At 38.2% G+C, this 101,608-nt stretch overlaps 15 protein-coding genes and 1 long non-coding RNA gene across 33 annotated transcripts in view; 11 read left to right on the top strand and 5 right to left on the bottom strand.

Moving 5' to 3' along the window:
• Positions 1–2,308, top strand: part of LOC18789706 (cytochrome P450 82C4) — a 22,311-nt gene extending 20,003 nt beyond the window's left edge. Inside the window, exons 3-4 of the transcript XR_002269629.1 lie at positions 1,857–2,113; positions 2,148–2,308. The gene's annotated coding sequence lies outside the window, so the exon portion shown is untranslated. The remainder of the gene's footprint in view (positions 1–1,856; positions 2,114–2,147) is intronic.
• LOC18792945 (cytochrome P450 CYP82D47) lies at positions 2,937–8,048 on the top strand. The gene is made up of 3 exons (XM_007226744.2): positions 2,937–3,288; positions 6,533–7,227; positions 7,392–8,048. Exons 1-3 carry the CDS (start codon positions 3,039–3,041, stop codon positions 8,013–8,015), a joined length of 1,569 nt encoding a protein of 522 aa, XP_007226806.2. The 5' UTR covers positions 2,937–3,038; the 3' UTR covers positions 8,016–8,048.
• On the top strand, positions 9,820–11,802 carry LOC18789111 (cytochrome P450 CYP82D47). The gene is made up of 2 exons (XM_007226536.2): positions 9,820–10,903; positions 11,062–11,802. The coding sequence occupies exons 1-2, from the start codon at positions 9,926–9,928 to the stop codon at positions 11,683–11,685; spliced, it is 1,602 nt and encodes a 533-aa protein (XP_007226598.2). The 5' UTR covers positions 9,820–9,925; the 3' UTR covers positions 11,686–11,802.
• Positions 14,123–16,181, top strand: LOC18789112 (cytochrome P450 CYP82D47). The gene is made up of 2 exons (XM_007222560.2): positions 14,123–15,166; positions 15,247–16,181. Exons 1-2 carry the CDS (start codon positions 14,213–14,215, stop codon positions 15,868–15,870), a joined length of 1,578 nt encoding a protein of 525 aa, XP_007222622.1. The 5' UTR covers positions 14,123–14,212; the 3' UTR covers positions 15,871–16,181.
• LOC18789083 (cytochrome P450 CYP82D47) lies at positions 27,567–29,403 on the top strand. The gene is made up of 2 exons (XM_007222561.2): positions 27,567–28,550; positions 28,633–29,403. The coding sequence occupies exons 1-2, from the start codon at positions 27,597–27,599 to the stop codon at positions 29,254–29,256; spliced, it is 1,578 nt and encodes a 525-aa protein (XP_007222623.1). The 5' UTR covers positions 27,567–27,596; the 3' UTR covers positions 29,257–29,403.
• Positions 33,255–35,405, top strand: LOC18791588 (cytochrome P450 CYP82D47). The gene is made up of 2 exons (XM_007222531.2): positions 33,255–34,325; positions 34,406–35,405. Exons 1-2 carry the CDS (start codon positions 33,372–33,374, stop codon positions 35,027–35,029), a joined length of 1,578 nt encoding a protein of 525 aa, XP_007222593.1. The 5' UTR covers positions 33,255–33,371; the 3' UTR covers positions 35,030–35,405.
• Positions 35,659–40,329, top strand: LOC18789561 (inactive protein kinase SELMODRAFT_444075). 2 transcript variants are annotated; one of them, XM_007225124.2, is made up of 8 exons: positions 35,659–36,098; positions 36,225–36,358; positions 37,345–37,439; positions 37,676–38,721; positions 38,881–39,038; positions 39,365–39,441; positions 39,569–39,893; positions 39,996–40,329. In XM_007225124.2, exons 1-8 carry the CDS (start codon positions 35,927–35,929, stop codon positions 40,143–40,145), a joined length of 2,157 nt encoding a protein of 718 aa, XP_007225186.2. In that variant the 5' UTR covers positions 35,659–35,926; the 3' UTR covers positions 40,146–40,329. The 2 variants fall into 2 exon arrangements, with proteins under 2 accessions (XP_007225186.2, XP_020423070.1); XM_020567481.1 differs by lacking the exons at positions 35,659–36,098; positions 36,225–36,358 and having other exon boundaries at positions 37,345–37,458.
• LOC18791167 (protein JINGUBANG) lies at positions 40,211–43,107 on the bottom strand. The gene has a single exon (XM_020567493.1). It carries the CDS (start codon positions 42,161–42,163, stop codon positions 40,730–40,732), a length of 1,434 nt encoding a protein of 477 aa, XP_020423082.1. The 5' UTR covers positions 42,164–43,107; the 3' UTR covers positions 40,211–40,729.
• LOC18789011 (wall-associated receptor kinase-like 14) lies at positions 52,547–57,220 on the top strand. The gene is made up of 3 exons (XM_020555384.1): positions 52,547–53,802; positions 55,263–55,340; positions 55,589–57,220. Exons 1-3 carry the CDS (start codon positions 53,040–53,042, stop codon positions 56,869–56,871), a joined length of 2,124 nt encoding a protein of 707 aa, XP_020410973.1. The 5' UTR covers positions 52,547–53,039; the 3' UTR covers positions 56,872–57,220.
• LOC18789632 (allene oxide synthase 1, chloroplastic) lies at positions 58,320–60,387 on the bottom strand. The gene has a single exon (XM_007222458.2). The coding sequence runs from the start codon at positions 60,138–60,140 to the stop codon at positions 58,554–58,556; it is 1,587 nt and encodes a 528-aa protein (XP_007222520.1). The 5' UTR covers positions 60,141–60,387; the 3' UTR covers positions 58,320–58,553.
• On the top strand, positions 64,710–66,946 carry LOC18791441. Its single transcript, XM_020555830.1, has 5 exons — positions 64,710–64,849; positions 64,965–65,031; positions 65,176–65,547; positions 66,142–66,482; positions 66,567–66,946. The coding sequence occupies exons 1-5, from the start codon at positions 64,772–64,774 to the stop codon at positions 66,783–66,785; spliced, it is 1,077 nt and encodes a 358-aa protein (XP_020411419.1). The 5' UTR covers positions 64,710–64,771; the 3' UTR covers positions 66,786–66,946.
• On the top strand, positions 67,205–69,686 carry LOC18792992 (cytochrome c oxidase assembly factor 5). Of its 5 annotated transcripts, none has more exons than XM_020555833.1 (4): positions 67,215–67,455; positions 67,596–67,647; positions 67,781–68,021; positions 69,670–69,686. In XM_020555833.1, exon 3 carries the CDS (start codon positions 67,797–67,799, stop codon positions 68,010–68,012), a length of 216 nt encoding a protein of 71 aa, XP_020411422.1. In that variant the 5' UTR covers positions 67,215–67,455; positions 67,596–67,647; positions 67,781–67,796; the 3' UTR covers positions 68,013–68,021; positions 69,670–69,686. The 5 variants fall into 5 exon arrangements, with proteins under 5 accessions (XP_020411424.1, XP_020411422.1, XP_007225036.2 ...); XM_007224974.2 differs by lacking the exon at positions 69,670–69,686 and adding an exon at positions 69,201–69,583; XM_020555834.1 differs by lacking the exon at positions 69,670–69,686 and adding an exon at positions 68,690–68,949.
• On the top strand, positions 69,703–72,173 carry LOC18790808. Of its 2 annotated transcripts, XM_007226583.2 has the most exons (5): positions 69,705–70,742; positions 70,975–71,052; positions 71,172–71,271; positions 71,374–71,507; positions 71,650–72,173. In XM_007226583.2, the coding sequence occupies exons 1-5, from the start codon at positions 70,386–70,388 to the stop codon at positions 71,887–71,889; spliced, it is 909 nt and encodes a 302-aa protein (XP_007226645.1). In that variant the 5' UTR covers positions 69,705–70,385; the 3' UTR covers positions 71,890–72,173. The 2 variants fall into 2 exon arrangements, with proteins under 2 accessions (XP_020411420.1, XP_007226645.1); XM_020555831.1 differs by having other exon boundaries at positions 69,703–70,742; positions 71,172–71,507.
• On the bottom strand, positions 72,691–75,358 carry LOC18791710 (probable E3 ubiquitin-protein ligase ARI8). The gene has a single exon (XM_007224337.2). It carries the CDS (start codon positions 74,868–74,870, stop codon positions 73,173–73,175), a length of 1,698 nt encoding a protein of 565 aa, XP_007224399.2. The 5' UTR covers positions 74,871–75,358; the 3' UTR covers positions 72,691–73,172.
• Positions 75,446–85,634, bottom strand: LOC18793773 (exocyst complex component SEC3A). The gene is made up of 25 exons (XM_007225250.2): positions 85,231–85,634; positions 84,083–84,153; positions 83,572–83,652; positions 83,342–83,409; positions 83,107–83,209; positions 82,577–82,722; positions 82,038–82,155; positions 81,393–81,497; positions 80,750–80,851; positions 80,509–80,646; positions 80,118–80,246; positions 79,944–80,024; positions 79,776–79,850; positions 79,242–79,415; positions 79,013–79,154; positions 78,807–78,871; positions 77,976–78,146; positions 77,806–77,885; positions 77,467–77,548; positions 77,175–77,272; positions 76,981–77,089; positions 76,568–76,636; positions 76,146–76,211; positions 75,980–76,069; positions 75,446–75,737 (listed from the first exon to the last, which is right to left on the bottom strand). The coding sequence occupies exons 1-25, from the start codon at positions 85,403–85,405 to the stop codon at positions 75,627–75,629; spliced, it is 2,649 nt and encodes an 882-aa protein (XP_007225312.1). The 5' UTR covers positions 85,406–85,634; the 3' UTR covers positions 75,446–75,626.
• Positions 91,395–101,101, bottom strand: LOC109946450. 12 transcript variants are annotated; one of them, XR_002269596.1, is made up of 4 exons: positions 99,007–101,100; positions 98,869–98,917; positions 92,972–98,772; positions 91,395–92,867 (listed from the first exon to the last, which is right to left on the bottom strand). It is a non-coding gene; the product is annotated as an uncharacterized LOC109946450 (long non-coding RNA). The 12 variants fall into 12 exon arrangements; XR_002269593.1 differs by having other exon boundaries at positions 92,972–93,569; positions 93,715–93,756; positions 93,869–101,092; XR_002269600.1 differs by having other exon boundaries at positions 92,972–100,646; positions 100,775–100,838; positions 101,044–101,070.

Below are 101,608 nucleotides of genomic sequence, written 5' to 3'. Positions count from 1 at the left end.
TGGATGTCATGCTTTCAGCCATCGATGGAACGGATGTTGCTGGCTTCGATGCTGATACCGTCATCAAAGCAACATGTTTGGTATATATGTTAATTTATTTTAATTTTTTCTACAACGACCTTTGTCCGTCATATTTCAACTCAGCACCTGGTCGAACAAAGTCGATACTGGATGCTGCTAAACCAAATGGTCATTGGCTAAATTTGTTTTAATAATCACCAAAATTTTGATTGTGCAGATTTTGATTGCTGGAGCGAGTGACACAACCATGGTGACCCTGACGTGGACACTCTCTTTGCTTTTGAACAACCGCCAAGTTTTGAAGAAAGTTTATGAAGAACTTGATCAGTATGTTGGCAAAGGAAGACTGCTGGATGAGTCAGATATAAATAATCTGGTGTACCTGCAGGCCACTGTTAAAGAAGCAATGCGTTTATGCCCAGCTGGACCACTCTCAGGCCAGAGGGAGTTCACAGAAGACTGTACCGTAGGAGGGTACCATGTTCCAAAAGGTACGTGGCTGCTAGTGAACCTGTGGAAGATCCAAACTGATCCACGGGTTTGGGCCGACCCGATGGAGTTCAAGCCAGAGAGATTTCTCACTACCCATAAGGATGTTGATGTTCGGGGTCAGCAGTTTGAGCTGATGCCGTTTGGCAGTGGTAGAAGAGCATGCCCTGGGATAAGTTTTGGCCTTCAGATGACACTTTTAACTTTGGCTAGTTTTCTTCATTCGTTTGATGTCACGACTCAAGAAAACGCACCAGTTGATATGACTGGAAGTATTGGACTTACGAACATAGAGTTGGTCGTCTTATTATCATCCTCGATTGCTTTTTTAGATCTTTTTGCAGTACAAAGACGTCGTTTGTATTTGTTGATGACGTTGTATATTTTAACAACGACGGTTATTTAGCGTCGTGGTTTATGAGGGAAAAGATGACGGTGGATTCCACGACCATTGAAAAACCCAATACACGACGGTGATTTACCGTCGTCTTTTTGCTTTTTTGTAGTAGTGTTACGTACGGGAAATAAATTTGTCGATTTTTGAGCCATGGTCTGTGTCTCGTAGCAGTAGCAAACAAATTAGATAAAGAGTTTTTCATGTGAGACTGCCCACCACCCTCCATTACCAATTTACCATCACCATGCATGCGTATGGAAATGAAGCAGGTAAAGTTGGGAAGCAGACATCGCCCCTTTAACCAGTGAAAATCATATTTTGGCCGCCGATAAGTTGAACCAATAAAATTAAGTTGCAAAATGGAAATGAAGCAGGTGAGTCCAAATTAATGACATTAGGGGATACAAATACAATGATATGACAAGGCAACCCCGCCCATATGATTAATCATTTCATATGTGTGAGGCTTTTGGATACAAACCAATATAACAAGGCAACCCCGCCCATTGGAGATATAGATCTGCAAAATGACATGGACAAATGTTAAGCTGGGATAAGAATTGAATTTTCAACCGCAGCAAACAAATCAAATACATAGTTTTTCATGTGAGGCAGGGGCGGCTTTGAGGGTGTGCAAATGGTGCCACCGTACAGGGTCCCTAATTTTTAAGGGCCCCATATTTTTTTTTTTTTACGTATATATTATGTATATTAATATCATAGGTATTATATATATATATATATACATGAGTGTGCACAAAAGTAACACAAAGTGTGTATTTGGCAGCGGCGAAGCCAAGATTTCATATGTGTGGGGGCCTCTTACAAATTATAAAGAATCAAAAGTTCAAACTCACAATAAGTACGAAAAATAGTATATATATATCACATATGTCAAGAATTATATTGCTTATTGGTTGCAATCGTAATTGTTCGTCTCTGGCAGAAGGTCGTGCCCTGGTGTCTCGTTTGCCATGCAAGTCCTTCACCTCACGCTTGCTCGTCTGCTTCATGCATTTGAGTTTGAAACCCCGCTTGGTCAACGGATTGACATGACTGAGAGTCCAGGTTTGACCATTCCGAAAGCGACTCCATTAGAGGTTCTGCTCACCCCACGCCTTCCTGGTAATCTCTATCTGTGATGAAGCGTTTGAATAAAGTATAAAAATGTACTGTTTGTTGATTAATTTAGAGGTTCTTCAAATGTATTATTTACATTGATAAATAAAAATAAATTAAATACAAGTATATATAAGCTAAGATTGTGAGGCCCATTTATGTTATGAGAGTTTGATTATATGTGGATCCATCGGACATTGCAGCCCATAAGATTCAATCAGGAAAGAAATGCACTATAATCTTCACCAAAAGGAAAAAGAAATGGATTATAATTGAGTCCAATCATCAAGCTATACAGCGCAGCGGCCGGAATCTAAACATCTCACTTAAAAAACAAAGATATGATTGAGATTCTACTATTCAACCAAAAAAAATTACGAATTTCTCATCAACAAAAAAGGGCCAATTTAGCTATTTTTATGTCGTTTAAGTCTTTAATTTACAAGAATTAAAAACAGGCAAGGATATATGACTGGTTTAATATTAGGTTGGTGTTATCTTCTAGAAAAAGAAAAAAAAAACACACACAGAGCATCAGATAAGTTTATATACCATGCATAGCTAATATGAATCCTTTTCAAAACAACTTGGATGTCGTAAATAAACTAAAATGTATTGGAATATAAAGCTGCATATAAAGTAAATTAAATAAAATATTTAACGAATCTCGACAAGTTGTGTCTACGTCCCTAGAAAGCAACATCAATAACATTTTCCCCACGAAAAAGGCTTTGAGGGAATGGATGGAAGGAATCGGCAGACAAGCATCCAACATAATCTTCTTCTTTTCTTTGCGAGCTCCACCTCCACCCGCTAGCTTGACAACATTGATTGGACACATTTTTAGTATCAAACGGATAAAAAATAATTATCAATCATAAGGATATTTTTTATGGTCGAAACTCCATCATTGGTCCTGCATCAATTATCATGTCCCAAGAAGTAAATACTTGAGATATCGAGTTTGCAACAATGGATAGCTACCCTCAAGTCAACCTTTCCTTTTGCAACAATGGAGTTGTATCTCCCATGCCTAAACACTGCCATAGCTGGAATCTTAGCCATACTTCTGTTTTCCTACTTTATCATAAAGCGATCATGCTCTGGTGCCAAAGCCAAGGGTTCCAAACCACCAAAAGTGGGAGGTGGGTGGCCTCTGTTAGGTCATCTCTACCTATTCGGAGGATCTCAGCTGCCTCACATAACTTTGGCTTCCTTGGTCGACAAATATGGACCAATCTTCACCGTCAACATTGGCATCTGTTGATGCTCAAAATGGCCCGGCCAATATTGAGTCCAACTTAGTGATTAGGTATACGGGGTCTTCAGCAGGGAAGAGAGCTGAGGCCCTTGGTGAAATATAGGTTGATGGGAAACCTGCAGAAGACAAAGTGGGATAAGCAATCGTTAAGCTTCGGACACCGGTGTGGTGCCGGCCGAAGGCTCTCCGATGCCTAAGTCAGTTACAAGTAGTAATTCTGGCAGAGTAACAGTAAAAGTGGGAGAATAGTTCTTGCTTTTACCTAGGTACTGTTCCCTATTTATAGGGAGGTGAAAGTGGGAGCTTTGCACAAAGTTCCAATGTGGGACTTTGTGCAAGCCTTTGTGGTGGTGACATGTGTCCTGGAATTAGGTTTGGCAGCTGGGAGCTTCGGTAGGTGTCTGGCACCTCGGAAGTGTGTCTTTCTTCGGCACAGGAGAAGGCGTGGCTGCCTTGGTGCTAGTCACTTTGGTGCTGGGTCTGCTCGGTTCATTATGGTGTAAACAGTAGTCCCCCAAGTTCGCGGTCGAGAAGTAACTTCTGGGTTGGGAACTTGTGAGTTTTGTAATTGTAACCGAGCATTCCAGCTTCGTTGGGAGTCGTAGGGCACTCCCTAGTCCCCCAAGTTGGCAAGCCAGGAGTTGCGTCAACACATGGTAGCTGGGTACTTGGGTACTTGGGCATGTTGCAGATAAGATGGGAGCTGGGTCAGTAGGGGAGCCAGACCTTCGAAGGAGCCAGGTCTTGTGAAAATTTCGGAGACTCCAATTCTTCCATGGCTCTCGCCGTTCGGCAAGGGTCTAGCTCCTTTTTTTTCTTTTTCTTTTTCTTTTTCTTTTTTTTTTTTTGGCAGGGCCTTTGGCAGGCTGGGCTGTTGAAGATTTTGGGGGCTCCTTTTTTTTGTCCATGGTCTTTGCCGTTCGGCAAGCATTGGGAAAGAATCCTAAAGCCAAGAAGAATCGGGCCGAACATTCCGGAGCCCAGCTCTAAACCGGGCTAATACCCGGTTCCCACTTTTGCTCCTTGCCGAACGAAACAAGGGCCCAGCTCTCAGTCTACCCCGCTGGCTCGCGAAAGGCTCCTCCCAATGCCCCTTACCGTTTGGCAAAAATCTTCTTCCTTCCGATCGGTTCGCTCCCAATGCAACCTTACATGTATGAGACAAAGGTTAATGACGGTCACCTGCCGAACGGAAGGACGTGCTGAAGCAAAGACTGATGCACTGAGTTTGCCAAGACCATCAAAATCCAAAGACCTCCCTTGCCGAAGATAGAAGACCTTGCCCTTGCCGAACGGCAAGGGTCGTTCAAAAATTGATTGGAGGGTCACGACAAGTCCCGGTCTCGCCCCTCCACCCTTGCCGAAGTAAATTATGCTATAAAAAAAAAAGGCCCTTGAAACTGTTCAAATAACCCCTGCTGAACGGCAAGGGCTGTGGGGCACAAACACACAGCTCAACAAAATCCTTGCCGAAGGATCCTTTCACAGCCCAGCTCCAAACCAGTCCAAAACCCAGCTCCAGTAGCTCTATTCCGAAGCCTCCCCGGCTCCTTCCAAATTTACAGCACAGCCCAGCCCTTGACGAAGCCTTGAAGGCCTAGCTCCAAGGACAAGCCCTTGCCGAAGCCTTGAAGGCCTAGCTCCAAGGACAAGCCCTTGCCGAAGCCTTGAAGGCCCAGCTCCAAGGACATGCCGAAAGCCCAAATATCCACAAGCACCCTTGTGCCTTCGGCACCCCTGTGCCGAGGCCACATCACCTTGCAACATGCAAGCTTTGTGTCGCTTTCGGCACCCCCGTGCCTAGCCACATCGCCTTGCGACATGCAAGCTTTGTGTCGCCTTTGGCCCCCACGTGCCTAGCCACATCGCCTTACAACATGCAAGCTTTGTCACCTTGCAACATGCAAGCTTTGTGTCGCCTTCAGCACACCCGTGCCTAGCCACATCGCCTTGCGACATGCAAGCTTTGTGTCGCCTTCGGCACCCACGTGCCTAGCCACATCGCCTTGCAACATGCAAGCTTTGTCGCCTTGCAACATGCAAGCTTTGTGTCGCCTTGCAACATGTAAGCTTTGTGTCGCCTTCGACACCCACGTGCCTAGCCACATCGCCTTGCGACATGCAAGCTTTGTGTTGCCTTCAGCACCCCCGTGCCTCACTACATTGCCTTGCAAACATGCAAGCTTTGTGATGCCTTCGGCACCCTCGTGCCTAGGCACATTGCCTTGCGACATGCAAGCTTTGTGCCTTCGGCATCCCCTTTGCCTTCGGCACCCCCGTGCCTAGCTCTATTATCTTGCAACATGCAAGTCTTATGCCTTTGGCACCCTTGTGCCTAGGCCACATCGCCTTGCAACATGCAAGCTTTGTGCCTTCGGCACCCTCGTGCCCAAACACATTGCCTTGCAAACATGCAAGCTTAGTGTCACCTTCAACACCCTCGTGCCTAAGCCCATCGCCTTGACACATGCAATTCATATGCCTTCGGCACCCTCGTGCCCAACCACATTACCCTGATACATGCAACTTTGTCCCTTCGGCTACCCCTTCACCTTCGGCACCCTCGTGCCAAGTTCTCTCCCTTCCAAATGTCCTTCTTACCCGAGGACTTGGGGGACTATGGGTAGTGCACTATACAGCTTGGAAGATGAACTATGGTGTTGCTCGGCCAGTGCACTTAAAATTACAAGTCCCCAACCAAGAAGTACCTTCTTACTCGAGAACTTGGGGGACTACTGTTTGTACCATAACTGACCGAGCAACTAGCTAGGCTAGATCATTCGAGTGCCATGCTTTGAGAGGTCATCACCTTAGCCAAAGAAGCATCACCACAAATCACAACTCTAAGCAAAGCAGGAGGAGTCCCACATCGGAAAACTACAAGAAGTGAAGACTCCCCCTCACCTATAAAAGAAGACTACTTTTTCCTTAGAAGGGGACTGGCTCTTGGGGACTCTCTCTTCTGGATCCATCTCTGGCCTGGGCTTCTCACTTGTTATCTTTATATTTGGGTCTAATTCCCTTGTACAAATGTAAACAAACATTATCATAATGAGAACACCCTTCTCCGTGGACGTAGCCCATCATTCGGGTGAACCACGTATATCTTGTCTTTTATATGTTTATCGTTTGCCCAAATCCTCACACACTTGGTGAAGGTCCTCACCTTCATCCATCATCCATCACACCTCATCACTAAGTTGGACTCGATATTGGCCGGGCCATTTTGAGCATCAACAGCATCCACTCTGCTTTGGTGATAAGTACTTGGGAGGCGGCCAAGGATTGCTTCACCACAAACGATAAAGTTATTTCCTCCCGTCCCGCTACGCTAGGGTGTAAGTACTTGAGCTACAACTTTGCCATGTTCGGGTTTAGCCCCTATGGTCCATACTGGCGTGAAATGCGCAAACTGACATCCCTCGAGCTACTCTCAAATTGCAGGCTCGAGCTACTGAGAAACGTTCGAGCATCTGAAGTAGAGATAAGCTTAAAGCAGCTGTACACTCTATGGAGCAAGAGAAAAGAAGGGTCTGGGGAGCTTTTGGTGGAGATGAAGCAGTGGTTTGGAGGTTTGACTCTAAATGTGGTTTTTAGGATGGTTGCTGGGAAGAGATGTTTTATGAATGGGGGTTTGAGTAAGGAGAAGGAGGCAAGGCGGAGGCAAAAAGCCATGAGGGAGTTCTTTCATTTGGTGGGATTGTTTGTGTTGGGAGATGCTGTTCCTTGGCTTAGTTGGTTGGATTTGGGTGGACAGCAGAAGGCCATGAAGAGAACTGCCGAAGAACTGGATAGTATTGTTTCGGAATGGTTGGAGGAGCACAAGCAGAAAAGAACTAAAGGAAAAGATCAAGATTTCATGGATGTCATGCTTTCAGCCATCGATGGAGCAGATATTGCTGGCTTTGATGCTGATACCATCATCAAAGCAACATGTTTGGTACATATATAAATATGTTTTATTTTATTTTTAAACTACGACGATCTTTGTCCGTCATATTTAAACTCAGCGCCTCATTCAATGGAGTGGAGACTGGATGTTGCTAAACCAAATGGTCATAGGATAAATTTATTTTATTAATCACCAAAATTTTGATTATGCAGGCTATGATTTCTGGAGGGAGTGACACAACCAGGGTGGCCCTGACGTGGACACTCTCTTTGCTTTTGAACAACCGCCAAATTTTGAAGAAAGTTTATGAAGAACTTGACCAGCATGTTGGCAAAGGAAGACAGTTGAATGAGTCAGATATAAATAATCTGGTGTACCTGCAGGCCACTGTTAAAGAAGCAATGCGTTTATGCCCACCTGGACCACTCTCATTCCAAAGGGAATTCACAGAGGACTGTACTGTAGGAGGGTACCATGTTCCAAAAGGCACGTGGCTGTTAGTGAACCTGTGGAAGATCCAAACTGACCCAAGGGTTTGGGCCGACCCGATGGAGTTCAAGCCAGAGAGATTTCTGACCACCCATAAGGATGTTGATGTTCGGGGTCAGCAATTTGAGCTGATGCCGTTTGGTAGTGGTAGAAGAGCATGCCCTGGGATAAATCTTGGCCTTCAAACAACGCTTTTAACTTTGGCTAGTTTTCTTCATTGGTTTGATGTCACGACCCGAGGAAATGCACCGGTTGATATGACCGGAAGCGCTGGACTTACAAACATGAAACTCTCTCCTCTTGATGTCCTCGTTAAACCACGCTTGTCTCCAAATCTTTATGAATAAGTTCAGAATTGTGAACTTAGATATATATATATATATATATATGAAAATAAATGCTACGATATGAAAAGTACATATGCTTATGTTCATGTTCTGAATGTATTAATCTAAAGGAAAATGCTAGGGAGACCAACTTTAGATACCAACTTGTGTACCAACTCTCTAAGAGAGTGTGGGACCCATTGTATTGGTGGGCTCCACCTCTATTAGAGAGTTGGTACACAAGTTGGTATCTAAAGTTGATCTCCCTAGCATGACCCTAATCTAAAAAGTTTGGCTTTACTAAATCTATCTTCTACTTATGCCCAATGAGCTTCATGCGTTTCCTCTAGTTTTGACAAATGGGTTCCACTTTTTAGTTAACATACATTTGTCGATACCACATCATTAAATGAATTTTTAATATTTTATTATTTTTTGACCTTAAACTTTACAGACTCATTTAAATCATATTAAAATCATTAAAATTTTAAAACAAATCTCGGCTCTCTTCTCCTACCTCCTACCCAGCCAACCCTCCCTCCCTACTCAACCCCACCTTTCAGCCACCCCTCTCCCGTCGCCTATCCTTCCCTCAGCCATACACCAGTCATTGAGTTTGTCAGATTCTCATTGCAGGTCCCAGATCTTGAAATGGGCATTTTTGATTGGATATTATTAATTTTTTTTCAAGTGCAGTCAAGTTTTGAGTTTAATTGATATTCTGAGTTATGTAACCCCGGACCTGAAATGGGTTTTTGATACGATCTTGGACTTTCTGCAAATTTGGAAACAAACAAACCGAAGTTGAGTTTTGTCTTTTTTTGCTGTGAGGCTAGTTTTTGTTTAATGGCGGTGTGTTTGGTTGGATATACGTCCATCTTTGCACTGGAGCTTGAAGGAGAAAAGTCCCTGCCCTCAGTGTCCTTGTGATTGTTCAAAAGATTTCGACCCTATACCTGTAGGTGAGATTCACTTTTCAATGTTTGGGAAATCTGGTGTATGGTTGAGGGTAGGTTCATGTACAAGATTATGGCTGAGGGAAGGATGGGCAACTGGAGAGGGGTGGCTGAAAGGTGAGGTTGATTAAGGAGGGAGAGAGGGTTAGCTGGCTAAGAGGTAGGAGAAGAGAATGAAGATTTTTTTTTTTTTTTTAAATAATTTTAATATGATTTACATGACTGTAAAGTGAAAGGTGAAAAAAATATTAAAAACTCACTTAACGATGTGGCATAGCTAACTCAACAGTCACATAAATTAGTGCACAAATATAATACAAAAAGATGATGTCCCAAGCATTATCCAAATAGTAATAGATGAACAAGAAGAAAATTAATCAAGAGAGAACAGGAGGACAAAACTTGGTATACCGCTAGGGAAAGCCGATTGATAATTTAATTGCTGAGCTGAAGAAAGGCCAAAGTGAAACTGCTTATTGCAAAAGCAATTTTGGCAGGATATAGGACTGCTTAATATTAGGTTGATGTTATCTTCTAGAGAAATTAAAAAAACAGAGTCTCGGATAAGTTTAAATAATTTTTTTTTTGGTTCAAAGGAGATAAATTTAAATACTTTTTTTTTTTGGTCAAAGGAGATAAGTTTAAGTCTCAAACCGTGCAAAAGATAATCTTCAATCATGAAGGTTATTTCATCACCTCAGGGGTCCTTTTCCCAATGTTGCAGCGATGACGTCAAATTCTATTAAAATAACCCATTTTCTTGTCTGATCAGAATGTTGCCAAAGTACAGTTTGCTTCCTATCCTACGCATCAATTATTATATTGAGTGAGTCAAATGTATTTCTGAAAATACGAATTATCTTATAGAAAACAATCCTCATTGGCCCTCTTCCAAAACAAACTTAAGAACGCTGACCTGAAAGTCCCACGAAGAAAAAACACTGATATTGACTATAAATAAGAACTACTGCATGAATGACAGCTACCCTCAACCTTCCCTTTGCAACAATGGAGTTGTATCTCCCATGCCTAAACACTGCCATAGCTGGAATCCTAGCCATACTTTTATTTTCCTACTTTATCATAAAGAGATCAAGCTCAGCTGCCAAAGCCAAGGGTCCTAAACTACCAAAAGTTGCAGGCGGGTGGCCTCTGTTAGGTCATTTTGGCCTATTCAGAGGATCTCAGCTTCCTCACATAGCTTTGGCTTCCTTGGTTGACAAGTATGGACCAGCCTTCACCATCAACATTGGTATCCACTCTGCTCTGGTGATAAGTACTTGGGAGGCGGCCAAGGACTGCTTCACCACAAACGACATAGTTGTTTCCTCCCGTCCGGCTACGCTAGGAGCTAAGCACTTGGGCTACAACTTTGCCATGTTCGGGTTTAGCCCCTACGGTTCATACTGGCGTGAAATGCGCAAGCTCACATCCCTCGAGTTACTCTCAAACCGCAGGCTCGAGCTACTGAAAAAAGTTCGAGTATCAGAAGTGGAGATGAGTTTGAAAGAGCTGTACACTTTATGGATCAAAAGAAAAGAAAGCTCGGGGGAGCGTTTAGTGGAGATGAAGCAGTGGTTTGGGGATTTGACTCTAAATGTGATTTTTAGGATGGTTGCTGGAAAGAGATGCTTTATGAATGGGAATTTGAGTGAGGAGAAGGAGGCAAGGCGGTGGCAAAAAGCCATGAGAGAGTTCTTTCATTTGGCGGGATTGTTTGTGTTGGGAGATGCTGTTCCTTGGCTTAGTTGGTTGGATTTGGGTGGACAGCAGAAGGCCATGAAGAAAACTGCCAAAGAATTGGACAGTATTGTTGCGGAATGGTTGGAGGAGCACAAGCAGAAAAGAACTAAAGGAAAAGATCAAGATTTCATGGATGTCATGCTTTCAGCCATCGATGGAACGGATGTTGCTGGCTTCGATGCTGATACCGTCATCAAAGCAACATGTTTGGTATATATGTTAATTTATTTTAATTTTTTCTACAACGACCTTTGTCCGTCATATTTCAACTCAGCACCTGGTCGAACAAAGTCGATACTGGATGCTGCTAAACCAAATGGTCATTGGCTAAATTTGTTTTAATAATCACCAAAATTTTGATTGTGCAGATTTTGATTGCTGGAGCGAGTGACACAACCATGGTGACCCTGACGTGGACACTCTCTTTGCTTTTGAACAACCGCCAAGTTTTGAAGAAAGTTTATGAAGAACTTGATCAGTATGTTGGCAAAGGAAGACTGCTGGATGAGTCAGATATAAATAATCTGGTGTACCTGCAGGCCACTGTTAAAGAAGCAATGCGTTTATGCCCAGCTGGACCACTCTCAGGCCAGAGGGAGTTCACAGAAGACTGTACCGTAGGAGGGTACCATGTTCCAAAAGGTACGTGGCTGCTAGTGAACCTGTGGAAGATCCAAACTGATCCACGGGTTTGGGCCGACCCGATGGAGTTCAAGCCAGAGAGATTTCTCACTACCCATAAGGATGTTGATGTTCGGGGTCAGCAGTTTGAGCTGATGCCGTTTGGCAGTGGTAGAAGAGCATGCCCTGGGATAAGTTTTGGCCTTCAGATGACACTTTTAACTTTGGCTAGTTTTCTTCATTCGTTTGATGTCACGACTCAAGAAAACGCACCAGTTGATATGACTGGAAGTATTGGACTTACGAACATAAAACTGACTCCTCTTGATGTCCTCGTCAAACCACGCTTGTCTCCTAATTTGTATGATTAAATAGTTGAGAGTGAGAATTTAGCTATATGTGAGAATAAAATGCACATATGCAATATATGTTGTGAATGTATTAAACTAAACAGTTCCAGTTTATAAATTCCTCTACTTTTGACAAATGCTATTCTTGGGAAGGAATAGACTACTAGAAGTTACGTACGGGAAATAAATTTGTCGATTTTTGAGCCATGGTCTGTGTCTCGTAGCAGTAGCAAACAAATTAGATAAAGAGTTTTTCATGTGAGACTGGCCGCCACCCTCCATTACCAATTTACCATCACCATGCATGCGTATGGAAATGAAGCAGGTAAAGTTGGGAAGCAGACATCGCCCCTTTAACCAGTGAAAATCATATTTTGGCCGCCGATAAGTTGAACCAATAAAATTAAGTTGCAAAATGGAAATGAAGCAGGTGAGTCCAAATTAATGACATTAGGGGATACAAATACAATGATATGACAAGGCAACCCCGCCCATATGATTAATCATTTCATATGTGTGAGGCTTTTGGATACAAACCAATATAACAAGGCAACCCCGCCCATTGGAGATATAGATCTGCAAAATGACATGGACAAATGTTAAGCTGGGATAAGAATTGAATTTTCAACCGCAGCAAACAAATCAAATACATAGTTTTTCATGTGAGGCAGGGTCGGCTCTGAGGGTGTGCAAATGGTGCCACCGCACAGGGTCCCTAATTTTTAAGGGCCTCCCATTTTTTTTAAGTATATATTATGTATATTAATATCATAGGTAGTACATGAGTGTGCATAAAAGTAACACAAAGTGTGTATTTAGAAGTGGCGAAGCCAGGATTTCATGTGTGTAAGGGTCTCTTACAAATTATAAATAATCAAAAGTTCAAACTCACAATACATACGAAAAATAGTATATATATATATATCACATATGTCAAGAATTATATTGCTTATTGGTTGCAATCATAATTGTTCTCGATGAAGGGATAGACAAAGAGTAGCGATTTAACAAATATCTTTAAAGTTTTTTTCCCCATTAAACCATTAGAAAGAAAAAATCAAAATTTCACATACTAAAAAAACCTTAGGTCCCTTTATGCATTCATATCATACATAAAAAAATGTTTTATATAAAAATATTGACTAAGTATGAAAAATGGTTTATCGAAATAATTATTTTCTCAAAATAATTTTTACTAGCTTTTATTCCTTACACATCAAATAAAAAAACTTAATTTTATGGATTTGTATAAAGTATATTGACTTAATGGATATGTGAGACTTCTGGATACAAACCAATAATAAGACAATGCTCAGAATCAGAGATAAGGAAATCCTATCTTAATTATTACCTGATGAAAATTAAGGTCCAACCATTTGATATAATTAATATTAAGTTCATCAAATTGTCATAGTGGATTAAGCTCTAGTCTTTGAGATTGAGATGCATACCTACAAATGTGGAAAGTAACATCCACAGAACGTTTTTTTATCCCAAAAAATATTTTCCCGAGTAGATAGAGAGATTTATCCCAATAAAAAAACTCGGTTGATTGTTCAATAATTAGACTTTTCTACCACGTGGCGTTGAAGTTTGAATAATCTTCACAGTATACTAGCGGACAAACTAAACGCATGGTTTTTCAGATGTGGCTGCGGGGCGTGCGGATGATCCGCTGTGGAAATTTGAAGCTTAGCTCACTTTGCAGAATTACCTTGAGCCGCCTGAAATGCATACGTCACCCTTTCATTATATAATTTGACTAACTCTCTCATCTTTGTCCTGCTTAGCACCATGGTCTGTGTCTCGTAGCCATAGCAAACAAAATAGATACACAGTTTTTCATGTGAGGCTGCCCCACCACCCTCCATCACATCACCGCTGACGGACCTAGTAAAGCGAAGATATAATTGTATCCTTTTTTATCGGAAAAATTATTGTAGGTACTTCAAATTGTCATTTTGCTTAACTGATGTATAGATTACCTTATTTTTATATTTAAGTAAATATCTTCGTCTTTTTACTTTTATTTATTTTTATATTACTATATTTATTTAAGTTTACAATATAAATAAAGAAGTACCCCTCATTTAGATTCAAATAAAAATACTATAAAATCAAATTCCCACCAAATCAAAATATGAAATTTCGTTTTTAGTGCAAAGTACAATTTAGGCTAAAAATAATGGCTCATTAAGTCAATATGTACTTCATATTAAAATCCCATAAAATCAAGTTTTCTTATTTAATGTATAAGGAATAAAAAACGCCAAAAATTATCTTGAAAAAATAATTAGTCTAAAAAATCATTTTTCATACTTAATCAATATTTGCACTTCCGCTAAAACATTTCTGAATCCGCCATTTCCATCATCACCATCACCATGCATTACTTTCTTAGCGTAGAATTTTATCTATAATAATAATATTCTGTACTATCCTCATGAGGTGTATCGATATATACGAGCATAGATATCACGCCTATATAATATGGTGACAGGGCTTTCATTCTCTAGCTTTCTAAGTTTCCAATTACCAATTAGTTTCAATGGATTATTCTCTCCCTTATGTAAACTCCATCACTGCTTTTTTATTTACAATAATCATCGTTTCCTATTACTTCTCACGCAGATGGAGACCTGCCAAATTAGTCCCAACTGAAGCCAAGGGTGCATGGCCGATATTTGGCCACCTTCCCTTGCTAGGAGGATCCACACCTCCTCACATCAAATTGGCAGCCATGGCTGACAAGTACGGGCCTCTCTTCACCATCCGACTCGGCGTCTATCCATCTCTCGTGATAAGCAGCAGTGAGATCGCAAAAGAATGCTTCACAACCAATGACTTGGTCTTAAACTCGCGTCCAAAGCTCGCGGTTGTGGATCACATTGGCTATAACTGCGCCATGTTTGGGTTTGCACCCTCCGGACCCTTCTGGCGAGAGATGCGCAAGATTACCACCTTGGAGCTGCTCTCCAACCGAAGGCTTGAGCTGCTCAGACACATTCGAGTCTCTGAAGTGACAACTTTCTTGCAAGAATTGTTCAAAACTTGGAGTACCGCGGAGAAAAGGGAGAGCAATAATAGCGACGGAGTTTTGGTGGAGCTGAAGCAGTGGTTTGGGGACATGACCTTGAACGTGATTCTTAGAATGGTGGCTGGAAAGCGTTATTCGGTTGCGGCGGATGAGGATGAGAAGACAGAAGCACGTAGGGTTCAGAGTGCATTGAAGGAGTTTTTTTATTATGTGGGGCTGTTTGTGGTGGGTGATGCGGTACCTTATCTTCGGTGGTTGGACTTGGGTGGGCATGAGAAGGCGATGAAGAGGATTGCGAAAGAACTGGACGCCATCGTTGGAGGGTGGGTTGAAGAGCACAAGAGAAGGAGGGCAAGAGGTGATGCTAAAGGGGAACCAGACTTCATAGACGCCATGCTTTCTGTGCTTGATGGTGCAGACCTTGGCGGTTTTGATGCTGACACAGTCAACAAAGCCACAAGCTTGGTAATCAAACATATGCCTAGCTTAATCTATATAATTTAGCTTTATATAAATAATTAATCAAATAAATTGTACTTTCGCAGAATATGATTGCAGGAGGTAGCGATACCACCATGGTCACATTAATATGGGCAATATCACTATTATTGAACAACCCTCACGTGCTTAAAAGCGCCCAAAACGAACTGGACACTGAAATAGGCAGACAAAGAGTTGTGAGTGAGTCAGATATAAGCAAGCTGGTCTACATCCAAGCCATAGTGAAAGAAACGCTGCGTTTGTACCCAGCAGCACCATTATCTGGACCACGAGAGTTCACCAAGGACTGCACCATAGGCGGCTACCATGTCTCAAAGGGCACCCGGTTGATCACGAACCTTTGGAAGATTCAAACCGACCCGAGAATATGGCCCGATCCATTGGAATTCAAGCCGGAGAGGTTTCTGACCAGCCACAGGGATGTTGATGTTAAGGGATTGCACTTTGAGTTAATTCCATTTGGAAGTGGGAGAAGAGCATGCCCTGGCTTGGCATTTGCCCTTCAAATGGTGCAATTTACGTTGGCTAGTTTTGTGCATGCGTTTGATATCTCCAACCCCTCGAATTCACCGATTGATATGACTGAGAGCTTTGGACTGACAAACATCAAGGCGACCCCTCTTCAAGTTCTCATCAAACCTCGTTTGCCCTCTCAACTTTATGGATAAAATGATAAAACAAGGATTTTTATTTAATTAATGGATGTATTTACTGTCAACGTTGCTATCCTAAATTATAGTTCATAGTTATATTTCTTTTTCTTTTTTTCAATATAATGTTGTTTGTCCCTGTATTGTTGGTATCTTAATTATAGGTGATCAGGTAGATAATCAAGCCCAAGTAGCTATTATTTTAAATTAGAGCCCAAGTGCGGAGAATATTCATACTGTACTCTAATCAATGTAGCACCCACGATCAGCAGCCATGTCAACCATATTCTGCTTGATTTCCCATGCAGAACTAATACTAATACAATGTAGCTGTTGTGATTAGTAATTAGATTGAACAAAAAAAAAAACCAATAAAGAGCACCACATCACTGTAAGCCACTGCCTAAAGTTCAATACAGGTAAACAGAGTGACAAATAGAGGTATACCGTACTTCTGCCTTCTTATATGTGAAGGATAGTATGCAAAATCAGAACATCCACAAGACAATAATGACAGAAAAATTAGTGTGGGCTTAATTTTGACAAAAGTCACACAAAATAAAGAAGAAAAACAGAACCCAGACCCAGAAATCTATAAGTGCATCCTCACCCTTACCTCACTTCTCCCACTTTTTTTTTTTCAAAAGGAGGAGGACAATCATTAATCAAAGTAGGGGATTACATTCCTCAAACAAGAGATTCTGAATCAAAGCAGGGGTCTCCCCAAACCAGAAACGGGTAAGATTATTGCTCAAAGCATAATGAGTCATATCTTAACACAAAATAATTTCCACACGACTACTCGAACTTTATAAATCAAAGAGAGAATTGATAGACTTATCCGAGTTCGAGGTCTTGTAAAACATCGTTACAAAATAAAACACCTAAAAATCCTTAAAGCCATAAACATTTAAACAGCTACAAAAGCTAAAAGTAATAACAAGGGATGGAGATACGGACCTCAAGAAACTCAAGGGGGGATCTCTACGGCCGCCGACTTGAGTCTGAAGAGCGAGATAACAAAACCTCACAGGCAGCTCTGATTATAGGAAGTCTTGCTCCATTTTGGGCAAAATACAAGTAGACTGGCTATTTTGACCAAAATAGAGACAGAGGAGATGTGGATGATGGGAATTTGGAGTCGGTGTTGGTAGGGGACGATGGAGTTCTAGCGGAGGCAAAGGAGTAGAGTGAGACTCAGAACTTGCCGCTTATACTTTGGTTTGCTGAGTTTGGCCCTCGCTTCAAATATTTGCTTGTATCAACAAATAAATATTTGAAATATGAGCTAAGGTGATTTTAGGGAGATTTTGAAAAAGGCCAAAGGAGAGAGAAATTTTTTAAAAGAAGCCAAAATGGACAAAAATACCCTTATTTATTTTTGAATTTCTTAAGGAATCCTTTACATTTGCATGTCTTTGGTTCAAAAGTTGAGAGATTTTTATGTCTTTTTTGAAAATGTTTTGGCTTTTTTCAAAAGTGAAAGTTTTTTTGTGGCTAAAACCTAAATTTACTGTGATTTTATTGGATAAGAACATAACAATTTAAAATTTCATGGCATCAATTACTTAGTTATATCATTTTAACTAAGTAATTGATGAGTTTATTACTTAATTGATGGTTATGTAATAGTAGTTAAATATGTTGAGTAACACAAAATGTTTTCGACTTGTTTAGTGATTCAAAACATTTATGGTACATGTAATATATGTGACAATTACTCATTTGTGGCAATAATATTTAAATATTTAATTTTTAATGATATTTTATTTTCTTATTGTATTAATACAACATGTTCGGAGACAACATTCATACTCTTGGTGATATTTTTTATTTGATTTCCGAAAAGAAAAAAAAACTATTTTCGACCATGACCTTTTGTCGGAAATAGAGTACATTTACTTCCGACAAAAAGTAGCTCGGCGGAAATATACAAGTTATTTTAATAATACCAAAATGCACCCTTGAAACTAGTTGATTATTACCCAGAAGAACTAGTTCCCATCAGAAATAACTAACTATTTCCGAGGGCATAATAAGTAACCATGGCACTTCTGACAACAGTGACTTTTGTTCGAAATACAACGAGCGCCAAGGTTTCCAGCAAAAAAAAAAAAATTTATTTCCGACATATTTTGAGACTTTTTTTTTAGGGTACTATCACTGTCGGAAATAAAACGCATCATGGTGACATGCTTCTGATGGTTCACATTTTTTAGTCGGAAAAGGCACATTTTTTCAAACATATATCACACGCCGCTAGGAAAAATTAGAAAGGTCTTCAAATCTTCAATCTTCTATAGCAGTGCAATTTTTACGGGATTTCAACTTGAGATGTCTTGACTTGCAAGTTTGGAGCATGTGGTTTGGTAGAAAATTATGAAACTTTGAAACAATGATCTTCAATGTCTTAGCTTTCATCTCCAATTGGCCTTGCACTAAAATTCATTCAAAAAGTCGATTTTTAGGCGAAATTCTTCCAAGAGCGCAGAATAGTTGAAAATAAGGAAAGTAAGGTAATAATTAATTTTTTCCTACAAAAATCAAATATAAGAGATTTAAAAATATAGGAAATAATGCACTTATCAAACTACCTCAAACCTATCTTTAGCTAGTCCTCGAGCAAAATTAGAACAAAAAACAAAAACAAAAAAGAAACTAACTAAACCACTTTTGCAAGTAAACTCGATGGCACTTAGCATGTGCCACAAGCTATTAAACCTCTAGGTGTCCCTAGTAGGAGGAGTTGTGTCACCTGAGGGTTACTAGTCATTATACCCACAAACTTTTTCCTACAAAACAAAGTTGTTAAAGGCACCACTTTAAACAAGCTAACAAAAACAAACATTTGCATCACTAAAGCTATGCCACTTTGAGTACATTGCATCTTGGTGTAACGTCTAATACCAAAAGTCATAACATCAAAGTTTAAATACAACTACACCCGAACGCCATGGAATTATTTTGCCTTGAATCTAATCGTCACCGGATATCACTCTATAATTTTTCTCTCCAAATCCTAGGCTTACACTCAAATGTCATATATGTGTATGAAGTTATGTAATGGACATCAAAATTTTAACACATATGCTTAGCTTGAAGAATGGAAATTTCTGAAAATAATGTTTCATGAAAAGAATCAAATACTAAGAACTAGAGTACATGCCTCACCTCGAAGCAAGATTTCCAAAAGATCAGTTAGGTCTTCTACTTAGATTGTAATGAAATGCTAGGCTCGAGTTAAGAAAGCAAGGAAAGGAATAACAAAAACTTAGGACATACCAAAGCATTATTCATGATCACATACACGGTCCGCTCCTTTTGAACATTTTGTAATACTTAGCGTCCAGGAATTGTGCATCTTTTCTATTCCGTTTGGAGTAATTTAATTTGACCTTTTATTCTTTTAAATTGCAAAATACTTTCCTTTTCTTTTCTTTTCTTCAGTATTCTTTTTGCAATTTTACACAGACACCTTGGTACACGCCAATTCTTTGGTGTAGAAATTAACTTTCTTATTTTCATCACTTTGGCACATCCTAAGCTATAAGGTATGGCTTAGAAACAGGTTACATAGGTAAAAGATAATAGGGGTGATGAAAGAAAGGTTAAGTATTTGGTTACAAAGGGGTTAATGACACACACAAAAGGGTAGGGTGAAAGGTCTTTTAGTGGGTGAAAACATGCATAGCCTAACATCATCTCTCTAATGGTCCATCCAAATTGGAAGCGACGTACCTGCAAAAATAAGAAAATTCTTTAGTATCCAATACAAACCTAATAAGAGCAATCTAATTAAGAATAAAATCGAAGATTGTTTAAGAGTAGAAACAATAAAACCCCTCTCAAAGAATGGCTTTTGGCTCAATATCTCACAAGGATAGTCTCCACTAATATTCCATAGTCATTTGAGCATAGCAACTCTGTCCACCAAAATATTACGAGTATGGTATTGTGAAATGCAAAGATTATAATGCAATAACCATTCATGGCAACACATTAGTAAAGCATTCATGATCAAAACATGGCATATACATCTCTATTAGCAAGAAAAAGTAATAGCTTTAACTAGAATTCACATTTCGAAAAAACTGCTTCTTTTCAATTTCGATCTTAGATCAGTTTTCAACAATTATCTCTTAAAGTACTGCACGGATTTTGACAAGCCTTATATGCCAAGAAAATAGACAAACAAACACACAACTATTCTTTAGACAAAATACTGAAAACATATTAAAACTGCATGAAAACTGAGGTTAAAAACAGAAAATAGTACATAATTGCAGAAAAATTCAAGTTGCAAACCTTTGTTAAGAAAAACAACTGTAACTTCCAAGCAAAAAGTCAGAAAACGAGCCTTATATGGCTGGATTCTGCACGAAAAACTGAAGAAGGCAACATGGGCCAAATCTTTAAATACATTACAGATGAAAACATTTTCAATGAAACATAAACACTAATGTTTTGCATGACTCGAAAAAGACTAAAAACAAAAACAAAACAAAAAAAACAAATGTTACCCACCTCAAACCTAAACCAAATATTGTCCTCAATGTTTAAAAAATATATATATATATATATATATATATAAGGAAGGACGAAGAATAGTAAAAGCAATGAACACGGGGAACACACAACCGAAAATTAAAAATATAAGGAACGAAGGTACCTAGTTGGGTTGCCTCCCAACAAACGCTTAGTTCAGAGTCAATAGCCCAACTTTCAAATATGTTATTTGGGATTATTGAGGAGGACGTTGGTCTCATCCTAAGAAATATGGCTGCCACATGTGGTTTCAATCAACAGCCTTTGACTTTGAAGGTTGTATCGTCATGATCATTCTTGATATGCTTGTTATGCCACTTCTTTGTATGGTCCTCGTAAATTCTCGCACTCTCATATGATTTATTCTGAAGTTCTTCTAACTCATTCCTTCCTAGGTTGTATGGTTTTGTTTCATCCAAGTATAAGGTAGGTTCGGCAACCCTTGGCTTTCATTCCCAACTCTCACAGTTCGTAACCCTTCTTCCACGTCAATAAGAGTTTCCAGTAATAAAGAATGGACTGCCCAAAATTAGACGTGTCTCAGTATCTTCTTCCATATCCAAAATCAGAAAATCAGCCAGAAATATGAATGTATCAACCTTTACTAGAACATCTTTAATAATTCCATCAGGATATGTGATTGATTTGTCCGCAATCTGCAAAGAAACAATAGTGGGTTTAATTTCACCAATACTAATCTTTTTAGCAACAAATAAAGGTAGTAAATTAATGTAAGAACCCAAATCACATAAAGCTTTTTCAAAGAAATTACTTCTAATAGTGCATAGAATTTTAAAACTTCTTCTATCTTTTTTCTTTAGTGGAAGCTTCCGTTGCAGGATGGCACTGCATTCCTCAGTTAGTTGGATTTTCTCATGATCACCAAATTTCCTTTTCTTGGAAAGGGTGTCTTTCATGAATTTTGCATAACTTGGCATTTGTTCCAAAGCTACAGCGAATGGAACGTTGATTTATACCTTTTTGAATGTCTCCAACAAATTAGAAGATTGCCCATATTTTATTTTTCTTCAGTCTCGCGGAAAAGGGATCGGTGAAATATACGGCTTCAATTGAGGAGAAGGAGTCGGCATAGCAGCATAATATTTCTTCTTTTTGGGATTTCTCAGCTTCTTCCTATATTTCTAAATTTTCTTTTTCCAAGTCAACCGTTGTATTCACTTGTTTTCTCGAAGTGTGATTGCCATTACTTGTTCTTGATTTTTTAGATTAATTTCGGGTCGGCTTCACAATACTCCTTGATTTCTTCCACTCAATACATTAGCTAGTTGGCCTACTTGCACCTCCAAATTCCGAATAGAAGCATGTTTTTTTCTAAAATTGAGTTTTTGTTTTAGTCATAAATTGGGTGGTAGACATAGTCAACTGAGTAAGCCCATCTACCAAATTTATTTTCTTCTCTTGAGGCGGAAAGCCAGGTGGTGGTATTTGCACATTCTGATTATTGCTCCATGAAAAATTTGGATGGTTTGTCAACCGGGGTTGTATGTGTTGGAATAATGATCATTCCTTTGTCGATTAAACTCTACAACTTGATGTACTTGCTCAGAGGACTCGAATGGGTTCCATGTAGTGCACTCAGAATTTGGATGAGGGTCTGCACAAATCGCAACCAAAATTAGTATTAGTGTTCACAGCATTAACACTCAAAGATTCAACTTTTGTTTCTTGTAAGGTTAGAAATTTGTGTTGTTAACAAAGCCATAGCATTGATTTCCAAGACCAAGACCCTAGCTGGCTTCAGATGCACCATTTCACTCCGCTATTGGTAACTGTTGGAAGCCAGGGTCTCCAATAGTTTGAATGCTTTGGTATCCCTTTTTGCCATTAAAGCACCTCTAGCTGCTGCATCAACTAATGTCCTACTTGTTTGACTCAACCCATTGTAAAAAGTCTGAACTTGAATTCAGCTTGGTAGCTCATGGTAAGGACACTTACGCAATAAATCTTTGAATCGTTCCCATGCTTCATAGAGAGGCTACTTATCATACTGAACGAACGACATAATATCTTGTTGGAATTTTGCAATTTTGGCCAGAGGGAAAAAATTTAGCAAGGAATTGCTTGGATAAATCATCCCAAGAACGGATGGAATCTTGTGGTTCTGACAGTAACCAAAGTTTGGCTTTATCCTTTAAGGAGAAAGGGAATAGCCTTAAACGAACTGCATCATCAGTTACCCTATTGAACTTATGCATTACAAATCTCCAAAAATATCGCAAGATGTATATTTGGATCTTCGTTCAGCATACCACAAAATACGGATGAACTTTGCAGCATGGTGATCATGGAAGGTTTAATATCAAAATTGTTGGCCGCTATAGCAGGACGTCAGATCATTAAGGGAGTTGCCATTGGGATGGCAAATTCCCTCATTGCTCTGTTAGCTTCATCCGCCATAGATGAGGGTGTCGGAAAAATACAATATGCTTGAAAAGAAAAAAGAAAAAATCAAATTAAACTCCGAATTAAAATATATTGATATTAATATAAAATAAAACAGTCCCTGGCAGAGATGCCAAAAACTTGTTGTGAAATTATTGCAAGCATACAATCCAAAAAAGTAATATAAAGATAAGTGAAGTGTCATTCCCACGAAGACTGTAATTTCTCTTTGAGTATCAATCATGATTAATGCAGAAGTTTATTTAAACAGTTAATTAGGAAGATTGATTGATTTAATTAAACTAAAACTGTTATGAAAAATAACAATTTAATTAACGATGGAATATCAAGTTTGATGAGACACTAGAGCATCAAATTTCACCATAACCAATTCCACTTAATTCTTATTGCCAATTAACCTTAGTTACTAACCATGTTGACAGTTGGTTTCTCCTAATTAACTCGCTATCCCCTCTCGGGCTCAAGCAAAAGTATCCTTAATTAACAACCTATTCTTTCTAGAGCAACGAATTTAGAAAATCAAGAACCCATTAAGTTCTATGAGAACCTGTAAGAAAACTGCATGAGTCATGTTAGTCCCTCTCAGGCACTCATTCAAGACATAGTATTTGTTACAAGAAGCAAACACCAAACATCTCATCTCGGTCTCCGTTTGGATCATCAATTAAATATTAGCTAGATATTTAAGGAATTAAGAACAGTAACAAATACTTAACATGGAATAGTAATAAGAAATTAATATAACTATAAAAATTAAATATTCATGGTTAGGCTACATTGTAGCCCTAGGACGAGAAATTAGTTCATGACAAAAGAAAAGATAAACAAGAGAATTGTTGTCATAAAACCGATTTGGTAGATGAATTTGATCTCTGGATTCTCCACAGCAACACCTTCGTAAGCTCCAAAAGCATTGTGGCAGCAACTCTTGGCTCTCTCTTTGATATATTTGTGGGTGTAGTGAAATATGGGTCTATGGTAGAAAAGATTAGAGTGACTTTACATAGTTTAAAACAACTAAACCCTAATCTAAAAAGGCCGGAAAAACTCTCCTAAAGCAAAACAAATTCCTAAATAATTAAGGAAACAAACTAGGAAAGAATCCTTATTTGACGTGGAAACACGTCAGCCAACTTGCACACACATTTTTGGGTCGTTCTACTTCCTAGAAAATTCTGGAAAAATATGAGAAACGAAGCTTGATCTCTAAGCTTTCCAAGCATATATCACACCCACTAGGAAAAATTGAAAATGTCGATTTTCAGTTGAAATCCTTCTAAGAACGCAGAATAGCTGAAAATAAAGAAAGAAAGTTAATAATGCTCTTTTTAATTAACTTTTGCTACAAAAATCAAATATAAGAGGTATTAAAATATATAAAATAATGCACTTATCAACATGGTATAAACATCATACATGTGTATAATCTTATCTTACTTGATGGTCCAACCTTTTGATATAAATCTACAAAATGAGATGGACAAATGCTATTCTTGGAAAGGAATAGTCTACTAGAAGTTACGTACGGGAAATAAATTTGTCGATTTTTGAGCAATGGTCTGTGTCTCGTAGCAGTAGCAAACAAATTAGATACATAGTTTTTCATGTGAGGCTGCCCACCACCCTCCATTACCAATTTACCATCACCGTGCATGCGTATGGAAATGAAGCAGGAAAAGTTGGGAAGCAGACATCGCCTCTTTAACCAGTGAAAATCATCTTTTTGCTGCCGATAAGTTGAACCAATAAAATTAAGTTGCAAAATGGAAATGAAGCAGGTGAGTCAAAATTAATGACATTAGGATCCTTCCAAGTATAACAAATACAATGATATGACCAGGAATCTCTCTCGCTTTTCAAGTCATGCAACTTACTTTGGGTTTGAAATCGGAACAAAAGATGATTAATCATTTCATATGTGTGAGGCTTCTGGATACAAACCAATATAACAAGGCAACCCCGCCCATTGGAGATATAAATCTGCAAAATGACGTGGACAAATGTTAAGCTGGGATAAGAATTGAATTTTCAACCGCAGCAAACAAATCAAATACATAGTTTTTCATGTGAGGCAGGGCAGCTCTGAGAGTGTGCAAGTGGTGTCACCGCATAAGGCTTCTAATTTTTAAGAACTCTAAAAAAATTTTACGTGTATATTATGTATATTAATATTATAGGTATTATATATATACTTGAGCGTGCAAAAAAGTAACACAAACTGTGTATTTGGCAGTGACGAAACCAGAATTTCATGTGTGTGGGGATATCTTACAAATTATAAAGAATCAAAAGTTCAAACTCACAATGCATACGAAAAATAGTATATATATATATATATCACTATGTCAAGAATTATATTGCTTATTGGTTACAATCATAATTGTCCTCGACAAAGGGATAGACAAATACATTTTAAGCAAGAAAAATTGTAAGAGATAGACAAAGAGTAGCGATTTAGCAAATATCTTTAAAGCTTTTCCCCCCATTAAATCCAATGGAAAGAAAAAATCAAAATTTCACAAACTAAAAAAAACCTTAGGTCCCTTCATGTATTCATAGCATACATGAAAAAAAATGTTTTATGTAAAAATATTGACTAAGTATGAAAAATAGTTTTTTGAAATAATCATTTTTTCTCAAGATAATTTTTGGTGGCTTTTATTCCTTACACATCAAATAAGAAAACTTGATTTTATGGGATTTTAGTATAAAGTATATATTGACTTAATGAGCCATCATTTTTAACCAAAATCGTATTTTGCACTAAAATCAATTTTTCATATTTTGATTTGGTGGGAATTTGATTTAGTATTTTTATTTGAATCCAAATATGGAGTAATATAAAAATAAATGAAAGTAAAAGGACAAAGACATTTACTTAAATGCTAAAAACGGAAACAAGGTAATCTATACACTTGGAGTGCACCACCACCAATTAAGCAAATGGGCAATTTGAAGTACCTCATTATGCCTTAATAGATCCACCACAACACATATGGGTATATATCAAAACATAAAGTATTTAAAATAATATACATATAGAAATACATAACAGTATATTACTTTTAAAATATATAAAAACTTAAGTGGGGGCTCGGGACCACACGGGTCCCAGTGTGGCTCTGCCCCTGGTATTTGGTTGAGTTGAAATTCATACCCTTGATTTTAGTAGGCGAGTTGGGTTCAAGTCCATGTTGTGTCATGCAGTAGTTGTACTTTTACATTTCTACTTATTATTATTATTATTATTGTTAACAACAGAAAAAAGAAAAAGAAAAAGGAAACACGTCAAAGAAGAGGAAAGCAATATGTACAAGCTTTCTTCAATCAAACAAAAGAATCTGGACTGTATGTTTTCACCCATTCAAAATGAAACAAAAAAAGCTCATGTCTTCTTCCTCTTCCATTTTCTCAAATTGAAACATTAAAACTTTTATGAATGTTATTGCATGCTAATAGATGATGAATTTTAATTTAATTATTGAAAAAATTGTTTTATTGTGTTAAGTCATGGCAAATTTTTTTATAAATATTTTTGCATTAAATTAAGGACTCTCATTTAAATTTCACTCAGGATCCTCAAAATCTCAGCACCAACCCTGAAGTTGACCCACCATCCACCATGCATGCGTATTGAAATTACGAATATTGATTTCATTGCGCCGATGGAGAATACGTTCACCACAGCAATTAAGCTAGTAGAAAAGGCCAAAACGGCACTGGAACTAATAAATAATGTGAGCAGGAGGCTATGCTATCTCTTTTTTGGTCACTCAGAATTAGAGATAGAGAAATCGTATCTTCCTGGGGGAATGCTAGCAACCTTCTCTCTAACCTTCTCTTTTGGACATTCTCCCTTCTCCTCATGACATGTGTCATTTTCTTTACACTTAAAACAATGACATTAATGCATTAGACAATATATCTTTTGTTCCCAAATTTACCCTTATTAAATGTATTAACTTTATATTTCCTTCAATTTACAACTTAACTTAAACAATTAAATTTTAAAAATAAACATTAAAAGTTCAATTAAATAAATATTTAAAAATAAAAACGAAGTATACTTCCCTAAAAAAAAAAAATTTGGTTTCAAAAATAAGTATTGCAATAAAACCTTTCAAAATTATGGAATTTTAAAAAAATACAGATAAATATTTTTTTAAAATTAATGAACATTCTAATTAACTAAAAAAGTTAAAAGGTAAAAAGCAAACAGAAAAAAAAATATATGACGTTAATTTTGTGGAAGAATTTAAAATTCTCTTTTAATTTTTTAACAAGGTAAAAATAAAAGTTAGTTTGTCCAATGCATTTAACAAAGGTAAATTTGAAAAACAAAACATACATTGTCTAATGTATTAATGACATTGTTTTAAGTGTAGAGAAAGTGACACATGTCATGAAGAGAAGAGAGTAAATTCAAAAGAGAAAATTAAAGAGAAGGTTATTAGCATTCCTCGTCTTCCCGAGTAGATAGAGTGATATACCCCAAGTAAAAAACTCGGTTGATTGTTCAATAATTAGACTTGTCTACCACGTGGCGTTGAAGTTTGAACAATCTTCACAGCGTGCTATACTAGCGGACAAACTAAACGCATCGTTTTTCATATGATAATGTTACTTTTGACGTGATCAATGCGTTACTTCCTTAGCGTAGAATTTTATCTATAAAAATAATTACATGAGGTGGTATCGATATCACGCCTATATAATATGTGTGACAGGGCTTTCATTCTCTAGCTTTCTAAGTTTCCAATTACCAATTAGTTTCAATGGATTATTCTCTCCCTTATCTAAACTCCATCACTGCTTTTTTATTTACAATAATCATCATTTCCTATTACTTCTCACGCAGATGGAGACCTGCCAAATTAGCCCCAACCGAAGCCAAGGGTGCATGGCCGATATTTGGCCACCTTCCCTTGCTAGGAGGATCCACACCTCCTCACATCACATTGGCAGCCATGGCTGACCAGTACGGGCCTCTCTTCACCATCCGCCTCGGCGTCCATCCATCTCTGGTGATAAGCAGCAGTGAGATAGCAAAAGAATGCTTCACAACCAATGACTTGGTCTTAAACTCGCGTCCAAAGCTCGCGGTTGTGGATCACATTGGCTATAACGGCGCCATGTTTGCGTTTGCACCCTCCGGACCCTTCTGGCGAGAGATGCGCAAGATTACCACCTTGGAGCTGCTCTCTAACCGAAGGCTTGAGCTGCTCAGACGCATTCGAGTCTCTGAAGTGACAACTTTCTTGCAAGAATTGTACAAAACTTGGAGCACCGAGGAGAAAAGGGAGAGCAATAATAGCGACGGAGTTTTGGTGGAGTTGAAGCAGTGGTTTGGAGACATGACTTTGAACGTGATTCTTAGAATGGTGGCCGGAAAGCGTTATTTGGTTGCGGCCGATGAGGATGAGAAGAAAGAAGCAAGTAGGGTTCAGACTGCATTGAGGGAGTTTTTTCATTATTGGGGGCTATTTGTGGTGGGTGATGCGGTGCCTTATCTTCGGTGGTTGGACTTGGGTGGGCATGAGAAGGCAATGAAGAAGATTGGGAAAGAACTGGACGCCATTGTGGGAGAGTGGGTTGAAGGGCACAAGCAAAGGAGGGCAAGTGGTTATGCTAAAGGGGAACAAGACTTCATAGACGCCATGCTTTCTGTGCTTGATGGTGCAGACCTCGGCGGTTTTGATGCTGACACAGTCAACAAAGCCACAATCTTGGTAATCAAACATATGCCTATAGCTTAATCTATATCATTTAGCTTAATATAAATAATTAATCAAATAAATTGTACTTTTGCAGACTATGATTTCAGGAGCTAGCGATACCACCATGGTCACATTAACATGGGCAATATCACTATTATTGAACAACCCTCACGTGCTTAAAAGAGCCCAAAATGAACTGGACACTGAAATAGGCAGACAGAGAGTTGTGAGTGAGTCAGATATAAGCAAGCTGGTCTACATCCAAGCCATAGTGAAAGAAACGCTGCGTTTGTACCCAGCAGCACCATTATCTGGACCACGTGAGTTCACCGAGGACTGCACCATAGGCGGCTACCATGTCTCAAAGGGCACCCGGTTGATCACGAACCTTTGGAAGATTCAAACCGACCCGAGAATATGGCCCGATCCATTGGAATTCAAGCCGGAGAGGTTTCTGACCAGCCACAGGGATGTGGATGTTAAGGGATTGCACTTTGAGTTAATTCCATTTGGAAGTGGGAGAAGAGCATGCCCTGGCTTGGCATTTGGGCTTCAAATGGTGCAATTTACGTTGGCTAGTTTTGTGCATGCGTTTGAAATCTCCAACCCCTCGAGTGCACCGATTGATATGACTGAGAGCTTTGGACTGACAAACGTCAAGGCGACCCCTCTTCAAGTCCTCATCAATCCTCGTTTGCCCTCTCAACTTTATGGATAAAAGGGCTTGTCGAATATGAGTCTCTATATTTTTTATTTCTTAGTCATATACTTATCATTCTCTAAATTTGTGTAAAACTTAATTTCAAACATAAATGACCGAGTAGAATATAAGAGGTCATAGTATTCCTATGTTTTTATATTGTTGCCACCAAACTTCATATTTAATTTATAACTAGCCCCTTGGCACACGCTCATGCATGTGCCAATTGGTTTTCTTTATTTTATTTTATTTTTAGAATTAAGAAAAGATAATATGAGTAGTTATGTTCCATAAAAGTAGGACCTATTATCTGATTTTGTTTTTAATTTTATTTAATATGAAAAATTGTGAATTTACCATATTATCCTTATTTAATTAATAATTTCAATTCTCAATGTTTAAATTAACCAAAGGCATTTTCTGGTATTTTGAATGTTTCACCATTCTCTGACTTTTGCTTTATATATATATTTATTTATTTCAACCATTTCATTAACTGAAATAAGTGTAATTTATACTCCTTATTAATAGCATATCAATCACCCCATTTCTTTTGGTTGCCATTCTCTCTAACATATTGCCCCTTAAAATTGTAAACCAAAAAAATTATATATGTAACTTACATATCCAGTAATGTACCTATGAAAAATATAAATATAAATATATACGTATAAAAATATAGGTATATTATTTACCAAATTTAAAAAAAAAAAAAAAAAAAAACTAGGCCAGTTACTTTGTAATTGAAATTTTCATACATTTTTCACAAATTAAAAATAGGTACACAATAATTTATAGAAGATATAGGTACATTATTTACCCATAGGTAAAAATACCTATAAATGCTTACAGGTAAATTATTTACCCGTAGTTTTTTTTTTTTTTTTTTTTGCTAAGGATTTATCTTAGTTTGTTGTATATTAATTTACCTACCTAGAGGCATAGGTAGCTAAAAAAAATTGTACCACCTTAGTTGGTTGTATATTAATTTACCTACCTAGAGGCATAGGTTGCTAAGAAAAAATGTAGGTAAATTGATGTACCTAAACACGGGGTCAAATAAAGAATAACATGTTATTTCCCTTTGAACAAATTAATTTCAAACCATAACAACTATTGAATTTGGAAATTGGTATAAATAAGCTATCAATTTGAAAATTAAAATATGAAATGATCAAGAAGTCAAATTTGAAAAAAATAAAAAAAACGAATATATTCTTGTGTTTTTTATAGAAACAATGAGTATATTCAAACCATATGACAGTCATTACACCAAGTTTTAATTACTTTTTTTAAATAAGGAAAAAACTGACCCATTAAATCTTTGGAATCTATACAAAATCGAAACACAATTAATCGGCATTGAATTGCAGTTAATTTCTTAAAGGCTAAAAGTCACTTTTGGTCCTTGTAATTTGGCACTTCAACCATTTTTGACCATATAGTTTCGTATTTGTAGCAATTCAAGGACAAGTTAGTATTTCTGTCAATTTCTTTGACGCTGCAAAGGGCAATTTCGTCAACCCAAAATCTTTGAACACAAAAGCTCGTCTAAAACTTCTCTAATTTCATATTAGGGCTTTAAATTGGTCATTTGGGTTTAAGGTTCTTCAAAAATTGGGATTAGTGGTTGAATTTCGAGTCCTAATATGAAATTGGGAGATTTTCAGACAAGCTTTTACGCTCAAGGGTTTTGGGTTGACGAAATTGCCCCTTGCATCGTTAAAGAAATTGACAAGAATAATAACATGTCCTTGAATTGCTACAAATACGAAACTACAATGGCAAAATTGATGGAATTGAAACTACATGGTCAAAAGTAGTTGAAGTGCCAAACTATAGGGACCAAAAGTGACTTTTGGCCTTTCTTAAACAAATCACATTAAAAATATAATCAAGGGTATTATAGGAACTTTGGCTAGTTTTCTTCATTCGTTTGATGTCACGACTTAAGAAAACGCACCAATTGATATGACTGGAAGTATTGGACTTACGAACATGAAACTGACCCCTCTTTCTGTCCTCGTCAAACCACGCTTGTCTCCAGAGACGGATCCACAGAAGAACAAGGATGGTCAATTGACCCTTGCAACTCCGGAATCCGCCACTAGAGGAAGAAAAATTGACCCTTGCAATGGCTGGATGGCTGGGCAATTCATGCCCGCCATCTGTTCGAGGAAATGCCTCAAAAGGTTACAACAACTTCAACTTCAGCGCAGCAAACAGCATTGCACACAGAGTGCTTCCTTTTTTTCTTCTTTTGATTCACCTACAAACGACACCGTTTCATTTAAGTTTTTATTTTTTATTTTTTAAACATATTAAAATAAAAAGGGGCAACGGCAAGCAATGAAGCTGCTACCCGATAAAGCCCACAATCCCCAATACATTGGACATTTCAAACCCAATACGCTATTATGTTTTCAATTTGTTTTTATCTTCTTCTTTTTTTCTCTTTCCCAATCTTGCTTTTTCTCTTCTTTTTCATTTCAAATTTTTCTTTTTGTATATATTTTTGTCTTTGTTCCTTTTGCTCTTTACTTTGCGTTTACTTTTTATTTTACATTTTTTTCCTTTTCATGTATTTTTCTTTATTACATAATTTTAGCTCATTCTATTTTATAATTTGTTTTTGTCTTGCTTTTATTTTTTTCAATATTAGAAACATAAATAAGGTTCACTACATCAATATAGCTGTAACCGAGATAAATTACATTGTTGACTGTCCTGCAATGTTTATAATATTTCTTTTTAGTAGGTTGATATGTTTAAAGTTGTTACTTTAGGAGTTGAATCTTTGTGCATTTTAATATAAGGTTTTTGTTTTTGTGGATTGGTTAATATAGTTAATAAAAATATGGTGGATTGATTTAATATGTGTTTTGTAATGTTGTTTTCTTAATGAATTATATATGAATGATAATTTATCGTGTTATTTTTATGGGATGAATATTGATGTTTTTCTTGATTAGTTGTTGAGGTTTTTTTGTTTTTTTTGGTTGCCGCGGAGGTTTAATTTTGGTTCGTTACTGTTAGTTTGAATAGATTAAGGGTTTTTTAATATTAAAAAAAATTATAGGTCTATTTTGTATAGAAATTTTTTAACCTTTTAGACATTGACTCTTGGAAGGAAAATTTTTGAATCCATCCCTGCTTGTCTCCTAATTTTTATAATTAAATAGTTAAGAGTGCGAATTTAGCTATATGTAGTAATAAATGCTGTGATATTATAAAATGCACATATGCATATATGTTCTGAATGTATTAAACTAAATAGTTCCAGTTTATAAATTCCTCTTCTTTTGACATTATCAAAATAAGGAACATGTCATATGTTGATGCTAAAAAATGGTTGGTCATTTTTGGGCTCAATTTAGTGATGATGTCGCTTTCGGTTCTGTGTGCTCTTTGGCAGTAATACTAATTTGGACAAAGTTATGGATAAGTAGTCAAATGTCCCAATTACCTTTTTTTAGGGACTTGTGTCTATTTTTATAAATTTTAGGAGATATGCATCTTGAGTGAGATTTCAATGTGAGACTCTTGGCATCACCTGAGGAGGCACCATGTGTCCTTGTGAGAAATCTTCAATGGAGCGTGGTTTCTAATCATGATTGGCAGGCCAAGGTGCCGAATTCTCACAACTTACCGATGATATTTTGTGGGACGAAATAAGTTGTTTAAATTTAATAGGTTGTTTGTGGATCGAATTCCATATGTCATTCTCCAATTGGCTGGTCATATTTGCTATAAACATCATACATGTGTATAATCTTATCTTACTTGATGGTCCAGCTTTTTGATATAAATCTACAAAATGAGATGGACAATTGGAAAGGAATAGACTCCAGAAGTTACGTACGGGAAATAAATATGTCGATTTTTTTAGCAATGGACTGTGTCTCGTAGCAATAGCAAACAAAATAGATACACAGTTTTTCATGTAAGGCTCACCATCACCATCATTACTTCCTTAGCGTAGAATTTTATCTATAATAATAATATTCTGTTCTATCCTCATGAGGTGGTATTGATATGTATCATATATGAACATAGATATCACGCCTATATAATATGTGTGACATGGCTGTCATTCTCTAGCTTTCTAAGTTTCCAATTACCAATTAGTTTCAATGGATTATTCTCTCCCTTATGTAAACTCCATCACTGCTTTTTTATTTACAATAATCATCGTTTCCTATTACTTCTCACGCAGATGGAGACCTGCCAAATTAGCCCCAACTGAAGCCAAGGGTGCATGGCCGATATTTGGCCACCTTCCCTTGCTAGGAGGATCCACACCTCCTCACATCAAATTGGCAGCCATGGCTGACAAGTACGGGCCTCTCTTCACCATCCGCCTCGGCGTCTATCCATCTCTCGTGATAAGCAGCAGTGAGATCGCAAAAGAATGCTTCACAACCAATGACTTGGTCTTAAACTCGCGTCCAAAGCTCGCGGTTGTGGATCACATTGGCTATAACGGCGCCATGTTTGCGTTTGCACCCTACGGACACTTCTGGCGAGAGATGCGCAAGATTACCACTTTGGAGCTGCTCTCTAACCGAAGGCTTGAGCTGCTCAGACGCATTCGAGTCTCTGAAGTGACAACTTTCTTGCAAGAATTGTACAAAACTTGGAGCACCGAGGAGAAAAGGAAGAGCAATAATAGCGACGGAGTTTTGGTGGAGTTGAAGCAGTGGTTTGGGGACATGACTTTGAACGTGATTCTTAGAATGGTGGCCGGAAAGCGTTATTCGGTTGCGGCGGATGAGGATGAGAAGAAAGAAGCACGTAGGGTTCAGAGTGCATTGAAGGTGTTTTTTTATTATGTGGGGGTGTCTGTGGTGGGTGATGTGGTGCCTTATCTTCGGTGGTTGGACTTGGGTGGGCATGAGAAGGCGATGAAGAAGGTTGCGAAAGAACTGGACGCCATCGTTGGAGGGTGGGTTGAAGAGCACAAGAGGAGGAGGGCAAGAGGTGATGCTAAAGGGGAACAAGACTTCATAGACGCCATGCTTTCTGTGCTTGATGGTGCAGACCTTGGCGGTTTTGATGCTGACACAGTCAACAAAGCCACAAGCTTGGTAATCAAACATATGCCTAGCTTAATCTATATACTTTAGCTTAATATAAATAATTAATCAAATAAATTGTACTTTTGCAGAATATGATTGCAGGAGGTAGCGATACCACCATGGTCACATTAACATGGGCAATATCACTATTATTGAACAACCCTCATGTGCTTAAAAGAGCCCAAAACGAACTGGACACTGAAATAGGCAGACAAAGAGTTGTGAGTGAGTCAGATATAGGCAAGCTAGTCTACCTCCAAGCCATAGTGAAAGAAACGCTGCGTTTGTACCCAGCAGCACCATTATCTGCACCACGTGAGTTCACCGAGGACTGCACCATAGGCGGCTACCATGTCTCGAAGGGCACCCGGTTGATCACGAACCTTTGGAAGATCCAAACCGACCCGAGAATATGGCCCGCTCCATTGGAATTCAAGCCGGAGAGGTTTCTGACCACCCACAGGGATGTTGATGTTAAGGGATTGCACTTTGAGTTAATTCCATTTGGAAGTGGGAGAAGATCATGCCCTGGCTTGGCATTTGGGCTTCAAATGGTGCAATTTACATTGGCTAGTTTTGTGCATGCGTTTGAAATCTCCAACCCCTCGAGTGCACCGATTGATATGACTGAGAGCTTTGGACTGATAAACGTCAAGGCGACCCCTCTTCAAGTTCTCATCAAACCTCGTTTGCCCTCTCAACTTTATAGATAAAATGATAAAACCAGAATTTTTATTTAATCAATGGATGTATTTCATTTTCATTTTTATTTATAGTTCATAGTTATATTTCATTTTTTGCAATAAATGTTGTTTGTCTTTCGTCCAAAAAAAAAAAATGTTGTTTGTCCCCGTATCGTTGGTCTCTCAGGTGGAGAATCAAGCCCAAGTAGCTATTATTTTAATTAGAGCCCAAATTTTTATACAAAATATTGGACATCCTTGAATTAGAGAATTGGGCCTTGTCGACTAGGACGACAACAGCCTTTGATGATCCTTGTAAAATACCATTGCTCTTCTTCCTTTTTCTTTTGTGAAATGAAGAAGATTGTATTCATAAATTACGTCTTGAGATTTCTCATTCATGTAATTACTAGCATCACATGTGCTTTGTGTGACATTTTCTACAACGAGGTTCCATAATTGGTGGTCCTCACCCCAAGATCTTAACCAGACAACAATGTCACTCAGGTGTCCCAATTAAGGTCAAGGTTTTAATTCTGATTTGTTGTTTGCTATCTATCCACATGGTGACATGCAGCATGCTGCTTACGATTAATGGGGAAGTTTTTTATGTAACTATTTAGTGTTGAAAAAATTAACAACTAATTAATAATTCCAATCACATCTGAAATGAATGTGAAAACGATTTAATTATTTTTAATACCAAATTGTTAATTGAAAAAGAATAAATTTATTAATTTTTCCTGGCCTAACCGGGGTCAGTTAACCATGGTCAGCTTAGCAGTAGCTTCTTGTCAATATGATCCTCTTCCTCCTCCCAAGTCCTAACGAACACACTGAGCCCAACTCCACTTCACAGTTTCCACAATTTCAAGACCTTCATTCTCCTCAATTCATTTCAATTTTCCTTCTGGAACCAATTAATTCATGGTTGGGGAAGGCGGCATCAACAGCAGGATGGGAGGTGCTGATAAAGTCATAGTGGCGGTCAAAGCAGAGAAGGTGATCTCAAAAACGGCATTGGCCTGGGCTCTCACTCACGTCGTTCACCCAGACGACTGCGTAACCTTGCTCGCTGTTTTCTCCGCCGTTAAGACCGGTAATTCAATTTCTAATTAAATCTTCTTCTTTTCTGAAAAAAGAAAGAAGAAAATTGAAGCTTAAACTTGCGAGTTCAATTTGTGTTGCTAATGTGGAATTTTTGCGTCAAATTGAGTGAGGGCAGGTAACAAATTCTGGAACTTTCCGAGATTCACCGGAGATTGCGGTAGCAGTAGCCGGGAGGATTTGCCGGATCGGATTTGCCAGATCTCGGAGTCCTGTTCGCAGATGGTGCTTCAGTTTCACAGCCAAATCCAGGTGATTCGTCATTTCTAGCTGAATTTACCTTTGTGCCACTTACCGCCTTTCTCTATTTAGTCCTTTCTCGTCAATTTACTCGTTTTTCCATTCGGAATTCAAAATTTTCAACCTTATGCGACAAAGACCACGTAGTTAGGTTGCCTGCTTGGCGCTTAAGATAGGACCACGTGGACGTTGCCGTTGGAACTTGTCGTACTTGCTTTGCTGTGTACGCTTTTTCTTGCTTTTGTTTTTAGCAGTACACAACTGGACATTTTAATGATGTATGCTATAGTTGTCTGCTCTTTATTTATTAATTCAAAACTAGTTGCTTTATAATTTATTTATTTATTTTTAATTCATCTCCAATAATGCACAAATTAGTTCCTTTATATTTTATTTATTTATTTTTATGCATTTTGATAAAAGTAACAATCTATGGTGATTTTGTTTTATAATAATCAAGATGAAGAAAGTTGTTGTTTTAGTTTCAGACTAAAAAGATTAATCATTTGGCTGCTACTGAGTCTGTTGTCATTCATCATTGGCTTGTCAGAATTTAATAGATTCTGGATTTGTTTTTAGGCACAAACAAGTTGTAAGTTAAGACTTAATCATTTGAGTGGCACATGACACATGCTATGTTCTATGTGCTTAGAACATGTCGTGGAGTGAGAATTAACTTTATAAAAATTTATTAATTTTTCCCTGGTTTAGTTTTTGTTTTCAGTTTTTGGCCTTTTCTTTTTCTCGATTTCTAATCAACTTGTTTCTCCTAATGTATAATTCGGAATAGATCGATCCGTTGTATTCACTGCACTGGTGTAAATCCACTAAAAGAATGTATCTGCTGAATAATTCTTTAGGAGGAGGAAAAAACCTTTAATAAATTACAGTGATATTTGATCCTGCTTAATTTTTAACTCAGTCAGTCTATGAGCTTCACCTCCTAATAAGCTCCCGACTAGTTCTTTAATGAAACTAGTTATGATCATATATTGCAGGTAACAGTGAGGATTAAGGTAGTTTTAAGTACACCAGGTGGTGCTGTGGCGGCTGAAGCAAGATGCAATGGAGCCAACTGGGTCGTACTGGACAAGTAATTAAACATACAAAAAGTATTATTTCTTATTTCCGAGCTATTGATTTAGGTGCATGCTTTACGGGTCGATTGCATCCCTCACAGTTTCACACATCTACTGCTATCCTAAACTAGTAAAGCATATTATTCTTAAGTCTCTGTTGTAGTGTTGCTGCCTTTTTATATCCAAGTGCCAGTTATGTTTCTTCATTCAAATGGGTAGCTAAGCACCCTAGATTGTTCTCCTTTAACAGAAAATTGAAGCAAGAGCGGAAGTATTGCATGGAAGAACTTGGATGCAACATTGTGGTGATGAACGGATCTCAGCCTAAAGTCCTGAGGCTCAATCTAGCGTGCCAAGATGAACTCCAAACACCATTCTTTTCTGCTGCTTCTTCACCAGAAACTCATGTTGGAAAGTTGCAAGGGCTTTCTAGAATGAAGCACTCCACTCCAGTGAGCAGTCCTGAAGAACCAAGTACCTCCTACACAAGAACCACAGGAGAAGGCTCTTCATCAAGTTACGACACTGTGACTTCTCTTTTTCTTGTCTATGAACAGAATCCTCTTTTTGAAGGACCACAAAGAGGAAACCACAGACGAAATTATTCAGAGGATCCGTATGAAGAGCTTGAGACAATTGGAGAAAGGCTTATAACTCTGTCTAAACCCCGACCGTCATCTGTAGTTACTACTCAGAGTGTCTTTTGGATCCCCCAAAATCACACTGTGGATCATGGAAATCCCCCAACGCCCCAAAATTGTAACAACGCTCACAAAGTAAGATCTCCCACTTTCCAAACTCTGTTTGACGAGTATGCACAATTTGATCAAGATACAAGGAAAGATAAACATGGGCCCAAGGACACCCATCACAAAAGCTACCTTATTAATTCAAGCATCAGGGATGCTGTTTCTTTGGGTAGAACCTCCTCAGTACCTCCTCCTTTATGCTCTCTATGTCAACATAAAACCCCGGTTTTTGGGAAACCTCCAAAACAGTTTTCTTACAAAGAGTTAGAGGAAGCTACAGATGCATTCTCAGATATGAACTTTTTGGCAGAAGGTGGTTTCGGTGTTGTGCACAGGGGGGTATTGAGGGACGGCCAAATTGTTGCTGTGAAGCAGTTGAAGTTTGGTGGTTCTCAAGCAGATGCTGACTTTTGCAGAGAAGTGCGAGTATTGAGCTGTGCACAACACAGGAATGTTGTGTTGCTCATTGGGTATTGTATTGAAGGCAAGGCAAGGGTATTGGTTTATGAGTACATCTGCAACAGTTCTTTGGATTTCCATTTACATGGTATGCAATTTTCTTACATCGTGTTTTTAATTTCAAACGTATTCCAAAGCTCTTTTCAGGTTCATAGACATGGCATTCTCTTTGCATATACGCATCTGCAGCTTCATGGACTTGATATGCATATGCTCATGGTCTTAATTTTGTTTGAATGACATACAGTAAACAGAACCTCTCTGGATTGTGAATCAAGGCTAAAGATAGCAACAGGAGCAGCTCGTGGTTTACGGTATTTGCATGAAGATTGTAGAGTGGGATGTATAGTACACAGAGACCTGCGACCCAACAATATCCTTCTAACCCATGATTTTGAACCTCTGGTACTTGAAACTGATTCTTAAATTTTATAGCATATACTTCAGAAACAATGTGCCCTTCTTGTGACAGATCCTATCTCCTAATTTCATATTTCATCTATGATTTCCAATGGTCACTAATTTGTTCACAGTGCAAGGCATATTATCTTCTCTTTCCGACTTGCAATCAAACTTTTAATATTCTATTATTTGACTTGGAAATATGCTTCATTGCATGGCAGGAAGGTACCCCTTGGAAATGAAGATATTATCCTGCCATATTTTTATACACCCCTATTGATGCTTATGGAACATGCACATATGTTTTACTCTGTTTGTTATTTATTTAGGTTGCTGATTTTGGGCTTGCTAGATTGTACTCTGAATGGGAAATGAGCAATGAAGACCGCGTGATTGGAACTTCAGGGTAATTTTTTCCTATCTGCTTGCTATAGGTCCAATAAATTTTTGTACAAAAGCAATGCAAATGTATACACTTAATAAAGAAAAGACAGGAAGCAATTCCATGTGATTAACCTCAATGTGAACTGCAGGTATCTGGCACCAGAGTATGTTGATGGTGGGCAAATTACACACAAAGTTGATGTTTATGCATTCGGAGTAGTTCTATTAGAGCTTATGACAGGTAGACGAATCAGTGAATTGCAATATGTCAAGGGACATCATATTTTGGAAGAATGGTTCCACCCCTTAGCTACATTACAGCCAAACCGCATCTTCTCAAATTCCTATCAGTTACTGGACCCAAACTTGGCCTCCCCTGAAAATCTCGACTTGCCCCATCAACTACAGACAATGGCGCGCGCTGCTTCTCTGTGTCTGCATCGAGATCCTGAATCTAGACCGCCAATGTCAAAGGTGTCCTTGCTTAATTACTATTTTTGAAAAAATAAAAATAAAAATCCCTTCCCATTTTTCTTTGGAAGTTGTTTGAGTTGAAATTGTCTGGTTTTGGTGCAGGTACTGAGAGTGCTAGAAGGAGGAGATCCAGTTGTTCCTCTGGGCCTAGACTTGAACTCAGATGGTAGTAGAAGTGGTCATTTGAACGGTCTAAGGTCACAAAGGCAACCTGAAGCAAGAGGAAGCCATTCTCGTACACTATCACATTGAATCTTTTTTGGGTTATGATGAGAAATTTATCCATGACAGTTTTTTTTGCTTCCACCGATATAATCTTTTTTTTTTCTTTTTTCTTTTTTTTTTGGTCTGAGTTAAAAATATAGCTTGTAATAAATTCTCTTTACGTGTATATTGTTTCCAAAATTTTAGTCACAGTAAATCTGATTTTGCAAAACAATGATCTGGGTTTGGTTTAGCAGATCAAATATACAGCCAATGTTAAGTTAATTAAAGCTAGCAAACACCCAATTTGATTGCTGTGAGAACAAAAGACATGCTAAGCAGCAAGCACTAGTTTCATTAGCAAATTAAGCAAGAAATTAAGGAGAGAGAACATAATTTATTTCTCATATCGATCCATTCCATCACATTAATAAGTCTTCCTTGATCGATCCCGTATTCATTCTCAGTCAACCCCAATAACCAACCTGATCATGAAAAACACAAAAACCAAAATAAAAACAAATTAAAAAGAAAAGACTCATTCCTCACAGGTGTTATTTCGAGTAGACACTTGGCGCCATACTACTGGCCAGTGAGATGAAGAAGTCATCGCGACCATGGATCACCATCCATCAGTACCTCCGGCTGTGACTGCTACCCCGACCCGCAGAAGACGAGTAACTACCATCCGACGGCAGCGATTCCGCATCGAATCCCATGCGCTGCTGCACCATAGCAACGGGCGTCAGCTCCGGCGCCTGCTCCGACACCCCCCACACCTTCACCGACTTATCGAGGCTCCCGCTGTACACAATCCACCGCGGCCCATGGCCCTTGTTGGCATTTGTATCCCGGTCATGCTCCACCGCCAAGCACTTCACCGGCCCCGTGTGCCCCGCCAAAACCGACAGACAAGTGTGGATCACTCCCTCCCTCCGCCACACGCATATCGTCTTATCGGCAGAGCCACTGAAAACTAAGTTTCCGGCCGCCGCCAAACACAAAACCGCCAGCTTGTGACCCTTGAGGACCCCACCGTGCGACAACTGCTTCTCGCGCTGCCAAAAATTGACGAGCCCGTCGGAGGACCCGCAGTACACAATCGAGCCCGAGGCGTTGACGGCCAGCGCCGTCACCGCGCTCTCTTGCTTCAGCAGTGCCTGCACCAGCGAGTGCTTGATTATCTTCCCGCTCTGCTCTCTCTTCCACACTTTGACCGTCCCGTCAGCCGCCCCGGTGTACACCAACCCCTCCACGCTGGCAACGACGGAGTTGACGGCGTCGTCGTGGGCGTGGATGGACTCCAAGCACTTGGACGTGTCGATTCGCCAGACTTTTAGAGTGCGGTCCCAGGACGCGGAGTAGAGAAGCTTCTTGTCCTCGCTCAAGCTCAAGCACGAAACGGCGTCGGAGTGCTTGATCCAGAGGGTTTTCTGTCTTCTGACCTGAATGTAATTGCTCGGTTTTACCGAGTATTTGAAAATATCCATCATGGTGGGTAAAGTCCCGGCGCGCTTGTGGACGCTCGGGTCCTTGGAAGAGACCCGCCAGACCCGAATTTTTCCGTCTTGGTGACCCGTGAAGAGCTTATCTCCGGAAATGACAATGGCTTTGACGAGGCCGCTGTTTGACTTGAAGCCGCTGAACTCTTTCAGATTCTTCCAGACACGGATGTTCTTGCTGTCCGACCCGGTGTACAAGAGATCTCCGGTGGCGGCCAGAGAGTAGATGTGGCCTTCTTCGCGGACCAGAGAGCCGATGAGGCCGTTCTGGGGGACGTTGTTGTCTTCGAACGGCTGCCACGGTGACTTGGCAAAGGGAGAAGAGCTGGTCTGGTTCCAGGGAGACATGGTTATGGGCGAGCACTCGCCGCTCATGCGGTTGGGGTCGAGGGAGCAGGCGGGGCTGATGGCGGAGGCGCTGCTGTTGCGCATCGAGTAGTCGTTGATGTCGGAGGGCATAGTGGAGGAAATGTTGGGATCAGAATGCGCGAGGTTTCCGAATTTGGCCCTGGGTATGGTTTCTGCGTCGGCGAACATCCCGCCTCCTCTCTCGTCGTCCTTCATTTGTGTCGATGGACGGACGTGACTTTAATCTCTGATTATGATTAGTTGTGTGTTAAGTTAATTAATAATGATACCATTCATTCACGAATTGATTTTTTTTAAGGTTCGAAGAAGATTTTAGGAGATGCGGGTCTTAATTAATGGTGAGGAGAAAATAGAGGGAGGTGGCGGAACTGCTTGCAAAATGAAGGATATGGGGCTTTTTACGAAATCAACAACAGAAGGCGGGAGATGAGAGCGGGGGAACTATATATATATGTAAAAGGTTGGAATGAGGGGGCCGCTAAGATTTTGACACGTGGTGGGCAAGGAACGTAAGGGTTGCGTAATGAGTGAATTTCGGGTCCGGAGAATCCGGGTCGGATGCTGAAAATGGCGTGTAGGTTCGTTTTGTAAGTGTGATTGGCTGTGATGATTCTACGGTTGGAGTTGGAGTTACTATTTTTGGTAGTATTTATTTAGGTTTAAGGTTTTGTGAGCTAATACTACCCTTTGCTAATTGGTCTCAATCCAAACTAAATGGTTTTTTATTGGATATGCTTTTTTCTTAATTAAGAAAACTCCATCTTTCTCCTTGTGAGAGAAAAAAAATAAAAACTACCAAGACCTAGGTTTGAGTTTCGCTGACGAAAATCCCTTTTGGTAGGTGTTATGTAAAAACCAAAACATGAGCTAAGACCCTCTCTGTAAGTCCTCAAAGAGACTTTGATGTGCCCTGACCCTGAGATGGAGTAGTCTCCCTTTCCCCCTAAACTTTTCTTGACCAAAAAAAAAAAAAACCAATAATGGAAGAAAAATTAAAATGCTTGAGGTGGAATTATAGAATTTATTATTAGCTATGCATATTATTGTATACTTAGAAATAGAATAGGAAATCACTAAATTTTGGACTGATTTTTTCGTAACTTGTTATGTAATTGTGTGTGATCATTTGTTCCCTTGTATGTTAGTTTGGTGATCTCTACAGCCTTGAATCTTTGTGTAAAAGTGATATCGATATAGATATGGTGGGTCCACTGTAAAAAAAAATTACGCAATTAAAAGAGAGTGGCCCTTTGGTTTCGTGTCACTAGGATGTTGGTCAATGCTGATTTCTGTTATTTTCAAAGTTAAAATGAATAATAATGTAAGAGGTGCTTCATGGAATAGAGTCATATAATTTGGTGGTGAAAAACATGCCACATACTGTCCTTTAAAATTGCATGTACGTATGTTCTACTTTTACTACCGACCATGAAAGGTGCAATATTATTTTGCAGTGGGTGGTGCTGACTGCTATAATTAATGTCAGCGTAGCTAAGTGGACTTCCCTTTAGTTCAAAGTTCAAAGTTCGAAGTTAAAGACACACTCACTATCGCAGGCAGCAGTAGCGTAGTGGAGTGATATCCACCCTTTCTCCGTTTTGCATGAACGTGGATGGTGTAAGTTATAACAAAAGAAAAGCCACTGCCTTTAGCCATTTTGGCATAACAAAAAGAAACCATGTTAAATGATGAACAATTATTTTGTGCTATTGGTACACTTTTTTTCTCCTCCCATTTCCCAAATTGTTCCAAATGTAGCCATTTGATAATGAGTTTTTTCTTATAAGTTGTCCCATATATACTACAATCTGAATGTAGGAACAAGGGCAAGCGCCTCAAGCTTGTGGAATATATGGAATGGCTGTTATTGATCCATGCAATCCCTAGCTTTTTTAGCTGAAAACTTAAAGTCGCAGCCACATTGCCCCCGTGTTTAGGGCAACGACACTCACCTTATAAATTAAAATCTGAAATTAATGTATAGAGGAAATTGGTTTAAATAGAGATGTTTTGTTCTTTTTTATGGGTTCCCAGAGCGTGGGATAAAAAATAAGAGGAGCTGCTGATCACCAGAAATAAAAGGGCAACAAGCAGAGAAAAAACAAATAGCTTTAGGCTTCTTCCCTGGCTAGGGTTTTAAGTGTGTTGAATCATTGGAGCTGCGACGTCCTTGCTCCATGATTGAAAAAATACAAATGGTGGGGTAAAGCAGCATTTTATTTTGCCAATATGAAGTCAAGTGGAAGGTGACGACAAGATGGTCAGTTAATAATAAAACAATTTAAAAGAAACCAATTGTTCATGGTTCGTACGTGAAGGCCCAAACAACTGAAAGCAATACAAGAAGATATAGTTTTCTGACAATGGCAAACCGCCAAGAGACCTTTTGAAAAGAAAATACTGATGAATTTGGCAAATTTCTTAATCTTGGGAAAGAAAACCGTTGCTCTCTTTTTTCCGTTGGAGGCCGTTACTCGGTGTCGAATTCATTGAACCGGTTGGTTCTTTACCCGGATTGGGAAATGATTAGACCCGACCGAAAAAGACCGACCTGCTACTCTGATAATGTGTCGAAGAATCTTCCTTATGGGACCGCCACTTACAGTTGGACACGTGTGCGACCAAGTACGAAGGTCGCCTTCCCAGCCGCCACGTACACAGTTATTATTATTGTTGTTCTGTCACATGAAGCATGCAGGACCATTTGGCGACTAATGTAGGGAGGCCACGTATCTGGCACTTCCTTCCGAGCATGACGCTATAAAGCATAGAGTCTAGTGTGTATAGTGCAGCGAGTTTGATTGCCTATTTTGGCAGTGCAGTGCGGTGTGAGTGAAACCACATGTTTTAGTCATCAATCACAATTTCAATTCGTCTTCTTTTCTTTACCATCTAAATTATCAATTAAAAAAAGAACGGAGAAAGGGTGCTAAATTGGTGACTTTTTAATTAAACACAAATTAATTAAACGATGTCTTTTTAATTACGCAATTTCACTAAAGCGACAAAGCGTGCATTGTAAAATTTTAAACCAAATGCGTTGTTCTTTTGGACTTTATTATTGTTGTAAGTCTCTAATGGTAGTGGGACGCACGTACATAGATATTGGAATCACATGGTTTATTGTTTGATTCTTTTTGTTTGTGGTTGTAGCACACCAAGTCTACTGATTTCCTACCCACCTATGAACAAACATTTTTTAGTCATTAAGTATGTGTCATGCACGAGTCACATTCCACGTGCCTTGTCAAATAAATAATTCGTCATGTTAGGAATCGAGATTAAGATTATAAAATGGATTAACTCTGCAAATCCATGCTAAGTATCCCGTCAAACATCATAATTAAAAGCATGTCAAGCGACATGCTATGCCAAGTAAGAAATCATTATTGCACATCAAACCACACTACAGGCCTAAGTGGGCCCAAGCTACTAGAATGCCCTGGGCTTGCTTGAGTGGGTTGTGGTATGGATGGTAATAAGTTGTCATGAGGCCCATTGATGGGCCGAGAAATGGAGGTTTCAGGTTGCTTGGGAGCCTCGGGACTCAAACCCATTTCTTAGGCCCAAACATGTGACTGAGCACAAAGGAGGAAATAACCTATTAACTTAACCAAATTAGCCCAACACCTCAACAAAAATAGGCCAACACTTGTTGAGGTTAGCCCATTTATTTTGACAAACCAACCCATTATCCTAGAAGGCCCATATAATTAAAATAAGAACTTGCAAAAGCCTCAGCACCTTGCTGAAAAAACAGAAGCCACGAAAGGAGCTTGGAAGACCACGTGCACAGGGCTGCTGGAAGGGAAGGAACAAGTTTTCAAGCAAAAACATCCAAGGGACCAAAAGACATTGGCGTGCAGCTTGCTAGGAAATGAGCCACCCTTCGAACCAGCATGTATACTAATTTCTTTCTTTCATCAAATCTGGCCATGAAAGAGGGAAGGAAAGAAAGAAAAGGGGATGGCTGAGAATAGGAGCTCTGCACTCTGGCAACTGCTGGAAAGGGCCTCGACTCCCAAAAAAAATCTCTGATTTTGTGCAAATAGGCAGATAAAATTTCACCAAGATGAGAAAAGCCAAGGGAGGAAAGGACAAAGAAAGGAAAAGAGTTGGCCAAATTGGATAGAAACCATTAGGGTTTCTTGAAAATGGATAGCTTTCAGCAGCTATAAAAGATGTCTCTTCTACCCAACAAGCAACAACCACATCCAGAGAGCAAGCTTCCTCTCTCACCTGCAAAACCCAACAAATTCATGCTCTATTCATCTTTTTCCCCATTTTTCCTCATTTGGCAGACTAACAGAGCCTCTGTCAAACTGTCGGAAAAACATTCAAGCCACTGATTCCTCTCTTTCCCTCATTCTCAACCAAATCTTTATGCAAAACCCTTTCTCTCCTACCTTAATACCCCATCTTTCCCCTAGGAACACTTAATTTTCTCTTCAGTGCTAAACTTATGACAACTTTGCTCCCATGCCACAAGCCTCTCATGCCAAGCTAAGATTTTACCTGTAAGCACTAAGAATTTATCTGTAAACAGCTATTATTTTCGTTTGTGAAAGTAACCAAGGTGTTTTCTAAGGTTTTACTATCCTTTCGAAATATTTTGGGGTATGATCTTTGAACTCAGACATAAGGGGGAATTGTAGCTGCTGGAAGAAAAAAAGCCCCTACAGTCTCTATGTATGATTTCTGTATTTTATACTCATAGCTTCTATAATTTAAGTGCAAGCAAAGGTTCATGTTTTAAATCATATAAATTAACTACCAATTAGCTCTTAACCTAATAATACATAATTTTCTGCAAACGACCTACTAGTGTAGTGGTTTGGAATAAATGCTCCATTCAGAAAATGTCATGAGTTCGAATCATATCATTTCAAAAAATAGTACATAATTTTCCAAACTAATTAAAACTTGTTCTTTTTGTGTGTGTGGAAATAATTGCATGTAGTGGGCCAATGTAAGATGATCCATATGATATTAAAATTTGGGCCCTTTTGACCACAATCTAATATTCGAGGGCTTTGCCTGTGAAATGGGCGGGCTGTTTGTTAAGTGCCGGAGCCCAATCTAAGACTAATTTGAGTGGATGAACCTAATCAGTTGATCTGACCTTGGGTGCTGCATCCGGAATCTAATCCTTGAGAAAAGTAGATTGAAAGAAGAACCCACTACACTAGCTACTAGCTAGCCGTGTCCCATTAAAAACTCAAAGATGATATGATATGTACGCTCTGTTACTATTCGCTCATGCTTTAAATAATGTGATTTGCAGCAGCAGAACAGAGCATGCATGTCCTCTATATATTTATACTGAAAAAGGCTGTCACCGACCTTGTTAGAGAAGAAGAAGCCATAGATTTTGCTGTCTCTGTGGGTGTCTGTCTGGAACTCTGATCGATGCAGTCTCAAATATATCAATTCACCGACCAAACTTTTACACTTGCTCCAAAATCCACATCTTTCCCTCCAATTTATAATTATAAATACTCTCACTCACTCACTCTCACCTCTTGAGCTAGTTAGTTGATCCTTTCCATTCCTAGCTTCTTCTCGTCATCACTTGGCTAAAAGTTACTACTCCAAATCCAAACAATGTCCTCGTGGACCTCCTCTTCCTTCAAATCCTCTGCACCAGAAGAAGGTTTGAGCATCGCAAGCATCAGTTTGGAGGAAGAGCAAGAAGACCCAGCAGCAACCCACCATGGCCATAATAACTACGTCAGCAGCCATGTGCATATAAAACCCACCCACACCTCTCAACCCTTAGACAAAGATGTGGTTTTGCGGCGTATCAGACAGCGCAAGCGTGTCAACAGAGTGCGCGCCGCTCTGCAAGCCCTGCTGATCAGCTCTCCCTTCTCCCCGCCTGTCCATGAGAACAAGTGGGTCGATGATGCCTTTGCCGCTCCTCCTTAAGTTGGGGTTTTTCTTGTAATTTCTTCAGTCATTGTCCAATACTTTGATTTGATGCTTCATTTCTAGTTTGTACATATTATTCGTTTCGTATTATTAATCTCTGTCTGCTTTGCACCTGTGCTTGATTATCTCTACTGCTGTGTAAATTTATCTGTTACAAAAGATGTTCCACTTTCTGATTTAATGAGTTTTTAAAAGCATTTTCTTGTGATTCGTCTCATGGGGTTTTACGTTTTAGCATATGAAGCTTGTTTCACCAAAAAAAAATTAAGCTTGGGTTTGGGGCCCCAAAGTCTTAAGACTGAGTTGCGCTAACTATCAAGCGCCGCAATGAGTGTTGTTCTTGGGCTTAGTCTTTTTCTAAAGTTCGAACTGTCTATAATGAGGGGTTGAATTCAACAGTCGAATAATAACTCTGCACTGTATTGGACGATTATTAATGATCCCTTCATTGTAACCTCTCACTATAATCAATCACTAATAGTAGGAATAATAATAACAACAAACTCCCAATAACAAAACAACGAAAGTTAACAGAAAGAGAGACCCGTGGTGGTGGTGGTGGTGGTGGTGGGGGCTGGGGAGAGTAGAACTAAAACAAGCGCCCTTTAGATTCTTGTATTTAACTGAGTTAAATTAATTAGTTGGTGGAATCCATATTGACTTTGTGTTTGTGTTATCTAATTAGGAGGAATGCGCCAAGTTGCGGTGCTAATTACCCTAATAAATTAACTTCAAGAATCACGCTTTATGAAGAAGCATTTTATTTTGCTACTTTAAACTACTTCCTCACTAGCTTCGACTTTCTCATATTTTTCTAATCTTAGTGCTCTCTTATTTTCCAGTATTTTAAGGGGAATTGTCACTTGAGTCTTAAGTTGCCAAACCCCCACTCCCTTAAGTCTTAAGTTCCGCATAGATATATGTTGGGTTAATTGTTTTATTAGTTCTTGAATTTAGACTCGATTTGTATTTGAGTATCTCAATTTTCAAAATGGTTTCCGTGGTCCTTTTAACTTTAGTTTTGTTAGGACAAATGGTACTGCCTTCAATTTTGTTCACTATTCTATTAAGTACAGGGACAAAATGGTATTTATATTGTTAAATTAGATGTTTGATCATCAATCAGACTGGACATGTTTTCTTTTTTGTTTTGTTAAATTAGAGTTTTTGACCCACTCTATCCACTCTCCTGGCTAAAACTTTAAGGCCAGCACACTCCAAGGAAGGAGAGATTCAAGCCTACCCTATTTATCTTTTCTCTATATCTAATATCACCACCTCCTTTCTCCGACGTGGGACTTACATATCATAGATTGTATTGAGCCACTTACATTAATAATTTCTTCCGTTCTTACTAATATATCCATCCAGCCTGTAAATCAAATTTGATAGGTTTGTTTATTTTCTTGTGTTTTTTCAAGTTTGCCAAGTTCCCTATTTTGATCAGACTTGTTTTAGTCAATCAAATGGGGCTGCCTGCTAGCTAGATATGCAGTAGGTGCGCACTGAGAGTGAGGTTGTCTGACTCCTTTATCTCAAGCTGTTGTTGAGTGTCCATCAAATTTCTTCGAATTCCTATGACCACTATTGTTCCCGTGGTCTAATGTTTGAAAAGCCAGAAACGATTCAAGTATATTTAAATGCCAGATTCTAGAAACACAAATTGCGACAAATTAGATCACGCATATGCAATGCTGAGATCTACATATTCAATCACAATAATTATATTTTGTTTTTGTTTTCTTCTCTCTTTTCATGAACGTCACTGTTGTTGATGACTGTATTAGTGTTTAAATCATCTTATACAATTCGATAAACACGTCGAGATTACGAACATAATTTTCTTTACTATACATCATGGATCTTTTTTTCTTTTCTTTTTTACCAGTTAACCAAACAGTCAAACATTTCTATAGCTTGGAGGAAATAGAAATAATAATAAAAAGTCAAAGTATGGGAATAAGTAAGGTACAAGTACTTGTATTGTACTAGTAAAGTTGATGGGTCAAAATGCGTGTGCAGTATAAATAAAGGATGCGGTGGCGTGTAATATTTGCAAAATTGGGTTACGTTATTATATTATACAGGCCACCGGGAGGGAGAAGGATGTAATGCTAATAAAGAAAGGATCACGGGGAACAAGTTACGTTCGTTCAATCATTATCATCAAACTTCAACGGTGGCGGCTCCACTTCCACTGTCCACACTCCACACCCACCCCCCTCTTACGAATTACAATGCCTCAAATTCATCGTCATTGCTCTTATCATGAAACCAAAGATTTTATTGCCAGCAACAAAGGAAAAAAAAACCAAGAACAAGGAACACAGAAATGCACAAATTCAATCGATTGACTTTATGTTTTTTTCATTTTCTTTATAAGCTAGCCATAATAAAAAGGACATTGCTTTCCTCATTACTTAGAATGAGGCATTCTTACTTCCTACAAATAAAAGTTTAACACATATGCAAAAATAAGAATCTCAATACACATGTCAATATGTGATTAGCAGGAAAGTATGACTTATTATTATGCCATCTCTGGACCAAATACAGTCTTAAAATAATGCAAAACACATCTCTAGCCACGAGTTTTTTTTTTTTGGTAGCCACATTTGGCCCTTTAGCTCTCAAACCAGGTTACAGCTTTGGCCTAGGCCAAATTTTTTTGTGGGCCCAATGCACGTGATTTCCAAAAATAGAAAATATAACGCATGGACAAGAGCACGAAACATATTGTGCAACTGCCTATCTAATAGCCAATATTAAAGGCGCGCTGACGTCATCAATGACATTAGCTAGCTGTTAGGTTTTTTTTTAAAAATAATTTTTTAAAATGTTTTCAAATTTATGTTGTTTATATATATATAATTGTTTTCTAACTGTTGGAGGTCATTGAAAAGTTTTTTTTATAAAATTTTTTAAATTGATGTGGTTGTTCACCTCATCTGTCATATAAGGTGGTATGAGAATGTGGTCAGTGGCGGTATCCGCATAGGGGCAAGGGTGGGTTAATTGACCCCCGCAAGCCCGGAATCCACTATAGGAACCCAAGAACTTGACCCCTACAAATGCCTAGAAGGTGTTTGATAAAATGCCCCAAAGAGGGAGCAGCCATAGCCAAGCAAGCAAGAAGCTTGCTGTTCAACGCACGTGAGAGGCACCCAGGGCTTTTTTTTTTTTCTGACACTAAAACAACCTCGTTCCACTTAAGTGGTTTTTTTATTTTTATTTTTAAAGACCTGGTCAAAACGATGTCGTTTTGGCTCATGTTATAAAATAACATTAAAAAAAAGCACAGGCAGCATAGCAGCTCGATAAAACAAATTGGGGAATGGGTTTTTAACTCATTCCTCTCATTCAAACCCTAAATCTCCAACCCCAACCCCTAATTCTACTCAATATTCACTCAATCCGACGGCCTCCCCACGTGAATCACCCTACGGCGCCGGCGACCTCCTCATCAAGTGGCGGCAACAAACTCCAAATTCAGTTTCGTTTGAAATTTGCTCTCAAAATTGAAAGATGTGTTTGTTTGTATTAATAATGACTCTATAATGCAACGTTTTCATAATATAAAAACTCATCGTAGACAATTGTAATGTGGTTTTTTCTATTAATTAAGAATTATAATATTATCGTTTTATTTTCTTTAGTTCTATTTTGTATAGAATTTTTTTACCGTTAGACATTGACCCCTGCAAACAAAATCCCTGGATCCGCTACTAAATATGATATACAAATGTAGTAAGAGTATCATTATTTTTTTAAAAATATAAAACGTACGCATGCCATATATGGAATATTATCTTTAAATAGTAGTTTAAGTAAATTAAACAATACATAGTTGCGGAATATATGAGTGTTGTATTATAGTTTTTTTCAAAATAATAAAATATAAAGGGCCCTAAAATATAGCCCTCTATGACTGGAGATGGAAAAATTTAACCCTACATATTCTTTAAAAAATTAATATTTTAGAAGGCTAAATTTATAGTCATGAATTACATTTAGCCCTAAGACAAGAGATGGCCTTACTCCAATAAAAAAAGGCAAGTATTTTTCTTAAAAAAAGATAAAAAATAAAAGATAAAAGATAAGCTCAAGCAGCCAAGCTCTCCGGATTTGCCCCATTTGACAGGGCAGCCAAGCTCTCAGGATTTGCCCCATTTGACAGGAAGTGAATTCAAGAGCTTTGACTTGTCTGTTCCTCTCAATCCAAGTGAGGAATGCTCCCTTGGGAACTATGGGGAAAAGGAAAGACACTTGTAATATTCACGGAATTTTGAAAGGTACATAAAAATAAAAAATACTTCATAATATTTATATATATTTGGAAGAAATACGTCATTTGGGTCAATCTTGCCCTTCTCTTGGTTTGAGCTTTGCTTTGTTTGTATCGTCATTTGCCCTGAATTTGGGTCTTCGGCTTTTCCTTTGTTGGGTTTGTGGTATCAGTTTCAAACCAAAAATAACTATTAAAAAGAAAAAAGTCATTTCCCCATTAAAAATTACAAATATTTGTGATCCAGAAAAGAAAAATATCTGTATATTGTAATATTTTCATCATTATGTTATAAAAAAGCTCTGATATAAAAGCAATTTATGCCCCACTTGTAAAAAAGCTCTGATAACCAGTGTGACTTTTAACTTTTCATTTTGGTCGTCGCAATACAAGATTAATATTTAATATCATAACTACTACTACTAATCTCCTTTTGTCTCGTCTCTCCAAACCAAGCTATCATTCAAGCTTCAAAGGAATTGTTTTTTTTTCTTCTCATTTTTATATGATAAATAAATAGTATTTTGTAACGCCTATTTCTTTCTTATGACCCATATGAAATGAAAGAGAAGGCCACAGCAGATTCGTGTCATAGACTCTAGTGTGTAAGCGAGAAACTCCTCATTCAGACCAAAACAAAGGCAAGAAACTCCTCTTTCTCTCCCCCTCTCTCTCTCTCTCCAATATATCCATTTCAATCAATTCCAAAGCCGGCAGTTCATTTGCCTTCGAAGAACCAAAGCTCAAGCATTAATTCCTCATCACTAAATTAAGAAATCCATTGATTTTTAACACTTTCCTGATATGAATTTGATCACTCAATAGAAAAACTTTCCTTCATCAAAACCCACTTCCATGAAAATCATAAACAATCCAATCCTTTCCTTTATATCCATCTTTGCTCTTTCAGTACTTCTCGCAAACACGTCCCATGCATCAACCCCCTCCCCCTGCAACCGGTCGTGCCCAGGCGTCGGGACCGACCCGATCCACTACCCATTTGGATTCTCACACGGCTGCGAAATCCGCCTCAACTGCACCCCACACACCGGAATCTTCATCGGCGAATTCCCCATCCAAACCATAACCCCAGACAGCATAAGAGTCACCCTCCAGAGCCGATGCAACCGTCCCTTGCACACCCTCCGCCAGCTCTACAGCCCCAGATACGCCCCAACGTCCCGAAACGCCATCCTCCTACAGAACTGTACGGACGGACAACCCTCGAGCAGCTGTGAGATACCCAACATTCTGGTCCAGGCCCGGTTCGACGCGCCGCCCAATTGCAGCTCCAACAGCAGCCTCAGCTGCTACGCGGAGACCGGAAAGGATGTCCGGTTTTTGGATTTTGAGAAAGTCGAGCACAGGGATTGCAAGTTCTTGTTGTCGTCGATATCGGCGTCGCCGCCTCAGCTGTTGAATAGCTCTGCGCCGCCGCCGCTGTTTTTGGAGGTAGAGGTGGTGGAGTTGGGGTGGTGGCTTGAAGGAACTTGCGGGTGTCATAAGAACGCCAATTGTACCACTGTTGTGTCGCCCAATGGAACCCAAGGATTTACGTGCAAGTGTAATAATGGCCTTCTTGGAGATGGATATGTGGCTGGCTCCGGTTGCTGGAAAGGTAATTATCAATTACTTTTTCTTAATTACAGCCTAATTAACTCTTAATTCTTCTTCTTCTTCTTCCTTATTTGAGAATGTGTTCTTTCTTTTAACTCAGTCATGGTGGATATGGCCGAGAACAAACCAGAAGGATACAAATAAAAAAGAGAAACCATCCAATGCATGCGTTATAATATAAGTATGTGAATGCGTTATAATATAAGTGAATTGATAACATTACATCTAAAATTTACTGGTATCAAGAATTATTATAAATAATAATTTATTTTCTCTTTTGTCTGTATTATTTTGGATTGGACAATAATTTCTTTGCTTAGCAGTTAGCAGCCATATTAGAATGCATAATATTAAGTTGTTATTGTTAAGATTTTAATTGGGCGAAAATTCCCCATTTATAAACACCAAATTAACATTTAACGAACTGGGCCCGGAAGTAGGGCCCAGCAAATATGCACTTGTGATCCTTAACATCATGCCTACTCAAGTTGTTGTGGGGCCGGTCCATCATTGTGGAGGTCAACTTAATCCAATCAATGAGCCCGAAGAAAGCAAGCAGTCAAGTTTTTTTTCTTTTATCATGAAGGAGCTTTTACTTTTGCTCGTTTTAATTTTTGTCTCTTTATAAGAAAACAAAGAGATAAGAATCCTCCATCAAAGATGGGTTGTTTTACCTAATACAATCAAGTTAGATGAACTTTAACCTTATTTTATTCATTGCGTATACAAGTTTAATTGTTCAACTATATGTTTAAGAAATGCAATTAACTTAATTAGTATGAAATTAAATAAAATCCTCATAGGGCCACGAAGGCCTCTATCCCAGAGTCCATATATACACCTGCTGCTCCTTCTTTGTGACACACACCAATGAATTTCATTTGGGTTTGACAAGGGTCGAGGTTGTCAACTTTCTAAAATGGTGGTCACCAAATCATGGAAGATTGAGGTCAAATAGATTTTTGTCAAACTTGAAGAAAACGTAGGTTCTCTCGAGTTAGACGGCACGTAGTTTAATTTAAACCAGATATGATCTCTTATTGGTTAGTCAATCAATGAAATTTCTCTCAATTGGTCAGCACTTATACTCCATAAGAAAATATGTGTGTGTGTTTTTTTTTTTTTTTTTTGAAAGAGGAATCTCGATAGTTCGATGGTAATTTACTGAAACTCAAATACTACAACAGAATTACATCCTGAATAAGATCGCGGGAACTTCTAACCAAACAAAACTATCTTCCTTAACATCTTAGGCCAAGATTTGTGTGTGTGTTTTGTCTTGTGGATTAATCAATCCGAAGCCAGATTAATTGTAACCTCAACGCATAATGTTATATAAATTGTGATTATGTGAATGTAATATTACAAATGTAAGGCTTAATTATAGAGATATTTATTCAAAAATCCATTTTGGCATGACATATTATACAAAAACTCATATGATTTGTGCTCTGTGAACAGGCTCACAGGTGTGCAACCCTGCAAAATACTTGTCTGGGCAATGCGGAGGGAAGACCAGGTTCATCGTTTTGATTGGAGGTAATTAACTCCTCTTTTAACTAAATAATGTGAAACAACACATCCTACTTGCTTCTCTCCCCACCACCACTTCTGCTGTTGAAAACTACATCTAATCATAATGGAACTCAGTTTTGTATACACTACTGTTTGATGGGGTTACAGGCTTGCAGCTTAGAAATGACAGTCTTTTTAAAGTTTTTATACAAATCTGTAAAAGTTCAAGAACAAGCGTATATCTCTTCCTAATCTGGAATCTCCTTTCACAGCCGTTTTTGTTGGAGCTTCTTTGATGATCAGTCTGGCTCTAATATGCTGTTTTATTCGGCGCCAATCCAAACTGAAAGCAAGACTCTGCACAAAACGCCTTCTATCTGAAGCTACGGGCAACTGCAACATTCCCTTCTATCCCTACAAAGAAATTGAGAAAGCTACAAATGGCTTCTCAGAGAAACAAGGGCTGGGGACGGGAGCCTACGGAACTGTTTATGCAGGAAAACTCCATGATGAATGGGTTGCCATAAAAAGAATTAAGCATAGAGGTAATGACAGCATTGAGCAAGTCATGAATGAGATCAGACTCATTTCATCTGTAAGGCACCAAAATTTAGTCCGCTTGTTGGGTTGTTCCATAGAACGTGGTGAACAGATTCTTGTGTATGAATTCATGGCCAATGGAACATTATGTCAACATCTACAAAGAGAGAGAGGTGACGGACTTTCTTGGCCGATACGCCTCACCATCGCCACTCAAACCGCCCAAGCAATTGCCCACCTGCACTCTGCTATCAAACCTCCAATATATCATAGAGACATCAAGTCAAGCAACATTCTTTTAGATTGCAACTTCAAAGCCAAACTTGCAGATTTTGGTCTTTCAAGGCTTGGCATGGCTGAATCGTCCCACATTTCAACAGCTCCACAGGGAACGCCAGGTTATCTTGATCCTCAGTACCATCAGAACTTCCATCTCTCCGATAAAAGCGATGTCTATAGCTTTGGTGTAGTTCTTGTTGAGATTATAACAGGGTTGAAAGCAGTGGACTTTAAACGTCCACAGAATGAAGTGAACTTGGCTGCTCTAGCCACTGACAGGATTGGAAGAGGGTGTTTAAATGAGATCATTGACCCTTTACTCGAGCCCCATATGGATGCTTGGACCCTTTTGTCAGTTCATAAAGTAGGCGAATTGGCATTCAGATGTCTAGCATTTCACAGAGACATGAGACCTTCAATGATGGAAGTAACAGCTGAATTAGAGCTAATCAAGCTAAGCAGATGGCCATCTTCATCAGAAGACAACACGTACACAGCTTCATCAGAGGGATCCTCTTGCGGTTCTTCGTCTAGCGTAAGCGAGAAACCTCTGAACATTAGCAAGTCCCAATCAGAGCGAAGTGTCATTTTGCTGCAGAGTGGAGCTGCTGGCAGTTTAAACTCAACAGAAACGTTGAAGAAGGATAATTCACCAGTTTCTGTTCATCAGGATTCATGGTTAAGTGATCAGAGCTCACCTTCATCAAACAGCTTGCTAAGTAATGCAATTCAGTGACACTGAAGGTGATTGATTTTTTTTCTTCTTATTGGGTGCTTAGCTTCATGTCATTATGTTAATACCATAAAAGTAGTTTTGCATCACAGCAGGGGAATTCAATTTTCCCTTCCTCATCGTCGTTCATTATGTACTGATAATAAGCTTGTAGAGGAAAAAATCTTCGTTTTTCAACTTTTCATATATGTACCTATTTTTTGTTTTGTAATTCATAGTTAAAATTACACAGACTAGAAAGTTGTAGGCGGTTTGGTGATGGTGTTGACCAGAGGAAACTCTGATCAGATCACACGGTAGTTTTTGATGCTTTATTATAAAGATCTTTCTCCAGGCTTGTTTGATACTTTATTTTTTTGTTTTCTTCTCATTTTCTGGTCAAGAATTTGAAACACCAGTTGCCCAAAATTTCTGCTTACCTTAGTCCACACTCTACCTTAATCTATCTAGGGCAAGGTGGCTTACTTTTACTGGCATGTGCATTGTTCACAATTCAACCCGAAATGAATGTCGTCGTTCTTGCACACGCATATGTAAGAACTGCCTATTGGTATTTAAATACTGATTTTATAATACCATAGAAAAACGTATTCAGAGAAAAAAATTAGGGAGACTTTGGAAAAGCCCAAAGGAGAGAGAAAATTTTTAAAAGAAGCCAAAATAGACAAAATTGCCCTTATTTTTTTTTTGATTTCCTAAGGAATCCTTTACATTTGCATGTCTTTGGTTTGAAAGTTGAGAGGTTTTTCTGTCTTTTTTGAAAAAGCTTTGGCTTTTTCCAAAAGTGAAAGTTTTTTTATAGGTAAAACCTAAATTTACTAAAAAATTACATCCATGGACATGTGCTCAATTAAATAAGTAATTAACAACATTAGTTTGGGTAAACATAATAACATTACAATTTGGCTACTGTTGTCGAAAAGTCAACCAAACCTGCTATTGGTTTTACGGAGTCAATTTCATAATAATGCATCTCACTTTACCACGTGCATATTTTATATGAAAACGTTGTGGACTTATGTGTGGTAGTAATTTAAGAGCAAATCAACTTTTGGAGCGACACCTTTTTATTTCTATGATTAAAAACCTTTGCCATTCAGCTTTTTATCTAAAAATACAGGCACCAACACCACACCACTCAATTTCTACTTCCCCCAAAAACCCTTCAACCTTGTCTTCAACCTCAATCTTCTCTTTTTAACATAAGATATTAAGAGAGGAGAATTTGGACACCTACACAATCATACCAAAAGGAAAAATTCCAACACATGACCAACAAATTAATGAAACAACAGCTGGATAGCAACATTGTTGCCCTAACTTAGCCAATCAATTCAATTTCTTTATATAAAAAAAAAACCAAGAAACTTATATCTGGGGGAACACGTACATTGCCATTGTTGATTGTTGGATAGCATGTGATTCAGAAGATTTAAGTGAAACAATCACAATTATTAATTCCCACATGTAACTTGAATATTTATATTTATCCTTGGCTAAAAATATAATGTTCCAATTGCTCACATGTGATGTGGGATCATCACACTTCCCCAAAACCAGTCGAACATCCCACTTGTCCATTACTAAACAAACAAAACCCCCCAACATATTAAAAAGTTTACATTAAAAAAAAAAAAAAAAACTACAAGTTCCCAAAAATAAAACATTATAAAAAAGAGAGAAACTCAGAAGCTTGCTCTTTTCAGTGACGTCACAGTAATGGCAGGCCCCAACGGCGAAGACCCTACTTCAATCTCAAACGAGTCATACCGGAGAAAAAACTCCACCACCAAAAGCCTCGACGCCAACACCACGAAGTCTTTTCCGGCGCACTGTTTGTTCCCGACCGTTGGACTCTCGGTCTCCGGGCCGTTCGACCACAGCACGTGCTTCAACAGCTTCTCACCATCCTCACCGACAAACCGATCCGCTACAAACTCCTCCGCTCTCTCGAAAATCTTTGAATCTTTTGTTGCAAACGATTGAAACCCGAACAGCATCTCCCCTTCCTTAACTTTAAACGCCGCGTCGTGACTCTCGATCAAGAGGTCCGTCTTGGCCTTCCCGTACTGCAACTGCACGGGGGGCTCGATCCTAAACGCTTCGTACACGACGGATTTCATCAAAGGCATTTGCTCCATACCGCCCATCGTGATTTTTCCACCGTTGGATCTGACGACGGATCGGATCTCCTCGGCCAATTGGGTGTGGAGCTTGACGCCGGCCCGGCCGATCCACTTGAGCATGTTGGGGAAGAGGATCTTCATCCCTCCGAATGAATTGAAGCACGTGGCGAATAACAGATTGTGGCACGCTTCGTCTCTCGAGACTCCCAACCGCTCCGCCTCATCAAGCACGTGACCGGACGACTGGTAGAAGAAATCGTAGAGCCTCTGGTAGTCTTTCTTGATCAGAAATGGTGGAAGCCGGAAAGTGTGGAGCAGGGGGTCTTCGATGAACTTGGGAAGGCCGAGCATCAACAGAGGGCCCAAATTGAAAAGGACCCATTTCGACACTAGCTTGGGTCCATCGAGCCCAAGTGGGGTATCAGCCGGGTTGGCCCGGTACAGCGATCGGGCCAGGAAGTTAAACGCCGCTTGATCGTTGGCTTCGACGAAGTCGGCTTTGCCCTTGTCGGCGAGCTTGCTTTCCAGAGTTTCGAAAAGCTCCGTGTAGCTGGAGTGGAACTCGGGTAGGACGGAGTCGCGACTCGACTTGAGGAGGTAGAAGATGACGCGCTTGAGCTTGTCGTGTTTGGGCTCCGACGGGTCGAGGTAGGAGAGGATTCTGTAACCTCCCGTGAGCTCTAGGGAAGGCATGTAAGTGCCGGTGAAGAGGTCTTTCTTTTCGACTTTCGAAACGTCGAAGAGCACCGGGAAGCTCTTGCCGTCGAGCAGAACGACGACTTGGGGGTTTTTAGAAATGAAGGGACCCGGCGGCATGTTGACTCTGAACACGGTTGACTGGTACTTCTGGACGCGGGACTTGAAAAACTCGTTTCTGCCCTGGTTGTAGAAAAAGTCGAGGCGATCCTTGATGGGACCCACGAAGGGAAGGCCATAGCCTCCGGGGATTTTCTTGACGGGGAGGTTGGTCGGCTCCGGCGGCTGTGCTGAAACAGAGGAAGGTGTTATCTCGGACACGGAGGCAGAGATCGGACGGACTAAAAAGCGACGCGTGGAGGAGGAGGATGAATTGAATGATGACGACTTTCTTGGGGATTGGAACTGTAGTTGCAGAGAAGGGAAACCCAAAGAAGAAGACGAAGCCATTGGGTATCAAAAAAAGTTGTTATTGTTGGAGATAGAAAGAGATGTAGAGTGGGAAATTATTGGTGAAAATGTTATGGAGGATTGTTTGGTGGCCGCCTTATTTATAGTGGGAAGGTGAGTGTGAAGACGGTGGGGTACATGAACCATGAAGCCTAAAAGTTGTGTAGCTTCAATATCAATAGTATAGGGATCGTGAATTGTGTGCATTAAATTGTCCCATGATCCATCAGCCCTTTTAAATAAATAGCAGCGTTTTGGATTGGCATCTTTACATATATCTTATTTTTCACGAATGAATGCATAAGTCATTGCACGTCATGTAAAGTTCATAATATATTATTTTGTTTTGGCTAAACATTTTTAATTATTACTCTTTCGTATCGTATATTCATTTGCCTGCCTAGTTATTTTGTTACTAAAAGGGAAAACTTGCATGCGGTATGGCAGGGAAAAAACTTGCATGAAATACGATCCCCGTTTACAAGACTAGTCAATGTTATATACTTGAGTTGTCGTTTATTACGACGCCCATCTCAACATCTCCACTCATTTCAAAGTGGCGCTTGTTTCGAGAGGAGCGCGTGGGTTTAACACTTTTTAGTCGCCCTCAAGGCCAGACCGTGGACGGAGTTTGAATGAAGCTCATTACCATGACAAAGTCATGGGTATCTGTTCAAAAGTCAAAAACGGCTGAGCGTCAAAGCCTTGGACCTTTTTCCCTTCCGACCACCCGAACCTGAGCTACGGTTCTCACTGCCGCCCAAAATGCATGCGCATCTCACGTGACTTCCGTCCTCCGATTGGACCTAGATAAGTAGCAACTGTACAACGACCCTTTTATTTATCCGGACCAGTTTGGCCGGTAGGGGAAGTGCCACTACTGTGTATCTTTTGAGCTTTGCATGATACGACAGACATACCTAGCAGGTGGAGCTTTCCCCGCCGTATACTGTTAAATGTTTTGGCACAACGTGCCTAATAACTCTTTGATGAATTTTCAATTTTGAGTCAAGGATAAATTGTAACACCACCTTTCCTATATGTAGTGGCGGAGTTAGAAATCGAAACACAAGGGATCTTAGTGTAAAAATCCTAACAAAAAAAATTTAGAATAGAATCAACATATATAGTGTCTCACAAGCTGATAGATCGCAATTTGTCATTTTGCTTTGACTTCAATTATAGTGTCTCACAAGCTGAAGAGCAAAGTCTTATGTGTGACAAAGAATATGTAAAATACATTTGAACTTTGGCTTAAGGACAGATTCCGTCAAGTTGTGTTGTGGAGAAGCAGTGGCTGGAGAGGATACGCTGGTCTTTTTTTTTTTTTTTTTTCAAACTTGGCTCAAAACGAGGTTGTTTAAAAAAAAAACTGATGTGCACTAGCCTTCTTCTTCAGCATGCAACCCATCGTTCTTTTAGACATTTTGTCGACCACTTGGTGTGCAACTCTAAGAGGTCGCACCAACAGCTCCAATGGACCTCTAAGCCTATTTCCCTGGCTTCCAAGAGATTGTGCGACCCCAATGTGGCTCCGTCACTGCCTATATGTGAGCAGGTTAGGTCAATTGTGCAATTTATTGTGTCTGTCTTCTTGTACCAGAGTCAATTAAATTTATGTCCGTGTAATAATTTAGAATGAGCAGGTTAAGTCAGTTGTGCAATTTATTGTGTCTGTCTTCTTGTACTAGAGTCAGTTAAATTTATGTCTGTGTAATAATTTAGAATAGGCTTATTTACACTAATGCTTCCTAAAACTACTGTTAAATCTCACATTGCCTCCTAAAACTTAAAGTAGCCTATTTACCTCGCTTGACTGTGGTTTGGTGACCCACTTTACCCCCTGCCGTCAACTTTATCTAAAAATCTGTTAACTATGATGATGTAGCATGGGTGTTTTTGTAATTTCATACACATAGATTATTATCCATCAATTAAAGGATGACATGGCCAATGGAGCCCACCTCCACATATGTAAAAATATAATTAAATATTCTAAAGATTAAAACTAATAAAAATAAAAATAAAACATTAAAAAAATTAAAACTAAAAAGAATATATATATATATATATATATATATCTCTCTCTATATTCCCAATCCCTCTTGGCAGCCATAACTGCCCTCCTCAAGCCCACCCCCTCCCTGCCCAAACAACCAACAACCCAGATGGTGGGGAAAATTGCTCCCATTTTCTGACTAATTTTCAAATCACTCTCATCAACTAAATCTCTTACCCAGAAACCAAACCTCTCTCTCTCTCTGCCTCTGTCTCTCCTATGCCTCCTACACTCTCAGTCGTATCACCACCATCATTGAAAAAGAACCTTCTTATTCAATCAAATTTCCAGAAAAACTCATTAGAATATAACACCAACCAAATTAATATACACAAACAATAACCCAATCAATTACCCAGAACCCACACCCCACCCAATCTACTGTAGCCCCAAATTTCCGCAATCACCCACAATATTCCTCTCTCAAACCATGCCCACATCCACCACTTCCATACCCACAAAACTCTCATGCTTAAAAAACTCCTTACTTTGAGTTTTTCTTGTCAACAATTTGGGGATTGTAGCAAGGATTGTAAGAGAGAAAGAGAGAGAGACGAGGGAAAACTACTATGTTCCATGAGTATTTTGATTCCGGCATCTATAGTGACGACCGCCAAGATCGGGTTTGAAACAGGTCAGCGCCTGCGACTCGATTAAGCCATCGGATCTCTCCGAAGCTGTGAAGCCTTCGATGGTGTTGATGAGGCTGTGAAGCTGTTCGAATAGAGGGGGGAAGAGAGATGGAGGGATCAGACTCTTCATAGAAGAAAAAAAAAAATTTAGCATTTTTCACATTCATTCCTTCAATTCAACAACATGATTTGGAGAGTGAGAGAATAACAAGTTTGTTCAGAGAGAGAGAAGAAAAGGCAAAAGAGAAGTGCTAGTTATATTTATTTTTTTAATTAATTTTAATTATTAGAATGTTTAATTATATCATGAAATTACAAAAAAACTCCTGACACGTCATCATAGTTAACAGATTTTTGGACGGAGTTGACAATAAGGGGCAAAGTGGGTCACCAAACTACGGTCAAGCGAGGTAAATGGGCCACTTTAAGTTTTGGGGGGTAATGTGAGATTTGACCGAAGTTTTAAGGGGCATTGGTGTAAATAAGCCTTTGGAATATTACTTTGTGAAAAAAAAAAAAAAAAACTGTAACAACACCCAATTCCATATATTTTTATGGAAAATTTGCATAAATGTCACATGAACTTTTAAGCAAGTGTGATAATACTATTTGAGATTTTTATTTTTATTTTTAACCACCTGAACTTTGTAAAATGTTGCAATTCACCACCTATGTCTAACTATATTAAAGTTTCCGTTAAATTTAAGGGCATTGTTATCAATTCAGTATAACTTAAATTAATTATAAAAAAGTATAATTTAAAAAAAAAATGTTAACATGATTACACCGTACCTTCCAAAAAATAAAATGGAGATTCACAATTATATCCAATATAGGGACTCAAATTATATATAAAAAACCTTATATGAAATGGACTTTAGAAACATACCTAAAGTCCATTTACAACATAACAAAAAGGAGTTTAACTTCTTATAAATTACAAAATTGCCTCAATTTCTTAAAACAAGTTCAACTCAAAAACCTCATAAAAATACCCAAAACACTCAATATGACATCAAAATTAAATTAAATAGGATCAGCTGTCATTTTTTGGATTTTTTTTGAGTTTGTTTATAAAAATTAAATGGTGTATGATTTATCTATAATATTAATGCTAAAAATAAATATATGACTAAATATCTCAAAATAAAAAGTTAACCTAATTACACTAGCCGCCCTAGCCATGAATGAGCATGCTATGGCTAGCTATGGCTAGCTATGCCTATGCATCTAAATCAAAATTAGAGCCTAAATTAAATATAATATAAATGGTATATATCACAGGTGGTCTAAATAATCGATGAGTTTGTTATTTTTTTTCTTAAATTTTGTATAAAATGATAAAAATGAGTTTTGAATCTTTAGCTCCCCATGAGGGTGAGGGAGAGAATTGGCATTGGAAAAGGGTAGGGAAGGTGTGGTGCAATTAGGTTAACTTTCTTTTTTCTTTTTTTAAATTATATTTTTTTGTAATTATTTTTAGTTATAGTGAGTTGATGGAAATGCCATTAAACTTAACGGAAACTTTAATGGGGAGTTTGACATAGTTGATGAATTGCAATACTTTACAAAGTTTAAGTGGTTAAAAATTAAAATTAAAAGTTTACGTGATATTAGCGCACATGCCTAAAAGTTTAGAGGGTATTTGTGCAAATTTCCTTATTTTCATTAGTTTGGGGATTGTTTCGGCTTTTGGGTTTGATGGAATTCAAAGTGTGTGTCTATGGGCCTCTAGGTTATTATTGGGCTACCTTGTAAAATTGTTCCATGCAGCCCAACAATATTGGGCTACCTTGCAAAAATTTCTGATCCGCTAGGTGATTGTTGGGCTAAGCTGCAGCGTACGTACCTGTTCGACTTTGAGACAAGGAGGGTTTAAGCTGATTAAAACAAGAAGAAAAGCCAAGGAAGTCTCTGCTTAAACCCTAAATTCCCAAAAAATGGAGCTGCAATCAGTTTGTCGTGGGTTTCCCACCTCGAATTTCGGTTTATCCAGCCGCATAGTCCCTCATCAACTTGTAAGCAAAATTCTGCATCATATTCATTTCGAAATGGAAATCTATGTTTCAATCTTACTCGCATTAGCTTTTCTTGTCAAGTAATCACCAGTTTCTGTTTTGCTAAATTCCTAAGGTTTTAGCAAGCCATGCTCGGCTGAGGGATCAAAGACTCCGTAAACATAATGGAATTGCTTCCAAATGTACGCTTAACCTTCACCTTAATCTCCATTTTTCAGCTCAGAAAATTTTATTTTTCCTTTTTCTTAGCTACCAAAACAGGGTTTTAATTTATGTTTAGAGGATATAGTTTTGCTTCTATGTTTTAACTGGAAGAAATGTTTCAGCATATTTGATGCCAGGATTGAAAAGTTTTGTGAATGAGTCTTCAATCCTGAGCTTGAACAGAGGAGCTATTAAGTGCGCTTCGAATTCTAGTGATGCAAAGCTGGAATTCTCAGGAGGGGAAAACTCTAATGTTCCTTTTAGAAGAGTTGATGGGGTGGAGCCTTTTCGTGGTAAATCGGGTTCAATTTCATTCCATGGGTTGACACACCAGTTGGTAGAGGAAGGGAAGTTGGTTTCAGCCCCTTTCGATGAAGTGAAGGGCTCGTTCCTTTGGTTTTTTGCCCCTGCTGCTTTAATATCGTCGTTGCTTCTTCCACAGTTCTTTATTGGTAATGCAATCGAGGCTTTCTTGAAGGACGAGATTATCATAGGTATTTATTGAACCATTTTGTTTTTGTTTAATTTGATTAGCTGTACATTTTCACTCCTTTGTGTGGTTATTTAGTGCTTGATAAGTGAAATGCATGACTAGGTTAGAAAATAGTATAAGTTGGTTTACTTTTCCTGCACCATATTACAACCTGTTCTTTGTTTCAGAAGCTAAATCAATAATGTTTATCACTGAAGATGGTCTTCTATGGCTTGTTTTCTATGATTTATAGTCAACGTCCTATTTTGTGAATGATTTGATTTAAAATAATCGGATAACTATTGTGATAAGTATATTCTTCCTTCCAAATTCTAGCAAAGAGCCTGTCTCTGCTAATTATGTATCTATTGATGTTTATTGCGATTGAGAACTTTATGCGGTTCAAATTGAAGTTTGTGGAAAACTTTTAACTGTTTGGTGAAGTATCTACTTGTTTGTACACACAAGTAATGTGCCTTTTCTTGTATGTCTAGTACTTAAATCTCTTGATTTATTGATAGTTTTATCTGTAAAGGAGTGTATGTGCCTGCTTTCATATGTCTATATTTAAATCACAAGATAAAACACACCGCTAATCACTTTGCTTGTAATGCAGAAATCGTGACTTCATTATCTTATGAGGCTGCGTTTTACGTGGGCCTTGCAATATTTCTGCTTGTAACTGACCGAGTACAGAGGCCGTATCTGCAGTTCAGTACAAAGAGGTGGGGTCTCATTACTGGCCTAAGAGGATACTTGACATCCGCTTTCTTTACAACGGGCTTCAAGGTCATTGCCCCTCTATTTGCTGTTTATGTAACCTGGCCGTTGCTTGGCTTGCCGGCCTTGGTTTCTGTGGTTCCCTTTCTAGTTGGCTGTGTTGCTCAACTTGCATTTGAGACGGGTCTTGAAAAGCAAGGGTCATCTTGTTGGCCTCTAGTTCCCATTATTTTTGAGGTAGACATTATTCTTTAGATACATGAATGTTCTTTGTTTCAAAGCTGAATTCAAGGGTTTCAAATATTTTGCGTCTGTGTGCAGGTTTATAGACTATACCAGTTGACAAAAGCTGCTTACTTTATTGAGAAGTTGATGTATGCAATGAAGGGTATGCCTGCATCCCCGGAACTGCTAGAAAGAAGCGGTGCCCTATTTTCTATGATAGTGACCTTCCAAGTCGTCGGCGTGGTGTGCCTTTGGTCCCTGATGGCATTTCTTTTGAGGCTTTTTCCTTCCAGACCTGTTGCCGAGAAATACTGATGTTTGTATGGGATGATGCTGTATATTATAGTTCTGGTTTCTTTGTTTGTCCAAGATCTGTTTAATCTTAATTTTGATAATCTTCTATCCACTGTAATTAGGATCTTCGCTTGACTAATGTGGTTGATTTGCACGCTGATTTGATGTTCCTCTTCCTTGAATGAGTTCATCAACATACAAAGATATGACATCCATCTTTTATAGAGAATAAAAGGTTCTTAGATGATTTAAATTACAAGAGAAAATTAGAGACACAACAAACAGATCATTGCTTCAGAAACAACATTAAAAATATGACTTTTTTTTTCATTGCTATGTTTTAATTTTCCACTTTCTATCTTTTAATGATGAAAAATATAAATAAATAGGTTTAATAAAGCTTTAACTCTGTGTTGGGCTAGAGGATTTGTGAGGTTCCCCAGGCCATAGCTCATTTGGGCTGTGGTTAGTGAGATTCTTTTGGGCCTGACCAACCGCCAGCAAGAACAGAGACTCCCATTTTTCTCTCTCTTCTTCCCCAACTCTCTTTTCTGGTGTTGTGGTTTCCTCTGCAGTCTGCTCTGCACCTCTTTCTCGTTCTCTCTTATCCTACGATTCGAGACCGTGCATAAGCTGAAAAAGGAGAAAGCAGAACTTTACGTTGATCTAGAGGAGCTGTACGTTATTGGAGGTAATCCGACCTTTCCCTCATTCGTTTTCACTTAGGGCAGAAAATCTCAAGCATACAACTTCTGGGTAGTTCCCTAGAGCCTTTGGTCTGCATAAAGCAACGAATATCAAAATAATATACCGCTTCTTTAATCTAACCAGGTTCAGGGGAAAAAAGTTTAAACTTGAAGCTTCTGAGCCGTCATCCAAAGAGGTCAGTTGGAGAGATTCTTTATGGGTTCGATTTGCTTCGTTGCGGGTTTAGATGGGCTTGGTGCAATTTTTGTGTGTAGCTTTTGTATCAATTTCAATGCCTTGTTTGTTAAGTAGCTTTCTGTCATTTTCAGGGTAGGCAAGGGCCAAATGGCAAAGTCTTGCAAGGGCTTGGCAATGGAGTTGGTCAAGTGTCTTAGTGAGTGCGATTGCGTTAAGGTTGAGAAGCGATCGTACAGAGAATGCGCTGGGGAGAAGAGTCCATCAATATCAAGCGAATGCATTGGTCTGAGGGAAACATATTTCAATTGCAAGAGAGGCCAGGTTGACATGAGAGCTAGGATTCGGGGGAACAAAGGCTATTGAGGAGCAGTGGTAATGTTTACCAAATCGTGAAACAAATTTTTGTACTTGAATTGAAGATTGTGAAATAAATTTTTTAGTTCAATTGTAGCCGTATTTTTTGTACTCACGACCGATACCTTTTCCTCAATATTAATAGTTTCTTTGTAGTAACCTGAAAAATCTTGTTGAATATGAAGACAACTAATTAATAAAGGCCAAGAATTGTACTAGATGGTATCTATAGTTTAATCAAATGCATGTTTGGTGTATGTGCTCATCTTCATGTTCTACTTGCAATTTCAATGTTGCACTGTTGGCAATGCCATTTTCTAATTCGTTTGTGCTGTTCTACTCTCAGATTTTTCCATCTGTAATAGTTATGTTAGAAATAACTTTCAGGATATCTAGAAATTTAGTTATGTTTAAGTCCTATAGTCTATCTCCTGCTCGATGTCTAGAGAAAATGCATTATGCAAACCTCGGCCAAGCAGATTTAGTTGGTCAAGCCATCATTCCATAATCTAGCCCCTGTTCGATGTCTGTCCACAGGTTATTGTAGTTTAAGTCCTATAACTCTGCTAGATGTATTGCTTGCATGTCTTGTTCCCCTGTGGGGAGAAATTGGATTGAGTTTTTTCTTTTAATATTTTCCAATTTTTGTACAGATTGATTTGTTTTTGAAGTATGTTGTGAAATAGAATGTAGCAATGATGATGAATCAAGACCATGTACGGAGGCATTCTCTACGATGAGCTTTCAATTCAAGCACTTTTTGAGCCACATTAATGTAGAAGTAGGATAGTTCATGTGTCGTTATAATTGAAGTTTTCAATTTTTTCATCTTGTATAATTTTTTTGTTTCAAGTCTCGAGTGTCTATTTGAGAATGTTAGGCAGTAATGTTTGAGATTCTGTGTGATTGGATTTGAATAAGCTTGGACCTGAACTTTGGTGACTGAGTTTCTTTGTTTGTTTGGTTTCCTGCCTTTTCCCTTAGCAAGAGAATAGTGGGTATTAGTTATCATTTAGTTTGACCAAGGATGATGTAAATCCTGTTAATCATCTTTTTCAAAATTAGAGTTATTGAAGAAGTACTTTTCTTCTCTTATGGGTGCATAAAAAAGTGCCTAGCTCAAAACCATGGGTTGTAGTTCTTGTTCAAGTTCAATGCTTCACAAGGGGTGCATAACCAGATTGTAACTTGTTTCAGGCTTCTTGTGGGCTTTGAATATATTGACCAATGGTGGTGTGTTAGAGCAGGGACCATTGCTAGGATGTTGATGGGGTCTTGTCTCATTCATGGGGTCCTTTGGGCGGGTATGCATGGTTGGTTGCTTGTTTATTATGCCCCTCCTCCTCTCTGTTCTTTTCTCCTTCCTTTTTGTGTTTTGACTGTTACGAATGCATTGTGGAATAAAGACAGCTGCATTGAAGTTGATTTGTATACATCTCTAGTTTCTGCTATTTGTAGTCTTTGTATATGAGTTTGTGAGGTTATGTTTGGAGATCATGTAAGAGGAATTGAGTTTTCATTGGTTGTGAACATTTAATTTGAGGAAAAAAAAACCAGTTCGTTACTAAATGATTGATTTTGGTCTTAAGCAGGATTTAAGCTATAGTTACTGGGAATTTTTATTTTAGTTATGATCTGTAATCCAATAAAATATGGCATGACGTAGGAGGCACAAGATAGAAGAAGAAGGAAGGCAATTTCGTGAGGCGCAGAGTCTTGCTACGCAACCCATCTCTTGGTCGTTGGTTTGGTGTTTCTCTCTAGTTTTAGGCATATGCTGCTTTCTGTGCATGTGTATGCAAGATCTTTCTCTCCGTTGCTTTGCCTTTGCGTAGGTACAACAACAGCGACTATATACGACATCCTAGTTCGTCGATTTGCACGCGATGCGCCGACCATTCTTCCTTGTCCAAAAAACCCAAAAGCCCAAATATCAAAGCCCAAATCTAAGCTTCGTAAGATCGAAACCACAAGCAAATGAAAACATCAGGAATCTCTGACTTTGTTTGCAAAGTTCCAAAATTCCAAGCCGTCGAGGGAGAAAATCCTCGTTCGTAATTTTCCAAACAAGAGAAATATACCACGAAACACATGGTTGACACGTGTTCGTTACTCTCAATTGGGAGGGTGGAGCCCACACGCAGACCACATGAGGGCAAGAGTCATCAGGCTGGTTTTGGTTCGTCCAATTGTTGGGAATGATTCAAACTTCAGAGCCAACCTCTCCAAGCAGAGGGCAAAAAGCGAGAAGCTCAGCCATACCAGGACAAACCACAGCTAAGATGCTGCGAATCTTCTGTTTTTCCCACACCTCACTGCAAACTTATATATAAACCCACCAAACCCAACCAGTAAGTTAATTGGTATCGTCAAAAGGGAGCAATGGCAGCCACTAGACTATTGCGCACCTTTAAGCCTATGACTTTTCATTCTTCTTCTTCTTCTTCTTCTTTGCCGCCGAAGACGCTGCGGTGTTCGAGCAAGGCCGGAAGTTTAAGCGGAGAGAAGAGACTTGGTGGGAAGAATGATAATCATGAGAGAAAGCAAATGGTGGTTGTCAAGGCCTCAATGGCCACTTCAGACACAATGAGCATAACTTTGAAGCCACAAGTGAATCGGGGAAGGCTAGCAGAATTGGTTTCTCTGCTTACAAAGACTAACCGTGCTTTGCTCATTCTTTTGAGAACGGCCCTCAAGCCAAAACCTTCGAGACAGCAGGTCCAGATGTTCATTGAAAGGGTGAGTAGGCATGTTAATTTCCGCCCAGTTAATGCTTTCTTGTTTTTGAAAATTTGAATGCTAGTTTTAGCCTTGAGATTCTCTAACTTACATGCATGTTCTTCTTAATTTGTCAAAAGTTGTTTATTAATATTACGCAGTAATTTGGTGTTTGAAACAGAATTAAGCATGTCTGATTAACTTTAAGTTGAATGAGTTAAGTTCTAATAAAAATATTACTTCATTTGTGCAGGGGATAATAGACTGTCGATTCTTTACATTACTTGCAGTTGCGGGATCCTTACTTGGCTCAGTTTTGTGCTTTGTAGAGGTAACATTTTCTTTTTCCTCCTACCTAATTCACCATCTTTGGCAATAGTAATTAATAATTATTAGAACAAAACCAATTAATTGTATCTATTTTCTATCTAATTTCTAGCCTAAATGCAGGGTTGCTTTATTGTTCTAGAGTCATATTTCCAGTATTTCCATGCCTTGTCACACAAGACGGATCAAGGACATATGGTGCATCTACTTATTGAAGCCATTGGTAACTACTCTGGCTCTCTCAGCTCTCTCTCAGCTCTCTGTATCTACCCTACCCTAACCTACCCAAAAACTAATAATTCGTGTTTTTTCATTCTTTCTACAGACATGTTCCTGGTAGGAACCGCCATGCTTATTTTCGGGGTTGGGTTGTACGCCATGTTCGTGGGATCAAAGGCCGTGAAAGAAAAAGGACCGCGGTTTTCAGAGTCAAACTTGTTTGGTCTCTTCTATATGAAGGTACCTTTCACTCCCTTCTTACAAATTACAGAAATATCTTCTAAATAATATTTGTATTTTGTGTCCAACAAGACAACATAGATTATGGAGTTTTAGAATACTTTAATTTCTAATTCATGTATGTCTGAATTATAATTTCCAGGCACCTCCAGCATGGGTTGACATGAAATCGGTTTCGCAAGCAAAGTCGAAAATAGGGCATGCAGTGGTGATGATACTTCAAGTGGGTTTGTTGGACAAGTTCAAGAGTATACCTCTGGTTACTCCACTGGATCTCGCTTGCTTTGCTGGAGCTGTGCTTCTTTCCTCTGCTGGTATCTTCATCCTGGCCAGACTCTCCACCACCGCCGGCGCTGTTGCTGGTGTACAACATGGAACATAGATCATACAACTAACTCATCAAAATTAATGCTCAAAAGTTCATCACAACAGTCAACATACGGTCCAGTTGGTTTATATTAAATTCATTTATAATTTAAAACCCATTCTTTTTGTAGTATATACCTACTCAATACCAATACCTACGTAGCATAGTCAAGTCAGATTATTATATACTTCACTCGAAGGGAAGAATGCCTTAAATCCCTCTCTATACCATAGATGTTGTAATCCAACCACGATCAAAGTATAAGGTTGATGGTTATACAAGTATTCATTTATTATTCATTTGTCAATCTTCCCTTGTTCGGATCAATTGTACTTTGATTCTTTACATATATAAATATCGGACTAGCCTAGGTACTTTGATAGCTCAGAAAAAAAATTGTTGGTTCTAAGAACGAAAATAGATTTACAGAAACTGAAAAGGGAACAAGGTTAAGAGCTAAACTTGGAGAACGGAGTGCACCTCCTCTTTCATTTTTGGAGAGCAATATCTGCCCAGAAAAGAAAATGGAACTCACATTCGAGTTTATAAGCCGGGATTTCCTTGCTCGTTTCACCTACGATGCTTTACATTTCTACACTTAAATCCTTGGTCATTGGTGTGCAATTTAAATCTTCATTTTTTCATCTTCGTTGAGGTCGATTTTCATATGGTTATGTCACTTTATGTACTTTGTTAAACCTGGGCTTGCATCTACTTTGTTAACAATTTTTTGCACATTATGCTTGTAATCAAATTTATGGCATTTCATCAATGTAGTGCTTCACTGATTTTAGTAATTTAGATTGGACGCTAAAATTAAATCCCACGGAAACAGAACATATTATAGCCAACAAGAGCTTTAAATTTGTACCAACTACAAGTTCCCTCTTCTTTGATTAGAACTCATCAGGCACACGAAGGGTCTGAACGCATTTCACACATAACATAAGGGCTTATCTCTGACAGGCCATTTTCCAACGCTCTAAACGGAAGTCATGGAAACTTTCCAATGGGGCCTCAGCCGAGACAAACTGCCGCAGGTCGTTTTCTACACGTGTGAAGCCTATCCAGGCTTAACTCTGCGTGGCCTTGCAAGTGCTCGAATAGAAATGTGGATGGCAGTTAAAAGAACAAGAACGAATGATGGTAGCAACAAGTGTTTTTTTCAAGAAGCTTTTCTGTTCCCTCAGAAATTCTGTTTCATGCACCAGATACAAGAGGCTTTTCTTTTCAAGAAACTACATATCCCACGTACCTTACAAAATAACCAATTTTGCTCAAAAGTTCCTTTTCTTGGATTAGACCTCGCCATGCACTGGCGACTCTGAACAACACATCACACACATGGTGGCAGAACCCTCATTGACATAGGTACAGATATAACAAGACCAATAATCCCCGTAAGAGCTTATCTCCGGAAGGTCATTCTCCATCGCTCTCACCAAGTTCTTGAAGTAATTTCCAATCAAAACAATCAGTTGGACTAGCTTTGTTCGAAATTCCATGAAATCTTCAATGGGTTTATCGGCATTGATATGCTCTTCTAGTTCCACTTCTGCACAATGATGGAGCTTTTCCAAGCCAGACTCTGCCTCACCTTGCAAGTACTCAAAAAACTGCCTCTTACCATGCTCATGCTTAGGGATATAGTACCCATATGCATAGCTCCATTTCAGCACCCGCCGGCATTCGATTATCTTCTGCCAGGCCTCTGTTATGAAACTGAGAATCGGATTAGTTTGCCTGTATTTCCTATCGAGCTTCTTTAAATGAACATCTTGCACAAGCTGAAAATCTAAAAGAGCTTTTTTCCTAGACTCATGGTTAGCTACCCAACGCTCATAATAATGAACGTATCTGTCTAAATTCAACTTCGCCACCTCCTTCCTTTTATCACTCTCATTCTTCACCCCCTGCAGGTACGAGTTACAAGAATGGTTACCGCCCCACGGTCCGAGGCATATCCAGCAAAATTCAAACTTACAAGGCGCCCTGCATCTCATATGGCTACATCCTTGGTTTTTCTCAATGGGTCGCTTGCACTCTGGACAAGGCTTGGTGTTTACAAGAATCCAATTCGTATTTTCAGACTCATCCTTGTGCTTCAACATCCACTTTGCCACAGTATCGCATTTCACCGGACTGTGAGCTTCCTCGTTACAATTCCAACAAAATATATATGAGCAGAGGCAAGAAACATCACAAGCTCCTCCACTGCCATCAACATAATCCACAAAATCCACAGCATGGTCACAACCAGGAGCAGGGCACCACTTTATCTTCCTCTTCCTGTAACTGTCTTCCACATAAGACCTCAGCAGGTACCTCAAATACTTGTCTTTGTCGGCACTCTCCGCTACCAACACAAAGATCATGTCTTCACCAACAGCAGCACCACAACATGGATGAGGACATTTCAGAGACAAGCATCCCAGGCCATCGTTGGCAATTGATTTGCTAATATAACCAACCCAACATGCTCTACAATAGAAATGATCACAAAAGGTGGAGCTAATTCTTTGATCATCAAAATCATCGCCACCAGGAAACGTTTCAAAGCAAATTTCACAAGTAAATGAACCATCAGTAGAGAATTGATCAACAGGTGGGTTCTTAAACAAACCCACCGTGATTCGAACCTCGTCCTCCTCATCAAACCAGTTGTCGAACAGCTTGCTGACATTCCAATTACAGTGGCGTAACAAGATGATCGCGGCGGATCTTGACACAGCCAGTGTGGAGCAAACCTCTGTAATGTCATGAAGCTGGCGTTGACTGATATCTGCTTCTTTCAAGACTCGGTACGGAAGATGTTGCAAGGGCGTTTGATCTTCTTCTCTCAAAAACCTATTCAAATGGTGATTAGATTCCATGTTTGGCATCATTGGCTTGCTCAAACCCTCCCGGAAATGTCTGTACAGTGCAGGACTAGGGTTTTCTGGACTTCTGGGTGCGTGGAGATGACGCCAACAACTGGAAGAGAAGCAAGACTCCATGGACGAAAGAAAGACTTAAGGTTTGGTTCTATTAACTTGCACATTGACCTGATAATATAAGAAGACTCACTTTTACAAAAGTCGGTTAGTCAGCAAAGCATATGAAAATGAATATCCTTTCTTTTTGGGGTTTTTTCTTCTTCCTCAGCTCTTTCATTGTTGTGGCTTTTCTTACATGGTATTGGTCTTGTATTATTTCAGGCCTGACACCGCTCCAACTTCAGTGCCATTTTAAGAATAGTTTTGATTCTTCACATCGTTTCAACCAGAGATATTATTAATAATTGAGTTTTAACAAAATGCTTAAGGATCATTAATTCAACCACCATTCCTTTTTGGCCCAGGCCCATGATGCCATCCGCATTTTTATGTGCGAAATTCTACAGTGAGGGTATCATATATGGATCCCTCATGTGAATTTTCATATTAGCTATATGCTAATTTTATTAAACTTAAGTGAAATTACTATTCAGACGAATCCTGTGACTAATTTAAGGTCTATATCTATGGTCCATATATGACACCCTCACTATAGAAGGGCTACGAGCTAGCCAGGACACAAGACAAGAAATAAATGGTGGAAACATCAAATATATTTAACGGTATATTGTTTATTCGCCTATATCGACAAAACTCTACAATTTTAATAAATCAAATTATGGGAAAATGTTTCCGGAAAAGAGGAGAGAGATTACAGCAAGCTAAAATACAACCCTCAAAAGAAGCTATCAAGATTATACAAGACAAACTCTCACTTTACATGGATGCCAAAAGATCTCTCATTTCTACTACAGTTGGAATGGTCTCTGTCGGGTAAATCTTGGCGACGAGTTGAGCAAAACTTTCATACTTGTCAAGGAACTCCTTCTGCCAAAATCCACAGCATCCATAAGATATTTTCAATAAGAACATGCTTTCTTTATTTTGTATGTGGCGTTTAACAAATAGGCAAGACTCAATCCAAAACATCTCTCCGTGTAATTATAGAGTAGCAAGATTGAGAACTTTATTCCCATTTATCATTGGTTAAAGGTCAGGCTTTTGCATATGATATAAGAGTCTGCAACCATGGAACCCTAACATGTTTACAAAGAAACTATCCAACATACCTTGCATTTATCCCATAAGGATGGCAACAGTTCTTCAGAAGTCATGTTTTTCTGCAACTTCTTGTACATTGCAGTGATGGACTTGTCAAGCTGTATCAGGAAAGCCAAGATACTGTCAGCAATGAACATGCGAGACCAAGTTATTCTGGAAAATTTACCAACTCACCCCAGATAAACTTGATTTTAACATCTTCCGCAGATCCATCTTTGCCAACCCAAGCTGGAAAGGGATCTGAAATTTGTGAAGGAAGTTGATATCAGCATAACATCCAGCAAGTTTAAGACTTCTATTTTATTTTTTCACAAGACTTCCGAAATAAATAAATAAAAAACTCTGCAGAAATGGTCCTAGCAACAACACAGATACCAGCCAAACACTACATTCTCAGAATGGGACTGGATACTCTTGGTGGAATATACAGATGCACAAAACAATGGACATAGTTACAGATTATCAAGCAGTGTGACATAATTAATGAGGTTTTCCTTTTCAAAGTTAGATCAGATATGGACACTTGAGAGGCATCTCAGCCGCTTGTATTAATTTAACTACTGAGGACAACATTTAAGGACCGCCAACACACTAACCTCTTCTGGTGGAATTGTATACATCAAATCCTCTATTCTTCGAGCAAACTGGAAAAGACGTTCAAATTGCTGCCAAAAGAAAACACAGTGAGGGTACGTGCCACCAAAAATATTCTGTCCAAGGAGTATTTCAGGCTTATGCTATACATCTATGCCAAAAAATGGCTGATTCAAGACAAGCTAGATGCCTGTGTGAAAATTTCAGTGTCTAAATGAAAATTATAGCACGTTAGCTTTCACCCGCAAAGAGTAATTTAGCAATTTCAGTGTCTTTATCTTTCATAAAGATTCGGTTTTGTCTACTTGTTCACAACACTTGGAATGATATAAGATTCTAAAAGAGATCTGCCCAAAATTGCAGCATCCATATGAGAAGGAAAACTTATATAAGATTCAGCATCTGGATAACTTACATAGTATATGATCATGCTGATATGGCGTGTGCAAGCTTGTTCATAAGCTTCACTCGCCTGGTGATAAAATTTGGCCAACGTGGGCACAACATTTGCTAGGTCATACAAACTGCAAGCAAACTGCTTCTAATCAGAATGAAGTCGACCAACAAAGAAATAACATTGATAATGGTAGAAAGGAAAAAGAAGAATACCTATTCTGAAATGCAGCATAGTTCTCTAATAGAAAAAGATCAGCATATTTTGGCTCTGTTTGTGCAATTTTCTCCAAAGTCACAAACATTATGCTAACCTGTCAAACAATTGATCTTATGTAAGAAAATGTAAACAATAATTATGCTGTGTGCCCATTGCAGCATGGGCCTACTTAATACAATATGGCTATGTGCAAACAACTTGCTTTGTATATCACAATATCTGATAACATTCTGCAGATAACAGGAATATGTTTCCACAGAGAGAAAAAAAAAAAAAAAAAGCACTCACAAATTTAGTGTATGCTTGATCAACCAAATCCCTAGATTGCCCCTGGATGTACTGTTCCATTCTTGTTGCCAGAGTTGCAAATCTAAGTAAAAGGAGGGGAAATCAAATATAATATGAAACAATAATCAAACACATAGGAAATAAATTCTATCACATGGGATAAGTAATCAGAGCTGACAAATTCCTCTAGAAAACATACAAAAGTTTTGCCATTTCTGTTCTCTCAATTATATCTGACCAAAACATGCCAAACCTCAAACTTGATAACTGACTTAATTTTCAAAGAGGATATGAAGTTTCCTCAACAAAGGAACATAAGTAATGTATAATCCAGTTTACCTAGGGATGTATGATAAGACACCCATTTGCCTAACATTGCGTTCGTTTCTTTCAATCTGGTGGCAAGCTTCATCAACAAACTGCAATGGAGCATACACTTACATGGGTTCAGATCATAACCTTAAAAACATATGACTATGAATTGATCAACACTAAACACAAGAACTTACACGACTGAATTGCATAGAAATTCTTGACTCCAGATCACCAAGCAAGAGACGCACAAATCCTGCTGCATCAGCTTTCTGACCAGAAAGATACCGCTCTGTAATCCCATGCATTGATATGCAGCGTAAGGGGTCAATTTTGTATGCCCAATCCACCACAGCATAAAAGTCTTCCTGAAAACCATATAAGTGCATGCAGCTAAGTAACAAGTTATGACCAGGATAGAGGGTGAAAGTGTGCAAACCATTAAAAGTAAAAAATAATTTTAAAAATATTACGGAAGGTTCACTCCCAAACAAATCTAGATGTCAGTGCAGACCACAAATCAAGCCACCTCATCAATATTATCATGCTAAAATCATAAAAGGAAACATAGATTTAGTCTTTCGCTGTTCTGGAGGAAGATCACTTGCCAAACCACCCTCTCTTACATCACCCCCTTTATTCATTAGACCCTGGCTTATTCTATATATATCTAAGCAGACAACCAAGAGTCAAACCTATGACATGATAAATTTCTGCAGCTTAAAACTTTTAAACAAAAATATGCCATCCAAACAAGATACTGCTGGACATGAAAGCTACTCAGGGAATCATCCACCTTACTATCACCTAAAACAGAGATAAGGGATCCCAATTCCCAAGTTCTGCACAGAGCAGATTGAGCTTTGAGGATGACACCCATAAGATAGATGAGATACTCATTTGGAAATTCATGGAAGTTTCCTTCAGCCATGGACAACAAAACTACGCAACCACAAAACAGAGAACGTCCAAGCAACAAAATTTCAATAGCAAGTGCGAAAAGATAGGCAATATGTTGTGTGCATTACTTGGATTCCATCGAGTAAATTCTGAAGAGATTCATTCAATGCTGCAAGCTCTCCTGAATTTTTACCTACAAAATTAGACAATTGTATCAAATTCCAGAGAGAAGTAGAATTGGCAGAATTCAAAAGCATCCATTGCAGACAGTGTAAAAATATGACTAAAAGCAAGCACATACAGAAAAGTATGGTGAGATATTAGCGTATATTACCAGCTTTGCTGTCATTGTCATCAATGTCCATGATTCCCAAATCATCATCATTGGTGTCATCAGATTTATCTCCATTAGCAGTACCTCCTGGAGGAACAAGTGCAGGAACTTCAAAGCACATAAAATGTGCAAAGAAAGAACTCTGCAGTTGAGCATTGTAGAATGGGCTTTAAATACAAAGATATGTACCATTTAGATCAAAGAAACTATTATATCACTTGAATGTTACCTCATCTACAAGGAGTGGGATAAAAATCGTAAGCATCTTGGCATAAGCTTCAGAAACAGTAGAAGTGTCTGCAGCATTCACATTTTGACCAGACCCAGCAGAAGCTTCAAGCCAGACAGTTGGATTTCTTGATGCCTTTGTACTAGCACGAAGCTCATTTGCAAATTCACGAGCCTGTAGGTATCAAATTATATACTCAAATATTCAAACTTATCACTTAACTGTCAAATCTCTTACAAAACAAATAAATTTTTAGAACAAGAAGATTTGATTAGGTTACTAATGCATGCGGAATCAAGCCACCACTATTTTGGTTTATATGATTATTAGTTGATGCTACACTGAACCTACCAAACCAAGTCACTATCTTATCAGGAAGTCTGATGATTATATGGAAAATTCAAGCACTCAAGATAAAGTCCATGATCAAAGATGATAAAAGACAACAGCCAAATAATACAACTAACACAGATATCTCAGAAATACATTCCAGGTAACACTCAAATGATAGAATAAAAGGATTGTGTTTCTGACCTCCCGACGAAGAAGCAAGTTGAGGGAGTCACAGTATGCTTTCCTCAAAGGACCCAGGCAATTCTTATCAAGACTCTGCAAGTGCAAAGGAAGAAAGTCACCAATGCACATGCGCAAGTTGAAACAACAAAAGTACTAATAGCTAATGCGATTAAGCTGAAATTTTACCTTTAAATGTTGCAGAAGGCGAGCATATGTTCGGCATTTGTACCGCAGATCAGCATGATCAGGCCTTTTCAGTTGCCCCCGCTATTTAAATCAAGCACAATAGTGAGCAAAATAAATACTCAGAAAATGAACAATTTGGTCAAATTTATAGAAGCCTGAGTCCCTAAAGTGCACCTGAGAAAAATAGCTCTTGTCGCTTATCATGAACTCCACCAAACTAGAAAAGTAATTTCGCAAGAACTCAGAAGCTCTTCTGACAAATGTAGATTTCAATTTTTCAAGTTCAGCTCGCTTCTCTTTAACCTGTAAGAATTACAATTAATTTTACCAATATAATGAAATGGTCTTAAAATCAGTAATAAAAACAGATATTTGTAATCTCACTCCATATCAACATCTCACACGATAAATTGACATCATAGCCAGCTAAAAAGTTCATTAAAGTGATGACGGGTTCACACCACAGTGATGAAAACTCTATAGTTTGCACATTTGCCCACAAATCTTTGAAGAATAAAGAAAAATAAAAAAGAACTGAAATGAATGAGAAAGGTAGAATGCATACAGCTCGCATGTTTGCATAGATTGGATCCAAATTGGGTACTTCAAGACTGCGTAAAGCACCAGCTAACCACTCACATGCTTCTACATTTTGAAGCATGCGTGCCTCATCAAATAAGCCTCCAGTCAAGCATGCTGCATACTGCACCAACAAAACGCCATTAAAAAGATTCTAAGCCTTAAAAAGTTGCCCAAGTTCAAACTAATTAGTTATGTCTCACAGCTAAAAAGGATGGGCAATATACCTCAGAAGGAACACGCAAACCTAGAAGAAGCTTATCAAGTTCCTCAATGAGTGCTCTATTATTTACAGATTGCATCTCCAACTTGTTATTGCGGGTTTCTATCTGGGCATCACAACAGAAAAAAAGTTAGCAGCCAACTTAAGAATAGATCAAGCATTCAAGTAGAAGACATTCATATATCCAGTGGATATCCCAAAACCATGTCATGGCGTGGGATACTGAACAACCACCTCTTAGTCAGAACTATGAGGAGATTGAAGTAACCCAGAATTAGCACCAACACAGGTGAATGTCGTTCAACAAGGAACAAGATGATACCATCACAAAGTTTGTTGGGAAAAAATGAAATGTAAACAACTACGTTTTTGATGTCATATAGTAAAAGTATAAGGGGGGAAAAGGAAACTAAAATGAACCACTGGCATTCTTGTTAATCCCTTAAAATACAATGTTGCAGAACAGGCAAATGGAATCTTTGACCAGATGTACAGTGTTAAATTGGTCTACATATATGGTATGTTTTTTCCATGAGAAACAAGTTAAAAGAAATTCCAATAAACTGCATGTTGGAAATAAATTGATTGTAGTCCATAAAGGATCAGTAAAAATCTAAAAAATTATCAAAGGTATCTAGAGTCCCTACCGATTCGATGTCTTCTCTCATGTGTCTGAGTTTCACATTGAAGATGCCTAACCATTCGTCCATGTCATCGACACAATTCGTTGCTGCATCAAGCCCTTGCAGGACCTATAGGACCCACAATTGAACGTATGAATAACAGTATCACATATCTTCCAGAAAATAGACAACCATCAATCAATGTCCTAGCAGGCAAAAGAAGCTTGTACAGAAATCTCATGGAGACGATGATAAAGCAATGTATGCAAGTAACTCAAACAGATGATAAAGTTTCTCAGAATCAGAAAGCAACACTGTTTAAGCAAAAAGAAGTCGAAGGCTCTAAACAAGGATGAGGTCAGAAGATGAACAAGAGAACATTGATGCTAAGTAATTACAGTGATTGAAAACCAGACTAAGTATCATGCTTAGACCTGTCTAATGCCGTATATATATTATATGGTCACATGGATGACAACAGACTTTAATGGTATTAATACTGACAGGTGAGATAGACGATTGGGGAAAAATGACTTTCTTTGAGAAGAGTGAAACCAAGAACCAAACAGAAGAACATAAAAAGGACAATAAATTAACAAATCCAAAAAAGGAAGGAATGTGGCAAATGCCATCATACATAAAAACACAACTGAATAGAAAAACACTCACCTCATCAATCAAAGGTTCACTTTCCAAAATGGCATGCACATTTGCTGCTTCCAAAGCAAGAAGCTCTCTCTTCAACCTTTCAGAAAATGCTTCTGCTTCACCAATACCCATGACATAACTGCATATCACGCCCAGTCAAAATATGCCACATCACAACTACATCAAGATAAGTTCCAACAGAACATAGCTGAAGAGTGATGCTTTTTTTTATAAGAACAAAATATGAAAGAAAATGGTTGAGGCTGAGAGAAAAAATCAACTTGTTGGAGTCACTTATGAACCATGTGCTCTCTACCAACTAAAGTAGAATGAGGCCCCCCACTTGGTGCTCCAAACCCACTTAATGACAGAGTATGTGACCCCATAACCAAGTAATTCATGCTTCTTGTCCGAAAACAAGGATCAAACTAACAAAATTGAAAAAACCCAGTAACCGAGTTTATCAAGTCCATAAAAACCTTAGCATTCTTCTCAATGGACAAATTAGATAAAGCACAAACAATTTCTACATCACAACAAAACAATGAAACTGTACATACGTTCCCAAAAGTGCCTCCATATCCTCTTCCTCAGCTTGGGAGACAAGTTCTTTTTCTACAGTGACTTTTAAGTCACGTTCAGTTACTGTTGATGCAGCAGGACCCTCTTGCATATTGCCTTGATTAGTGACTGCTGGTGTATTTTCCTAAATCATTTTTTTTAACAATAAATTAGAGAATAAATGCACTGCAAATTTTAGTCTAACAAACTAACGACTAATGAATGGAGTTTAAGCAAAATATCCACACGGAGGAAGCCAAAACATAGGAGAACAGAAGGAATGAACTGATTTCAAGAAGTGACATAAAAACAACGAAAATAAATAATAACAGAATTTTCTCAAAACTAAAACAACAAAGAAATTAAAGAATTCTCTCAAAACTAAAACAACAAAGAAATTAACATTGACAAAAAAATTATCATCATAAAGTCATACCCACAATTAGTGATTGGCAAGGAAGTGAAATCTTCAATTATAAATATCATACACTCTAAAACTAGTACAGTAGTACAAATTCATCATATGCACCTTAGCCCAAAGAGCCATCTCCACAACATCTATACCAACAACTTTAGGAAGGTGACCCAGTGCATCTTTGCATATGTTCAAAATACATAGTAAAAGGCGGTTCCTGCACAATAGATTTTTTTTAACGGAAAAATGAAAAGAAAAAGGAATGATAATCAGTAATCAAAAGCTTATCAGTCTGTTTACCGAAGGAAAGGATAACATTGAAAAGAGGTCCATGTTCTCCATAGCATACCTGTCATCAATATTTCGCATGGTCCATTGAGGAGGAGCAACACTCTGGCTCCTAAGATTATCAAAACCCTACAAGAAATTCAGTCAGACCAAAATGGAAAATGGAACAACAATCTTTCTCAAACATTGTTTCTTGTTTTGCTTAATTGCAAGAGTTCTATTCCTTTGCATGAATTCCCAACATAAATGTACAATTTTTTCATAAGCATACGGAAGGTGGATCTTCTTTACCAGAGTAAAAGTACACCCACTAGGGTCATTTGTTAAAACCTCCACCTTTGAAAGATGCTTTAGCTTGTATAATTTTGCAGGCTGCAGTAAAAGAAAATTAATGAGTAATTGTAAATTGTAATCACGCCAAGTCCCAAATCAAGCACACAGATCCGTTTTCTTTATTTTCTTTCCTTCTATATTTGCATTGTTAAAATTAATTATGTTGTCTAACTAGAAAAATTGTAACAATTAAGACTAAATCAGTTGCACATACAATGTATAAAGCTTTATCAGATAGTCCTCATGAATTAAATGAGATGATAAATGATAAGCCACATACACCGTTACACATACACATCCAAGAGACGATAACACCAAGCACCATTACACACAGCAGGCCTGGAAATGAAAGCTAGAACTACTACATTTCAAATTGTAAACCAACTGCCAATTTTTATTTTTTATTTTTCCCTAAAATCAAAGAATCTTAATTCTATAGAAAAATAAGAATAAACAAACTGGACTTTACCTCAAGGACTCCTCCAGTGGAATATTTTAAGACTCGAAGAAAGGCTTTAGTCTTCTGGCCTTTGGATTTTACTGCACAAACCACAAAAGGCAGTCGCCATCAGTAACATACAAATTAAGTATCACTAAGTGCTTACACTGATCAATCCAATTGAATATTTATACTTGTGTGGGTATTTGTAGTTATGCATACATGCACACACCCTCTGACCTAATGCTTCAAAAGACAAGTCTTTTATTTCCCTTCATTTGATTTCGGATCACTGTCAGCCAATCTAGAGTGCAACCAAGTATTATAGAACAAATAGAAAGGGTGGCCTCAGTTAGTAGTACCGACTACCACAGTGATACAGTAGCAGGATATTCATGTTATTGTAGTGAAGCTATACAAAATATGTAGACAAACCTCTAGAATTTAGCACACAATTCCAAATTAACCTTACTGATAAAGTCGTTACTGTGCCACTGCCATCTAAGATACTTGACATGTCTTGTACAGTTCTGTTTAATGATTTAACTAAAATTGTCCTCCCAATCTGAAGATATGCGCAAAAACAATGCAAGTCTTCTTATGACAATTTACCATGATTGTTCAAAACATTATCGTAGATAATCTAGTTCTGGTTACTCTCCTGTCAAAAGTGGATATAAATGATTCTGCAAGTTCCAAAAACGATGTTGTTCTCGGTAAGATTGACCAACTTATGTCTTGAAGCAAATCAATATTAATGGGAATTTATGGAGCTTAAAGGATTTAGCACCATTCTTTTAATCTTGGTCACCCTTGTGAATTATACATATCCGTCAATCATAGTAGTCCCGGCCAAGGCAAATACATATTTCTTAAAATTGTCCAGTCTGAGCACCCAACCACATTACTATCGAACCACATCGTGATTATCTATATTAATTCGGTCATATTATAATCATTCCAAAACAGTGAGAAACCCCCTAACAATTAGACAAGTCAAAATGAAGTCTGCACTGCTATTTTCAACAAAATGCCCTTGGAAATAAAGCTAAATTTCAGAAAACGCGTACAATTCAGTCCAGATGCCACGCACGCACTTCTCTAACCAGTCATCTCAGGTCGGAGAAAGAATCTTCAAAGTGAAAACGATATGCGGAAATAGAGAAACGATTGCGTACCGGAAAGAGCAAGAACCCTAGGTTTCGCCATGTCGCGGCCTAGCTTGTGCGTTTTTCCCCAGATCCCTCGGCTCTTGGCCACACGGATCGACATCACGACGCTCTGCTTGGTCCCTTCGATGGCGGCCTCGCAGGCTCGCCTCAGCTCCTGGTCGTCTGCGCTCGATTTCGCCATTGCCGGTGAAACACTCTCTGGGTCTCAATCGGAGCCTGGTGTGATTTAATGGTAAATATAAAAGACTCTGGGATGATAAAAGACATGGAAAGATAAAAAGAGGTCCACGACGAAAATGCGAAAATATACGTGCATTGTGCACTTGCTCTCTGGTCAAGCTGGCGTACGGAAGTTTCGAGTTTGGACTTAGAGGCTCCGGAAATTATCGGGTACGGGTCGAAACGAAATTATATAAAATTAGTTATTAGTGAAACGGTCGAAATTTGTTAACAAAACTTAACTCAAAGATTTTGCAATCAATTAATCTGATTTCGTAATTAGTAACTGACTTTGATTTAACATGTTAGATTTTGTACCAAAAGAAAATGTTGATAATCTCTTTTATTTTGGTTAGTTTCTATGAAAAATGTTAGGCTTACCATATTTTTCATACCACATTGTGTACCACCTTTCTAATAGAGGTGAGCTCCTTTCTAGACTTGCATCTGATTCAATTTAAACATCTGTTCTTTAAATGATTGTTTTCTTTTCGTGAAAAAGTAGTGTAAGATAATTAAAAAAAAGGAGGACTCAACCAAAAAGTTGGTGAGTTTATATGAATAAAGACTATACGATTACTACACCTACACATGAAGTTATGTGTTCCAAGTTTTCTCAAGTATAGCTTGTATCAAAGAACAAACAAAATAAAGCGGCACAGGAATTGAACACACTGCACGCGCTTGGTTTTTTCTAGGGATTTCATGATCTTCTTACTCTTTGTTGTGCTGTTATCGTTCCACCGTCCATGATGACAGATGGGATATCTGAGTTTTTGTTTGCTGCTGATGGCGGCTCAAAGAAGGGGCTTGTTGTTGGAGAGAAGCGTTCTCATACCCGAGAGATGCCAAATGTTGGTGGATTGGATTCTGATGAGCTTCCTCCTTCTTTGCCCTTAATTTCAATGAGCTTCAAAGATAAAGTCTCTAGAGATTTTAGGATGGCTGAGGATAAGTTTGAGAACAATGATGATGATGTTGTAATCAAGCATGGGGCTATTCCATCTATTGAATTTTCTAAAAGGGTTAAGGATTGCTTGTACAGGCCTTGGAGGACTTCTGTGATTATCAAGCTAATGGGTCGCCCTCTGTCGTATACTTTCTTGCGTGATCGTTTGCTTCAACGCTGGGAGTTGAAGGGTTTAATGAGTTTAATAGATCTGGAAAACAATTATTTCATTGTTAAAATTTCTTCTTAAGGAAGATAAAAGGTATGTGCTCATTGGCGGTCCTTGGCAAATTACTGGGCAATATTTTGTTACTCAAATTGGAAACCTAGGTTTAATGCTAAAGAAGAGAGGGTTACTCACATGACAGCTTGGATTTGATCAATGGGTTGAATGTGGAGTATTTCCGTAATAATGTTATGACAAAAATTGGAAATCTCATTGGTACTACCGTTAAGGTGGATGAGCATACTATGGGTCAAGCTCAAGGTAAGTTTGCTAGGTTGTGTGTTGAGCTTGATTTATCCAAGCCTCTTATCCCCTTTATTGAACTTGAGGGACGTACTTATGGGGTTGTTTATGAAGAGATTCAGTTAGTTTGCTTTGAATGTGGTTGTTTTGGGCATGGTAGAGATATATGCCATGTTGTTGTGAAGGTTAAGCAAAAAATAGTCTTTTGAGGAAGAAGTTTATGAGAATATGGAGGTACTCCTCCTGCTCCAAATGAGGATGTTGTTGTTGCTAATCCTGCTAATTTGGTTGCTGAAATTCTAGCTAATATGCATGGTAAATGGATGCTGATGAAACCTAAAAGTTTCATAAAGAAGGTTCCACATGAACAATGGCAGTTATTCTCTTCTAACAAGAAGGCTGATAAGGCTAGTGGTGTAAAGATTGCCGCTAGCCAGTCTGGCTCTAGATTTAAAATTTTGAGGGATGGTGATGGTAGGGACGATGAGGATGCGAGTTTCACTCATGGTCCTTTTGGTTTCAAGAAGGCTTCTAAACCGGCTGCTCAAGCTCATGAGTGTGCCTCCCCCATGTCTAAGTATTCTGGGAAACAAGCTGGCACATTGCGTAATGTTTCTACTTGGGTTTTTAAGAAGCCTATGAGAGATATTACTAACTCAGCAGGTTCTGGAATTATTGTTAAGCCTGATTCTGGTGCTCGAAGGGTTGGGAAGAATAGGGTCGGGAGTGCTTTTAATAGCTCTAGAGGTCTGAATGCAGGATCGTAGGGCTGCTGTACAGGATGATGTTATTGGGAAGTTTTCTTTCAATATGGAGAGGCCTTTCTTTTCCAAGTCTTCTCTAGGGAAAGGTAGGCTGCTTCATGGTTATGAACCCCCTGACATTGGTCAAAAGGTGCTCAATGAAGCTTTCTTTTCTAGTGTTAGCTTAACTTATGACCATATAGATCACCATGGTGACTTTATTGATCAAGATGATACAGAGTTTGGTATAGGTACGGCTATGGTCATTGAACAAGCTGCCTCCACTAGTGGTGAGGCTGAGCAATTGCAAAATTAGGTTTATCCTAAGTTCTTCCCTATCCTTTTTTTTTTATAATGATTATTGTCTCATGGAATGTTAGGGTGCTAGCAAGGAAAGTTGTGCTCATACTATTAAAGATTTTAAAAAAGGCTTATGCTCTTGATATTCTAGCTATTCTTGAGCCTAGAATTGGTGGTACTAGAGCTTTGCAAATTGCTAAGAGTTTGGGTTTTTCTAATTATCATATTGTTGATGCCACTGGTTTTTTTGGGGGTGTTTGGTTGTTGTGGAATGACAACTCTATCTCTATTCAAATAATTGCTCATTCTGGTCAATCGATTACTGCTCTAGTGCAATTGGGGACTAATTGGTGGTTGCTCACTGTGGTGTATGCTAACCTTTGTCCAGGTCATCGTGAGTCTTTCCGGGCTTATTTCGATGGTCTTGCTCAGGCTTCTAAGCTGTGTTGGTTGATTTTAGGGGACTTTAATGACATTGTTTGTGCTGATGAAAAGTCTGGTGGCAACTTTGATTCCGGTGGATAGAATTTTATTGATTGGATTGATCGTAATCAGCTCATTGATTTAGGTTTCTCTGGAGCCAAGTTTACGTGGTGTAATTAAAGGAATGCGGAGGGTATCATTTGGAAAAGGCTTGATAGGGGTTTGAGTAATATTGCGAGGAGATTTTTGTTTCCTGAGGCGCATCTTTCTCACATGCCTAAGGTGAATTCAGATCACTGTCCTATCATGGTTAGATTGTCTTCTGCTCATCTCCCTGACAAAGATTGTGCGTCTTTTCGGTTTCAATCCATCTGGTTCACCCACCCTGAGTTTTCTAAGTTTATTACTGATCTTTAGCAGTATAATAATGGTAATGCGGTTCTTAAATCTACTGGGCTTGTGTCCCATCTTGTTTCTTGGAATAAGCAGGTTTTTGGTTGTCTTTTTCGAAAGAAACGAAGACTATTGGCTAGACTTGCAGGCATTCAAAGGAAGTTGTGTTTAAATTATAACTCTTATCTCAGTAAGCTTGAGAATGAGTTATCTACTGAGTATAATTTGGTCCTTGAGCAGGAAGAGTTGTTCTGGTTACAGAAGTCTAGAAATACTTGGTTGAAGGAATGGGATAGAAACACCCACTTTTTTCACTTGTCTACTGTTATAAGGAGGAAGAGGAGGAATAAACTTGAAGGTCTGAATAATAAGGTTGGAATTTGGATCACTAATAATATTGGAATGAAACTGACTATTGTCAATTATTTCCAAGGGTTGTTTGGTGAATATGTTTTGGCTGATACTGATTTAGAAGGTTTAAGTTGTGAAGTTACTGATGATGAAGCTAAAAATAGTCTGTTTGCTATTGGGGGATTAAAAATTCCTGGACCTGATGGATTTTCTACCCTTTTTTATCAGAAATGTTGGGGGATGTGCTCTGCTGATATTATTGCTTTGGTGAAGGATTGTTTTTTAACTCCTTCTCTTCCTGAGAATATTAATGAGACGTTGATTGCTTTTGTGCCTAAAGTTAAGAGACCTGTTTCCATGACTCAGCTTCACCCCATTAGTCTTTGCAACACCCTCTATAAAGTGATTTCTAAGATTCTTGTTGCCAGGCTTCGGCCCTATATGGCTACTTTGGTCAGTCCTAATCAAGTGAGCTTTGTCCCAGGGAGACAACTTTTTGTGGCTCAAGAAATGCTGCATAAGTTTAAATTTTCTAAAGTGGGGAAGGGTTTTATTGCTTGGAAAATTGATTTATCCAAAACTTATGATTGGTTAAGTTGGGATTTCATTAGATAAGTGCTTTGGGAGGTTGGGATTCGTGGTAGAATTCTTGAGCTTTTAATGCAATGTATTAACTATGTGTGATATAAGGTGATTCTCAATGGTAAATTAATTGATACTTTCTCTCCTAAGTGTGGCATTCGGCAAGGGGACCCTTTTTTCCCTATCTCTTTGTTTTATGTATGGAAAAGAAATATTAAGGCTAGAAAAGAGATAGATTTTAATATTGAACTTGGGTAAATATTAGTTATGAGATTAAAAATATAGAATTGGATATAAATAAATATTAAAATTATATATATTTTAATTTGGTCAGTTCGATTTGTTGGGGTATAGAACCGGAACCGATTAGAATCGGTTCGGTTCGATTTTTTGAATTGGGTTGACTTTTTGATCAATATCGTTTTTTTCAATTTTTCCCGATCTGATTTGGTTCGGTTGATCGGTTCTTCCATTCCGATGCCCACCCCTAATTGCCAAGGTAAGAGATAAGCCTAAAGACAAGACTTGCCTGGGTAAGCTGACCTAATGCTAATGTCATTGTGACGTCAGCCAATTTAAATAACAAAAAAATAATTTTTTTAAAAACCAAAAATTTCATAATTAAAAATATATATATATATATATACCTAGCTATATTCTTCACTTCCCGCACTAAAACTCTATACAAATTCTTCTTCTCATATCTCACGTGAATAGTGGTTGCCCTTGGGTTGCATGCGATAGGTGGAAATCCAACAAAAAAATTGCTAGGGTAGACACTACCATGTGAATAGTAACAACCATTGCCTCACCTTTTCCGTTTTCCATGACAAATAGGTGGAAATACCCTAAACACTAACTTCATTTTATTTACAATCGAAGAGGAGCTAGCTTGAATATTATCATTTAGAAATAAGGTTCTAATAAATAGCTAGACTTCCTTTATAACAAATCATGAACTTCATGGATGTATCCACGAAAAAATTGGTGAAATTATAAAAAACTCAACGAACAAAAAATGGATAGTGAAATTATTATAATAAAAAATCCAACAAATGAAAATGGATTATGGTTAAATTTCAGGAGGTGAAATAACTGTATTTTAACTGAAAATTGTTTTTATTTTGTTTTCTATATAATTTTTTTTATTAGATTGAAACTTTGTCTCTTAAGAAGGGTTTGCATCGGTTTGAAAATCAATGAATTTTTATCAATCCAATCCAATTTTTTATTGGATTTGAGATTTTACAATTCAATCCAATGTGTTCGGATGTCAGGATTCAATCCAATCCAATGTACATTGGATTGGATTGGATGATCGATTTTTTTTGAAAATGTTATAATCGCAAAGATAATCATATAGAATTCAATCTGATAGAAAATACCATTAAGTATGTTCTAAATAGATATAAATAAATTTTAGAAAACACTACAACATGAAATGCTAAAGTCAACACAAAAACTTATGGACAAAGTTACATCAATTCCTTATGGTATATTAATATATTCTTCGAAAGAATATCAACAAAGTTATGTTAGTGTGTTGGTGTAAGTGAAACATGAAAAGTGTTTTAGGTTTGAACACTAGGAAAGACAAATATTTGCATCTCTTTTTAAAAAGTTAGATCGATTCAGTTTGAATTGGAATTCAAAATCTAAATCCGCTAACCAAACTGATCCAATCAGTTTTTCATTTTTTTGGATCCAATCTAATCCATCAACATTATCAAAACCAATAAAATTGAATTGAATTGAATTGGACTAGTCGGTTTTAGTGGATTGGTTTGGATCTTCTACAGTCCTATCCCTTAAGGTAATTTTGTTTCCTTTTTGATACAAATGTGAAGCTGTACGTGAGAAAGTGTATGAAATGAATAAATGAGAAACACGAATTAGAGAAGCAGAGGTTGGCTTACAACTAGAAGATCAAGAGAGATAAAGACAGTGATATCTCATCAAACAAGTCTGAAGATGACATAACTCGTATTACAAACTTGAGCTTTCTGAAGCTTTTACATAATAAAACCACATCTTGTGGTAAACCGGAAAACCAGCCAATTCAGGTTCTCAAGTCCACAGATCATCCAAACCATCATTTTAGTCAGTTACAGCATCCGCTCAACAGCAACCACAGATACACAGGCAAGGGTTTAGAATCTTTCAATCCATCCACAGGCAGGTCATAAACTATCAAATATGTTAATGTGCAGGGACGCAAGGATTTGAACCTTGATCGTCTTGTAACTTGTTCATACAGGTTACAAGCTGAGAGCTCTACCATTTTGAGCTACATCCCTTAAAACCTAACTAACTACACACAAATTACACACAACAGACAGCAGCTAAAAACTAAGCAATGCACATAACCATCATACTAAAAGCCACACAAATCTAAAAGAGAAAAAGCTACCAAGAAGTTGACATTATACAATTGATAGACAACAGAACAATGTCATAGTTCAAATGTCCAAAGAACTCCAAAATCTCCGACCCTATATGCAAAAGCCAAGCAACTTCGATATAACAAATATACTTCAAATATCCAAAAAGAAAAACTACTTCAAGAGAAATGTTGCATCACCTTTTAACAGAAGAAAGACAAAAATTCTCTCCCAGAATAAGCAATCTACGTAAAGGGCTCATTCCAAAATGACAAACCAGAACTACATTCTTTCAGTGCATTACATAAATTAGAGATAAGTATTACATTAAATGTAATCTCTCATCCCTATCATCTCTTTGTAACCAGCTCGGAATAGTCGAATGACGCTCGACCCCAGGCATTATTGAACCAATAAAAGAGACACACACAGCAACTAATAAGGACATAAATATGAAAAACACACCAAAGTTCAAAATGTCTAACTTGATACCAACAAATAACAATTTAATTAATACTCAAATGCTTTAAAAATGTTAAATTGATCATAGAAACAGTGTCAGATTGCAATGTTCAATAAGTTGGACTACACATAAGAAGCACCAAATGAAGAAAAGAACGACAGATCCTATCAAGCCACCCAAATGAACACAAAAACTATTTAAAGGAACAGTTATAGAAAAAAGTATAAGCTGACGGAACTAAGAAGACAGGTAAGGGAAACAACACACTTCATACCACATCTATTTCCATCAGCAGTTTAAAAAAACAGTTCTATCAGCTCTGCGCATAAACTTGAATCTGAAACGGAGCCCTCAAAGAATGAGACTGCTTCTGCATAAAACATGACCCATATAATTATGCCAGATCATTTACTTGTCAAACAACCCCATGTGTAACCTAAACGGATCAGCACACTTCAAGGAAAAAAACCCAACCTTCTACAATGGACTACTCTGCCCAGAAATTTCAAATATCCAACATACTGATCCATCACGAACTTAAGCAACTTTAGCCTGCCAGAAAGGAAAAAAAGTAATATGCCACAACAAAAGCAACAGCAAAAGCAAACCAGGCACTCGAACAAAAGGATGCCAACAGGTCACCATGTTTAAGACAAAGGCCAAACCCTTTAGCAGACCACAAACCACCACCTCCAACACTATAAAATCCGAAAAGGTACATATGAATATTAGCACCTGTACATGAGCAAAATTTATATATATGAAAAGAGATTTTGTGAGAAGCAATTAAATTAAAGGAAGAATCAACCCCCAGCCCATATTGTGGAAAAATTGAGCAAGACATAGAAGATAAGCTAATTAAGATCTAAACGCTGAAATCCAAAGACAATGAAAGCAAGTCATCCTATCCATTTTAGCTGACAAATCAATCCCGTCAACCTGACGATGAGTAAACCTCGGCTGACAAAATCAAATCTCACGACCCCTCAAAGAACAGTTCCATCAACGAAGATCAAAGTCATACTCAGTTTATGTGTCAGCAAGTGCTGCTCTACGGTCCAATGATACTTCACTGCATCCAAAGACATCAATCTCAATACCACATTCCCACTCCTCCTTAAACCAAAGACAAACGTTGCTGCACAAAACTTTTTGCGCGAATCATATATGATAAAATCTAACAAAAATAAATCATAAGCCAAGAAGTACCGCAGCACCTCTTAAAAGCATCCCCCATTCAACCGAGCCTCATGAGCAAGCTGACAATATACAGACCCAATATCCAAGAAGAATGGTAAGCCAAGAAAAAACAGGACACTACTATAAGCAGTCCACATTCCAATGAAGACAAGACCAAAAGGAAAGACGTACACTCTACAAAGGCAACTCCCATTCCTCTTGACTGTCGCACATGCCCAAATCCATGATTCTGTTGGTTTGCTTGAATGTCCATTTTCCATTAATATGTAGTCAAGTAAAAAGATGCAAAATGAATTTGCATAATACATTTGCTCAAAAATGCCACATTTATGGTCTACAGAGAACCAAATCACAAGCAAAGACATAAAACCACCTCTTAAAAGAGATGTTCTAGGCTCTGCCAAAGTGCAACTCCAGTAAAAGACAAGTTCGGATGCAACTGCAAACACATTGCATCAGATCAAATGGTGGTGCCAGATTATATACACTCATCAATAAAATATCAAATGAATGACCAAATATCTTAACAAGTGCCCTTCTGAAAAGCCAAAGAATAGGAGAAAAAAAGTTGAAGCACCAAAGAATATCAACCCTGAATGGCCAAAGTATTGCACAAAGCTGCACATACTGCATTGAATCCACCTTCAACCAAACAAAACAGACATTTAAACAGACAAAAACAGCAATACCAATAAAGACGAGCATCTGCCAAACCTTAAAATGTGTGAATTAATTAAAGACCAGCACAATATAGAAATGAATGGGAGAGGCGCAGAGTCATAAAAGATTAAGGATCTTGAGGCCCCTACACGAAATTCAAAATCTGTAATAAGTTATCTTTCAAAAAACAGAAATAAAAGTAAAGTTTGAGAGAATATAATTAAGTTGAAAGAAAAGAATGAACCCATCACCATAAGAATATGTTGAACTATCAAGCCATGAACGATAAACCCCATAAAAGAAGACAACGAATAAGAAACGAAATGTGGAGACTGTTTCTCAAGGAATCAATGCAGATACAAGTAAGACTCCGAGCTACAAAACTTCTGCACAGGAAAATCCATGAACTACCGCAAAAAAAATTGACATCATCATAACATATCACCATTTGAAAAGAAATGTAAGTATCATGAAAACAAGAAAGCAGTGGATGAAAAACCAGGCGTGGTGCAACAAATTCTGATTGTCACTCGAAAAATCATCCTCATCAACTTAACTTAAGACTTAGAGCAACGAGCATCTGCATGAGACAATGACATACTGAATTGAATACATAACGGAAAACAAAACTCTGCATGACACCTGTTCCTGAGGTTTCACAATTGACATTAAGTTGAAATTGAACTACAGAAACCCTCCTCCAAAAAGCGAGCCACAACAAAGATCAGACGCAGCATAACCTCCTTAAGATTAGTCCAGCCATGAATTAAGTTACACTCACACACAAGAACAAGGATGCATCTCATAACTCCTTTAAAAATTGAGACATTAGAGCACAAGACAAAAATCAACAAAGCCCAACATCCAAGGAAAAAGATCCAGAAACAGACCAGAGCTACGATGTATGTGCACAAAATAATGCCCAATGAAAGTGTCGAATCTCATAAACAAATTAAATCATAAGGCCATACTACTCAACTCCCTCTTAAAAGCAATTTCCTTCAACAAAGTTGGACCCCATATACAGACAAGGTTATCTGCATAGAATAGAAAGTAATGGTGCAAATCATGGCCCAAGATCTCATACAATCTCCAGAATAGAAAATAGATAATAAGACAAGAAACCCCCTCATGGAAGAAACCCCCTCCGTCAACAATGTTGGACTCCATGTACAGGACAAGAGTTAGGATGTGTCTGCATATAGAAACGCTGCTCAAATAAATTGTGCAAAATCTCTTAAGACCAGCAAATCAAATAATAGGGCGAAGAAATTGACTCTTAGTAGCACCCCTGCACTCCTTAAACAAAGTAAGACTCCATACACAGGCGAGTTAAATTGCATCTGCATAGAATATTGCTCAAACAATGGTACCAGATCTTATAAACTCTTCACCAATACACAAGATGCATCAAACTCTAAAAGAAAACATTACTCAAATAATGGCTCATGTAAGAAGTTAAAGCATAAGCAGAGAACCACTCAAACCACCCTTTCTTAAAAGCAGCTTGTTCTACTTCAAGGAATCAGACCCCACAAGAAGACAAGTGTAATGGTCTGCATATAAAGACATTGCGCAAAAAATGTCTCAGGATGACATACGGGCTCCAAGAATATAAAATCAGATAATAACTCAGAACCACCGTATATAGACACGAGTTAGGATACGCCTGCAGGCAGAGATGTAGCGCAGACAATATGCCCCACATTATACAGACGGTATGAATAAAAAAGATCGGATAAAAGACCCCTCTTATAGTTAGGCAGCCTGTTTTTATTCAACATAGAGTGAGATTCCATAGACAGACAATATTTTCAATCTGCATAAACAAATTGTTCCAGACATCAAAGAAATAAGAATTAAATTATAAGCCAAGAACTAACTGGTGTAAACCTTTAAAACAAAATTCCAGCAAAAAATCACCAAACCGAGCAACTGCAGAAGCCGCTCAAAATCCTGATACTCCGGACTAAAGCAAGAAATGCATCTGCATACGACACGAGAAAAACACGAGAAAAAAACACCCACGGAATTCACGATATTGAACATGTAACAGAATTAAGAAAGCAAACAGGGTCAATAAGGCAACTGCAGAAGATACTCAAAATCCTGATACTCAGCTCCATAAAGACAGCCTAAAGCAAGAGATTCATCTGCATATGACATCAAAGGAAAGACAACCACATAATTCACCGATATTGAACATGTAAAAGAAACAAGCAGGGTGAATAAACAAAACCAGCGGCCATGAGCTCCATTCATTCCCATGCCCCAAGGAAAACTTTGTCCCTGAGACAAGAATTAGGATGCATCTACTTCAGATATTCTAAATAACAGCTCCAAATCTTATAAATCCTTATAGATGGGAAATTAAAACAGAAGGAAAGAAGAATTAAACCCCCTCTTAAATAGTATGTCAATTAGAATCCCACATAAGAAACCTGAAAAAGACAAAGCACCCAATATTCATTTTAGGGGGTAAAATAGAGCAGAGAGAGAGAGAAAGAATATTTTTTTTATTTATTTAAGTTTTTAAAAAATTAACAGGTTCTTGTTAAGAAACCAAACCAGAATCTGCTCCCCACAACAGAGTAATACTTTAAATGCAACCAATTCTCCACACACACCAATCACGAAAATAGGGAATCATATCAAGAGAATGTCAAACCAGGCTGCTATACAATTGGGGAGACCAAATATATGGAATGACAACCTTAGAAAGACACAACGTAAAGGCTAAGCACTGTTTGGCGGTAATTATATAATAGCTTAAAGACCATAAAGCAACATATATCGAACAAATACATGGCGGCACAGAAGTATGAGATATTCAGCATCTGTAATCAAGACATCATATCATAATATTAATATCTTTGAACCATGAAAAAAAAAAGATCGAAGACAAAAAATCAGACTATTGAAGACAAAAAATCAGACTATTAAACTAACGGTTAATAAATGTACCTAAATCCCAATTTAGTATTTTTCAATAGAATAGCAAAAAGCTTTAGCCTGATTACAGGGAAAAGGAGAGAAAGACACTAACATGAATTTATGTACGATTTTCTGGGTATCAACATAGGCTTAAAAAACGCTTTGACCTAGTAAAGGAGCAAGCATATAACCTTATCAAAGGAGTTGGAAGCTACAGACATAAGCTCAAAGCAATCCAATTAAGATCCACAATATTACTGAAACACCTAGAAAAAATAAGAAACCAAGCAGGGTGAAAAAAAACCAGCGTCTTTGAACTCCACTCAAACCCGTGCACCAAGTTGAAACTTTGTCCCTAAGACAAGAATTAGGGTGCATCTACATAAGATATTGCTAAAATAACAGCACCAAATATAATAGAGAGAGAGAGAGAGAGAGAGAGAGAGAGATATATATATATATATATATATATATATAAACTTCAAAAAAAATTTAAAAAAAATTAACGAAAAAAATTTAACATGGTCTGCCAAAAATTTAGGACGTTGAACAAGTAGAGAATGAAACAATTTCATAAAAAACCAAAACACCAACATATATTCCCAATAACCTATTTCCACTTCCATTTAACTGGGGCGTAAACTTCTAAAACCAAATTCCTGCAAAAAATCACCAAACAAGGCAACTGCGGGAACTGCTCAACATCATGATAATCACTACATAATGTGGACTAAAGCAAGACACCGACGGAAAGACAGACCAAAAAATTCACAATATTGAACAAGTAACAAAAATAAGAAACCAATGAAAGTGTACAAACAAAACCAGCGGCCTTGAGCTCTCAAACCAGTGCATCCATGTGAAATTCTGTCCCTAAGACAAAAACTAGGGTGCAACTACATAAGATATTAAGCTTTAAACCCCCTCTTAGGTAGTAAGTCAATTCAAACCCAACAGAAGAAACCTGAAAAATACATAATACCTGACCAATTTAGGGGTGAAATACAGAGATATTTTGAGAGAGAGAGAGAGAGAGAGAGAGAGAGAGAGAGATTTATATAAATAAAAATTTAAAATAAATAAGAGAAAAAAGATTTAACATGTTCCCCCAATAATTTAGGACATTAAAAGAGCGGAGAATGAAAACCAAAACGACGACACATTCTCCCAATAAGCTATTCCCACTTCCTTTATTAACTGCAGCATAAACTACAACCACCAAATTTCTGCAAAAAAACAAACACCAAACAAGGCAACTGCAGTAACTGCTCAAAATCCTGATAATCAATATATAATGTGTACGAAAGCAAGACATCAACAGAAAGACAGGACCACATAATTCACGATATTGAACATTTTAAGACAGACCACATAATTCACTTCATTGAACAAGTAACAAAAATAAGAAACCAAAGAAGGTGAACAAACAAAACCAGCGGCGTTGAGCTCTCAAACCAGTGCCCCCAGGTGAAACTTTGTCCCTAAAACAATAATTAGGACGCATCTACATAAGATATTGCTAAAATAACAGCACCAAATGTAATAAATTTTTGAAATGGGAAACAAATGGCAACAACATTAACCCCCTCTTAGGTAGAAAGCCAATTCAAACCCAACAGAAGAAACCTGAAAAATACATAATATTAATTAAGGACGGAATTAGAGAGAGAAACTTGTACAAAAGTTTAAAAAACTTGAGACACAAAGGATTTAACATGTTCTCCCAATAAACTATTTCCACTTCCTTTATTAACTGCAGCGTTAAAACCAAATTCCTGCACACAAAAATAACCAAACAAGGCAACCCCACGAACTGCTCAAAATCCTCATAATCACTACATAATGTGGACTAAAGCAAGACATCAACGGAAAGACAGACCACAAAATTCACGATATTGAACAAGTAACGAAAATAAGAAACCAAGGAATGTGAACAAACAAAACCAGCGGCCTTGAGCTCTCAAACCGGTTCTCCCTGGTGAAACTTTGTCCCTAAAACGAGAATTAGGTTGCATCTACATAAGATATTACTACAGTATCAGTACCAAATTTAATAAAATTTTTAAATGGTAAACGAAAGGCAACAGCATTAAAACTCCCTTGGTTAGTATGCCAATTCGAAACCAACATAAGAAACATGAAAAATACATAGTACCTAACATTAATTTTGGGGGGAAAGAGAGAGACTTGTACAAAAAATTTAAAAATTAAAAGAAAAAGATTTAACATGTTAACCAAACCAGAATAGCTCCCACAGCAGTGTCATAAACTTTTAGCTCCATCCAACTTAGTCTCCATAAGCACTTTAACCACAAAATTAGTGAATCATCATGACAATACCTAACCACACTGCTATACAAATTCGAAGCCCAAATATATGCAATGATACCATAGAAATGAATAAACTTAAAAAAAAAACATAAAGTAGAAGGTAAGCGCCAAACCACTTTTGGTTGTAATTATTAATAGCTTAAAGACCATAAAGCAAAATATATTGATCAAAGACGTGGCAATAAAGAGGTAAGTGAGAAATACTCCGGGTCTGTAATCAAAACATTGAATAATGTTATATCTTTGAAAAAAGAATTACTAAACTTTGAGATATGACAAAATTAGAATAGACCATTTCATTCCAACTGAGATATATACAATAGAAAGCCAAAGTTGAGGACATAAAAACCCGATTAGAACATACCCAAAAAACAAGAATCAAATTGAAACGGAAGAACTAAGAAGGTTAACAATGTACCCCATGAATTCTGGATTTAGTATCTGTCAATATAAGAGCAGAAAGTTCGGCATGATTATAGGGAAAAGGAGGACGACATAAACATGATATTACTTGCAAATTTCAGGGACTTGAACACGTAACCCAAAACAATAATCCATATGCAGCAAACCAATGAAAACCTTTACAAATGGAGTGCACTAGACTAAAAGGGTGCAGACATAAGCTCAAAGCCATCGGAAATACTATTACTATTACTATATCTGCTGCAAATCAATAGACCCAGATAGACAACTTTGAAATTCAACATCCCATTGCAAGCGCAAAACAGTATAAAATCAAACCTCATAGCCATCCAATCAGATCCCATAAGAACCTATCGAGTTATCAGCTAACCATAACATCTAACCCTCGTGTGTCAAACACTGCAAACGAGGCCTGAAAAATAACAGCAAAGCTCCGCTTATTTGATTGATAAAAAACGAGGGAAATTTCCAAATCATTATATTCTAAACTTCAGAACAAAATTAAAGGACGTAAGCGAAAGGTCTCCCATAGAAGGTAAATCGATGAGGTTTTCGTCCAAATCAAAACGCAAGCCGAACTAAGTACTGAATCCACGATGCCCTGGCATTCATCATCCCAATTAAAACTCATAAGCATATCAATAAAGATGAGCTTCAGCCTCAAATCAACAAATTATATCTATACAAAACAACGAGAAGATCCCAATCGAATTCATAGCAGTTTCATACCAAACACCTACTTCACGATGATCCACGATGTCGTTTGGGTCTCATCTGAACCAATAAAACAAGCCTGCAAATATACACAATCTCTGGTTCTTTATATCGTCACAACCTTCAAAGGTCATTAGATCCAACTTTTAATCGGTTAGCAAAATCCATCACCAAACCCTAATGCATACGATAACAAAACTTAATCCATCGATATCGAAAGCATAGAATCAAACCCAAACAGAAGAAGCGAAACAACAAATCCGATAATCTACACAAACCGAAACCTGATCGTCACCTCCCTTGCGTTCAGGGACCAACAAAGTAAGGTGAATTGTGAGAACGGCTGAAGGGTATTTATAAGGGAAGGGGATCGGGATGAACGGCCAAGATTAAGTGGTGATGGAAACAATGGACGGTGGATGTGTAAGTTGTAACGGATAGGCTGTCGACGCGGTTTAGTCGGTTGTGATGACTTGAAATCAACGCTACTTTCCCTTCTTTCTTTTTTTCTTCTATATTTGTGGTGGTGACGTGAGGACGCGCCTTGTTGGACCCGGATTCCTTTTGGATGGAAAAATATTTAAAAATAAAAGCTGCCACGTGTTTTTTCGGGTGAAGACTCGCAATCCGTGTTGCACCAGGATTCCTATACACGTCCGGATAGAAAAAAATTAGAATAAATAAAATAAAATAAAAAAAGAAACTGCCACGTGTCTAGACATTGTGGGACCAGGATTCCTATAAAAGTTTGGAAAAATAAAATAAAATAAAAAATTCTCGAAGCAAGTGAACAGAAGGACTAGGCCGTTTAATATTTTGGATTAACTTCACTTTAGTCCCTGTAGGTTT

Source organism: Prunus persica, chromosome G1 (genome assembly GCF_000346465.2).
Source record: "Prunus persica cultivar Lovell chromosome G1, Prunus_persica_NCBIv2, whole genome shotgun sequence".
Classification (NCBI taxonomy): domain Eukaryota; kingdom Viridiplantae; phylum Streptophyta; class Magnoliopsida; order Rosales; family Rosaceae; genus Prunus; species Prunus persica.
The sequence above is the reverse complement of the archived record's forward strand: the minus strand, read 5'-3'. Positions and strand labels throughout refer to the sequence as shown.

Coding starts and splice junctions, on each gene's coding strand:
- LOC18792945 (XM_007226744.2), top strand. CDS start 3,039: ATGGAGTTGTATCTCCCATGCCTAAACACTGCCATAGCTGGAATCTTA. Junction 3,289..6,532: donor CACCGTCAACATTGGCATCT/GTTGATGCTCAA, acceptor TCAACAGCATCC/ACTCTGCTTTGGTGATAAGT. Junction 7,228..7,391: donor TCATCAAAGCAACATGTTTG/GTACATATATAA, acceptor TTGATTATGCAG/GCTATGATTTCTGGAGGGAG.
- LOC18789111 (XM_007226536.2), top strand. CDS start 9,926: ATGACAGCTACCCTCAACCTTCCCTTTGCAACAATGGAGTTGTATCTC. Junction 10,904..11,061: donor TCATCAAAGCAACATGTTTG/GTATATATGTTA, acceptor TTGATTGTGCAG/ATTTTGATTGCTGGAGCGAG.
- LOC18789112 (XM_007222560.2), top strand. CDS start 14,213: ATGGATTATTCTCTCCCTTATGTAAACTCCATCACTGCTTTTTTATTT. Junction 15,167..15,246: donor TCAACAAAGCCACAAGCTTG/GTAATCAAACAT, acceptor GTACTTTCGCAG/AATATGATTGCAGGAGGTAG.
- LOC18789083 (XM_007222561.2), top strand. CDS start 27,597: ATGGATTATTCTCTCCCTTATCTAAACTCCATCACTGCTTTTTTATTT. Junction 28,551..28,632: donor TCAACAAAGCCACAATCTTG/GTAATCAAACAT, acceptor GTACTTTTGCAG/ACTATGATTTCAGGAGCTAG.
- LOC18791588 (XM_007222531.2), top strand. CDS start 33,372: ATGGATTATTCTCTCCCTTATGTAAACTCCATCACTGCTTTTTTATTT. Junction 34,326..34,405: donor TCAACAAAGCCACAAGCTTG/GTAATCAAACAT, acceptor GTACTTTTGCAG/AATATGATTGCAGGAGGTAG.
- LOC18789561 (XM_007225124.2), top strand. CDS start 35,927: ATGGTTGGGGAAGGCGGCATCAACAGCAGGATGGGAGGTGCTGATAAA. Junction 38,722..38,880: donor TTTGGATTTCCATTTACATG/GTATGCAATTTT, acceptor AATGACATACAG/TAAACAGAACCTCTCTGGAT. Junction 39,442..39,568: donor CGCGTGATTGGAACTTCAGG/GTAATTTTTTCC, acceptor TGTGAACTGCAG/GTATCTGGCACCAGAGTATG.
- LOC18791167 (XM_020567493.1), bottom strand. CDS start 42,163: ATGAAGGACGACGAGAGAGGAGGCGGGATGTTCGCCGACGCAGAAACC.
- LOC18789011 (XM_020555384.1), top strand. CDS start 53,040: ATGAAAATCATAAACAATCCAATCCTTTCCTTTATATCCATCTTTGCT. Junction 53,803..55,262: donor TGGCTCCGGTTGCTGGAAAG/GTAATTATCAAT, acceptor CTCTGTGAACAG/GCTCACAGGTGTGCAACCCT. Junction 55,341..55,588: donor GTTCATCGTTTTGATTGGAG/GTAATTAACTCC, acceptor CTCCTTTCACAG/CCGTTTTTGTTGGAGCTTCT.
- LOC18789632 (XM_007222458.2), bottom strand. CDS start 60,140: ATGGCTTCGTCTTCTTCTTTGGGTTTCCCTTCTCTGCAACTACAGTTC.
- LOC18791441 (XM_020555830.1), top strand. CDS start 64,772: ATGGAGCTGCAATCAGTTTGTCGTGGGTTTCCCACCTCGAATTTCGGT. Junction 65,032..65,175: donor TAATGGAATTGCTTCCAAAT/GTACGCTTAACC, acceptor GAAATGTTTCAG/CATATTTGATGCCAGGATTG. Junction 66,483..66,566: donor TAGTTCCCATTATTTTTGAG/GTAGACATTATT, acceptor GTCTGTGTGCAG/GTTTATAGACTATACCAGTT.
- LOC18792992 (XM_020555833.1), top strand. CDS start 67,797: ATGGCAAAGTCTTGCAAGGGCTTGGCAATGGAGTTGGTCAAGTGTCTT.
- LOC18790808 (XM_020555831.1), top strand. CDS start 70,386: ATGGCAGCCACTAGACTATTGCGCACCTTTAAGCCTATGACTTTTCAT. Junction 71,053..71,171: donor CAGTTTTGTGCTTTGTAGAG/GTAACATTTTCT, acceptor GCCTAAATGCAG/GGTTGCTTTATTGTTCTAGA. Junction 71,508..71,649: donor TTGGTCTCTTCTATATGAAG/GTACCTTTCACT, acceptor TATAATTTCCAG/GCACCTCCAGCATGGGTTGA.
- LOC18791710 (XM_007224337.2), bottom strand. CDS start 74,870: ATGGAGTCTTGCTTCTCTTCCAGTTGTTGGCGTCATCTCCACGCACCC.
- LOC18793773 (XM_007225250.2), bottom strand. CDS start 85,405: ATGGCGAAATCGAGCGCAGACGACCAGGAGCTGAGGCGAGCCTGCGAG. Junction 78,147..78,806: donor ATTTACTCGATGGAATCCAA/GTAATGCACACA, acceptor TATGGTTTTCAG/GAAGACTTTTATGCTGTGGT. Junction 76,637..76,980: donor TCAGCATGATCATATACTAT/GTAAGTTATCCA, acceptor TTCTTTTGGCAG/CAATTTGAACGTCTTTTCCA.